At 39.3% G+C, this 144,179-nt stretch overlaps 1 protein-coding gene across 1 annotated transcript; it reads right to left on the bottom strand.

Annotated features, from left to right (window-relative positions):
* Positions 1-29,707: 29,707 nt before the first annotated feature.
* Positions 29,708-138,303, bottom strand: LOC111576579 (ephrin-A5b-like). Its single transcript, XM_023282320.3, has 5 exons — positions 137,524-138,303; positions 46,707-46,999; positions 34,878-34,943; positions 34,685-34,765; positions 29,708-33,689 (listed from the first exon to the last, which is right to left on the bottom strand). The coding sequence occupies exons 1-5, from the start codon at positions 137,646-137,648 to the stop codon at positions 33,565-33,567; spliced, it is 690 nt and encodes a 229-aa protein (XP_023138088.1). The 5' UTR covers positions 137,649-138,303; the 3' UTR covers positions 29,708-33,564.
* Between the last annotated feature and the right edge of the window lie 5,876 nt (positions 138,304-144,179).

The raw sequence follows: 144,179 nt of genomic DNA, 5'->3' as shown, positions 1-144,179 counted from the left end.
ACAGACGTGGCCACCCTGGATTTAACCTCTAACTTTAACTGTGTAGTTCACTGTCCTTCTATAGTGCAGAAAGACACCGTTTCCTCAGCCAGACGCACTGTTTTAATTCCTAAAACCTCTTCGTTGTTGCACTAATACTTATTCACACTTTACGTCCCAGCAGAATAAAACATTAGCATGGAACACCGAGGCATCAACATAACATAAAACAGCACACCACCATTAGATATGCAGGCCGACCTGCGCTCCCAGCAGCAGCAGCGTAAATAAGAGCAAACCAAATGAGATTATATTTAAATTCTAATTGCACTGGGAGGAAAAGACTCCTAGTGAATGCAGTCACTGCAGCTAAAGGAACGTATAGAAGACCTTACAGCTGGAGGATCAATAGTAGTGATTAGGAGCACTTGTTATTTAAAATTAGAAACTATTGTTTCAGCCAACAAGATTTTCAGAGTTCTTTCCACCTATACTGGCTGTGAAGAAATCCCTTATGCAGTTGGAATCCACAATCTTTACACAAATTAAATGCACATATAAATGCATTTCACAGTAGCCCAAAAATACATCCAATTAAATCCTGACTCACCACACATGGTTTGTTAACCGCATTTAGCAAAGGTGAAATTTGGTAATAGCATTGAATTCCTGCTCTGGTTATTGATTAACCCCCCTAAAAACTCATCTGCGTGTATTAAAGTTACTAAATTAGACACACATTACATGAAAATAATATTTTTTTTGCCTTAGAATGGTTTAGATGTAGCTCTACATTCCACATTAAAATGTGTGGATCCATGATTTCTCTTCATCTCAAGCACACCAGCTCACCTCCAACTCTGCTCAAACACTGTAAAACTGCTTTCTACGACTTCACACAACATCAAGTTGTACTATTGGATCAAAATGTTGAAAGTTGGATGAAGGTTTAAGATAATCTAAGAAAAGTCTTTATGAATTTGTAGCATTGCAACAGCAAAGATTTAAAGAATGTAAAGAATGCAAGAAAGTACAAAAGTAAAAATAAACCAAAATACATACAAGTACTAGTTCTAAAAATGACATCAATGCACATATCAGTGGTATTGCTCTGATTTTTTTGATGAAAAGAAATACTGAATATAATAATATTGCACAGATTTAACCTTGCATACTCTAGTATACGTTTGGACACACCTTCTGTTTCAATGGTTTTTATAAACTAAACTTTTATAACTATAAAAGAATACATATGGAACTATATTGTAAACAAAAAAAATCTTAATCTTCAGTTTTAATCTACAATGTAGAAAATATTCCAAATAAATAAAATGCATTGAATGAGAAGGTGTCCAAACTTTGACTGTTAGTCTATGCAGAAATATAGATATTGATCTGGGTTTTTAAAGTACAAAATAATAATTATCCACAGTATTAATGTGTTGATATTGTACCAAACAGATTTATGACAGTTTTCGGTGTGTATTATTTTTTTTAATTTTTGAGATTATCATTGATACGCTCCAGTTTCAAGGTGGAAATACTCTTGTTTTGCTCATGATGTACCTTCTAGCATATAAAAAACACTCTATGGACACATTAACAAGGTAAAAAGCCCTGATTTTCATCAAATAAATGCTGTATGTTATTGATATTACTTTACACGGGACTGAAACCAAATGTTACCAAGCCCTTCCTTCCAGCAGAAATTAAAACTTAGCATACAGGAAGTGCGAAACACCATCAGAACTCTGTTGGGTTACGATAGTGCAACAATCCCATCTGCTGAACTGAAAGATTCCCACTGATCGTTAACCATTTTAGCTCAATATTTTAACATTTCTAAGTGTTTCTACAATACCAGGACGCTAAGTTTCTTAACACACTTGCTACCGTTGCCTTCTTCGCATTATCTTAGCTGACACCAGAACCATTTAACCTCCTTATCCAGTAAAGACACAACACTGAGGCATGTTACATACATTTACATCCCTTTTGTTGTTGCCTCCAGGATTTCTTGAGGTTTTAGCCTCAGCAAAGGAAGCCCACCTACACCAAAATGATAAGAATGGAGACTGATCATTATTTCTTATTAGCCAGTTTTGTTTAATGGGGGTTTGACATGAAAAACTGGGTCAGGAAATGTTCAAATCTCCCACAACACTTTAAACTACCCTGAAAACTATGAGTATCCCAAATGATAAACGCAATAAGGATCACAAGAACAAAGTCAAACTCAGAGCAAGGTGCAAATCTTAGATTTACTGCACTTTTAGCAAATATATGGCAAACTGAGGCTGGTTCATGAACACAAACAGTAATTTCAGGTTGAGAATCCACATCTATTATACCTTAATTGACACCCTCCCCGCTGAGGGTTTTATTTCAGGTTTACACCACCATTATTTGTTTTTTGGGGGAATATCCCACCATTTAACACCATTATTTCCTGAGCTTGTCGTTATATAAGCAGGATTTTATGGTTGGAAATAACACAATCAGACCTCAAACATAATTGTGACAAATCTCGGCCCACTTAGTAAATAAAAAACGGAGGGCTATAGGTCTCTAATGGCGTTAATGCTTTCAGTTTATGCAACTCTCTGTTGACATGTTGGATTATATGTTGCATTTGCATGGGTTGATTCTTCAAACATGGCACCATTTCCCTTTTTGTATGTACTTACTCAGCTGATATCTCAGGTAAAAATACAATTATTACCCATAATTCCGACTTCAAAGTCAATTTGAGAGATCTGTCCTGAATATTACACAACAGATTCATTAACTCAAGCATAATGGATGTTTTTGTTATCAAATAATCAGAGAAAGAGGAAAATTTCTGTCAAATAATGCAAGAGACTCACTGCCTTTGCTGTACATGGACTGATCAGGGTTTATATTTTTCTGTGTCCTTGCACAACATCAAGACAATTTTTAGCTTTGTTATATACACTACCTGGGGTTCCTCTACATTAGTTAATGTTGTTCAACATTAGTTAAAATTGCTCTTTATTATTTAAAGTTGCTCTACATTAGTTAAAGTTGCTCTAAAGGAGTTAAATTTGCTCTAAAATAGTTGAAGTTGATATTATTAGTTAAAGTTGCTCATTATTGAAGTTGCTCTATATTAGTTAAAGTCGCTCTAAATGAGTTAAAGTTGACCTACACTGTTGTTCAAAAGTTTGCTGTCACCAAGACAATTACACATTTTCCATTAAAACTCACACTTTTATCCATGTGCTAACATAACTGCACAAGGGTTTTCTAATCATCAATGAGCCTTTCAACATCATTAGTTGACACAATGTAGCATTAGAACACAGGAGTGATGGTTGATGGAAATGTTCCTCTGTACCTCTATGGAGATATTCCATTAAAAATCAGCTGTTTCCAGCTAGAATAGTCATTTACCACATTAACAATGTCTGCACTGGATTTATCATTAATTTAATGTTATCTTCACTGCTTATCTTTCAAAAATACGGATATTTCTAAGTGACTGCAAACTTTTGAATGGTCATGTAAATGATACAAAACCCCCACTCTTTTAAAGTGGAGTAGGCAGTATTTTTTGGTTTTGGACACCTTGATGTGTCTCTCAGTATATGCCATGTACAATATAAATTAATGTAAAAAAAAAAATCATGTAATCTGCTTCCACCAAAGTCGTTAAAACAGCTTTTCTTTCAAAAATAAGGACATTTCTAAGTGACCCCAAACTTTTGATTGGTAGCGTACATTCTGTACATAAATATGATTCTATATTTTTTACATATCTATAATCTCTGTGTGCTATGCTCTTGTATTTCATTTCTATGTACAGTATTCTGTATGTTTATTATGCTGCTGGGTTCTTGAATTTCCCTTGGGATCAATAAAGTACCTACCTACTGTTGCATGTAGTCGCTCTAAAAAGGCCAAAAATGTCCTGTTTAGCATTACTGATGGCTTTTTCTCCTAGTTTTTGACATGTTAACTTCCAGTTCACTACTACTGGGCTACAAAATTCTTCAGTAGGTGTTCTGTACTTTTTTATGCACCCATTTTCTTACCATATTAGTCATTTCAAATAACGAGACTCATGGAGGTCACGACACCTATTTTCTGTCTTTTTTTCCCCCCGGTTCTGTTTTACAATTTGACAACGGTTATATATCTTCCACGTTGTCTTAATCGCCATCATTGACACCTACAAGCAGTGAGGAGGTACTAAGAAAGGCGATTTACTGGGCCACTAAAAACCTCAAAAAAGTCGCAGCGGGATGCGGGCGGAAAAGCCGAGGCGACGCTCGGCGGTGACGAGGTGAGAGCCGTTCTCGTGAGGCGGCGTAATGAAGCTGCGACTTCCGCCCATTAAAAAGCAGAAAAGCTGGGGCTGGAACCGGCCGTCGTTAAGAGGCAGCTGCATCTGCCAGGGGTCAACGCCGACACGGAGCTGCTCTCTGATAGCGTGTCTCCAGCTAATTGTAAGAACACTCATTATGCCTGATAAAGAAGAACATAAATCACGAGCAGAGGCTTGACCCGCGGCTGGCCCCGGACGTTTGGCGGCTAGGAACTCTCGGGGGCTGACTCAGAACGGCTAAGATCTCATTACGTCTTTGTCTTGACAAAGAGCCAGCAGCATCTTTGATTCTGCTGCTGAGGCCTTCTTTCTAACACTCTGGCTCTGCTCCGTGTGGCCGGATAAAAGCAACCCGAGACTGAGCGGTGAGCGTGTGATCCTGGTGGCTGGCAGTGCTGCCTACCTCACTGAAGATATAAAGGATGTGTCTCCACAGAGGCTTGTAATGCAGAGCGGCGACCAGAGGTGGAAATGCCAACAGTTTCTGCTCTGAATTACATAAAACCAGACCGACTGATGTGGTTCTGTTCTGGTATGAAAGCAAAAAAAGATGAACCAAATGTCTGAGTGATGCTATGATTTCAGCCCTGATTTAAAAGCTGCTGCTAAATGTATCTGCTGACATCAGAAACCCAAAGAAAACTACCAGTATACAGGAAGTCATCGACTTTGCTTGGAATTCCGTTCCTACAGTGTGACGTTACACAATTTTCACCATAAGTCAGAACTTCTAAGTACCTATATCACCCACCTACGCTAACACAGAGGTAAAATAATAATCTAGGACATAAAAACACTGTACAGTAAAAATAAAAAATATTTCATTTCCATGGAGATTGCTTTCCTTTTCTTTGAAGTACTGCCATCAGAAGAGTCTGACTTCCGCTGGGGAGCCATAATGAAGGGCCACAAGTTAGCGAATGTAGCATAATCCAATATGGTGTACAACTGGTGAATGTAAACAAAGCCGTCTTCCTCGTATAGAGCTGCATGACGATGTATTCGTCAGCTCCACTCACAAAATTTGTTTTAATGTTGGAATGATGGAGCAAGACTTTGTTAATAAATTTATGGGAGATGGCGACATAACCGTGAATGTTGTAGGTCGAGGCCATCGGAAACCTGCTGTATACAGTTTACTGTACATATTCATGCAAGATTTGGTAACACATTAGAGCAGGGGTGTCAAATATATGGCCCTCGGGCAAAAACCGGTCCGCTAGAGGGTCCAACCCGGCCCACAGGATGACTTTGATAAGAGTAAAAATGACACAGAGAGCCCCCATAGCTGAACTGGTTGAGTGGACGATGCATAAACAGTGGCTGTAGTCTCCAACACCAAGGCCATGGGTTTGAGTCTGACCCCCAGATATTTGCTCCATGTCTATCCTCTGCTCTTCTCCCCACGTTTCCTGTCTCTCTCTCCACTGTCCTCTAAAATAAAGGCTGAAAAAGTCCCAAAAATATACCTTTAAATAAAAAATTATCAAGAAAACATCAACTGCAAATTGTAAATTTGTAAAACGAATTTCTAGACCTTGACAAGTTGTTTTGATCATAAAGTAAAATGCAATATTGTCCAGTTTCAGGTACCTGAGACTGAATATTTTGTGTGTTTCTAGATACTCTGTGATCTGTAAGTTGTAATGTGTAAATGACAAACTGAGGCATAATGTTGTTGAAATTGCACTCATTTTTCTTAAGAAATTTCATGTCGTTCATAATGTTCTGTAAGAAGATAGTTCATTAAATGTCAACATTTTCAGAATGTACTTTTTTACACTATAACAAAGGAAAAAAGTTGGAGTTGTCATAATTTATAGGTTGTTATGCTGTGATTTTACTGGTCCAGCCCACCTGAGCTCAAACTGGGCTGAATGTGGACCCTGAACTAGAATGAGTTTGACACGTCTGCATTAGAAGAAGCAGTCAGAAGTTAAACTTAAAGCTGAGATAATCAGATATTTTTGGCATTACTGGGCAAAGAAGTCCATGCTAACCTGTCCTTTCTGAGAGAAAACAACTCCTGCACCTCCTATTGGCTTTTTTTTCATTCTTTAAAAAAATCTCACCTGTGCTTGGAGACTTTAACCAATCACAGATCTTTTCAGAGTGAAGGCGTCGCTCCTATTGGCTGTTCTGATGCAGGTACGTCTGCTTCAGACAGTGGAAGCAGCTGAAGAGATTTCAACATCAACAGAAAATCCTGCAGCTGCACTGAAAAGCAACCCCAAAAAACAGAAAGACAGACTTAGTAAAAACAGGTGTAAACATGTCAATATTGGCAAAGAGGTTCAGAGACTGCATGGACGTTGTTTGTCTGCTGTTCCAGTACAAGCCTGTGATGTGTGTTTCTGCTATGCAACACACAGTTAGCTTAGGATTCAGGGTTAATTAGGGTCATTGGTGTAACCTCTGCTGGGACTTTTGTTTGTTTTGTTGCTACACTTGGCCAGAAAACCCAGGAAGGATGTCTAAATGGTGGCCAGGTAACTACAATAATGGGGCAGCTTGACTATAAACCAAAACACTCGTCATTTGATAAAACTTACCTGCAATAGTTAGCAGTGCTGCATTGTTCCACCTTCTCAACAGACCAATCCCATGTTTCCCTCCCAGTTCACTCATGTATATGTAGGTTAGGGTTCCTGTCTTTCCAGTTCAAACTGCCCAATCAGGACTCATCTATTATCTAATCACATTTGAGCACCAACCCACTCTGCTGACCAATGGAAGAGCAGCTCTTTAGGTGTGGCTCCATCTTTAAACTCCAGGACAGGATGGCCTCTATAAGGAAGGAGCTCTGACTGAAGGTTTTCAAAATTAGATGTCTTTTTTAGCAGAATGTGCTTAATGTACTGTTTTTGAGCCATGCTGCATTCATTTTAATGATCCAATATATATATATTTTGTCCTTTCAGTCTAAAGTTGTCCAAAATGATTTGAAACATCCAAAAATCACTTGAAATTTTTCAGAGTAGCAAAAAAAAAGTCCAAACTGGCTGAAGAATTGTCTAAAATATTTTGAAAACTTTCCTAAATTACTGCAAGTTAATTTAAAATTTGCTCAATTTTGTTTTAAATTGCCATATTTTTGTTCATTTTGGACAATTTTTTTGACTCTGCTCATCATCTGTAGAAAGATGTTTCACCATGCTGAATGTATCTTCCAACAGCTCCTCTGTTCACTGTTTTTGAGCCATGCTGCATTTATTTTATTGATCCAGTTTGTTTTATTTTGCCATCAATAGCTTTGATTTGTATAAACACTGCCTGCAGTTCAACCGAAAAGACACTGAACTTTTGTCACGTGACTGTGGCTTGCATTTAGTTAGTTGAATTTTTGGATTTTTTTTAACAGAATCTGGTGCAAGCAGCATATTTTTAGTGATTTTCATAAAGGAGACGTGTAGAATAAGGAGATTTTGTTGAAATATCTCCATTTTAAGCTCAGATTTGGTTCATTTTTCTAAAAGAACAGTGTGTCACAGATGATTAGCTGAGGGAATGTTGGTAAGTCTAAAATCCCACGATTTGTGACTCCAATAAATTATGCAATTTTGGCATTTGTAAAAGAAAATATGCCTTTCAAATCCGCTGGTTGGTCTTTTATTTACACAAACTATTGTAAAAGCGACCCACATCTGGGTTTTCAAACTTCTGCTTTGGAATCCAAGGTGAAATTGACAAGTATTATGATCCTCGTCTGAGCGCCGCTTCCTGTTCGTGAACAAACCCGGGCTGCTAAACAGACGGCGGTGATTGACCGCTGAGAAACCACAGTTTTCTGCGGATCACGACTGAAAATGTGATTTTTGGAAGCAGCGCTTCCACGGACGCCGGTCGAGTCTTTCCCAACATTTCACCTTCCACTGACTTCACAGATCATTGGATCGTCTCCTGTGAGCACGAAAACACAGAGAATTGGGATGAAAAAAAGTCAAAATTGATGACTTCACCCTTTCATTAAGTGTAAACCGTAACCTTCAACACGTTTTTGTGTTTGCCGACCTTGACATGCAGCAGCAGCAGCACTGAGACATGAGCAGCAGCACATGTTGGACTCAGGAAATCCAACCGGCTCAGCGATTTTTTTCTCAGTAATCCACTGTTTCCTGCAGCTAAAGCAAGATGTTCAGTCTGGCTGTTGTCTCAGAGCGCAAATTTTAAAATAAAATAACAGAAAAACTCTCTTACACTGAATTTTTAAAATCTTTCACTTTTTGACCTTTATTTCCATTCACTGTCCTCATTTTTTTCTTTCTCTGCTGTCTTTCATTCTTTTTCTTAAATTTCTTGACTTTCATTGATTCTTCCTTTGCTGCTTTTCCTCTTTTTTTTTTATACTTTTCCCTCCTACCTTGCTGGCTTTCCATCTTTTCATCCTGTCATCTTTCTATTTCTATCCATCTGTCCTTTTTCTTTCCATCTATTGCTTTTTCACCTGGCCTGAAAGAAGACAAGCCAGTCTGGAGTTTAATGGCATAAATAAAGCTTGTATCACTTATTAAAACAAATATGAGCATAAATTCGACCTTCCTTCTTTCCTTCCCTATTGTTTGCCTGTTTCCTGCATCGTCTCCTGCATTGCTTCCTTTTCTTCTACACCTGATTTTAAATAACCGTTAAAGTGCACCTGTTACTGTACATGTTAATGTGAATAATTTAAGACAATTAAATGATCAATTCATCAAAAGTTGCTATTTTTGAAACATGAAGATAAGTGCATGCATAAACTACTGTTCAAAAGTTTGGGGACAATTTCATGTTTTCCATGAAAACTCACACTTTTATCCATGTGCTGACATAACTGCACAAGGGTTTTCTAATCATCCATTAGCCTTTCAACACCATTAGCTAACACAATGTAGCATTAGAACACAGGAGTGATGGTTGCTGGAAATGTTCCTCTGTACCTCTATGGAGATATTCCATTAAAAATCAGCTGTTTCCAGCTAGAATAATCATTTACCACATTAACAATGTCTAGACTGGATTTATCATTCATTTAATGCTATCTTCATTGAAAAACACTGCTTTTCTTTCAAAAATCAGGACATTTCTAAGTGACCCCAAACATTTCAATGGTAGTGTATATGTGTGTGCATATGCCAGTGGTTCCTTTGTGGTACACACCATGCCAATAGGAGGTTCAGGGTCTTCTATGGTATTCCAGCATTCGTTTTCCAGATTTCTGTCTACTGCAGCTTTTGCTTAAAAATGGAAACATTTTAATCAAATTTGACTTACTGTGGTGGGATTTCTTACTTTGAGGTGTTGATAGTTTAACGTGAAATCTTCCTCCAGTAAAGCTGATGTTGAGCTTAGCTGAAGCAGAGTTTCTGTTAAAGGAAGTGTTTAACCTTTGACTCTGGCTACAAGCCTCCAAGCTGCCAGAGGGCTGACAGCACACGGCAGGTTTCCAGCTTCCCTCCCAGCTCACCTCGACTCTCCCTCCTCCAGAGGAACCTTTCTGAACGTTACTGCAGCTCTTTGACGTCCGATGTTCTGCCAGCACATGGCTAATCTTCTGGCCAGCACAAATATTCAGCGTCACTCTCCTGTGAGTTTGGATTACTGACCAGGGGTTTGACAGCAGGCGGGAAGGTTTTGCCACTGAAGACACTCAAACGGACATTTTCATTTGACGTGTTCGTGTCCTCGGAGAGAACGATTAAGAGTAAACACCGACTGTAAACATTTCCAGAACATTCCAGAAGTGTGAGAGTCGTAAAAACATCTGCACACCTCTTCAGATTCAACTTTTGACCACCAGCCCAAGCCAAATTTATTCCTGCTCTCATTGAAGAATGTGGATTCAAGAATAATCAATCAACCTTTCAAAGTTGGCCTGACAACCTCACCCAATCTCAGAGGTTTGAGACACTTAAAGAAAGACTTCACTGTTTGCCAAACTGCAGAACATGGACACTGAAGAGTCCAACTTGTTGAAACCATCACACTTTATCACTCATTTTAACTATGTTTACTCTGAGCTACAGTCAGTCTTTGTAATCCAAAAACTTGGACAATGTTTGCTAACGTGTAGAACTATGCGCTATAACCTCTTTCGACCCAAAATTTTGACATTTTTACGCAAACAGGATTTAACACACACTTCATTTGTCTATTCTATTAGCTAACAAGTGTTCTTTGTGTAGCCAAATCCAAATAAATCTCATTCTTTAGTGTCATAGATCCTAATTGTTGGGCCAAAAACCACTAAAAACCCAACAATGAGCCAATGAGTTGTTGAACTTGACCAACATGGGTGTTTTTTTTAAACAGAGCTAGCAGAGCTGTAATTTTTGATTTTAGTGGTACATTACTTGCTGTTTTTGTTACCGTTAATTATAATACATTTAATTAAATACAGACGTTAAGACACCTAGCTAAAGTGCAAACATAATTCTTAAAACTGTGGACTGTGAAGAATCAAAGCAAAATTAGACACATGATTAGTTCAAGGTCCCTCTGAAAGTTGAAAATCTGATGGTTGTTGCAGTTTTTCTCTGTAATAAATACTGTAAAATAGGTGCTTTTTAAAAGATAACAGCCTTTTTAAACCCAGTGGCTGGTTTTGGCGCTCAGAGGGTTAATATATTGATGTAAAGTTTTGATTTAATTTTTGTTTTGTCTTATCCGGGGATCATTTGTTATCCCTCGGATTCAGTGCGTCTCAATGACGTGGAGGTAGAAAATTAATAATCTGCCTGTCATGACATTTTATTAGAGAAAGTTAATTAGAAAACAAACCCCAGGGACCGAGTGGAAGGGCTTCAGATATTATCACCTCCGAGTCGTACACAAACACCTTAAACACCCCTCCGGAATAAGAATAAAAACCCCAGCGAAGCCGGAGCAGACAGACAGACTGAACACACTCAGCTGGTGTTTGGACTCCAACATTCCAGGCCTTTGTGAGCCTCAGTTTGAGCCTCCTCCTCCCCGTCTATTTGACATTCCTTCCTTTTATGCGCCTTTTCTTTGTTAATTAGCCTGAATGTTTTTATTGCCGGGCTAATTAGCATAGCTTTACAGTGAGGCGACACCTGGTTCTGTTTCCCATGCTGCAGTTCACATGGTTTGATGGATGAGTAAGTGTGGTTCATTTGTCATTTGTGCCATTAATGGGCTCCACTCCCGGGACTCACACGGCTGATTATCACCGATGACGAATGAAACATTTTCTGAACTTCACTTCGGACATGTGGCTGCTTGTTCTCCCCTTTGACTGTAATTCATGCTTGTATTTAAGTTATATTTATTGTTTCTCTGTGGACGTACAGTTAGCTTTGCACATTCTTTTGACCTGTAGTCATTAAATATTTAGGCATTATAATGACATTTGCTTTAAAACGCTGTCACAATTTTGATTCATTTAATCCTGTGAAACTCAGAAACTCAGCTGCAGGTTTGAAAGTCATGTTATCTTTCAAAAATTTGCCAAAACTGCACCATTTTCCTGACCAAGAAACTTTCCACTGGTTCTTCAACTACTCGTGTTTCTTGTACAGGAAAATAAACCCAAATTTAAACTTAAAATCATCAATTTATTCTACATGTTTCATTAAAAAAATGTAACAAAAATTTGCACCAAATCTGGTAAAAACACAAAGTTTTGAGCTCCTCAGCACAACTAAGAACCCTAAAGTGACGGTTGCGACAAAAAGTCTTTTGACCTGTAGTCATTAAATATCTAGGAATTTTAATGGCTTTTGCTTTGAAACCCTGCTGCCCTTTTGACTTATTTAACTCTGTGAAACTTTACTATATTGCTGTGAATAATGAACCTATGGTGAATAAAATGTAACAGGAGCAAAAAATACCCAGAAACTGCTTGGGTCTCAGAAGTTTGATGTCTTTAAATTAGGACAAAGGTTCTCTTTAAAGTACCCTTGATTCAATCTAGAGCTATATTACAGCTAAACTGAAAATGTGACCTTACGGTTGTTGGAAGATACATTCAACATGGTAAAACATTTTTCAGTTAAGTGCAGAAAAGCATAAAAATGTTTAAGGAAGTTGTAAAAACGTAAGTAGGTCTAGTCAAATTGCTTATCTATCCATCTATAAAACTGAAACTTCGACCTGATTTCACCTCATTTTTTAAAGAGAACATGACTTTTAAACTCACAGGTGAGTTTATGGGGTATAGAAAGTTATATAAATCAAAATTTTCAACACTATTTTCAAGCAAAAGTCTTTAAAATACCTGAATATTTTCTAATGAATGAGTTGCCTATCTGTACCAAACTGAAAGTTTTACCAGATTTGACCAGGAGTTTAAAGGATTCATCATCTTGAAACCCTGAATGTCTGTGTTTTTTACAATATTTGGGTGATTCTTACTAAATCAATACCAGTGACCTGCTGGTGCTGTTTGATTTAAAGTTGCAGCATAACCTTCATTCTTTGGGGGGAGTTTCGATCATGTCGATTCAAAACTTTTTATCAATTAATCCACAGGCTGCTGTGATATTCAGACCAAGATGGTGGATCCACCTACCGAGAACCACGAAGCTAGCATGGTTTAGAAATCCTCCAGACACCAAGACATCTTATATCAAAACTTGGTCTTTAAATATGTTGATTTAATCCATGACGTTTACTTTATTTCCTCACGTTGACTTCACTAAAATGTTCTGTGTTTACAGTATATGAGATTGTTTACATGGACACTAGAATACTGGAATACTCTGGTCTTGTGTTGCTTATGTAAACCTCTTCAGACCCTCTAAAGGTTTAAACTGGTCTGAAGAAACTTGAAGAACTCGGAGAGGAACTGGGCAACTGTGTTGTAAACATCTCATCCAAGTTTCTGAACGTTCTCTTCTGATATTAGGAGAAATAATCACACAGCTGTAAGCAGACGACGCCTGAATAATGACCATGTAGGGATATGAATAACCAGGATAAAACAGAGTAAAACAGGGATACTAATGGGTATTTAAATGCACTCCATGTTGTAGACACAGTTTAGCTCCTGCAGGAAACGCACTCGGTGTCAATGTAGTAGTTAGTGAAAGAAAACTCTTTCCTAAGCAGTAAATTCTGAAAAAGTTTCCTACAACTATCGGAAATATTGGGCATAAAATGGATCCTATATAACAGATGCTGTTTAAATTCAGAGCAGCTGCTGTCTAAACTTTTTTAGTTGACTTACTCCTGCAGGTCACGAGGTGCATCTTCGGTTTTATTTCACCCAACAGAAGTTCCGACTGCGCTGCTGCGGTCGTACAGAACATCCCATCATAAACCGACGGTGCATTCTTGGTGGCGGTATGCAGGAAGCTTCCCTGCAACAAAACCTGAAACAGAACAAACCAGCTGCAACAATGTTGAGCAGTAAAACGGATTGTAAAACGTAGAAACAGGAAGAACTTCTGGATTCCTGCATATCTGCGTGTTCTACGAGCGTTTACGAGGGCAGGGTAAAGGCTGGAATACGCCGACGTGTTCTGGATGGATGTTTTTCTCACAGTGTTACTGAGCAGCTTGTAAAGGCCAAACGCATGTGCAGGTGAACGACCAGGAATCAGGATGACTGATCACACAAAAACCAACCAACCACCGCTGTGTTTATGAGAAAACAGTAAAGAGTTCCACCAATAAGAAATACTGTGTTGTTGTTTTTGTTGTTTTTAGATATGAGAATAGGAGCGAAAAATTAGTACAAATGGAGCAGTGGTTTGCAAACATTTTGACCTGGTAGTTTTTGAAATGAGGCACTATGGCAGTTTCTACTTTATACATTCAACTATATTAGCTCTGAAAAGGTACCAAAGACTGGAAAACACAATCCCTTTGTAGACTGTTTGATTTAGATAGGCTGGAAGTCATAAAATTAGAGAGAATTTTAGAATTACAAAAAATCTTTAACAAAAAAAAAAAAGACAGAAATCAGAAACCTCTCAGATTTCAATCCCGTCTAACAAAATGCTTTTTAAGGAGTGAGATTTTACAGTGAAACCAGGTTATTTCATTGATGTTACAGCAGATTCAGTAGTTGGCACAACAGGAACTTGTGGAAATCTTACACATTCAGTACAACTCTAATGAAAACTCTAACTTGCACATTTTTGCAGCTGACTAATACCAACTTAGAAGAAGTTATTCTAAACTATTAACTGTCACCATCTAGTTTACTTGGAGCCATAGATGGTATATAAAAGACAATGTGATGCCATAAATTGGTTTGTAAACTACTGTCCTAAAGACTTGAGTTTAGCATTTAGTTCTTGCCATTTTTGTGCCCTGAAGCCAGACATGAGAAGTGAGAAATTCTGACTAAGAACTGGCAGTACAGTAGTGACCTGCCAACACGCAAACAGAACATAAGCAACTTTATTGCTATTTTGCTCAAAATGAGACCGTAATTTACTAAATAAACACCTTACTATATTCAAAATGTCTTTAAACTGCTCATTGAGACCATAAACTTTTCAGAAAAATGTCTACTGAGGAAATAAACCAAGTAAGGTGTCACATTATTTTCTTATAGACTTCTATATAATCAGACTCTTAGAGTAGTCGCCCCCTGCTGGCTGATAGTAAGAATGCAATTCAAAGCACTTCTTTATACCAGGAGTCAACATCCATCTTTTGGATACAATCTGTGGTTGGAACATAAACTAGTCAACAACAAAAAAATGATACAGCAGTTAATGTTAGCATGTTTCCAGCTGACTAACATGTCAGCGACCATGCTAGCTCATTACAGTACTTTACCAATTAGCCTGAGTTCTGGTGGTTGAATTTCTGACTCATTCTAACAAACCTGTCATAAGGTTTCCACAAAATTAAACAAAAGTTCACCACAAATCTAATTTGCACATGAAACTTTGGGTTTCGCTACAGTTGTCTGCTAGACATCTAAAAGTTCACATCACTGCTGTATCTGACTTCTGAGCTAAATGGGATGCAGAATAACATTGTTTGCCATTTTCTGGTCTTTAGATGGGATAAAATTAGTTCTTTACTTATAAGGTGAAATGTAGAATGAAATACAGGACATTTTCTAGTAACATGCAACACGGGCATACATTTTCTGAATGTGCTATTTATTCCTCTTTGTGTCAATCATAAGATTTTTGAACAACTTTAACAATCAGAATTTGCTTGTCTGTTCATGTTTATAAATCGTGAATTTTTTTTATGAACCTCAGTGCACAATTTAAAAAAAAAAAAAAGGATTTATGATCTAAATGTAAAAGAACGTTTCCTCCTGCTTCTGACTTCATTTAACCTGTTAGTCTTCATCTTAACTTCATCAGACATTGTATTTTAATGATTTACAGGGCAAAGCTGCAATCGGTCACCATGACTGCAGCTGTTTGCCTGCAGGTGTGGCCTCTGTAAGGAGCTGTGTGTTTCCTGCTGGTGGTTTAGAAAGTCTTTGACCACACATTTACCATTTGACAAGGCCTTTTATACTCTCATAAACAAGGCCAAATTGTGAGCAAAATGTAGAAAAACCTTTCTTTTCTTCTTTGGTAAGCTGTGGTGGAGGTTTGAATGCGTTTCTTGGTGTTTTGTCAGCAGCAGGATGTCAAAAACTGCTGAGAATCAACCCAAAAAACACTGTAAAACTGAAGAAAAATCATTTTATCACGCTGAACCCCAGCGCTTCTCTTCATGTTGACTTTTTCCTCCAGAACCAGGAGGAACCGGTGGAGTTGTTTAAGACGTCGGAAGTGTTTTGTCTTTTTTTTATTATAGGGAAAATAAACTGAGTAAAAATCCAAACAAACATTAGTCCTAATGAGACGTAAAGCAGTTAGAGGCAGAACAAACACGACGGCTGAAAACAGAGCCAGGGTTGCGGTGATGTAATTGCTGGTTTAAAAGCAGCAGCAGGATCGGACGGCTGAGCTTTTAAATACACTCCTGCACCGCTTCTGTTGATCAGCTGATCGAGCTTCCTGCTCTTCTATTAAATCCACATTAAGTTTGACCCCCTTAATTATCAACCCCTGGATTCCCACAGATCAGACCAATGCAGCTACTGACCACAATCTGGAAAAAAAAAGCTTTCCCACCATGTTATATGTACAAACTCATTCAGTAAAAGACAGAATCAGGCAGATTTATGCACTAGAATTAAGAAAAATGACACTTTCTGAAGCCGGATTTGACTGATTTCCGGGTACACTTGGACAGGTGGATGGTGGACGCTGTGATTGGCTGCAGTCAGAGGTGATGTCATCATCCTCTGCTGTAAATACGAAGCTCCAGCAGCATGTTAGCTTAGCTTAGCATGAAGAGCTGCTAACCGAGGCTAACAGTCCAAAGGGAAAACAATCCTTGGGGAACCCAGCAAGGTTTGGACAACTTTTTGGTGATTTTTTCATTATTTTGGACATTTTTACTCTGCCAAGGAACACGGCAGAGTTATGTGACAATCAGTGTGCGTTGTTTGTCCGTCTGTTATTCCATCTGTGCACAACATTACACAAAAACGGACAACCAGATTTGGATGAAAATTTCAGGGAAGGTCAGAAATGACACAAGGATCACCTCATTAGATTTTGGCAGTGATGCAGCTTATAGTCTGGATCCACGGATTTGTTAAGGATTTCTGTATCATTGCAAGAAAACGGCATGGTGTCACTGTAACTATGACAACAAGTGAACACTACATCAGCTGCATGCTGGAGATCACATGATTGTGATCCGACTACAGATCAGCCGCTGAGGACTTATCAGGACTTATCCATCAGAAATGATACAAGGAACAACTGATTAAATTGTGGGGGTGTTTCTGAGTCCCATCAGTTCCTGTCGCCCACTACATATTTAGGTGATGCAATGCGGTACTCATACATAACGTACACGTACATAACACCCGCCTGTGCTCAGTGCAAGGTCATTTTGTTTGCGGATGCATCGATATTAAATGGCCATATTGTATGGTGCCGTGACTGATTATCAGTAACTAATAATAAAAAAAAAATGCTGCATTTCCGACAATGCCATATGGGGGAATGAGCAGCCTTGGCGGAGTACGGTGCTCTCTGAGTGCTTTTCTTGTTTATTAATGTAGGACAAGTTTCACATCATCCTGGATGAATTTCTCTTATTTTGAACAAAATTTCACTCATTTTCAACAATCCTGGACACACTTTTATTAATTCTGCACATGTTGTGAGTCATTTTTGACACACGTTCAGTGATTGTGGACAAATGAATGAAATTTTGTACAAATTCTGGGTCATTTTCAACAAGTTTTGACTAATTTTGGTCAAACCCTCCAGAGTTAGTTATTGTCTCTCCAATCTTCTGGAATTTTTTTTTTTTTTTTAAAGAAAATACTGTAAACAACTACATTTGTCTTTAATTTGCATTCCAACTTCCACAGATATCAACAAAAACCAATGTGAACCTGTAAAATCCAGCTCCGAAATGAGCCACAGCAGCCCAGTTTCTCTTCAGCGCTTCGGTCCTTCAGCATCCCTGACATTTGCAGACCCCTCGCCAGCAGCCATTAAATATTTAAACAGTCTACAACAGTTTATATCCAGGCTGTATTTCTAAAAGGTTGATACTTCAGCCCATCGTCAAACCCCACTGTCACCGCTCCCCATTAACAATAACATCAGCTGTAACTCAATATTCATCCCTGAAGAATTGGAGCCTGGAAATCTCAACACAAGTATGTTTGTACATTCCCTCTGAAGAGGAAGCGTGGGACCTGATGTTCCTACAGCCTGGAATGCACCTGAAGAAAACACCAGTTTCTCAGAATTACATCTTCTAAATGAGAAAACACTCAACAAATGTCCGTAGCAAGAAGTTCAGGACGTACCCGCTCTGCAAATCCTGTGAGGACGCCTCATTCTTAAGAAGCTTTGTACAAAAACACAACATATAAGGCAATTGGCAGCTTGTGATGTTTATATGTAGGATGATTTGCCCTGAAGGTAAAGCTGCTTATTTACGTCACTGGTTGCTGATGTAAGTCCTCAAATGTCAAAACCTTCATGAGAATGACTGAAATTGAAGACTGAAGATTGGAACATTGAATTGTCATCTGCTGACCTTTAACACCAACAGACTGGAACAGACCCAAGATCATAATAATACAGTCATCAAACCCATGAATACATTAAGTTGACTATAAAGATGGTATACACTCATTCAAGGCAAATACTCACATGATGCATTAGTCACAAGTTTTTTAGCTGTTAGATTGGCTTTATTAATGTTCCTCTGCAAGGTTTAGAGACTTTACGTTGGGCTAAAGCTAACTTTTTTGGTGCTGTTGAGGTTTTCCAAATTCAAAACCTCCATGGATTGAAAATTTCTTGTTAAAACCAGGTTTGGTTGCAGTTGGAGGTGTTTTGTCAAAGGTATTACAGATGTTTCTTCAATAATGCTGGTCTATTATGGGGATAATGGTGATACTTTTGGAGGATTTTCATTCCAATTCCACAAGTGACCATTAGGAAAAAACAGAGGGTGGCACATCTCTTAATACAGCAATGGGTTCGGTGCCATGACTTTCTATACTGAGCTGCTTTCCAAACATGAAGTAATCTTTCAGAACTACAGACATGTAAATGATTACATCCAGCAGATCAGTGCATGCTTTTGCCCATTTAGCCCAAATTAAAAGAATGAAGGAGGTCATCAGTTTAGGGAAGTTTGACCAAACCTGCTGCTGTTGGAGATGTGTTGGTATCAAGTTTTTATACCATTTTTATTGTCAGATAAACTACATTATTACAATATCCATCAAACATTACATCATTAAATGCTTCTGTTAGAGCTGAAATACAGTAAAACTACTTCAGATCATGACTGCCTTGAATGTTTATCAAACCTGATACTAACAGTATGAAGTATTTTTTTAACATCTTCAGTTAAATTCATTATTAAATAAAAATATAGATGGTGTTTGTTAAATTGTAGATAACTAGTAAAATCACAGAAAAGGCTATTAATTAATTCATTTGTAACTTATCTGTTAACTTTAAAACTGCAAAAACCGTAAATCTGTATTTTATGAATAGTAATTTGTTCTTTTATATTTGAGTGTAAGTTTACACAATTGCTTATTGTATTTAAATCAGCAAAAATATTATTATTTTACATATATTTCACATTATTTCAAAGAAAAATCTGAATATTATGGATTGAAAAATGTAAAATCTAAGCCATTATTTTTGGAGTTTTGTTAAATTATAAATAATGTAAAGGGTAAAGGTAAAATCACAGAAAAAAATGTGTTACCTGTAAGAAAAAAATTTGACCAAAACTGTAAATAATGTACCATCAAAAATCTGTATTTTTACAAATTCATTCCTTCACAACATTTAACCATAAAATTACTTTTTAAAACCATATTTAAAAGCATATCTATTTACAGATTTTTGCTTTTATTTGAAAGAAAAAATATATACACTCAAAATTAAAACATTTTAAGCATTTTTTCCATTGTTATTTTACAGATTTTCCCAGTTTTGCTAGATTGCAGATAATAAAATAAAATAAAATAAATACAAGTATTAATTTACATATAAAGCATAAAGAAACTGCTAAAAAGTAAGGTCTATATAAAAATCTTTATTTTTATTAATGGTAAATTGTTCTTTTACAACATAGGACTATAAAATTACAGCATTTTACTTTCTTCAAATTCAAGAAAAAAAGTATTTATTCTATAGATATTTGCTGTTATCTGAATGAAAAATTAAATATACTAAGAAATGACAAATGGTAAAGAATTTTAAATTGTTATTTTACAGATTTGAGCTGTTTTGGTCGATTACAGATAATTAATTAAAACACAAGTATTAATTTACAAGTTAACCGTTAAAAAACGAGGCCGAATCAGCTGGTGGCTGATCAGCAATATAATGCTCATAGTGATTGCCCATTAGCTCAGCAGGCATAACTACTGGTCGCTTCTAAAAATGTCTGTAACTCTTAAAATATTTTGTACTAATGATATTTTTTGTCTCTTTATGGTACAGCCAGGTCTTTAAACTAACTGCAGACAGAATCAGCTTAATTAAGCAGCAGAGCTTTAATGGATTCCCAAGGTGTCCTCCCATAAATAACGGACTGGTCTCCATTTAGCTTAGTGACGCTTTTTGCCTCTGCCTGCAGTTGATCTTTTCATAAATCAGCTCTTGTTGTGTGTTTTTCAGGGTCTTGATCACTGCTTTCCTGAGAACTCCATTTCACCAACACAGAAAAGTCCTAATGTGTTTGTACAAGCAAAGTTGTTGGAACGCCACCAAGTTATTATTTGGTCTTTGAGTTCCAAACCTCGACAACGCCACCCGAACCATGTTCCTAACAGCTCATTTAGTGAATACAATCTCCCACATTTCAGCTAAAGACAGCAGAAATCCATTCTTTTTCTTATTGAAGTGCATAAACAGCTTCCACCCTGCCGCTCCAGATTCGATTCCCACAAGTTCTGCGACTGTTCCAGTTACTTTGCACCACTTTGTACCAATTATACCCGGGCAGGGGTCGCCTCTGCCGGCTGATTGTGTGTTTGTGTTTGTGTGTGTGTGTTTGTGTGTGTGTTGTGGAGCTGCCCTGTCTGTGAGCCGGCTCTGGGGATCCCTGCAGTCACATTGTTGGGAGGCGTGTAACTACAAACTGTGCTTTTTATGAGGACCAGCTTAAGTTTTAGACCATCGATTTTAGAATACTTTGGCTGATTTTTGAGGTTAGGGGATGCATTCTGTCAACGCGTGTCCTCACTAAGATATCCATGCAAACGTGTGTGTTCCTGTGCATGTATGAGTGTGTGTTGCGGAGCACCAGGTGGCCTCCTGAGGCCTCCAGCTGGAAGAACACCTGCCTGTTCACCGCCTGCAGCCTCCATGGTCCCATGTGTTTCAGCACCATGTTGTTGTTGTGTAACAGTTACAGTAACACACTGCTGAAGGCTGCGTTCAGAAAACCCACTGTACACTACTTCAACCCTGCTAGTACTACTACTGGTACTATTTCTACTGCTGGTCTCAGTTCAACTACAGAATAATACTCATTTTATCACTGACCTGCAGCCATGCATGTAGTTTTCTTGTGTCTTAGGCCAAGTTCTTGAGATTTCTGTCACCACCCAATGTAGGAACAGTTCTGTTAACATCAGCATTAAAAAAAAAAACAACAACCTTATATGGGATTTTGTTTATCTGTAATTTAAGTTAAGATAATTAAAGATAAGACAAGACAGCATAAGATGATGGAATCATACTGGAATCACCTCAAATCGAGTCATTCATAGGGCGCATTTAAATAAACAGGTGTTGACCAGACATTTAAACTACTATTAATTCAGTAAAGCAAAAATAAACAGGTAAATAGTTTTCTTAGTGTAGCTGAGATGACATGAGATGAGACAGAACTGTGTTAATCCCGAAGGAAATTCTTCTGCTAGATATTGCTCATATAACAAAATAAATGATTATGGGAATAGAATCTAAAATGTAAAAGCAGAATTACTTAAGTTCATTATCCCACATAAATAAAGCTGAAAAAACAGCAAAACATCTTCTGCTACAAGGTGATTAGACAAGCTAATAATCTAATAATAAAGCTAAGCTTTCGTTAAAAAAAAAACAAAAAAAAAACAGGTTATAGTTTCTTGTAGTAAAGGAGATTTTTAACTTGGTATTGTACATATAGTGGAAAGAGAGGAAAAAGTTCCATCTGAAGTGGAAATGGCAGGTTTATACTCACAGTCTACATCTGCTAAATAAGAATAATTTAATTTGACTCCATCTGATAAAAATATCCTTCATAATCCTGCACTGTTTAAACCACTTCACCCTTATATACTGTTCAGATTTATTCTTTCACCATACTAGAATTAACTCTGATCTATTTAGAACGTCTAAACAGCCCATGTCACATTCATTAATGTATGATTAATCCTTAATAAATGTTTCAGAGAACAGGCAGAGTGTATTTTATAAGCTTTGTAACGCTTGTTTTTGGAGAAAAACATCTACACAGTATCATGCCTTGTTTTACATAAAACACAAAAGCTATTTAAATATACTTTACTGAATTTGAAAATAGAACTTTTGGAATTTACAATACAACCGTGTTTAACCACTGCAAACATTAAATGCTGTCCTCGCTGCTGGATCAGACGAAGTCATAATTATCCATATTAATGCAACAATTACCACTCAGAACGAAAACATTAAATAACACAATGTCTATTACAAACTGGTCTCTGCATTCAAAGCAGTGGTAGGAAATTAAACCAATCCTGTAATCACTGGTCCATCTAAAATCCATCCCAGTTTGACCCAAAACAGCTTCAGTGTACAAAAATGTGGAGCACTTGTAGTCACTTAAGGACAAGTCATCATATTTCAGGCTAAAAGAACAACTTTCAAATGTCAAAACGGGTCAGATTTGACCCCAACACTACGTCAGGGTAAAGCACGTCTCTTCCATCCCAAACCTGTGATTTATAGCTCCAATGATCTAAACAAGCCTGGTCAGTGTCAGAACTTCAAACCGTTTTCTTTTCCATAGTTCCCAGGATTTGCAGACCAGCGCCGCTCTAGACAGTTTCAGATATACATGTTTAACCCTTACATACTGTTCAGGTCAAATTTGACTCATTCTGACATTAGACAGCAGGAAAAATACTCTAAACATCGTTCTTTTAGCCTGAAATCTCTTAAAGTGACCCAAAACACATAAAAAAGTAAATGTTTTAAAATGCTGTGCTTTTGTACAGGTGGTTCATGACATCATAACGTTACCTCAGCGGCCATTTCAGTGACTGACATCATGGCAGCAAGACTTAGTGCTAAACAGGCCTGACTGATCTGACGTTCCAAGATGAGGAGGTTGTTTATGGTCTGGAGGAGGATGTGTCAGAGCAGGAAGACAATGTGGAAGAAAACTCTGAGTACAGCCCCTCTGATCAGGATGACTCTGAATGCAGAAATATAAGCAATTTATTATTTAATGCTTTGTGTTCTAAGCGTTCTTAGTGGTATGTTAATATGGATAATTATAGTTTCTTATGGTCTAGCAGTGAGGACAGCGTTTATTGGCTGCGGTGGTTAAATGTGGTTATATTGTAAATTCCAACAGTTCCAAAATGTTCTACTACACTACCATTCAAAAGTTTGGGGTTACTTAGAAATGTCCTTATTTTTGAAGCAAAAACTGTTTATTTCCAATGAAGATAACATTAAATGAATGATAAATCCAGTGTAGACATTGTTAATGTGGTAAATGACTATTCTAGCTGGAAACAGCTGATTTTTAATGGAATATCTCCATAGAGGTACAGAGGAACATTTCCAGCAACCATCACTCCTGTGTTCTAATGCTACATTGTGTTAGCTAATGGTGTTGAAAGGCTAACGGATGATTAGAAAACCCTTGTGCAGTTATGTTAGCACATGGATAAAAGTGTGAGTTTTCATGGAAAACATGAAATTATCTGGGTGACCCCAAACTTTTGAAGTAGTGAATGTTTAAATTTTGTTTTTATGTGAAACAAGACATGATACTGTGTAATAGTGGATGTTTGTCTCCAAAAACAAGTATTATTAAACTTAAAAAATACACTCTCCCTGCTCTCTGAAACATTTATTAAGGCTTAATCATCCATTTATGAATGTGACATGGGCTGTTTAGACGTTCTAAATAAATCTAGAGTTTAAAAGCTGGTATAGAAACGGACTAGGAGGGAATTCTGTGGCTGTGATGGCATAAAATATGAACAGTATGTAAGCGTTAACACGGTTTTCTGCTAAAACCAACCACCACATCCACAACAAAAGACAGTGGCTGCATCATGACGTCCTGCTGGCTCCATTTAGAACAAACTGCAGTGACTCAGAGGTCTGATATAACAGTTATTAGTCTAACATGACACAATGCAAAACAATGAGACCAGATAACTAATAATCAGTCATGATGCTGCATGATACCAGTACAAGAAGCCATTTCTCAAATATTGATTGAATTTTTTTTTTAAACTGAGGCTGTACCCTGCAGTCCTGCATGTGTCTGAATAATAGATTTAGCTGGTTCCAGAGGCCTTGAGTCCATCGCTGTGTTTTCTCTGGCTCTTTTCAGTGGAGCCCATTCAGCTCAGAGCGATGAATATGTTCTATTCCACTCCAGTCTTTATTTTTAGGTTTGAGTAGACTTACAGATGGCCTACATAAAACTGAATAGGGCTTCATTTTAACAGCGGGGCAGAGAATTGGCCGGCGTGCCATTGTGTGGTCTCCATTATGGGTAATACGGCCTCGGTGTCCCTCTGGCGTGATTTTTTCCGGGATGATTTCTGAAATGAGCTTGTCCTCGGGGTTCGCCGCTGCGCTGCCACGCGGCCCGAAGGTCGCCCACTCTGAAGAGGGGGCTTCGATTGTTTGGCTGCCGATATTAACATCCAGCTGAAAAAATCCTCTCGCTGCAGCCCCGCTCCATCTGCTGCAGTCTTCAGGAGAAATTGAAGAGGACAGGAATAAAAGTTTGAAGAGGAAGCGTTGAGAATTAAAGTGGAGATATTACGCAGGAGGCTCTCCCCGCGAGATCAAATTAACACGAGCCTCACGAGACGCTCTCAAGGCCGAGACGACAGGAAAATTAATCAGGAAAATGAAGGGTTGTGAATTAGAAGGTGTCAGACTCGTAACCTACTCGTCTGTTAAGTACGCTGGATGTTCAGCTCAGCCTCGCATCTCATTTTAACCTCGCTGCCAGTCAGTGGATCCCTTAAGCCCTGATTTATTTTATTCTGGAGCACTTAACTGCATCCTGGAACTCCACATCTATCAGCTGTCTGTTTCAGTTTTCCCTCCCCGGCTGGCCTCTAATACCGGGATCAGACTCGGTGATATTTTTGCAGTTTCAGACGGACACTGGGTTAGATAGACTAATTACAGCAACAACCGTGTTTGCATACGAAACCGCTGGACTCGTTCATCATCTGGTGACGGTGGTTTCTGGGTTTTACCGTCCCAGTCGGTGGGAAGACGGTGAGTTTTTGGACGTTAGACGTTGAAGTGCTCTCAGTGGTGTGATTCGTTTTGTATAACGACCTGAACACGAGACAAACTGCTCTGACACTGAGTCTTTTCCTCAGAACGTTGGAAGATGTCTCGATCTGTTGCCGAACGCTGTAGGCGGATTTCCCCCCCAAAGTTAGATTCTAACAAACTTTTTCCAAAAATACGAACAGATTCTTCAAGCTTCAAAATGTATAGGACGGCCATTTTTGGGAGGCCTGAGTCTGGAAGAAGAGATAAAACTAGAACAGAATCACTTGCTGGTTGATAATAGAAGCTTATGGTCGGTGTTGAAGATGGTTTAAGTTCAAACACCAAACTGAGGAAACCTTTTCTTCATGGATGCATTTGTGGATGTAGGTGTTGTCAAGTCAAACAAACTGCTGCAGAAACATTGCATTCAGCTGCAGCATTCAGGTTTCTCTTCATTTTTAAAGATAGCAGTGAAATTTTAGCTACTTATATCAAGTACTTCTGGGGATAAATAATTTTTAAAAATTATGTTTTTTTCACACTATTAAAGATAAAAGCCTGAAATTTCACTGGAATTTCTCGTGTCATTGATTCAGAATCTGGAATATTGCAAAGCAGAGAAGCATCCCCACATGATGATACTGCCACCACCGTGCTTCACTGTGGGGATGTTTATGATGATATACAGTGTTTGGTGTCCGGGAAAAATAGCATCTAGGAATTATTAAAGATAAAAAACTGAAGTTTCACTGTAATTTCTCATCATATCATTGATTCAGAATCTGTAATATTGGACAATTAGATCAAGACGAGTATAAATATGAAAAAAAAAAGTCATGAAAAGTCCCATGCCTAAGAGGCCTAAACTGTGAGAATCCCAGCCAGAGTCCAGCCTCCTACATACTTTCCATGTTGTGCATCCTTCGAGGAAAACACTCCCCCAGAAGAACTCCCGTCACAGCTGCTTTGTCGCTCTTTATCTCCCGTCTTCTGCAAAACAAACAGCAACTAGCAGATTCCACTTCCTGCGGCTGACATTGTCTCAAGGTGGCAGGTTTCTCCGTGGCCGAGATAATGAAAGCGACGCTCCTCGCGCCTCCTGCGACGGCGTCTGCTGGGTGAGGAGCTCTGCAGATGGAGGAGCTGACACATCGGAGCTTCTGGGTCTTTTTTTTTTTGTTTTTTTTTACTGGTTTGAAAAAGGGAAATGATGGAGTGGGCTTCCCATTCAGCAGCCTCTCCGGAGCTTTAAAGCAGGATTACATGCAGACGATCAGCCGCAACACTGGGAAAAATATTGCAAATCTCCAAAATGGGCGTCATGAAACACCCAAAACAAGGCTGTTGATTAAAAAATAAAGGTGATGAATCGGTGGTATAGTGAGGAAATCATCCCTCGCGACAATCTTTTACCGTCTTAGATTAATCTAAGCGAGTCTGTCAGGTGCTTATCCCGACATATTCCTGGATTTATCCTCCATAATGTGCAGTAAGAGTTTAAACAAAAGAGGATTTAAAGGCTGATCCTCCAGAAAGAGCTACGTAACACTGACTGCATGCTTTAAACTGCATTTACAAAAGTTTAACAGAAAACCCGAGTTCACAGAGCAGACAGAACAGGAGGTGGAAGCGTCTGACAGATAACAACAGTCCAGCTATCAGTGGGAAGTTCACTTTGAGACGTTCCCACAATCCAACATTTGTCAACATGGAGGCGGCCGGAGGACAAAATAATGGAAACGCCAGCGATAAAACCTGTCTGTGAAAGTGACTTATCACTGGAGCAACAATTAGCAGCATCAGTCTGTAGATTTTAAAAGATGAGAGCCAATCAGGGGCTTGATGGGTCTCGATGGCAACAGGAAGCAGGAAGTGAAAAAGGTCAGAACATGTGATGTGCAGGTGTATTAAAGAGGTGTTTTAAAGATGGAGAATGTTCGTTAATATTGGGTTTGTAGCCTGTTTGTGTAAAATGACACTAAAAACAGATAAATAGTTGTTCTTCCTCAGCTTTCTGTCTGGGATTACTGGTGCAGTGCAAAAGTTGATTTAAAAATCCTGTTTATGGCGTTTATTGGAACAGGGTGGTGTTTGTGTTGCTTTCAGTACTTTTTCTTCTACCATTTCTTTCTTTTTACAGGTTCTATTCTTCTTTTGTACAGGTTCTTTCATTTTTCTTTCCTTCCTTCTTTTACAGGTTATTTTCTTCTTTTTTACAGGTTCTTTCTGTCTGTTACAGATTCTTTTATTTTATTTCATTGATCCTTTCTTTCATTCTTTCTTTCCTTCTACAAACTCTTCCACGCTAAGTACTTTTTACACAGTATACTTTTTTAAAAAAAACTTTTGCTTAAGTAAATTTCAACCACATCTACATTATATTCTTGCCACATGTATTTAAAGGACAGTCTGTAGAGTTTTCCACATGAAGCTCAGTATCAAAAGTTTTCACAGGTGCAATCCATTCTAAAGAACTGACTCTGATCTGGAATCTGAAGCCAAATTCTGCTGTTTGATCAGATCTGGTCTCATTTTACTGTTGCAAGTCTCATGATGAGTGTTATCATCTCTGATCGGGTCTTTTTACTGTTTATTCGATTCAGGATTTTCAGGTCCAGAGTTGCAGCACTTGTCCATTTACTGAAGTCTTGTTAGCTGCAGTTTGATGTCGTTTACCCTTCTCACTCCTACAGCTCCACAGTCATCTAATACTGAGATTTCATCCTCTATATATCACTGTTACAGTATTCAGATGTGATAATGAAGTTCATTATATGCATCCCAGGTATCAGCATATTAACAAACCTACAGACAGAATTAGTTTCTTTGCGTTAGTTTTAAGTTAAGGTGTGACAACCCAGCTGTGTACGCATTCCTAGTTAGGTAAAGTGACATAATTAACAAAGGAAAAGGTGATAATACGAGACAGACAACAGGGCTGGTGGGTGTTGATAAATCAAATAAAACCAATTAAAAGCTGTAAAACGAGCTAAAACAACCGAACTCCTGAGCTAAACTTAAAGGTGTTGAAGCAACACCCATGTGACCAACAGAAGTGACACACAAACCACAGTCTCAGAGCAACAACATACTACTTTTGGTGGCTACAGGAACACAAGGCAATGAACAAGACCTGAAGCATAGATGCAGAGCTGTTAGGAGTTACATACTCACACTGAACACAAGATGTTGAGCTGCTCACAGTAAACCACAGCTGCTCTCAGTGTCAGTTTGGCTGCAGATTGAAGCCCAGGTGTAGTGATTACTGCAGGCTGATTGGAGGAGGAAACTAGGAAGTGGTCCAATCAGGGAGGGCGGTAGGCGGTGAGAAGAGGGTTAGGGTCTACACCTTTACAATTCATCATTAAAACAGCTGTAATTAAAGTAGCTGCTGTTGGACTTTGGAGATGCTTTGATTTGTGCCAAAACATTACAGTAGGAAGTTCTAAAATCTCCAGAAATCCTGTGCTGTGATCGTCTGCTGTCCACAGCACACCTCAGGAATAATCCCAACTCTAGATCCCAGTCTGTAAATGCAAAAAGTGCGAAGTCACAACTTTTCAGAAACACCCACAGGAACCCTGCGTGGTTTTTCTGTGTTTGATTTGAGGGACAATGCAGCCGTCTGCACAGCAGGCCGACGAGGAGCTGCAGCAGTCTGAATAGAACCATGTGTGCGTCCACTTTTTAAAGCCGGTCATGCAGGAAACATGAGGCGGCTTTAAGCCTGCAGTACAAGCTGGAAGATGTGGGCATTTTACAGGTTACAGGACGCAATGTTTTGGGGGACATTTCTACCTTCGCTGCATGAATATCTCTTCAAGAAAGTGCAATGTTAGTGAGAGTTCAGCTCCAAACAGGCAGACACCTGAGAAACACCTTCATTCCTGTCGATAAAACAGGGTCTAACATTTGGCACAAAGAACAGCGTATTGTTGAATTTTCTCTGAAAACGTCCCACTGTGTTTGCAACAAACGTGGCCTGAATGCTACGAAATGACATCCTGAAATCCCAGCGGCGGCTCGGTGAAAAGGTGGTAAAGTCACAGAGACGGAAAAAAAACAACACAAAACAGGAAAAAAAAAAAATAGACCGAGACAAAGACAGAAAGAAAGAAATTGAGTCGGACAGCAGGAGAAGCAGAGCGAAGCGAGGAGCAAAAGAGCGTGTGAGACGGAGTTTTCTTGGCAGAGCTCCCCGAAGCCCTGCACATTCCCGCAAGATTAATTGAAGCCGGTTCTGTTTTTGTTTTTTCAGTCGGGCGAATTACCTCCAGATTATAGAGAAACAGCTGTTCGCCCACTTTCTCCCGAGCGACTACGCATCCAGCCTTTCTGATTCTGATGCTCCGTCACTCACTTAATAAAACAAACCAGACACGAGCGGTACAACGACAAAGAAATATTTATTAAATCCATTTTTTTGTTGTTTCTTTTAGTTAGTCATAGCTGCTCCAACACGTGTATTTACAAAGAAAATGGCCTTTTTGTAGAAAAGTCTAGTGAGGGGTTGAGCAGGAAACAGACATTAGAATAGAGAGGATGGGACTCATTTAGGCACAAGGTACAGATACTACCAACAGAAATGTGCAGTTTTTGTGGCACATAAAGGGTAAAAAAGTAACACAGTTGTGGCTAAAGTTAAACAAAAAGCTTCCCACCGCTAGATGCACTGACAAAAGCACACATCTGGTTTTAAGATACAGAGGATGGAGAACACACAGTGGTGCTAGCTTCAGGCTACATGGTACCGACATCAGGTGAAGAAGAAGAAGAAGCTTTCTTCTTCTGCCACAAACACATCGAGCTTTAATTAATCGTCCATACAGTGGCTTTAACTGCAGCTGGAGGCGAACAGAAGCAAAAGATCAACAACATCCTGCACCGTAAAGACACTTTGGATGCAACCATACGATAAAAAAGAAAACAGATTTTCTAGCTCTTGGAGATCCGTCTGTTCCTTCCTTCTTCAGGCCCTACTGAGTCTTGATTGTAAACCCACCATTTCTGCGTGTTCGATATGAAACACCTACAGATAGAGGGTGCATCCTGTTTTGTTTTTTGATTTCCTGTTTCGTATAAAAGACATATAAAATGAAAATTCAGCATTTCTGTTGTTTGTTTTTTTTAATGTTTTGTATCAAACAGTTTTTTTCCTTGCAAGAACATTAATGTGTCAGTTAAATCGCCCTTCAAAAAGAGGTGTGGAAAAGAAAAGAAATAAAAGTAGGAGAAAGTTTCTAACACTGTATCAGGCTAACTGCTGGATACACGGTATCCACAAAACCAACTGATTGGGGTTTTCTTCAAGTGGTGGAGGCGATGCGTTCGGTGACAGTGGGCTTTTAAGGTTTTTGCAGAAGTTAAATGCACGAAGGACGAACACCTTTTTCATACTTTCAAAATAAAAGCCCCACAAACGGATTTAGGCGCTGAAAATGACTAATTAGCTCCGTTAAATTCATAAACAGTCACTTCAGATTTAAAATTTGTGGACTTTTTCAGATTCCTGCACTCTCAAGCTGGATTTAATGGAGTTTTTGGTTGGTTATTAATGCTTTATCTGATATAATCCATAGCAAAGGTAGAAATAAATACCATAATATGCAGAATGCTGTCATTTAAAGGATGTATTTGTGAACTGAGAGCATAAATCAGTCTTTAAAGGGACGTTCCTCAGGTTTAACATATCAGCTTCAATTTACAAAATGATCTAAAGATGTGAAATTTGGATTTTTGTATATTTAATATAACGAGAGAAAAAAAAGGAGCCTGTTCCTGAAGCTAAAACTCAGGACATCTTGGTCTCTTCTTGTATTTTTTCCAATTTAAATCATTGAAGTGTCCCTTTAAGGGAGCAAATTATGATAAATCTTCCTCTCTGACAATATCTATGACTGAGTATTAGGACCACTGTTAGGGGGAATAAAAAATCTAGATAAAAGTTGCAATATTGTAATAATTCTGGAAATAACTGTCATAGTTTTCATATTATTTACTTTTACAACTGTCACATATGTATTATTTAATGTTTCTGACTTTATTATCAATATGTTTAAAGATTATCTTATAATAATTCATAGCATATATTGTAAAATTACAACTTTATTCCATAATATTCAGATTTTTCTCATACGTTTCCATCTATCTCGCTGCATTTTTTTACATTATGACTCTTTTTTCATAAAACTATGGCTTTTAAATCTGATTGATAAAAAAACATTAAACTTTGCTCTTGTAAAATGGCTTTCTAATAAAGTTTCCCATAATCTGAGTGTTAATTCTTGTGGCGTTACATTAGACTTTTCCATAAATTATGATTTAACTCTCATAATATTTAGATTTTTTTGTAAAATTACAGCTTAGTTCTGTGGGTTCTCTAGTTGCTCTAGCAGCTGTTTCCTCTTGTGATCTTTTCTCTCAAGATTATGACTTTAATTCCAATTTCTGTCGTTTTTTTTTCACTAGAAGTGGCCCTAACACTGCTTTGAACCAATCAGCAGTAAAATTGAAAGTGTAAAAGATACGTTGACCACATGTTCGTACTGTATATGGGGGTTTAAAAAAAAAGAAGCAGCAGCAGAAGAAGAGTATTGATCTCAGCAGGAGCTCTACATAGCTTGGCTTCTCGCTCAGGTCCACCAGCGGTAGAGTTTCAGTTTTGCCCCGAGAGAACTGGACACCTCCCTCTGTTTACTCCGTCTGCCCCGGTGGTCGATTTTTCACTCCAGAAATAACCGGTACGAGGGCGCCCCCGGTGTATTTTCTGCAGCAGACGCCACTTTAAACGACATCAAAGAGGGCAACAACAAACCACCTCTACGCTAACTGACACCTGCTTCTGCACCGTCTCACTGAAAACATCTTTCAACCACCGAAAACTCATTTTATTCAAGGATTCAAGAAAGAAAATCCCCGATTTAAAAAAAAATAATTTTTTTTTAAAACCTCATGTTTTCATGGACACATCCCTGAACTTTGTAGGAAATTCGCCTCTATTTACAACAGTTGTGTTATGACAGTGATTCACAAAACAAATAGTGTAACAGTAAAACTACATTTGTGAACATTCGTTAATGACAAATTCCAAACACAAATATTCTACCACTTCTACACCCTGATCTTCTTTTTTTTTTCTTCTTCTTCTTTCCTGGACTTTTGTTAAAAACTATTTAAAAAAAAAAAAAAACATCATCAGCCATTAGTCAAACAGAAACGGTGTTTTTTTTGTGTGTAATATGAACTAACGGGTATTTTTATTGCCTTTCTACTGTACTTGCAGACTAAACTGGAACAGAAAAAGCACAAGGACTTCACAATAAATAGGAAAATACTTTTTTTTTTTTTTTTACCTGGCAAAAGACCATGTCGACTTCTAACGTTCCATTCAAATATTTTACTGTACACCCGTGTTGGCTGTTACAATTGAATTACGTGATGTATTTAAAAAAAAAAAAACAAATACATTAATCAATCATTAAATCGCTTCTATCCAAACACTAAAAGATGAGTGCTTCTTTAAATCTTCTTTTTTTCTTTCTCTTTCTCTCAACCAGGGTCCTCCACAGTCTGATGCATTTTTTTTTATTAACCTGAGAGAAAGGTTAAATCATCATTGTCCCATGCTCCTTAGCAACAGTCTCCTAGCAACAGCATCCTTCCTTGTTTTCCATTTCACTCCAAATCTTCTTTAAAAAATCTTCGTCCGCTTCGTAGTGAGGTTAAATCATGTTACATGTACGTTGGAGGTTATGCGATGGTCCTGAACACAAAAAAAAAAAGAAATCTGTAAACTTTTGCGGGATCCTGCTGTGCTTCCATTCGAGCTAACGAGTGTCTGATTGTGTAGTTTGTGTTCCGTGTGTTTTAAACATTTTAAAAGCGTGTGCTTGCCCTAAACACAAATAAATTGGTGTATTATCTGCATACTGTGAACGGTAGCGAGGCGAAACAGGCAAGAGACGCTTTTACCTCGGGGTGCCTCGACCGTCGACACCCACCAGAAAGTCAAGAATCACGCCAGGCATTGTACGAAGTCAAAAAAAAACAAAAACAAAAAAAAACAACAAAAAGCTTCGGTGTCGAAGTCCCTTCCTCTCTCTTTTTTTTCACCGAGAGAGATTGTCAGTGTTTTTGATTTTTAAAAAGTGCTCCTTGAGGGGAGGGGTTGCAGGGTAGAGCGGCCTGTGGTCCAATCAGGACAGTCCATTTCTGGAGAGGGGGAGGAGTTTCCACCACTGGGCGCTATAAAGACAAGATGGTCGCCAGCAGTATGAGGGCGGAGCTGAGCAGGACGAGCGAAGTCTGGTGTCGACCGGCGGAGTTCACGTCCCGCCTCGCTGGTTCTGGAGACTCGTGGCTGATGCCGTCTGGAGGAGATAAAAATAAAATTAAAAAACAGTTGAAATGTAACGATTTAAAACGAAGTGGAGAGTTTAAATTCTGTCTTTGTTAGAATGACAAGAACTGTAAGTAACACTAAAATAAACAGAGGCATGTCTGTGTAGATTCTCAGTCATCCAGGTCATGGTAATTGTAGGATTAAGTCAACTGGACTTCTTTTGTAGGTTCTAGAACATACAATGTGACCTAATTAACTGGATTTCTCTGGTAGGTTCAAGAACATCTTCTGAAGGTTCTTGAACATACAATGTGACCTAATTAACTGGACTTCTCTGGTAGGTTCAAGAACTTCTCTTGCAGGTTCTTAAAGCTGCAATGTGATCGAATCAACTGGACTTCTCTGTTAGGTTCAAGAACATCTCTTGTAGGTGCTTGAACCTAACAGGAATGGACTTTTCTTGTAAGTTGAAGAATTTCTCTTGCAGGTTCAACACCACATTTTCTGGCTCTGATAAATGATGTAAATTCACCAACATATCTTTCAAACCCGCTGGAAGATTTTAGATTTTATACTGACAAACAATATGATACTGCTCATATTTAACCTTCAGCAAAAAAGAGAACAAACCTAATTTCCAACAAATTGGGTTCACTGATTGCCATTTTCTCAGCTGATAATATCTAAGCCATGTATTGGTGCTGATGAATAGAAGAAAGCCTACAATATTAACACAGCTGATGTGAAATTGCTGAAACCTGGTTAAATCTAGTTTAGAACATAAAACTGAGACAGGTCATGACATTTTTGCTGCCTGAGCCATAAGTAAAGTCATGAAAAACTAATTTCCTCCTTAATGTCTATTCATGAGTCATGATTTAGAAATAAAAGGAGAACACTGATGGATATATTAGCAGCAGATGAAGCTGTTATAGGACATTTAAATTCTGAATAATCTGCACCGATCCCACATTATTCAGCCTCCGACACACACAAACATTATCCAGTGTTTACTCCACCGACCTCTGGGTTCTAGAGAGTTGTGACTGTTTTCGTCGAAGTCGACTCCTTCCTGCACGCTGCCGGAGCTTTTCACACAATTGCCTTTGAAAAACAAAGAGGAGATGTGAAGATTAGACACGTCGAACGTCACTTTGGCTGCAGCCTGATCACAGCAGAATAGAAAACTGGGCCGAGCAGACGCAACAGAACTCACTCTGAGGCCTGACGAAGACTTTGAGTCGAAGGCAGCTCCGTCTTCCTTTGTCGTCAGTGATGGAGGCTGCGGAAACAGAAACAAAAAGCCTTCAAACACACATTTACATATCAAAATAGCCTTTGTTAATCCAATTTAGAGCTGCTTGATTGTAGAAAATGTTATTACAGATTAAAATATGAGGTCAAATGTCACATATGTCATATTAAATACAATGGAAATATACAATAACACAATGTAAGGAAGATGCTTTGAACATACAAGTTGATTACTTTTAATTCTAATATGTATCTTTAGCACTTAGACTTCTGCAGGGAAATTCAAATGGCGACCAAGAACTGGACTTAAACTGGTTTCTGACTTGTAACCATTAAAAACCACCACATTCCCACAACAGCCAGTAAAAAGTCATTCATTTAACAGCAGATATGTCAAGTTTGTCTTCTGCTCAAGCCCTCTAACTGGCTGAAAACTCAGATTTTTAGGTTTTTTAAAGCCTGAAAATGGAGCCAAGTGCAGGTGCACAAGTCTAGTTTCCTCTCAGAACGCTTCAAAGAAAATATGCTGAAAGGTTTGTATGGAAATTCTACCTACTTCAGCTTTAATTGCATTTTTTTCTCCATTTCTGGGTCTTTTTGGGTCTCATACTCATTTCTAACCAAAATGGAGAAATTTTGACATGCATAGGTTTTATGAAAAAAAAGGTCCAAAAAAGGTTTAGAGTCAAACCCAAGAATAATTAGAACAAACTGAGACATTTCAGAACACTTCTTAGTAACGATATATTACTTACACCAATAATAAAGGCATATTTGTGAGCATCTTGCAGCAAAGTTATTTGGACTTAAAATGGACAACAGTTTTAAAAAATGGGCTTATGATCTGGTTTCTTGCTTCCAAAATCTTTTGCTTTTCACCAGCTCTGGCATCATGTCTACACTGGTATAAAAACTTCAGTATTTTCTTGAGTTTTCTCACTGAAATGTGTCCACAGCACACAGTACTGAACTATTTCATTGGATATCTCCTTGTTTTTCTTGAAACTTTTGGTCATTTTTTAAGATTTTTAGGGCGTTAAAGTTCTTGTATCACTGCTTATAATTGACATTTGAGCATTCTGGCTTCTTTTGTCATGTGAAAAACTGGGATTTGTAAGAAAAAACTAGAAAAGTATCCTATAGAAAATAGAAACCGCTGCTGAAACTTTCACATCTCCAGCGATCACATCGTACTGACAACACCAAATGTCAACAATTACACGCTCAAATCTTTTCACTTGGTGTTCTTGTGTCCATAAATCATCCAGAATCCCTCAGATCACAGGCGACGTTGATCCAGAATGTAGACGGATTAGTTGGGCTCAAACCACACAATAGCCTGATAATGGCCTCAACTTTGAGAAGAAAATTAACGTCCGGCTCAACAGCTGCTCGGTTCTATCTCATGGAGCCGACAGTGTTCTGGTTGCTTCAGCTGGAAAATAAAAGTTTTTCGACATCTCTGGCAAACTCTGACAACTTGTATATGTTCTTTGATGGTGAACAGACTCTCTATGACCACCTCATCTGATCCCAGAGAGGTAAAAACACTGCAGTCTGATTCCTGCTTCTAGTTCTGCAAACCCACTCAACATTTCCATTCAGATTCACTTTAAAACTTCACCTCTTCACTCTCTAAATCCACCTTCATCAACATCACGAAGGCGGCAGAGACGAGCAATCCGACAAGGTCGATTGAGTCTTCATCAGAGGTGTTCCACACTTATCTCCTTTTAAATACAGTCTGAAGAGCTTTATCTCGCCGTCTGAACTTCCCCTCTCGTCCTCACCTAAAAAGCTCCACATTTTCACATCAATGTCACCCTCACAAGTCTAATTTCTGCAGATGTGTGGCATGCTCATACGCTAACCTACAAAATCTCATTTCGTCTGTTTCCTGATTGTGAAAAGGCAAATATTAGAGTTTTTTGGGGTGATTGTTTTGCAGGGTAATTTGTTTTGAAGTGCTGCTGGGGACCGAGTCGCTAATGGAGAGCTGAGGGTGTCTCCAGCTGTGACTAATGACTATTTTTTTCAAGCAGGTTTCAGTTTTGTCCGTCCTTATCTTCATCCCACGACAGATTTTCCATTTTTCTTTCTCTGACTTTTTCCTCTCGTGTCCCAAAAACAGCGACCGCTATCATTTCCTGCTCTTGAACCTTGAAAGCGTTTGGATATTTGTAAGCGGGTGTTAAACATGTGTTGGTGCATGCATGTATGTTGAGTTTGTCCACAGCGCTCAGATTCCGGCCCCAGCGGTAAATCCCTGATAAAAACCTAAAAAACCGTGTCAGTGTTTCCACCGTCGCAGATGACTCGAGCTCGCGTTTCAAAAGGCTCTTTATCAGATGCCGTGCGGCTGCTGGAGCAGATAAAAATCATCTTTTAAAGTTTGCCGTGAGAGGAATATTGGAAGTGAAGCGGCAGAAGGAGGAAATAAAGGGGAGAGAAACGTTGTCAATCACGCTGCTTCTGTCGGAGTCGGCGGGTATCAAGTAACTTACCTCACAGCACAACGGTGGCTGGAACACAACTCAACTCTACTCAACTCCACTGACCGAACCCTGCCTTTATGTCTCCCAAACTGCTTTTGTCTCGGTTTCCTCGGCTGTCACTGTCTCCCTCTGACTCCTATAAAAAGTACATTTCTGGACTTTTGCACGAAATGTCTAAAAACTGAAGAAAGAAGCGTCTTGTCCAACATTTTATGAATCATGTGGAATATTTTGGATAAAAGCTGCAAGTGAGATTCATGTCTAGATTAAATAATAAAGCATTGAGTCTTTAAAATGCCTCAAAAAGCAAAACAAAATTGTATTGTATTGTAACTACAAAAATCCAAATAAGTTTAATTTACACTGAAATAAAACACCAAAAAGCACCAAATCCTCACATTCAAGAGGCTGCAGGCTTCACTTGAATAACTCGTGTGTATAAATTTTCTCCTCATTTATCATTTAATCAGTAAAAAAAAAATCATAAAAAAATAACTTCAAACTCCTTTTGTCTCCTCGGCTGTCGCCGTCTCTCTTTAACTGGCTTTGACCCCTGTAAAAAGTACATTTCTTGCACGAAACGTCTAAAAGGCGAAGAAAGACATTTCCTGTCCAACATTTCATAAACTGTGAAATATTTTGGATTAAAGCTGCAACTGAGATTCATTTCAAGATTAAATGGTCAAGCACTGAGTCTATAAAAGGCCTCAAAATGGCAAAAAAATGTGTATTGTAACTACAAATACCCAAATAAGTTTAATATACATTGAAATAAAACATAAAAAGCACCAAATCTTCACATTTAAAAGGCTGTAGGGTCCATCTCCACTTGATTAAGTTGGGTTTCTCCCCATTTTTCATTTAATTTTAGCACTAATAAAATATAACTGCAAGCTCCTTCTGTCTTCTCAGCTGTCACTGTCTCTCTCTGACTTTCTTTGATTCTTATAAAAAGTACATTTCTGGATTTTCTGCACGAAACGTCTAAAGGGGTGAAGAAAGAAGCTTCCTGTCCAACATTTTATGAATCATGTGGAATATTTTGGATCATAGCTGCAAGTAAGATTTGTTTCAAGATTAAATGATGAAGTGTTGAGTCTATAAAATGCCTCAAAATAGCAAAAACTCTGTTATGACTACAAAACCCGAATAAGTTTAATTTACAGTGAAATAAAACACAAAAAAGACCAAATCCTCACATTCAAGAGGCTGCAGGCTCCACTTGAATAACTTGTGTGTTTAAATGTTCTCCTCATTTATCATTTAATCAGTAAAAATGATAAAAAAAAAAAAAAACAGCTTCAATCTCCTTCTTTCTCCTTGGCTGTCGCCGTCTCTGACCTTCTTTGGCTCCTATAAAAAAGTACATTTCTTGTACGAATGGTCTAAAAGGTGAAGAAACAAGGGTCTTGTCCAGCATTTTATGAATCATATGAAATATTTTGGATTACAGCTGCAGCTAAAGTCCGTTTCAAGATTAAATGATAAAGCGTTGAGTCTATAAAATGTCTTAAAATAGCAAAAAAAATGTCTCTTGTGACTTCAAAACCCAAAAAAGTTTAAAATTACAATGAAATAAAACATAAAAAGCAGCAAATCCTCACATTTAAAAGGCTGTAGGGTTCATCTCCACTTGATTAAGTTGTTTCTCCTCATTTTTCATTTAATTTCAGCACTAATAAAATATAACTGCAAGCTCCTTTTGTCCTCTCAATTGTTCCTGTCTCTGACTTTCTTTGACTCCCACAAAAAGTACATTTTTTGCACGAAACATCTAAAAAGTGAAGAAAGAAGCTTCCTGTCCAACATTTTATGAACAATCTGGATTAGAGCTGCAGCTAAGAATCATTTCTAGAATAAATTATAAAGCTTTGAGTCTCAAAATAGCAAAAATAAAAGTGTATTCTGACTTCTTTAAATCAATATAAGTTCAACTGACATTACAAAACTCAAATAAATTTAATTAACCATGAAATATAACACAAAAAAGCACCAAATTCTCACATTTGACAGGCTGCAGGCTCCAGCTCAACTTGATTAAGTTGTGTTGATAGATTTTCTCCTCATTTATCATTTAGTTTCAGCACTAATAAAAAATAACTGCATGTTTTTTTTTTTAACAGGGATCAATTCATTTTTCCACCACAAGCACTAAATCAGAGCTACCACAGCAAACATGTACTTCACACTGCATCGCTAATGAATTCAGCGCTAGAACAGGCAGCATTTAAACCAACTACATATGTTAGATGGCAACATAACAGTTATCAGCTGCTGCGAGAAGCAGGCCCTTCTCATTATTTTTTATGAATAACTTACTAGAATTACAAGCTGACAGAACCAAAATGAATCGCAGATGATGTGAAGTCTCTCCGTTAATCAATTCTAATTCTGACTACTGTGTTGAAATAGAGATTTTGATGAAAGGTCGGCTGAATTTAAGTGCAGATTTATGGCTTTTTGTACGTGCAACAGGCAAATCTGCTGGCAGTGGACGTCCACAAAATGGAAAATGCAAGAACAGATGGTGGCAACAGAAGCTGCAGTTGTTTTTAATGGTGTAAAGGCTGAATTAACAGTGTAAAATTCTGTTTTTGTGCAGCTTTAATGATTCAGTAGCTTAAAAGCTGCATGCTTCTATGCTAACAATTAGTAAAATGACTATATGTAATGTAAAAGGTGCTGCTAAGACAAAGAATTATCACCAATTGGAACTTTTCATTTGCTTGTTTGGAAAAAATAAAGTGGAAATTGTGCTGGTAGAAGACAAAGTTAAGGTGCAAATTGTGCTAACAGAATATAACATACAAATACAGTAGAAAAATAAAGGATTCCAGCTCTAAGTAACGGACTTTACACCACCTGCCAAGCACCAAAAAGCAGATTAAGCTAGCAGCTAGCTAACGCAAATTAAGTGTTTTGCCATATACAAGCTAAGGAAATGGTGGAGACCAAAATTGGAGCTAAAAGTAGCGTAAATATTGGAGTTACATATGCAAGATGGTTAAAAACATTTGAATTTAGCTTCTCCACAGAAACAGGGGAGTATCGTAGTAGATCTAGTTGTCATCAAGGAATAAGATTAGACTTCGACTTAGATGACTTTATTAATATCTGGAAGGAAATTAAATTGGAAGATTGAAAGGATTCCAGCAAAAAACTTTGAATAAACTGACTCTACACCACCCTCCAGGCGAGAAAGGAGATTAAGTTAGCAACTAGTTAATTCCAATGAAGTGTTTTAGCATACACAAGCTAAAGAAGCTAATAATTCCCTCTGGAGGTGGTGGAGACCAAATATGGAGCTAAAAGTAGCGTGGATATTGGCGTTACATATGCAAGATGGTTAAAAACATTTGAATTTAGCTTCTCCACAGAAACAGGAGAGTATTGTAGTAAATCCAATCATCTTCATCATCAAGGAATAGGATTGAAAGGATTCCAGCAAAAAAGCTTGAATAAATTGACTCTACACCACCTTCCAGGCAACAAACAACAGATTAAGTTAGCAACTAGCTAACGCAAATGACGTGTTTTAGCAAGCACAAGCTAAAGAAGCTAACAGTTCCCTCTGGAGGTGGTGGAGATCAAAATTGGAGCTAAAAGCAGCATAAATATGGGAATTAGATATGCAAAGTGGATAAAAACATCATTACACCAAACTGGCAGGTGCTACATGCTATCAAAATGAAAATAATTAAAGCAACTAAGCCATCATTGAAAGAAAACCTAAAATACTTGTTGTACGTACAACAATCTGTTGAGCAGAAAACAGAAAATGAAGCCCATCCTGCAAAAACAGATGGTGGGAACAGAAGCTGTAGTTGTTTTTAATGGTGTGAAGGCAAAATAAAAGCATAAAATTGCAGTAAATTGAAAAAATCTCAGCCTTTAGAGGGATAAAACACTGCTGCATGTGTTTTTCTGTGGTAAATGACCATGGTATGAGGGTGATAGTGTGCCTTGAAGTGTTGAATATCAGTAAAACTTTGGCTGCATCCTGCTTTTTGGATAGTTTGTTGGTTTAAAGTGATGCTTTTTCTGTGTTTTTAAGGGAAAGACTTGATAAAATGTTGTCGTTGCAGAGCAGTTGTCTTCCTTTCTGGTGTTTTCCTACTCCTATGGTTCATCTTTCTCTGACATTGTGTAACACCATCTCACTTCCTCACCTTTTTTTTCCCCTCTCTTTGCCTCCCCCCCATAGTCAGAGATTCCAGTACACAGCAGCGATTACCCAACTGTCTCTGCTCCTGTCTGCCGCTGAGGTCAGAGTCTGGCTTTTCTGTCCTCGAGCGACGCAACCAGCCGAGCTTCACCAGCGACTGTAACTCCAGCTCTGCCTGCAACTCTAGACCCCAGCGTTAGTCAGGTCACCCGGACGCCGCCGCCTCACCATGACGACGAGACGGGGAGTAAAACCTCACACTTTCCAGTCGTCGGCACCGGCAGCACATATCAAAGATATCGCTGGATGCCGTGCAAGGCCGAGCGAATTAGACAGATCCTGGTATAAACACAGATGTTTTCCTTGCAATGATCAGTTTATCTCGGGGGAACAAAGCCTTTTGTCTTCGCGAGAGGCCGACGGGGAACATGTCGGGGAGCAGCGCTGGCCGGGCTTCGTGTCGTTATCGATGTAGATCTGGGGCTGGCTGCACAGCGCCACCAGGGCGTTTGAAGCACGAGGGCTTTGCGGGGAGACAGTCATCTCTCTCACACGGGGAGAGCCAGACTCTCAACTGTCTACTCTGAAAATTGGATTTCTATCCCCTGAGATTAGGATCAGGCTTCCCCTGCTCCGCCGAGGCTCTGTTAGAAAAACATGCCGCCCTCTGAGGCCGGGAGAAGCTTACAGCGCGGACCTCGTCATCTTCCCGCTGACCTCTGACCTTTCCAGAAGCGGCCGTAACGCTGATCCCACACCAGGGCTTTCCCCTCGGTGTCTGTCCGTCCGTCTGCCAATCCGACCGCAGGTGTCATCCATTTGACGTGGCCCCGCCCCCTTTTCCGCCAGGCCTGAGGCGAATCATCACAAAGGAGGACAAAGGAGCGTCTGTGTTCGCCGAGACGAGTCGACACAAACCCCCTCCAGGATGTCATCTACATCCCCACTTCACAGATTCCCCGAACCATATTACATGTATCACACCGGTGTTCACTATCAGCTATTGTTAGGCCTTGTTAGAACACGCAATCTGATACCAGCAGCTGATAAAACACAGTTTACTGTAGCGCAGCCAGCATCTCTGGCGCTGGGAAAAAACACAAAGATCCATCTGGAAAAGTACATTTTTCATGTGTAAACAGCTATAATTTTTACTCCTTTTTGAAAAACTGGCACCAGTATAGGTATCAACGCTCCAAGATAAACTCATCTGTAAGTTACGGGAGGTTTGGGATTTTCTCGCTATTTGGATCAGATGGACATTATGAAACTAAAGTACAAAAAACAACTTGTTTTCTCAATATAAAAGTGAAAGTACAAGCCTGTGGAAACTATTAAAACTTTGTGGACAATAAACATTCATTTATAAAGCGAAAATTCAGTTGTGCTGCTAAACTATTTGTGCAGCTTTAATTCGGTCGCTTAAACCTGCACTAATCAATATTTCTACATCAACAATTAGTCAAATTACTATATGCAATGTAAAAAATGTTACTCATTCAAAGAATTATTAGCAACTCTACATCTGTTCTCATCAGTACAAAGATTTTTGGCCTCCTTTTGGTAACAGTTTTTGTTTGTTTTGGGGTTTTCTATGGTCCTGCAGCTTTAAAATATTAGTCTACTCTTATCAATTTCTCTTTTAGCCACTCAGGCAGATGATTTGATTGCTTTTCCACATATTACGAGACTAATATGTAAGTAAGAAAAAAAGACTATGTGAATGGTGCCAGTAAAAGAAAAAATTAAAATGCAAATTATGCTATATATGTATTTTCTATACATGCACTATAAAAATAAGATAAGATAAACTTTACACATCCCAGAGGAAATTGTTTTTCCAGAGTACAATAAACAAAGTCGAAGAAAGGATTCCAGCGAAAAAGCCCTATTAAACTGATTTTACATCACCTGATATGCAACAAACAGCAGAGCAAGTTAGCAATTAGCTAATGTGAATAAAGTTTGGTAGTATATCCAAGTTATACAGATTGATAATTCCTTCTAGAGGTGCTGGAGACCAAAATTAGAGTTAAAAGTAGCATGAATATTGGAGTTACATGTGCCAGGTGGATAAAAAACATAGTTTTTAGCAAACTTAACCACAGATACAAAAGAGAACTGTAGTCGATCAAATCATCATCATCAAGGAACAAGACTGAAAGGATTCCAGCACATAACGCTCTAATAAACTGACTTTACACCACCTGACAAGCAACAAACATCAGATTAAGTTAGCAGATTAAGTTCGATTTTAGTATAGAAAAGCTAAAGAAATTCCCTCTCAAGGTGGTGGAGAGCAAAACTGGAGCTAAAAGTAGAGTAATTATTGGAGTTACATATGCAAGCTGGACAAAAACATTTAGATTGAGCTTCTCTGCAAAAACAGGAGAGTACTGTAGTAGATCCAAACATCATCATCAAGGAACAAGGTGGAGAGATTCTAGCAAAAAGTGCTAATAAACTGACTGTACATCACCTGGCAAGGCACAAACATCAGATTAAGATAGCAACTAGCTAATGCAAATGAAGTATTTTAGCATATACAAGCTAAAGAGACCAACAGTTTCTCTGGTAGTTGGTGGAGACCAAAATTAGAGCTAAAGGTAGAGTAAATATTGAAATTACATATTCCAGGTGGATAAAAAAATGTTTTGATGTAGCCTGTCCACAGAAACAAAGTAGCATAATCCCGGATATATTATCTCATAGAGGATGTCGTTGAAAGAAAACTTTTCCAGCATGTTCACCAACTCCAGAACTTCATGTATGTGTGATATGTCTGACTATATGTTCTTGATATGTTCCTGGAGGTGTCGTTGTCATTTGTTGTTCAATCCCGTGTTCTCAGATGAAAAAAAAACAAGTAACTGATGGATGAATCATGAGTCTGAGTCAGCAAGAGATGATCCACATGGCCTGAAGCTGCTCTGAGCCACATGGACCGTCTCTCTGCATTTCTTTCTCACTTTCTTCGGACAATCAATCATCATCAACGTCTGCAAGAACTTTCACTCGGTTGGGTGCCAAATGGACACATGAGGCCGAATTAGGCAATCTACGAGTTTTCTCATCAACATCCAAGGAATTTCAACAGCATCAATAATCCTCTGGCAGGGATGTCAGCAGACCACAATTTCCCCAAAAAATACAGTCACACTTTTAGCATCGGAGTCGAGGAGATGAGCCAACCGACACTGAGCTCCAACACCTAGTGATATATCCCAACACAAAACACCGCAACAAGAGCACGGATTGGTGGAACCCGCGGGAGGACGGTCGTGATTGTTTCTTGATCCCAGATGTTCGACTGGAACGAAGTTTAGTGAGGAAAATGAGAAAATATTCATCTTTGTTTGATGTTAAACCTGGCTGCGTCGTCACATTTTAAAGAGGAAACCGTTTGAATAGATGACCGGCCAACAGATTCCAGAGCTTTGAAGCTGATCAGATGAGTCAAAAAGTCTGATTTCACACTTGCACTGAGTCTGGAGGAAAGTCTGCAAAGCTGCACTTTCCACTTATTCTCTGCGGGGCTGCTATCTTTATTTACGTCTTTGTTGTGATGCCAAAATAATACAGCTTTTCCACTGCTATTTCCTTGCTAATACCCGCAAACTTCTCGCTTAACCACAAGTGCCAGCTAAATACCTCCAGCCTCTGTCTCTTCTGCCCCTGCAGGGCATCAACTACACTTATGAAAACACGACTTCCCAGCTGCTTGTTTTCTCCGGTCTTCTCACGACCAGGAGAAAACTGAGCTCAGCAACAAAAGACACTTGAGGCGAGACCTCGACGGTGGAGATGTTTTTGCTCCCTCTGGCTCCTGTTTTGGTTTGGCCCTCATTCCAAGGACTTTGAAAACAAAAGCTGAACATTTGCTGCTGCCTTTTTATGCCAAGATGACACCGACATTGATCTGCTGATGGAACACCAACTAGAACTTGCTGATTGTTTGTTTCAGAGCTGATACCGAGACAAAACTTTCTCACCTACAGTAACCTTTTTTTATTCAATTTAACTACAGAAGCCAAAGTTTTGAAGAGCTGGGGATAGACCGATTATTGTGGCTGATATTTGGCATTTTTTCGATTGTATCAGTATTTTACCTCATTGATTATTGATGCATTAAATACTCTACTTCAGGTCTGATGCAGCCTTTTCTCTCTCTTTTTAGTCCCTCTGTGGTCTCAGAAATTGCAAAAAACTGAACAAGACATACAACTTGTTGCCACAAACTAGGAAAAAAGCTCCTCTCACAGTGGCTAATGCTATGCTAATTGCTAGCAGCTAAGTTAGAAGGCAGCCACAGATTAACCTGAAACAGAGTCTGGAAAACATTAATTGATAATGCAAAATATCTGGACCTTACTGGGAAATAAAAGTGAAATATTAGATCGCAGTCGAGATAATTTAATCACTCCTATCTCTATTTTAAATATTTAGTTACAGTCACCTAAATATGTAATGACATATGCCAGGTGGACAAAAAATGTTTTGATTTCCATTCTCTAAAGAAACAAGAGTATTGCAGAAGATCCAATCCTCATTATCAAAGAATCCGGTTGAAAGGATTACAGCAATAAAAGCTCCAATAAACTGACAACCAGCAGGCAAAGTTAGCAACTAGCAAACAAGAATAAAGTGTTTTAGCATAAACAAGCGAAAGAGAACAGTAAGTGGTTCGGGAGGTGGTGGAGACAAAAAATGGAGCTAAAAGTAGAGTGAATATTGGAATTACACATATCAAGTGGATAAAAAACATTTAGATTTAGCTTCTCCGCAGAAACAGGACAGTATTGGAGCAGATCTAATCATCATCATCAAGAAACCAAACCAGGAAATTAGCTACTTTCACAGTGGATAGTTGAGATAATTTAATCACTCCTATTTCTGTTATACATATTCACTTAAAGTTACCCTTATTTATGAAGAGCCTCACTATGAATGACAGGTTCTCTGATATCGCATGCTGTTAAAACATTACGTTTAATACATATTGGTTCCAAATATTGATTATAATCCTTTCTAGGCCCTTAATTACCCATACCGGTTGATCCCTAACAACAGCATAGCTAAAAATGGCTTGAAATTGGCAGAATCTTGGTTACAATAAGGAATGTTTACTCACAGATGTAGTAATACTCTCTGCCAGGGCGGAACTCGAAGCCCAAAGAGAATGGAGTGAAGAGCTGGAACTTCTCGGAGAACTTCAGCGGTCCGTTCGGCGACAGAGGTCGGTTGCACTCCCAGCGTTTGAAGCCCTTGGCGGTGTGGTCGCAGGAGCTGTAGCCGTCGTAGTTCACCATGTAGAGGACGTAGCGCTCAGCCCGGTCGTCAGAAACCGGGCTGGCGTAGTGCGGACAGTAGACGTCAAGATAGTCGTTGATGCAGACGTCGATGTGGTAGTCGCCTCGGTAGAATCTGGACAGAAAAACAGAAAAATCCAACATGAATATACATTCAGAGTGTTTCGTGTTGGAAAACATTAGCATAGGAAGCTGGTTTTAAGCATTTTGAGAGAAAATATTTGGTCAAAGTTGTTTTAAAGCAAATTTTGCTTAAATAATCTGCCTCCTAATGTCAAGTTTTTGGGTTTTTTTGTAATTTAAGCAAGTTTTGCTTTAATAATGTGTCTCTTATTGTTGTAGTTTTGGTTTCCTTTTGATTTAAGCAAGTTTTGCTTTAATAATCTGCCTCATAATGTATTTTTTAGTTTTTTTCTTTGGGAATTAAGCAAGTTTTGCTTTAATAATCTGCCTCCTACTATCATATTTTTGATTTTTTTTTGTGATTTAAACAAATTTTGCCTAAATAATCTGCCTCTTAATGTAGTAGTTTTGGTTTATTTGGGATTTAAGCTCGCATTGTATTTTTGGTTTCCTTTGGATTTAAGCAAGTTTTGCTTCAATAATGTTACCACTTAATGTCGTATTTTTTGTTTTTTCTTTAGGATTTAAGCAAGTTTTGCTTTAATAATCCGCCTCTTACTGTCTATTTTTGTTTTTTGGGGGGATTTTACAAGCCTTAAACTTTCATAAATGACTCCATACCCTCTTTTCTATGACTTAACGGTGCCCATTTGAGCTTTTTGAGCCCAATGGTGCTATAGACTAATATTTTCATGTACGCTCCCCCTCCGTTTCTTCACACATACATGAAAACAGACGACATGCATGTATTCCTGCCAACGGTTTCACACAATCCCACGGACTGACAGGTGGTAATAATGTGTCAGCAACGGCAGAGAGGAAGACTGTTAGCTTGGAAACATGGATGTAAACAATTCATGATTTGAAGCGATGTTTAAAAAGTCATCTTTGGTGATGTTTTGTGAGGAATTAACATGTTTTGGTGGTATGTAAAGGACACAAAGCAGCTTTAAGTCTGCATGTCAGCACTACCAGCCAACTGACTAATTCTCATTCTATTACTGGTTAAGGTGATTGTACTGCATGTCTAAATGGCACCATTATTCCCACAGCGGCGTCGCACAAAATGTGATCACTGGTTCTGACCTTTCTAATAATTTATTTACCCAACGAAGACGCGCTGAGCATGCATGCTCTCCGCTGCAGCCCGCTTTTATGTTGTGTGTTCACATTTGGCATTCACAGTCCCCGAAGCAGTGCTTTTTCGCTAAAGGCTACGTGAGCAGCAGCTGTTTAAGTGTGCAGGGAAGTTACTCATTGATTTGTTCGGGGAGTCTCTCGCCATCGTGTTTCGAGAGTTATGAACGCTCCAGAACCTCGATGACAAGAGATGATACTTTGGGTAACCGAGCGAGGCCGCGGAAAGAAGAAAAAGTTACCATATGTGCCGGACTGTGAGAGCTGCATCTCTGGTTTTGTTTACAGGATCCCATCATGTCGGTTCCAATCATCCAGAGACTCTTGTGAGGCTGAACCGAGTCCCACTTTGCAAAGCAGGAACCTCTCATGACGAGCGCCTGACAGTCCTAAGCCATATATCAATGTTAGTGCTCAGCGGCGATGACTGATGCTGGTGCTGAAATTAAAGTCCCCTAGCGTTACAGGGCTAATCCCCCAGTTAGCATGTGCCTTTAGCAGCTTTAAGAGGATCCCTCTGCAGAATGAGATTTTCATTAGGCCAATATGACAGCTTGATGGAGGAGCCCCTTGTGGAATCTGTGAGTCTGGGAAAGTGGGGCCTGTTCCCAAGCTTGGCCTTGATGCAGCCCCGAGATCTTTCACCTGATGGGAGCAAGAAAGAAGCCTCCAAGAAAGAAAGACAGAAAGACAGAAAGACAGAAAGGGGGGGGAGAAAGAAGTGCAACGGCGAGATATGCCAGGTATTCATTCCTGAGGAGAGCGATTGGAAACACATATTCCCATAGGCGGCGTATAAGGTTGCATTTGTGAGGCTTTTAGCGGAGACAGATTAGGCCTGGATGGGCGGCTGGACGTGTCTCTGTAGCTGCTAATGGCCTGCGGTTCGGTATCACTGACATACTGCGGATGTCTTCAATACTCCGCCTCTGTTCATTGACACAGCGAGGGCCGTCGGGGGAACCGTGTCGGTGCACGCAGCCGGCTGATGATACGATACGGGTGAACTCGCCGGGGGGCCGACTTCTAGCTGGCCGCGGATCAGATATTACGCCCACTTCTGGTGCGCTGGGAGTCGGAATCAGCTGATCTGGAGCCAGGTGAGGCCGACTGGGAGGGGCCCGTTCGCAGCTGTTGCCGCTGACATGCTCGGCAGGCATAAAGGGAGGTGTGTGCTCGCCACGGCCTGCTGGGGGTATCGGGTTTGTCACTACACAGATTGTAAATGTGCTGCAGGATTAGTTGCGGTCCTACTGGGCTCACGAGCGCCACAAATGAGCGGATGTGCGCACGATAGCGGGGTGTGCGAGCGTCTTGTGGCATCGTCAGCCATATCCTTAATCTTTTTCTCTGTCTAATTATAGTCTGGTCAAATGTGAAACCAAAGCTCTTGTTTTCTCTCTGTTTTTTTTTCTTTCCAGCACCAGCTGAGCACTTTGGCTCCAGGCAGCCACAGCATGGCCTCCCGTCGCCTCGGTTTCAGAGCAGCTTGCTGATATTATGACTAGCGGGGTCAGCGGGCTCCAACAGTATCACTTCTACAGCCAGAAGCACTGTGGGATCTCCTGCTTCGTCCTCCTGTGTGCAGCTCCGGCCTCGTAAGCCTGAGCGGCTGTCCATCAAACCCGACCGGGGAGCAGCGGCTCAGATTAGCCAGGATTAAGAGGAGTTTCTGACTGAGAGAAGGGAAAAAGTTTGTGACAGCGACTCTGCTCAGATATTTGTATTCAGATGCATGTAGATTGTGTCTGAAGTGAAAGCAGGTTCTACTCTCTGCATTGACAAGCATCTTGAAATTTGTCTCTGGTGACTGATTAGGTTTCACTCCTGCACTTAATGGAAATAAATGCATACTTCAGTCACTTCCTCAATGTGTTGGTGCCAGAAAATCAACAGAGCCTGAGCCCAGGGTGCCCCCTGAACTTCTCTCCACTAACAGAAACTACTAAAAGAAACCCTTCTTGCATAGAGCTAGTGACACCTTGTATGCAAAAACAAACTGCTCTAAACTCTGCACACATCACCTCCATTGTATTAAGACTGGAGGCACAAATCTCAATGATCGATATCTCTGCACCTGTGCAAACAACACCAAATCTGCCTGCATGGATGGAAACTACTAGAGGTATGTGAGAAAATAAGAAAAGCTCAAGCAAGAAGAGTTACACAGGAGAGACTGATAAAGTACCAGAAGCAAAAAAAGATATGATTAGAAACATGCAGTTTTGTAGCTACTTCTCGGACTGGATCTGATTTACCTACAATGTTATTAACCCTTAGATGCACCAGTGATTGGACTTACACTCTTCCATAAGTGGGATAAAAACGACCCATAGGAGAATCAATGTGTTTTTATGCCATTTTTGACCTTTTGGATAAGAATAATAATTTGTATTATTGCTTGTATGAATTTTTTGTCCACACAAGAATGAGTTCATGTTTGAAATATGTTTATTTTTCACTCTATTATTGGATTTTGAACATTTTGATAATTGAAAAAGAAGAATATTACACAGAACAGCAATAGAAGAATGTCAACACCCATTTTGTTGACATTTTTTCACTCTTTTCCTACAAGTTTGTGCATCACCTCTTATATGATATTATCAGTGATAAAGAGCTTGGGGTAGTAATACAAATATCACACTTTCTCTAAAAGCATAAAAGGGCACTTAAAAGATTAAATGGAATGGAATCAAAAACATTTTTTTGAGGAACAGCTGGAAAATGAAATGCTAAGAACTTTTCATTACAAAGAAAATGTTCAATTTCAGTGCAAAAGTTTCACAAAACTGTTAGATATATTGATAAATTAGTGCGTTTCCGTTTTGAAAGAAGCTGATTTTTACATGATTTTCTATGTAAACCTCTGTGTGCACATTATTTAGCTGCAGCATTATGCGTACACTTCTGCACTAAAAGACTCACAACACTGTAAATCACAATCTGACATCTCTATATGTCAGCAAAACAACACATAAACGGGAAAAAGTTACAGTAAGAAACTCATCAGTGCAACAACACTGACAGAAAACCCCTCATGACAATACTACACTTTATAAACGCTGCTGCATTTGAACTTCAGCTTGTCTGAATCCTGTCTAAACCTTCCGGCCATAACAGATCAATACGGACAAATTACTATAGGGTGCAGGGTGAAATTTTATGGGAAACTATCTGGAAAGTTTTGCAATAAATACCCACTAAAAGATGTTGCAGGGGGAGGGACGGGGATGAGGAAGGAAAAACCAAACCTCTTAGCAGACCTGATGCACTGGAAAAGCTGCAACTTTCATGCATGAATCTTGATCAAAAAGCTCAAATTAGTCCAATTTTTTTTGTTTTTCTTGCACATTGCATGCATTGCACCCCGACGCTGCTGCTTAGCGACTCATCCAGAAACATGCACGCCAGTCTGCTTGAGAAAAAAGCCCACAGTTTGTGCGATTGGTTTCTTATTTGTTTCTTTTGGCTGCTTCTTCACGGACTCTTCTAAACAGGGTCAAACATGTGCAAGCTGCATATGGACTGTAGGTGTTTACTGCAAAAAAAGACGATAAAAAGTGGAGTGCGGCGAGAGCGTCGCTAGATGAGCCAGATGTTTGCCAGATGGGGCTATAAGGAGGGTTTTTTTGAGTGGCACAAGTGAAATATTGATAAGACACGGAGCCGTAAACACAGTCAAGATGTAGAGGAACTTTACAACCCTGATGTCTGAAGGCTCTGAGAACATCCTTCACTCCTCCCTGCATCCGTTTAACCAGCTACAAGCCTTCAACAATCTTCTGGGATTCTTTGCTTTCATTAGCGATGAGATTTATTCTTCTGTTTTCTTCCTAATGGCTTTGTTGTTACAGGCTATTTAGTGAGTCATTAAGCTTTTGCAGGGCTGATCGAGGCAAGTGTGCTTTTTTTTTTCCTTTTCCTTTCTGCCGTTTTTATTCCGAGCAGCAGGAGGTGGTGAAAGCTGAGAGTTTTGATAGCAGGAGGCAGAAAAAGAGAAAACAGGGTTCAACAGTTCAGTTATAAATGTGTCATAATGACACATTAACAAAATAAAAGCACCTAAATCCTCCATCCATTCATCTCTGGGATTAATGATCCCTGATTGGCTGAATTACTCACAGTCAGTTAGAGGAGCTTATCAATGAATCAGTAACCGGAGCCCTTAACAAAACACGCATCTCTGGATAATCCCTCTTTTCACTCGGCTCCCTCACTTGTTTGCTTTTCTTTATCCCCTTCTGTTGTGTTTGACTCGGAGGCCCGGCTCAGGTAAGAAACGAGAGAGAGAAAGGTTAAAGAAAGAGGAGAGGAGCTGTGAAATATTTAACTTGGATTTTTCAGTATTTCATTCATTCCATCCGTGGGTCGGATTTTTATTTTCTGCAAGTTTCTCCTGGCAATCAACAAGTCAGCACAGCTCACTAAACGCCACAGTCTCTATTTACCGAGTGCCAGATTACCAAGATCTTTCCAGGAAAGTTGGAAGGGAAAATTCTTGGGAAATTACAGAACTGTAAATAACTGTTTTATTTCCCAACATGTGGGTTTAAATGATATTTCAATCCCTGCTGACGCTACCAGGAATTACATTCTGGTGGAGGCTGAATTCTTCATGTATTTACTTTTGGTTTTATTGCAGCGGATGAAGCTGCACACATCTGTGTTATTTTTTATAAGGATGCACCTGTCTCATGTTGGAAATCTGAATATTTGGAGTCTTAAAAAAATACTGGAGTCAGCTCACATCAGGTTATTTATAGAGGAACAGGTGCTGATCAGAAGTAAAGCAAAAATAAAAGCATAAATCAGTGTCAAAGCCTGAGTTCATGAATTAATTAAAGGGGTTAAAAATGGGTCTTTAGCTGAGATATGAAACTGTAGAATTTAAAATCAGCCAACGCTGGTAAACCTCAGAATTTGGAGAAAATATTAAATAATTGACCACAGTCTTCTTAGTATTCTCTCCATTCAGGCTGCTAGATACAGAACTGGAGAGAATGAAAAATAAAGCCAAGGTAAAAAATTTAAAAATGGGTGTAGAGATTTTTAAATGATGGAATAAGGGAAAAAGGACAGGAGTAAGGTGGTAGAAAAGACGTAGGAGGGAAGATAGGAGCAGAAAAAAGATAATGAAAGTGATAATAAGCAGAGGGAGGAAGATGATGATGAGAGGTTAAACTGGAAAAAGTGACCATGCAAAGTAGAAAACGGAGAAAAGAGGAAGAAACAGAAACGTGATGAAGATGAGAAAGAGGATGAACAAACCAAGATGAGCATAAACGGGAGGAAGGAAAGCATCAAAGGTGGGTTTTAAGTAGAAAATGTAAAATTTAAAATGATCCCAGGTTGCTGAATCTCCAAATTTGGAGAAAAATATAAAGTTTCTGACCTCACTTTTCTTAGTGTAGCTGCAAACCAGAACGGAAAGAAGTGGATAAAGAAGAGAGGGAATAAAAAATAGTTAAAACGGGGTGTAAAAGGTGCAAAATAGAGGAATGAGAGGAAAAGGAGGGGAAAGTAGACCACAAGATGGTAAAAAAAAGACGTAAGAGAGAAGATATGAGCTTATAAAGGACAATAAATGTGATAATAAGCAGGAATGTAGATGATGAAAACTGGAAAAAGTGACCAAAGGAAAAGAGGGAAAAGAGAAGAAAGAAGAGCTGGAACATCAGAAAAGTGAGCAAAAGTGTGAAGTACATGAGAACGGATGAGCAAAAACAGGCAGGACCGTATTAAAACTTTACTAACCTTATTAAAAATAATGATGCTAAACCCCCAAATTTTGAGAAAAATTACAGTTTTTGACCTCAGTTTTCTTTGTGTAGCTTCAGGCCTGAATGAAAAGAAGTGAAAAGAGGACAGAAGGTAGAAAGGAGGCGAAAGGGGTGTAGAGAGACTGATTTTAAGAAAGAGATGAAGCAAAACGAAGGGGTTGTAGTAGAAGAACAAGAGTAAGATGGTAGAAAAGATGTAGGAGAAAAGATGAGAGTTCAAAAAGGACAATAAAAGTGATCAACTGGAAAAAATAAGTAGCTAAAAAGGGGTGTTCAGAAGGTAATTTTATAACAGATACGGAGCAAAATGAAGGGATTAAAGTAGAAAGACAAGAGTAAGATGGTAGAAAAGACGTAGGAGAAGATATGAGCTTAAAAAGGACAATAAAAGTGAAAAATTGGAGAAAAGTGAGCAGAAAAGGTGAAAAAAGGGAGGAAAAAAGTGAAGCAAAGCAAGCAAATTTTGCAAAAACGTGAAATATTTAAACTCAGTTTACTTAGTGCAACTGCAAGCCTGAATGGAGAGAAGTGAAGAAAGAAAAGAAAGAAAAAAGCAGCTACAAGGTGGTGTCGAGATGGTGATTTTACAAAAACTATGGAGCAAAATGAAGGGATTAAAGCAGAAAGACAAGACTAAGATGGTGGAAAAGATGTAGGAGAGAAGATACAATCTTAAACAGAACAATAAAAGTGCAAAACTGGAAAAAATGAGGTAAAAGGTGGTCTCAAGATGGTGTGATTATATAAAAATATGTAGCAAAATGAAAGGATTAAAGCAGAAAGACGAGTAAGATGGTAGAAAACAATTAGGAGAAGACAGGAGCTTAAAAAGGACAATAAAAAAATTGGACAAAGTGACCAAGAAAAAGAGGGAAAATGGAGCAGAAACGGTGAAGAAATAGTGGGAAAAAATGACAAGAAGATGAGAAAGAAGGCGGTATAAAAGAAGATGAGAGTGGACATGAGTAAAGACAGCAATAGGGTTAAAAGTGGGTTTGAAGTTGACATTTAAAACAATAGAATTTAAAGTTGTCAAAGATTGGTAACCCCCCCAAAATATGACATATTTGATCTAAGTTATCTTGACAAAAGTGAAGAAAGAAAAGAAGGTAAACAAAAGTAGCTAAAAAGTGGTGTTGAGATGATTGTGTCTGTGTCTAGAAGAAAAACTGGAAAAAGTGACCAAAGGAGGAGCAGAAAAGATGAAGAAATAGTGGGAAAAAGTGACAAGAAGATGAGAAAGAGGATGAACGAAACAAGGCAGTGATGGAAGAAGAATGCAGACAAAATAAGAGGGTAGAAGAAGGTAAAACATGAGGAGGAGGAGGAGGAGGAGATGAAGCCTCCCGTTGTTTTCCTCCTGAACAGTCGGGTCAGATCAGAGGCAGCTTCCCAGCGTTCTTCCACAAAGATGACGAGATGCTCTCAGCCCACAGAAACACTTTAAACGCTCCGACCGCTGCTTCTACACAAACTCCCTCCATTTAAAACACAACCAGGGGCTGCAGTTCCCCTCTCTGCCTGCAGGGGGAGCGCCACCAGAACCAGGAAGTGATCAGGAGGTCAGCAGATGGGGTCCGTCCTGCTGCCCTCAGGGCTGGGAGGTCTCCATCCCCCTCCACCTGTCCCATCATTCACAGCCACTGGGAAGCTGAAGCCGTTATTACTGAGCCGGCTAATTACACACACACACACACACACACACACACACACACACACACACACACACACACACACACACATCTGTCCCAGGCCTCACAAACACACACTCCTAGACACATACAGCGCCTGCCAGAGGGCTCGGTCCGGCCGCTGACAGCACAGAGATGGGAAAGTTTAGTCGCTTCTCTGTTTCTGGGAACAAAACCAGAGGAGGTGAATAATTGGCCCCAGATTGGAAACACATTGAGGGAGTTAAAGAAGGAAGGATGAGGATGTGTGTGCGGATCCTGGTGGTCCGGAGTGTGCCAGCCGTCCCCAGCTGCAGCAGCGACACAAACACGGCGTTTATGTAAAGCTTCATGTATATTCTGGTCTGTATGCTGATGAGCTGCTGTGGTCTGAGCAGCTGCCAGCAGCTCAGAGAGAAAAACACACCAAAAAGATGCTTCCTCGCATGTTAAACGTTGGTTCCACGCCTCTTATTTTCAGGTCACACAATTCCTGGAATCTCCTCTGCGTTTTAGAATTCCTTGACAGAAAGAACAAACTGCTACAGCCTAGAATGAGTCAGGCCTACGTTTCCCAACATGCAACTGGTGTAGTGTCGCTTTTCATGTGCTAAGTTACTGCAGTGTCTCTTTATATGCAAATAACTCTTTATTTTATGATAATTTTATGAAATAATTCACTTTAAATGAACTGAATTGTGTCACATTTTTGTAACTTGCAGTTGCAAAACTAATTATTTTGAAAGAAAACCATGATAAAAGTATGAAAAAAATCAAAAACTACTAATGAAAATTTAATTGGAGTGAGTTTTTTTTTTTAAATGTTTCTTAATTATGGTAAGTAAGAACATAACAGAAAAACTAATTTTAAATATAAAAGAAAGCAATTTAAAGGGTTTTTAAAAGAACATTATTCAAATAAAAATTTAATTATTTTTCAGATAGTTGCTGTTATTTTAAAGAAAATTATGTATATTAATGATTGAAAAATGATAAATATTTTTTAACTATTATTTTACAGATTAAATTGCAAATAAAGTTTAGTAAAATCATAAACTAATTTACATGTTGACTTAAAAAAACAAAACAGGTCAAAACTATAAATAACATCCACACCTATAATCTATATTTTTGCAAACAGAAATGTACTGTTTTTATTTTATTTAAATTCACTAACTATATAATTATCTTAAAAATATTAGCCATTATTTAATAGAAAAATTATTTCCATGTAAAAAAAAGTAAAATTTGAAGAGCTTTTTTTTTTTTAGAGATTTTCAGTTTTGCTTAATTACAGACAATATTTAGAAAATCATAAAAAAAAACATGAATTTACAGGTTGACTAAAGAAAATAAAGGCCAAAACTGTAAATAATGTCCACATTAAAAATCTCTATTTTTATAAACAGAAATTTGCTCTTTCACAATGCTTGGCAATAAAATTTATTTTTATTTTTTTTAAAGTTTTACCATCTCTAAATAAAAAAAAAATACAATTATTTAATGGATCTTTCCAGGTATTTTTAAGAAAAATTATATTAATGGTAAAAAAAAAAGAAATAAAAAAATTCAGCTTTAATTTTTTTTACAGAGTTGTATTTTTTTATTCAACAATGAACTATTATTTCACAGATTTCTTGTTTTGTTAAATTGCAGATAATATTTAATAAAATCTAAAAAAACATTATTTATTTATACATTAATCAAAAAAACAAAAAAAAGGTCAAAACTGTAATTAATGTCCACAACAAAAATCTGTACAGTCTCAAATCAAATTTTTTTGAACATCTGACTGTAAAATTACACTCTTTGTACTATATTTAAGTCAAACAATATATATATATATATATTATATATTTGCTGTTATTTGAAAGAAAATTATGTACTAAAAATTTTAAAATTTAAAATAATTTTTAAGTAATTTTTAGAGTGATATTTATTTTACAGATTTTCCCTGTTTTGTGTATTTAAAAGAAAAAAGAAGGTGGATCAACTTAATTTTAATGAGTAGTCAAATTAAACTCATTTAGTGAGTGGTGAATTAAAATCCGTTTGATGGAAGAGGAAAAGCTGAATCCTTCTGTGGTCTGTTGGTCGAACATAATTTTATTAGCAGTTGTCTCAGAAAGATTGATGTAAATAGCTTTTGTGGAGTCCAGTGTTCATTTCTAGATTGTATAAAAAGCGTGAAGAAAAGCCTTTCTGAAACATCTTATTTTACGGCTATCTGGTAATTTACCCACAACAGCTGATCAATGTGTGTATTTCCAGACAATCACTTGATCTGAGCGACCTGAAGCTCAATAATGAATGATGATGCTGCACAAACTGAGCTGCAGAAGTGATTCTCCTGCTGTCTGACGTGGACAGAGCAGGGTAATCACTGACGAAGCTTTTCTGAAGTCAAACAAGAACCAGCAGCATCATGGGGTTGGTGTCCGTCAACACAACACAACACAACACAACACAACACAACACAACACAACACAACACAACACAACACAACACAACACAACACAGCAGGACTGTGTCATTCAGTCGCTGTAAAACCCCGAGAGGCCGACACAAACCCTCATAAACCCCCTTCTGCGCTCTTCAGGTTGCCATGGCGCCCGTTTACAGCAGAATCTGGGCTTTTCACAAACACATACCTGAGTGTGTGCACGTGTACACACTCACATATGAAACACACAACGACCACCAGGCCTCCTCCTGGTAAACAGCCTCGCTAACAGCAGTGGAGCGAGTTGTTTATTCCGTGGAAATGTTCCTGAACATCCAGGATCCTCCGTCAGACGCCATCGATCTGACACCGTAGACTGAGCTGAGGTCAGGGGTTAGTGACAGCCCATTATTCAGCCTCAGAGCTGCTGCTGGTCTGGAAGCAGGTGGAGGTCTGATGGAGAAACGTTCATCTAAAAGGCTGCCAAAGGTGGAGTTTAAAAAGTACATTTAAAAAAGCTCAATGTGCCGTGAAATGCTCTGTTTACCGCTGGACACTGCAATCCTATGAACAACTTGCTGTTATTTTACAGACTTTCCCTCTTCTGTTGAATGGTAAATATTGTTTGTTGGCTGATAATTGCAACACATATTATTTATATTAAACATGAAAAACTGTAAATGTTTTAGATGTTATTTTACAAATGAACTGCTTTGGTAAATTATACAAAATATCTGGTAAAATCACAGGAAATAAGCATTCAAAGACAGCAACCACAGGGAAACAAAAGTAACTTAGTGCAAAAAAATTCAATGTAAAATGCATCTAAAAAGAGCATTTCTTATTGCACTGACAGAAGTATTGCACAAATATTGACCAAACTGTCAAAGAATTGTTGCTAACCATTAAAAATAAGTGGCCAAAGCTGTAAATAACATCACAAATCTGTATTTCTACAATGATTAGTTGTTATTGTACACATTTGATTGTAAAATGACACATTTTCTACTGTATTTAAATCTGGAAAAATACAATTATTCTACATATATTTGCCGTTAAATTCAGGAAATATTATCCAGATAAGGTATTGAAAAATGGAAAATAATTTTTTTCACTGTTATTTTATAAATTTTTGTCTTGCTTTGTTAAATTATAGACATTGAGTGAAATCATAGAAATATTGGTCTAAATTTTAGTACAATGATACACCTGATTTCTGACAAAATCAATTTGAAAAAATAGTTTAAAAAACAGATAAATGTAAACATACAGTGAAAATCAACAATTGACTGTAAAATTACATTATTATATTATCTATTTCTTTTAAATAAGTAAAAAAACAACAACAATATTTCACAGATATTTGGGGTACTAAAGATTGAAAAATGTTAAATTATTTTGTGCTATTTTACTGATTTTTCCCCGTTTCGTTATTTAAAAAGGGGGAAAAATTGTTCAAAGTAAAAACTTGTGTTTTTGCTACCAATCATTAAGAGGTGATTAAAAGTGTTGAAGAGGAAAATCTGTTTTTAAAAAAAAAAAAAAAAAGATAAACATAAAGAAACTGTGAAAATCTCTTCTCGTTTTATCCAGAAATACACTTCATCAAAAGCAAAAATCATAAAAATCTAAGTGCATTATGTAAAAATAAACAGATATTAAAGTGAACACAGTGTTTGTCTGATTCCTGCAGTTTTGATAAGAACTTTTGTTAACTACATAGAAAATAAAAAGAAAATGAAGAGTTCCCTGTTTGATCGTATCATTTCTAGCAGTAACTTCATTTTTAATACCTTTCAGAACAATAACCTTAATAATCTTATCTTTAAACTGCAGATGTTTTCCTGTGATTTTCCCTCTTTCTGCTTCATATTCAGCTGCTTCTTTCTGTCCTGTTGCACTAAATGAGCTCCACTGCTTGTTGTTCTATCGTTTCAGTGTGAAGAGCTGAAAATAAACGGCGGCTGCAGAACATCCATGTAGGCAGATGTGATCACGATGCAAAAAATAGAAGCCAAAGCTGGAACTCGTTGCGTCCTGGCAGCGAATTTCAGCATTCAATGTTTATTTTTGGTCTGATTTACACTACTGTTCAAAAGTTTGCCAGGCAATTCCATGTTTTCTATGAAAACTCCCACTTTTATCCATGTGCTAACATAACTGCACAAGAGTTTTCTAATCATCAATTAGCCTTTCAACACCATTAGCTAACACAATGTAGCATTAGAACACAGGAGTGATGGATGCTGGAAATGTTCCTCTGTACCTCTATGGAGATATTCCATTAAAAATCAGCTGTTTCCAGCTACGATAGTCATTTACCACATTAACAATGTCTACACTGGATTTATCATTCATTTAATGTTATCTTCATTGAAAAAAGCTGATTTTCTTTCAAAAATAAGGACATTTCTAAGTGACCCCAAACTTTTGAACAGCACTGCATATTCTCTGAAATCAATCTAGAGGTCTGTGTAGCGCTTTTACCGTTTTGTAGTCTTGTCTGAATGTTAAGTTCCAATTATTACACCGAAATAGTCTCTCACAGTATCCCACAATGCACCAGGAAAACAGCTGATGGTCGCTAAACCAACTATACATACCAACATGCATTGCACTGAAGGGGAATGTTGGATGGATGAGAGTTTTTTGAGGACTGGTTGCGTTTCCACACATTTCTGATGCTATTTTATAATATTAAGACATATTTTATGGACTACATGTATTTAACTGGAGTGTATCAAGGCTACTGTAGCTCTAAATTCCAAATCAAAAACATTCTGTTGACCCCAAACTTTTGAACGGTAGTGTAAATTTGCACTATTTGACACTTTGATTTATTTCTTAATTTTGCTTATTTCTATCCATCCATTTATCTGTCTATCTATTTATTTCTTGTGCATTTTATTCTTTATTCATCTTATTATTATTATTATTATTATTATTATTATTATTATTATTATTATTATTATTATTATTATTATTGCCATTGTTGTTTCAGGTTTCAGGATATTTATATTATATTTTTTCATTATATACAATATTATATTTATTTTCCTGGTGAAAACTGGTGGCGCTTTTATTCTGAAGGTCCCACATTCTCCTGCAAAATTTTCCTCATAATTAAATAACTCTAATATTTTAACACGTTATACTGTGTATAATTGTGTTTATGACAAATACAAGTCTTGAATCTTTTTTTGTAGTTCATTTCTATGCACATGTGGACAACAAAAACACATTTTTTTATTCATGTGTTGGTTTCTTGAGTCGATTGGGAGCAGAAAATATACTAAAAAAATGCAGTGTGGCTGCTGGAAAACACAGCGGGATGCCTGAGCAGCGGTGGGTGTTTGAGGAAGGCCCCACCCGAAGCCTAACGCGTCCCTGATCCCGAGACGCCGACCCCTGACCTGCCTCCCCAGGGGCGACCCCAGCCCCCCCGAGCAGCCCCTATCGCTTTACTGCACCCCAGAGAGCCTCGGCCCAGCCCCACCCGGGGGCCCGACACACTCTGAACCCACGACCGGGAGGTGGAGGAGGAGGGACGAAGAAGGGAACCCGCAACGTCTGGACTCAATCACCCGCCCATGACAGGCCCTGCAGAGCTTTCACACCAGCACTTATCCACCAGTGAGGTCTAGCACACATCAAAGCCGGCCGGGGGTTGAGTAATAGGCGTTCTGCGGGGGGACGATGGCGAAACGCTCAGAAAGTCAGGGAAAAAAGCCGTTGTGCTCAAGGTTCTGAGAAGGAGCGTAGTGAAAGATCGACTCAGTGAAAGAAGAAGGCAAAATAAGGAAAATTTAAGGAGGGGAATTGGGAAAGCAGAGCACATCCTTGATTTAAAACTCCCACAGGTCCTGTATACGAGCTAGGAGGTCCGTGTGTGAGCGAGCTAACTGCTTTCTGGCTTTTATTTGTTTGGCCCAATTTCACATATAAAGCTCCAGCTCCCATCAGACTGGTGTCACTCTGGAGAGAAGCACTTTCATAGCTTTTCTGCATTTTTACCTCCTTAATTTCTCAAATTATTATCATCAACGTAACTCTAATGCTGCAAAATTCTCCTGGTGACTCTTTTATGTTGAAGGTCCACATTCTGCTGCTTATTTCCTGCAAACTTTCCTCAGAATTTCCATCAAAATTAGCGACGTAAATTGCAAGGATGTTTCGCAGTTTGGTGCTAATTACAAGGAAAATGGAGACTGTGGTTAATTAGTTGCCACCCACACTTTTAAAAAAAATAAATGAACACAACTATTTGCATCAGTCTTGAGTTATTGTGTTCAACCAACAAGCTATACACACTTTGTGGAATTAGTTTTTCTGCTATAATTAATTGAATTTTTAATGACTAGTCTTAAATGACTGAAACTGTCCAAGTTTGGTTTGAAATCCTAAAGATTTTGAGCCAATTTCATGAAGTTAACTGCATTTTAATTCAGTTTTAAATCAACAAATGCAGAAATTTGAGTTTAAATCACACATAAAGTTAAGTTGGTGCAATTATTATGTCAACACAACTCATCAAAATAGTGCCTTTTTATGTTGTGTACACAATTCAAAAGCTCTAGTTCCTAATTTCTGCAATTTCAAAGGTTTATCCAAATCAGAAGATTACAGCTTTTTATGTTACATTTATTTAAGTGATGGGAAAAGGTTCCTTTTTAACTTTTTAAAGTGCACTGTGCTCTAGTTTTAACAGAAAAATAATAGGAATTCACTGTTTTTATTGATTTAGAGTTTCCTAGAGAGACAGCAGACAGATGTGCAGCACTGAGTCACTTTATTCCACCGATATATTTTTCTATCTGTGCAGTGGAGCCGCTGACATGAATGAGTGGACTGACGGAGAGCTAAATAATGTTTATAGAGGAGGTCAGGATGAGATCTTTACTCACACCAGGGTGGTACAGAAACTCATGTCTTGTTAATTTGTTCTTTTCTGCATTACAAGTCGCTGTAGGCTGAATAGTGCATTTTCTGTCACTTTTATGGTCCACTTCTGCAGGAAAACTACCATGGAGAAGTGCACTATGGGGAATCATATATTATAAGCTTTTTATGCAGTCCTCAAGTGATTTAGGAAAAAAATCGGAAGCATTCTTTTTTTTTAAGTTTTGCTCTTTTAAGAGTTGATATTATGATTTAAATTAGGTTTCAGCTAAAACTGATTCATCGTTGGTTCAGTGGGGTGGCCAGACTTTATTCAAAGGAGGCTGTGGACACCTCTGAGATCCTCCCCTGCAACATTGTGCTACTAGAAGACAGTGAAAATGTGAGGAAAAAGTGAAATATTTACAAAAACACTGAATTAAAATTTAGTTATAATAAATAGAACCTGATGTTTGAACTTAAAAATGTGATAAAAAATGAATGTAGTTGGACTAAAGTTGGGTAATTAGCTAACGGGTGTTGTCTGAGGTGAGTTTTTTGAGTTAAATAAACTTGACATCCTAAGTTAAACCAACAACTATTCCTCCAAAATTAACAAACATTACCAGTTAGTTGGTGTTTGAAGCACATGCTAACTCACTACACACTATACATACTGTAAACCATGACTTAGAATATTACATACAGAGTACAGGTAGCATGTTTCTATGATCTATGTTTGCCTGAAACTACAAATTTCAAGAGTTTTACCTTTCAAAACAATGCATTCTGGGAAGTTTGCTAATATTCTGCATTATTAAGTTCGATAAATGACCTCTCAGCTTGCAAAATGTCAGAAGACAACAAAAATGACAAAGTTGGACTCATTTATCGCATTAAGCTAACGATATGTTTCTGCAGCAGGTTCAACAGTGCACCACATGCTAATGCTAACGTTCTAAAACAGAGTCAGAGGACTAGTTCTGCTCCCTGTCCGTCCCACAGCAGGCCCAGAAAAAACAGCACATGTAACATCATGTAAGGGCTAAACTTAGCAGCAGCCTCCAAGTGCTCTGCATGCCAGCGCTGAGCCGAGCTGCCCCACCTGGTCCGCTCAATCTGCCCCTGCACCCCTCCAACTCTCCACCCTCCAACCCCCCACCCTCCACTGTCCAACCCTCCAACCCTCCACCCTCCACTGTCCAACCCTCCACTGTCCACCCCTCCACCCTCCACCCCTGAACCCTCCAACCCTCCACCCTCCAACCCTCCACCCTCCAACCCTCCACCCCTCCACCCTCCAACCCTCCACCCTCCAACCCTCCACCCTCCAACCCTCCACCCTCCACCGTCCAACCCTCCACCCTCCACTGTCCAACCCTCCACTGTCCAACCCTCCACTGTCCAACCCTCCAACCCTCCACCCTCCAACCCTCCACCCTCCACCCCTCCACCCTCCAACCCTCCACCCTCCAACCCTCCACCCTCCAACCCTGCAGCCCTCTCTCCCCTTGACACAGAATGTCTGTCAGAGTTTCGTCCATCAGCCTGCAAACCGGAGACCACGTCAGATCTGCGCATACCGCCTTAACGGAGCTCCACAGCTCGGATTCGCACGCCCTCAGAAGTCCACGCGGCTCAGTTTCGCCTTAACAGAGCTGTATTTCATATTCACACCCGCTGCAGCATTCCGGTGTGAGGCCACGTTCCTCATTCACGTATTCGGCGCCACGAGAGGCCGGCGCTCGGTGAGGTAATGGCCCGTCTTTTGGGGGCTTCCAGTGGGCAAATTTCAATGCATATAAAACGGTTCCCCACTGCTACAAATGGAGCCCAGAAGGTGCCCCAAAGTTTCTAACCCACGTGAATACATATATATCTGCTGATGCTCATGCAGACGGAGGCAGCGGGAGATAAAAGTTTAGAAGGATGAATAATAAACACACACGGTTCTTTTATCCTGAATCCAAACTAGAAAGACGTCATCTTTTAACCATTCATGCAACAAAAAACATTGACAATTAAGTTTTAAACACCATTATTCCATGTATAATGTGAGTAATGGTTTCAATTTGCATGTTTTTTCTTTTTTTTGGCAAAAATTTGTTCCACTCAAATCTGTGTTTGCTGCCGTGTATCTAGAATGACTGTTCTGGCAAAAACTGAGAATTTCAAATTGGGTTGCTGACAGGAAGCTCAAAGCCAGCAAAATTAAATGTTTTTTAACAATTTACGGTAACAAAAGTGACCCATAATTAAGTTTTAAATGCTTAAGAAACACTCTTTTCCATGTGTGATGTCAGAATAATTTAATTATACTTTCAGTCAAATCTGTGTGTAGAATAACTTTTTCTGCAAAAACATTTCTGAGAATTAAAAAAAAAAGTTAAAAGTTTGCACTTCAGTTTTATTGGGGTGCAGACAGGAAGTTGAAAACCTGGAGAAACTAAATCAAAATTACCTGTACAGCTTGAAGCTCTAAAGGAGAAAGAACGTGACTCTTGGTATGTTGCTGCATTTTAATTAATTTTGTGCATTTCAGTATGTTATGGATACTTACAGTGGCGGCGGCAGCTAAAAGTTTAGCAAGAAGACTAATAAAGGGACACACCTCTTCCATTTTGAACAGTATCTAGAAAAATGTGCTTTTTAAACTAGACAAGACAGCAAAAGTGACCCATATTTAAGCTTTAGATACTTAAAACTACTATTTTTCCATATTCCATGTGAGAATTTGTATGTTTTTTAGCAGATGTTGTTTATTTAGTATAACTATTCCTACAAAAACACATTACTTTTGAGAGTTTCAAATTAAAAGTTTCACCTCAGTTATAATGGAGTGGAGACAGGAAGCTGTAAAGCATCTTTTGTCATTTGGGCGCCCTTAAAGGAATCTTATGTGTTGTACTTGTTTGGAAGAAACACTGTGTTGTCGATAATGTGGTCGACTGTGAGCCTCCAGCAGGGCGTTTCCAGCTCAAAAAACCCTCCCTGGATAAATAAGTTAAGGATAAAGACACACATATGAACCCATCCGCCCACATTTACGTGCGCTGTGCGGACAGAGCTCGTATTATTCTGAGCCAAAGGGCCACGGAGAGCAGCAGAAATCTGGCCCAGGAACCCGGCAGACCGGTCCGATACGCTGCAGCGGCTAGAAAAACATCACCAGCTGCTATCCGACAGCTGATCGACATTAAAAACCGAAGCTCTCGCACACGCAAACACGCCTTTTTCTTCCAAGCGTCGAACAAACTCACATCCGAGGAACATGTGCTCGTCCTCCTCGGCACCTGACGCACATCCGACCTTCTCTCCGGCCTGAACTTCACCGCTGACCCCAGATCGGCTATCAGCGCCGCCGTGAGCTGAATCCAGGGGAGAAAAAACAAAAACTGCGGATAGGAACCACATGTCAGCAGCTGCGCGTCAGTTGGAGGAAGGATTTACTGCGTCTATGTGATGATGGAGAGGGCCGTAAAGCAGAGATAGGGTTGATAGATCGCCGTCCATCTTTGAAAGCACAAGCAGACGACTTCTTCACCTCCACACCTCGGCGAGAGGGAATCAGACAGATGTGTATCTCTTTTTACGACAAGCCCAGCACTGGAAATCTCCCTTCCTCCCCCCTTCATTTACCACCACATTTCTACACGTACAGTAATGTGCCTGGGTTAAATTAGGCATTTGGCGGCGACCGAATCCTCCCCTCCGCCCGTCATTACGCTGTATTTTGGGGAGCAGACTGCAGTGATTAGCCCTAGCCTCTGAACCGTGGGCCACCTCATTTAACACACCACTTGGTGTAATTGTTATTGGAGTGGAGATGCTAGCCTGCTGTTCAGCCTGCAACAACTCTTTCTCCTCTCTCCTCCGTCTCGGGCTGACAGTTGCTGCTGGCGACGCCGGGTTGTGAGTTGGGAAAGAAAAGGGAAAAATTAAGATTTTGGCAGAGCCTTAACCGAAATGTTTGATCGGAGGCCAAGAATTCAGTTGAAGAGATAATTTGTTGAGGCAGAAACGTGGAGAAAGAGAGAAGTTTTGTGACTTGCAGGTTGTTTCTGTAGCTGTTGTTTCTACAACATTTTAATTAGAGTTGTTAAGACTTTCACTCAAGCCAAGTTTTTGATTAAAAAAAGTTATGACTGGTATTTTTATTTTGCCAGTTTCTCTATTTGTAATTACCTTTCTCTGCAAAATGTCATTTTCAGTTTTGCTGATGAGACTCTGGCGCCAGAAAAAAGACCACATTTTGATTAATGTACCACTTTATATAGGTGTGGCCTTGTCCTCAGTGATAGAATCTGGTTTGAGCATAAACTGTATACAAAAGATGGTTGAAAGGTGAAGCCAATGCAGAAACGCCGTAAACCTGCATTCTCTCTAACAGCCAGCAGGGGGCGACTCTTCTAATCAGTTTGTATGAGAAAATGACTCGAATTTTAACTTGATTTATTACCTCAGTAAACATTTTCCTGATGAGTTTATGGTCTCAATCTTTAGTTTTAAGACTTTTTAAATACAGCATGATGCTTTTTCAGTAATTAATGGTTGCATATAGAGAAAAATAAACAATAAAGCAGGTTATGTTTTCAGTTCAGGTTTCAAAACTGTACTTCACAAACCAATGGATGAACTCTCTGTTGCTCTATCCATCCTTTGGATACCGCCTATGGGTTTTGTTCTTTTTTTTTTTTGAAATATTTGACCAATCAGAGAAGCTTTTGGTTTAAGCATAAACTGTACATCAAAGGTGGTTGAAAAGTGAAGCCAAAGCAGAAATGTCTGAAACCTGCATTCTCTCTAACAACCAGCAGGGGGTGATTCCTCTAATCAGATTATATAGAAATCTATGAGAAAATGACCCAACTTCTAACTAGATTTTTTACCTCAGTAAACATTTTTCTAAAGAGTTTTTGGTTTAAATTTTTAGTCTTAAGACTTTCTGAATCCAAGATGTTGTTTTTTTTAGTAATTTATGGTCCCATTCAGAACAAAATAGACAATAAAACAAGATGTTTTAGGTTGAGGCTTCAAGACAGTACTCCACAAACCAGTGGGTGAAATCTCTGTCACCATATCTATCTTTTAGATTCCGTCTATGGGTTGTTTTTTTTTTTTTTTTTTTATAAATATCTTACCAATCAGAGATTTGTAGGCGGGGTTAAAGCTACTTTATGTAGAAATCTGGCTGAAGTCTTTTTCTAAAGCCAGAAAACTGAGCCAGGAGTGGGTGCAGGAGTCTATTTTAAACTTTAATTACTTAAATTACAATATCCTGAAGGATTAATATGGATTTTTTTGCCCAGTGACACCAGAATAATGCAGGCAGCTTTAACAATGGAGATTTCAACTATCGACATACAGAGCTAGCAAACGCATTTACATCCATTCAACACAGCGGCAAAAAAATGTTTGCAAAATGTCAGTTTTAAGTGGAGACAGTGTTGTAAATGTCGGTGTGGTTAGCGGCACCTGCTAATCGCTACCAAAGCTTAAATGTCAGTGGAAAATGGCATTAGCAGGACACATGGGCAACATCACTGCTTGGTTTCATCATCACAGAACAGAACAAACCTTCTATAAAATATAAGTCGTGAAACAAAACCATTTCCGAGTCTAAGTGTCAATTAGGAAACAACACATGCATGTAAATACAGGATCTAATGAAGTGGATGCTGGGAATCTGGAAGACAAAGTGTAGCTGCTGCTGATCGTTATCTTCAGTCTTCTTTATTGGAACAATATGCAACAATAAATTCGCTAAGCAGCTCGTCTTCTGTTCTACTTCCAACAAGAACAGCTGCTCGAGGCCTGTTTTCTGCCCCCGCAGGTCAAAAACACGTTCATTCCAAACGGAAATCTGCTACTTCCTGTGATAATCAGTAACCAGATCAATTGCCAGTTCAACCCAGACATCTGAAATCTTTAACTCTTAATGCTGCCAAAGGAACAATCGTGAATAAATTACGAGCAGCGCAACTTTAAGGTAATTTTTTCCACTATGATATTCCCTAATTGATGATTTTGTGGCTCAGTCTCTCAAAAATAAGTCTGACTTTGCACCCATTTGCCACATCACAAAAGATCTACCGGGTATTAATATTAACAGACATCATTTTAAAATCATGATATTGAATTTATAATGGCCCGGAGAGACCTGAAAAATCCTCACATCAGAGCTTCCCGGGGTGGTTTGACAGAGAAAAAATGGGGGGGGTGGAAAAAGGAGGAAGGAGAAAATTGAAAATGAAAGATTCAAAAGAGGAAAGAGCCAAAGCAGGGATGGAAACGCATCGGATGGGGTGGAGCGTTGGATAAATACACTCCCTCCGACTGAACGATCCCTCATCCACCCCCTGGAGAGCCGGACCTGCCATCTTCACCCTTCCTCTCTGCTCACTTTACACCACTTGGTCTCTACATCTGCTCCTTGCATCTCCTGAAAACCAGCCTTCTTCCTCTTTCTGCCCTTTCACTGCTATTAGCAAGCCGCCCTCTCCTCCTGTCCTAAATGGCATGCGACCGCCATTATCACCTTGTGGAAAGAGCGCCGTCATCATGTGTGCCATCATTTTCATCCATAACCATTAGGACCATTGTAAAAAGATACGACCACTCACGCGGCGTCTTCAAATAATGGACTGAACTGCAGCTGCTCACCAGCACCGGCAGACGCTGTCATTACTTTTTACGACTTTGAGTACTTTGGCCCTTAATGTACATCCTTCCTGCCCTTCGGTGTTTGAAGCCGGAGGACGGCGGAGGGGAAAAGATTAGACCATCCGGTTTATCAAAACAGCCACAGGTTCGATCTCTGCACCAATTACCGAGGGCTCCGAGGAAAGAGTTCAGGAGCTCGATCAATGCTGCTGTTATTGGAGCGGCGGCTCAATAAACCGGGATCCTGTTTCATTAGAGTCACATCATGATGTGCTGCTGACCTGTCACCAGGAATCACTCACTTACACATTAAGAAAAACCTGCTCATGCGTGATTGGGTTAACGGTTTGCAAGACAGGTCTCTGTGGAAGCAGAAAATGTTCCAGAAATGCAAAGAAAAAACGTGAAGAAGCCAGTGGAAGACTTTTATCTTTGTCTTGCACTTAGAACAAAAAACTTGTGAGTAGAGGTAGACCGATATATCGGCCGGCCGATATTTTGGGCCGATATATGGACTTTTTTCAATATCAGCCATCGGCCAATATTTACAAATAAAAAGCCGATTTGTGATCAGGCACCCGTACGGGCAGCTGCAGCGACCGCTTTTCCCTTAGAAGGACCCCGGGCACTCAGAGAGCGGAGCTAGTGAGTCAGGCAACAACAAGCCTCGCTCCACACCTGCTTATTTGTTTAAAAAAAAAAAAAAAAAACAGGTAAGAGATTTGTTTCTTGGTAAGAGAGAAAATGCAATGTTGATTTAGCCTTTAAAAGTCTTTACTGTGTGATCATCAAACTGTAAAAGTTAGCTGTTTAAGTTTTAGTGTCAGCCTCAGGCATACAAGCAAGTGAGAATGTGAAAGTAAATCTGTGGATGCACTGTGTGTGTGTGTGGTGTGCGCCTATGCCCAGAGCGAGGCTGCTGCACGTCCCTCATCTGCACACCCAGCGTCCGTATGTTTATATTATCTAATAATACTAGCAGCCCCCCCCCCCCCCCAATCCTTAAAAATCGGCTTCTACAATCGGCTTTAGATATCAGCCGTCGGCTGAAAATTTTTTTAAAAATCAGTATCGGCATCGGCCTTTGAAAATCCCATATCGGTCGACCTCTACTTGTGAGGTTGCGTCCAAAATGATCCACTATCTAGGAAGCTCGTCAACAAAACTAACATTTTTAAACATAATTTGAGTCTCGGTTCTATTAATTACATCTTTGCTGTTGTTTAATTAAAACATATAAGATGCTGGCTAAGCTAGTGAACCAAGCAGCATTTTTAAGCTAAATTCACAGCATATTAAGCAAAATTAATCAATAAAAAATTACTTTTTGCTTTGTTTGTGCTGTGATTCATCGCTGTGCTGCCATTAAACATATGAAAATGAATTATTGAATTAAACTGTTATATTTTTGCACGATAACTTGTGGATTTCTCTCGTGCCTGTTGTTATTTCTATAAGTTCCACTTATAGAAAAAACACTAAGAAATACATCTAAATACTATAAAATACATGTTAACAGCATAAAATACATCTAACTACTAGAAAATACAATACCAGAAAATATGTCTAAATACTTTAAAATATGTCTTAATGCTATAAAATACGTTTAAATTATATAAAATACATAATGACATATTGAATAATACGTCTAAATACTATAAAATACGTCTAAATACTAAAAATACAATAAAATACACCTAAATACTATAAAATACATCTGAACACTATAAAATATGTGTAAATACCATAAAATACGACAAAGTACTTTAAAATACATCTTAATAAGATATGTTTAAATACTATAAAATACATCTTAAGAAAACAAAATACATTTTATTCCAATGAAATACATCTAAATACAATAAGATAAATTCTATCAAATCTGTCTTAATACTATGAAATATGTGTACATATTATAAAATACATCCAAGTACTATAAAATATATCTTAATAACAGATGTCTAAATACTATAAAAATACGCCTTGACACGATAAAATGTGTGTATATTACAAAATACATCTTAACAACACAAAATACATTTAAAGCCAATGAAATACATCTAAATACTACATGTTAAACTCTATAATGCATCTTAACCAGCTACCGGTCCTTAATGCTAACGAGCTAATATATAGCAGCTGCAACGTTCGACATTCTTCACCAGTTTAGTTCAGTTTGATATTGAACACCAACTACAAAAAACAGCTGATGTTATTGTCATAAGTTCATAATTAAACTTCAACCTTATGCTGTGCTGCTAATTATAACATTAATTAAAGAACCGCCACCGTCAGAGGACATCAGGGTGAATATGTGAACCGAATTCACACTGATTTCTCCTCCATTACGCTTAAAGACATAAATGTTAACCTCGTGTCGGTGGTACAGTCAACGGGATTCATCCTCGGAGAGCCGCGAAAGTCTGCACAAGATTTAATGGTCTGTCTAATGGTCGGTTTGTGAGATTTATGGATATATCAGGACCACAGCTGTGGAACGAAAGGCCCACTTTGATATCTACACACCCGTGTGACTGCTTTCTAGAAGGGAGGAAGATGGTGGTTACTTGTTCTGTTATGAACCTATGGCTTCCATTCAAACCCACCATATACGATGTTAAGTATAACAAAAACTGACGTTGACACGTTGTATGTTTGAAATATTGGTTATTTCTGAACACCAGACACCTTTAAAGGTCAGTTTTTGCTGTTTATGTGGCAAAACAATAAAGCAACACCTCAAAATATGTGCTGCTAATCAGTGTAATTTAGTGAATCCATAATTAAGAATATTAACTAATAATAATAACAATAATTGAGCTTGAGTTTGCACCACCCTGGAGCCAAAACAACAACTGGAGGCCAAATAAAGCACATGAAATTAAGATGAAGGTTAAAACAAGATACTAAAATCCAACAATTTCAATAACAAAAAGCCTAAGGAGCAACTAAAAACCACGTCGTCACACAAAAGAAAGTCTAGAAAATAAGTTCTTGAAAAGAAGTCACCGATTCTGTGAGTGTTATCTCCTCAGGCGGGTCTTTTTGCAAAGCCGAGGGGTCCTGACGGCAGAAGCTGGGTCACCTATAGATTTAAATGTCGACTTTCTGAGCAGCCAGAAGGATGAAGAACCCACCTGAGGACCTAAAGCTGCGAGGAGGCTCAACGTTTCTGCATGTAGCTCCACACCAGACCCAGACGGGCTTTAAAGGTGACAAGCTAAAATCTGAAAATCAATTCAGATCAATGGAGAGAAGCCAGGAAGCAGTGAGTCATTTTAAACTAGTAGGAGATGAGAGAAAGACTGAGGAAGTTATAGTAGTCAAGAACAGAGGGAATAGAAGAGGATTTCCAGGTGTAACTGGCAGAGCACTGGTTTAATTCTGGACATTATTCTTGATTGAAAGGGGCTGAATTCGACAAAGTTTTCAGTCTGTGGTTCTAAATTCAATAGTAGCTCCAAATTTCTAGTACTTTAGCAGAGAATGGACAAAGGATTAAGTTTATTTGTTCGTTTTCTGCCTTTAACTCCTTATTTACTTACTTATTAACAACACTGAGTGATTGTGGTTGTAAAAGAAGTCATTTATTTCATTTGTTCATTTTACGCCTTTTAACCCTTTAATTACTTATTTTTTAAGGTATTTCTTGCATTTAGTTACTATTACAGTTAGAATTATTATTACTTTTAGCCTCATTTTAATGATTTTTACCCTCTATTTTTCTTTTATTCCACTTGTTCACCATCACCTCAAAGCATCAGAGAATCCTTCTACCTCTACATATTCAAGAAATCTATAAAGACATATCTTTTTAACGCTGTCCACAACTAACAATGTAAGTATATACATATTTTAGGTTCATTTTCAAGTCTTTTAGTGTCATTTTCGCATCTTTTTGTGCCATTTTTTCATCTTTTAGATTCATTTTTGAGTATTTTAGTGTCAGTTTTTTTGCGTATTTTTGTGCAATTTTTGCAACATTTTGTGGCATTCTTGCATCTTTAAGGTACATTTTCGAGTATTTTAGTGTCATTTTCACGTCTGTTTGTGTCCTTTTTGCATCTTTTAGTGTCACTTTGGTCGCTCTGTGTCGACTAAAATGACAAAATGAACAAAATGTGTAATATAAATTTTTCTATGTGCTCCTAATCTTCACTTGGTTTATTTATTCATTTATTTTGCATCCTTGCCTATTTTGTAAAACATTTTTGGGTTTTGAAATCCCTATATTATTAAAATTATTACTATTATTATTATTATTATTATCATCATTCCTTAAATAAATATTGCATTGTTGGTGCATAGATTTTTTTGTATTATCTTGCACATCTTTTACCATTTTTAACTTTATTTTTGCACTTTTGTCTCTCTTTCCGTCATTTCTCTTCTGTTTGGACTGGCTGATTTTTCATTTAAATGTTTTTTTATCTGTCTGTAAAACACTTGGTAAACTCATGCAAATTGTGCTGGCTGATGACATAAGGTGCCAAAATTGCTAATATTTCCACTAAAGCTGTAAAATCCTCAGTATGTATAGAAGCAGTTCTGTTGAGCAGAGCTAACTAGGCTGTAGAATTAGTGGGTTTTGATGATGTAACATTTTCTACTGCAATAAAGTTGTAGAATGACACAGTAAATTGAATTTAACAATGATAATCTGTTGCTTTTCCAGGTTAATACACAAATGCAAGTATATCCTAGAACAACTAAGGCTGCTGTAACAAGAGTGAAGACCTCCTGTCGACCAAAAATCACCACATGTGACAAAAATGGAGAGCCAGAGTTTAAAATCACTAAGAACCGGCATCCGTCAGCACACACACAAACACACACTGCGTTCGGCACTCACCACGTTAACACACACACAGCACTTCACGGCCTCAACACTCCTCAGATAGTGTTTACCCTCCGAACAACAGCCAATTACATGGACAGCGAGGCTTTCAGCAGCTCAGCCGGAGCCGCTACAATCACACAGAGACACAAACATTTGGACATATTTAATGTTATTCCATACAATGCTGTTTGGGTTCAATTAAACGAGAATCAAAGCAGAGAACATTAGTCACCGTAGAAATAAATACGCTGTTGGAACCATTTTTCAGCAGAGACTTCAACTTTAAAACATCCTGAACTCTGTCAGCGCCGTCGTTGCTCAAATCCACTATTTTCTCCTATTTTCACACTATTGTAAAGCACTTTGATGAAAAGTGTCGTACAAACAAGACTAGAGGCAGTAAATCTCTAAAGAACTGCAGTGAAACGCAAGCTGTGGGCAGCAAGTTTTTCCCATTTTATATGGAATATTTGTCATTCATGTCATGCATGTGGTGCAGATTTCTTTAACACGTTATTAAATTATCCTGCCTTGGAATGCTTAGTTTTCCTGTTACAGTGACAATTTAGCTTTGTGTGTAATTGTACTTTTGTTTTATTTCAGAATTGGCACATTTTTCGCATATCTAAGTTCATTTACAACGTTTTTAGACACATAGGGACATAAAGTACTCGTTTGTAAACAGAGTTATGGCAGTAAAAAAGCAAAAATGTGGACAACAGTTGGAGAAATCTACAAAAGAATGTTCTCTCAGGAGGTCTTGACCCCCAGTCTTGGAAGCACAGCTTTACAGAGGACTCTTGTTGTCAGTTCTACCATAAGATGAATAACTGTTGGTCCATTTGTTGAGAAATGTCAGTCAGCAGAGACAAAACGAGCAGCCAGACTTTATTTTGTACTTTTTCCCCATTTAAATTCACTTTGAACTGCATTGGATCAGAAAAGCCACTGAGTAAACTCAACAAATTTCTAAAAAATAACTGTAAAAAGTACCAAAATACTACCTGATATGTTTAATGTAAAGTACTACAACAGAGTTAAAGATGTTTATTGAGTTTAGTTTGATGTGTAATCTCACATGTCCCAATGTTCAGTCATCCTGCTGTGGCATTAGTTGCAGGAAAGAATATCTTTTTGACATCTTAGCGTTCAGTTTAACCTATAATTGGTACCAAACCTCAACATCTTCTCTAAAAGCCTCCCAAAGTATCGGTTACCAGTTTTTTATAGGAAATCAGAGGAAACCTAAAACAAATCTCACTGGTTCTTACTGCACACATTAATCTCGTCCATTTTTCCCGTTAACTACTGACTAATAGCCCATTCATCGCACAGAAAAAGACCATAAAAATGACTGATGTCAAAAGATTTCTTGCTTGACCGGAGATCCTAATGACCAATTAGCTGAGTAATCGACGGAGCAGCAGCAGGTTTCAATGCACTACGTTACATTTCTGCTGGTATACGTACAAACTATTGTTTTACACCACAAAGGAACAATTCAGCCTCTCTCCGGCCACTCCGTTCGCATTAACTTGAGCGTTGCAAACGTCGTTGCGTCCACGTGGGAAATCCCGTTTTGCGGCTGCAGTAGAGATGTCAGCTCACACATCGGGCCTGTCTGATGGCAGCGCCGGGTCATCCCAGTTGAAAAAGGTCTCAGTTTAACACCTCCAGGTCACAGGGTGCTCCTTCCCTTCTGTCATTAGGCGCTAGCTGAGCCTAACCCAGGGAGTAACCCGAGCGCTGCCCTGCAGGCGGCTAATCCGCCTCAACAAAGCCTTTTCTCTGCAGCTCTGACAGCCTGAGCGATTGTCATCCCCATAATGCAAACTTCCCCGACCCGGCCGGTGTTCACACAGGTGCTGTTTGAGCAGCCGAGGTCGAAGGAAACGCTTTTGATAAACAGAGCGTCTCCTGCCTCCATCTATGCATGTGTGTGTCCAGACCTGTTTCAAGCCACAGACAGACTGATTAGGTCAACTTTTCTCACAACAGGTAAAGACTCAAATCCCCATAATCCCTCAAGCGGTTAAGCCGAGGTCAGGAGTGACAGCACAAACACACATATAGGCACAAAAATATCCAAAAAACACAACTTATTAATGCAACTAAACAGATTGTGGATCCTGAATGTTTCTCACTTGGTGGCAGGACGTCCACATAGGAGATGTAATTATTAATCTAACATATACGCTTCTTTAAAAAGTATTGATTGTTCAGAACTTTATCATCTGATTCCTGGCAAAGTGTATTAGATATTAAAGTGCAGGTAAGTGTTTTGCTATGTTACGTGTTGTTACCACTGAGTTTGTGAGTGTAATTTTGGAGTCCAAGATGAAAAATATACATCATTTCATACATTTCCCCATTTCCTTTGACAGTTTCTTACAGTTTACTTCCATTATTTGGTGAATTTGCATGGTCCAACCCCAATAATGCACTGTGAAGTGCTCTAAAATAGAAGTTAGTATAGTTGTTTATTGTATTTTAATATTTTTACTCACACAGTTCGCTAATTTATTGCCTGATTTGTGGTGTTTTGTTGTTGTAATTCTTGATAATGTAACTTGCATGCACCTCAGGAAAACCTTAACATCTTCTAAGATCAAAGTGCATTAGAATTTTGTCAATGATTCAAACAAAACCAAAAAAGGGGGATGTTAAAGTGCAGGTAAGTGTTTTGCTATGCTACATGTTGTTTCCACTGAGTTTTGATTGTACTTTTTGTGTCCAAGATGAGAAATATAGAACATTTCATCCATTTTTCCCTCAGTTTAACAAAATTTTTTTTTACAATTTTCTTTTACTATTTGGTAAGTTTGCATGGTATAACCTCAATAATCCACTATAAAATGCTCTAAAATAGAAGTTAGTATATTTATTTATCACATTTTATTCCTATTTTCACCATTTTTATTACCTGTTTTATGGTGTTTGTTTCTTTATTGTGATTTATATCCTTTGAAATTTAGTTCTGCTTTGTATCTTGTGATATACAGCATGAATAACTATACAGAAATCTTGATATTGTAATTTTCACCTCGTGTCAGAACATGTTCTTGTCTTACTTAAATCACAATTACATGTCTGTTTAACTAGATTAACAACAATTCCACTTTAATACTCATTATGTATCTGTACTTGTCTTTTGTTGGTGGCTTTTTAATGTTATATTTATCCAAAGAATGAGTTGTAGTGAAAATATCTGCTTGTTTTTGACACAGATCAGAGTGGAATTTGCATTTAAGCAACAAATGTTTGATTGCATTACTGTCAAATTTAAGTGTATTCTACTTATTGTAGACATATTTGAACGTGTGAAGTTAAATGGCTTTAGTTTTAAACAGTGAACACCTGTTTTCTTCACATGGAGGAATGAAGGAACCCTATTTTTATAATTTTTCGTAAAATCTCAGGAGTTTCGTGGATAAATAAACCACAACTACAACATGGTTATGCTGTTAGATTCTAAATATTTCAATTCCATTTCTGAAAAAACACATTTTTCTGTCCATTTATTGTGTCTAATGGCGGCAGTGGGAGAAGAAGGCAGGTGATGTATATTTAAAACTACAGGGAGGAGGTCAGGGTGGATGAAGGGGTCAAACACCAGATCTTCACCCAAGAAACTGGACTTTGAGTCACGTGTGAAATCAAAAATCAATGTTAAATCAATGTGGCGTCCAGTTTGAAGAAGCATTTAAGTTAAAGTCACGTGGGGCTGCCGTGTGAAACTTCAAATTTGAGCCAAGCATTCGTTAATCCACATAACAACGTGCTGTGGTTTGTGGTTAACCGATGGGCGAAGACGAAACGTGACGACAAGTCATCACTGGCCAAACCTTTAACTTTAAGCCTTGTGGGTAACCTGTGTGTGACGTAGTTTCAAGATGGTGGGAAATGAGCAATTATGGAGTGTAAGAAGCAACTTAACTAGTGTTTAGCATCAGCCACGGTGAGGTAAATGCTGAAAGAAGCAACTAAGTTAAGATAATCCACCATTAAGCGTCTACGTCAGCTTGAGTTTCACTGTAACAGCTGTCTATACCAACTTTTCTGCCCGTGAAGACAGAAAAGTTGGTATAGACAATGGCAATTCAGTGATTCTGTTTTAAACTGCTTCATTCATTTAGAGTTAAATGAAAAATTTGGCCCAAAAAGCTCAAATTCTACAGAAATGACATTACACATAAGCCCGAGTTTCAATATAAAAGCTGCCGAAATCTCTTTATCTGCCCGTAAAGAGAGAAAAGTTGGTATAGACAAAGGCAAAACTGTGATTCTGTTTTAAACTGCTTCATTCATTCAGATTAAAAGGAAAAACTGAGCTAAAGGAGGTCAAATTACACAGAAATGACATTACACGTAAGCCTGAGTTTCACCGTAACAGCTGTCTATACCAACTTTTCTGCTCATAAACACAGAAAAGTTGGTATAGACGATGTCAACTCTGTGATTCTGTTTTAAACTGTTTCATTCATTTGGAGTAAAATGAAAAATTGGCCAAAATAGCTCAAATTATACAGAAATGACATTACACATATAAAGGCTAATCCATCTATCCATCAATCTGACAATGTGTGACTGCTTTGCTTAAACAGACAAAATTTTGATCCGGGTTCAAGCTAAAATTGCACTTTTTTCTTTTTAAGGTGCCAGTTTAATCATCATTTTATGCATAATTAAAAGAAACTCCATCCCTGCTAAATAATAATCAGAGTTTAAGGACAAACAAGCTGGTGTGACACAAAGAGGAAGTGAAAGGTCGATTTTTTTGTCTCTGCTTGAGATTCTCGAAGAGACGCCTGGTTCGCCGGAGGCAAACAAACAAAGAGAAAACCAAGAATTTGCTTTAATAAGCCGGAGAAGAGCGATCCTTCCAGGCCTGACTCATGCAGAGACTGAAGGCGACACACATACTGAGCGTCTGCTGCATTCCTCGTCGCCTTCTGGCTCTCGTCCCGCCACACTTGTCACCGGACAGCAGGACCGACAGCGTGATGCAGCCGGCCGGCCGGCCGGCCTGAAGAGCCTCTCAGGGGCCCGTTAGCATGCAGCTGGTGTCAGGTGACGACATGGAGGCCACCAAGAGGCTGCTGCAGCTCCAACGCTGGAGCTCCTCAAACCCTCCACCAGCCTCTGGAATACTGCATTTAAGATCCGCTCTGAGCAACACAGTCTGGATGGTAATTGTTGCTAACTAAACTCCAAAATTAAAATCACTGTCGGGTTTTGGCTACGTATCCATAGTTATAATACTGTAGCTTTATTATTGCATTAGTTAGGTTAATCTACATATTAATAACACTGCAGGGTCTCACTTCAATACATATTATAGTCAAGGACACTCATATTTATACATTTTTGGTGGGGTAATTACCTAAAATGTAAATTACACCCTTAAAATAACACTTTTTTTACTGCAATGTTTAATCTTGTTAGGATACTTTCACAACACAAATTTATTATCCGTTTCACTGGAAGGCGTTTTGTGCTGTCCTGACTTGACTGTTTTATCTGGGTTTTGTTTTCAGTCTTTTTTGTCGGTTGAATTTGTTTTCTGATACAACATTTGTCTTGTCAATGGTTTGCTTTAAAAAGTGCGATACAAATCAAATTATTATTGTTGTTGTTATTACTATTATTATCACATTTGAGCATGGAAAAAAACCTACAAAATTACATTATATTGACTCAACTTGCCCACTTGATTTTGACAATTCTGGATCTTTGGGGCAAATGCAATCAATATTTAAGGGTTTTAATTGTGTTTTTAAATTCTCTTTTAAAAACTATTCACAATGAAAAACTATTTTTGACAAGAATTCCTTGAATGCTATAAAATGTTGTCTTGACTCAACTACTTTATCTTGTTTTTGTTATTTGAATTAATTAGACTTTTGTCTTTTTGTAAAGCACACTGTAAATTTGCTTTCTGAAAAATGCAATACAAATAAAATTATTATTCCTTAACAAATGTGTGAGTGAAAGAAATTACAACAAAATGGCATTACATAGACTCAAGATTTTTTTTTGTTTGTTTTTATAAATTCTTGTTTATAAAAACACAATTAAATCCTATTTGACAAGAATTCCTTGAATCTTCCTATTATTATCATAAAAAAATTTTAGGTTTTTAATTTAAATTTAACATGCTCAAAAATGTTGTCTTGACTCACCTATTTTATCTTGTTTTTGTTTGCTATCTTAATTAGTATTTGAATTATTCTTTTAATTTGACAATTAGCTTTTAGTAAAGCATTTTACTACAATAACACAAAAAACAGTACAATTTTTCATTACCAAATGTGTACATGAAAGAAATAACAATAAAATGACATTTACTGACTCAAGCTCCATACTTGATCCTGACACTGAATCTCTAAGATCAATGGAATCAATATTTAAGGGTTTACATTTTTAAAAAAAAATTTTCCAAGAACCATTTTAACAAAAAACCCCTTAAATTTGCTAGAATAAAATATATATTGTACAGGACATTGAAAATCTAAATTTAACATGCTTAAAAATGGAATTTTTTAAAAGATTACAGCATCTTAAAATCCTGACCAATAAAAAGTGTTTATTAAAATCTGTATCTTATCAATGGGGCAATCAGAATGAGAATTTTTCAAGTGCATTTAATAAAAAACATTGTTACTATTCTGAATGTGAATCTTCAGAAGCAGTCCTAAATTTGAGGATGTTGAATTTGAGTGTCGTAACGGCAGCCCAGACGGACAGACTGTGACATCTGAAAGCTGGACAGACGGACATCCTGATGCGGATGTTGGGGGTTTGAGGGGGTCTTAATTGGAAGAAACAGCAATTGCTCTTTTCAGCAGAGCAGCAGATGTGAAGCAGGTTTCAGACAGAAAGCACACGAGGGGAATGTAAACGACCTCTCTGACCTTTTTCACCTATCAGACCAGGATCTCCGTCTCTTCTGGAGTGGTGTTTTTCACCGCGGATCGTTTAAAAAAGACGATCTGCTGTCGGCTTCGGGACAGTTTCCTTGTCATTCATTTGTTGTGCCGTTTAAAACTGCACCCATTTTCCAAATCATCTGAATAAAACATACGAGTCGCTAACAGCTGGACCAGATCCACCCTAAGTGTTCTGCTCCATGCATAAAGGTTTCCATCATTAGCTTGTAGCTTCGTAGCTCAAAGACTGAATGTCAGAAGAGACGTTAAGAGGAGGCAGATTGAAAATGTACTAATTTTACATGTCTAGAATATTTTAGATATGAGCAAAGTTTAGTATTTTTTATCCACCCTGAACTGCTAGCATTGGCTAAACTGGTTCCAGACCAGAATTTACAACCTGCATCTTCAATTTTTTGCAGTAGCTGTGGTTGTATAATGTATATTTATGCACATTTTGAAATAACGCATTAGAAAAAGCAGATAAAAACATCAAGGTTCAAAAATTTCTCCAAAAATGTAAGGTAGTTTTAGATTTTTTTTCAAAAAACAGTAAAGTTTTGATGTAACTTTGCATGAAAAATGGTCAATACCGACAATTCCCTTAAGATTTCTATCCATTTTCTCTTGCAGTTGGCCAAAGTTTTGTTAGTTTTTTTCTTTTTCTTAGAGAAATTTTACCATTTGGCAAATAATTGATTTTGTCTCTGGCTTTTTTGCATAACTTAGGGCCTAATTTACTTGCTCCAAAAGCAGTTACTGTAAACATTTTCGGCATCTACTTTTATTTTTTGCCACATTTTCAATTTAAACTCGCTTGATAGATGCATGAAACTAAGGCTGTTGTGTCAAATAGCTCTGATATCATGCTAACGTATGGCTGTTTCCACTAGCAGATGACACAATGGACGAATTGCAGAATGAATGAATAATTTGAACATCCATCTTTTTCCATAGCTAACTGGCAACTTGGCTAAAGTGATGGAACATACAAAGTTTCATATGAACGCAGCTGCACAGGTCCATTTTAGATCAATTTACATAAATAACAAGTCTGAATCTGATATAATTCCTTGGTTTAAACGAAAATGCAGGTGTAGTTCTTTGTCTAAATGAGCTATCACAACCTGCAAAATCTTCTAGATGCCTCAATACATGATTTCAAGTATAAAACTGGAATCAATCTGTAGCACCGAAAGCTGGCATTTCTCAGATATTGTTTTGGAACCAACACCTTGTATATTTTCCCAGATATCATAGTTGTATCACACATTTCAGTACCAAACTTCCCTTTGAAACCAAAGTCAAAACTCTGGCACCTGCACTCGAGCGTCTCGCCTCCGTGTCCAAGTGCTCCTCTTGCCCTCGGACGGTTTCCCAGGCGAGCCGAGGCGCGAACGGAGGAGTGCCGGCGAGGAGGTTTGTTGGGATTCCTGGAGGACGCGGAGACCCGACTGAAGGGTCACAAAGCAGCTGCGCTCACTTGGCTCGGAATCAGTCGGGAAACATCGAGGGAGGAGACAGATTACTGCAGATAATAGGCAGGGGAGTACACGTAATTGACTTTTCGGTGGTTGATGTGCACAAACACCTGTCAGCTCTCGTCAGCTAAAATATTTACACGATCTCTAATAAGTAGAAAGTCCACACCGTTGGAGAATATTGAATATTTATTACAGTGTCTGTATAGCAGACTTTGCGTGGTGCAGTTTGTCTTGTCGGGTCTTTGTATATTGTACATGAGGTCCTGTTTATGTTTTACCATATGCTCCAGTATAAACTGTTGTCATAAAGTCCCTGCGGCGGCGTCATTAAAACAGACTCTTCCCTGTTCGATGTCCCGCCGCTGATTAATTGATTCTCGATGATCATAAAATACCCGCTTGTCAAACAGTTTGTAAGCATTTCATTGTTCTCCGACGGATCAAATAAGATAGAAGATCAGAGCGCGGGGATGATTAAAACAGAAACCGGTACGTCTTAATAACCGCTAACGAATCCCTGACAGCTCTTTAATTCTGCATTTCGTTTCCCGCCGTCATCTCATCCTGTATTTGTCTTCATAAAGAGGAATTTCCCCCTGTTTGGAATAAATATTCACCTCGGTTGTTTCCTGTCTTTTGCGCCGATGATGTGACACCGGAGATGAAGGCTCACACACCTCCAGGCTGCTCTGCTTCTCATTAACACCGCAGTCGAGTTCGGAGATGTGTGCACACAAAGGTACAGGTACACGTTTGCACTCTGAAAGCTGGCAAATGAGGCTTCTTTCAGCAGGAATCAGTCAATGTGCACATGGCCCAATATTTGACACAATTCTTGGCTGCTGACACGAACATCACAGGGGGAGCTGCGTTCAATCACTCACTAAGCAACGCTGGCAAACACTCTGCCAGCTCCTGCCTCCGGGCCTCTCGTCATGACTGAAGCACTCAGAGCCTCGTCGTAAATGGATGGCAGCGTCGGGGGTGGCCCCGGCGGTCGGCAGCAGCAGGGCCCGGTCCGCAAATGACACGTCGCAGATTCCGGTGCCAGCGCCGGCCCCGATACGCTGCATCTGTGGCCGCCGTTAAGTGGATGGTGTTGACAGTGAACGCTGCAAAATGGGATGATGTTACAGCCGATGAGTTTTTAAATGGCCCCGAGTGGGTTTCACGGCACGGAGAGTCAGTGTTTGTCTGAAGGTCGCTGCCGGACGACACATTTGTCTGGGAAAAGGCGAGACAAAATCACTGATTCAGCACCGTGTGGCTTCTGATGTCAACCCTAAGACGTACTGAAAAGTTTAAGAGGAAGTAACAAGAACTGTGCAGGGTGTGGTTGATTTTAAGACTGATGCCTGCAGGCGGTCCTCCTCTTGTTTCACCAACTTTACGATACATGAAACCATTAGAGCATGGAAAAACAAGCTTTTTAACCCAATTATTCATCAAAAAATGACCAAAGGAACATCTTTTATCCAACAAACAGTCCAAAAATCCCAAGCACGATGGAAAGAAAGCTGCTAAATGGACTTTAAGTTGGTATTATTTATCCTTGTTTACATAAACTTCCATATAAACTGAATATATTTTGAATATAAGACATTTTTATCCAACTAACAGTCAAAAAAAAATGTCACAAAGGAAAAGCTGCTAACTGGACTTCAAGTTGGTAGTATTTATTGTTTGTATAAACTTATAATATATAACGTATAAAAGATGTGATATAATTACCATAATTACCAACATTATCAGCTTGTAGCGCTTCCTCTCTTTCTCAAGATGCCAACTTTTCTAATTGAGCACTCAGATTAAGACAGTTTTTTTAATGCAAAAAAACAGAAAATGAAACTAAAATGATTGGATGCAAACGCAAGTAAAGCCAATCTGCATATTAGAAGTAAAACAAAATCAAACACAAGAGGTTTGGCCTTTTTCCGGATCTATTTTGGGCATTTTCGGACACTCTAAGGGGTGAAAAACTTGCTGAACCATCTTTAATTTAAGCCGTGAAGTGCCAGCTTCAGTTTTCATTCAGCCGAAAATCGCCAGAATGCCAGGCACAAGGTTTTTTTTCTTTAGTGTGACAGCTGCGATAAGTCCGACTGTACCCCAAAGAATAAGGAATGGTGGCTGGCTTAAGGCTGAGGAAGAGGAGGAGGAAGACGGGGAAGTGGTGAGGGATGATGGGAGACTGGGAGGAGCTTCACGGCCTTTCGCTGAGGCTTTAATCCGTCTGGGCTCAGGAGAAGGTGTTGGCATAAAGAAGGGACCTGTCTGCACCCAGAGACACCATCCTTTCCCCTCCTTTATCCGCCCTTCATCCCTCCAGGCCTCGCAACATTCCCACATTCCTCAGATAAAATGGCAGGTAGCGAGGAAGAGCAGGAAGGGAGAAAGTTGAAGAGGGCAGCGCTGGGTAGAGCCCACCACCGAAGCACTGATAAGCCTATCTCCCTCCCTCATGTGTGCCAGACAAAACCCATTTGTTTCTCATCTGTTCCCCCAGATTTGGGCCTGACAGCTCGAGGTGAAGCTGTGGAGGACCAGCGACAGGGTGATGGAGGCGGGGAAAAAAGCAGCATGCCTTTCACTTGACTACATCTTACTGTTTGGCATGTTGGCAGCGTCTTTTTTTATCTCTGTATTAGACACAGATGTGCTTGTATCAGACGCTGCTGACAGGACGGCGAGGGACAGATCATTTCTCAATTTAATGCCAAAAATATTCTGTGTCTTCGTTAAGAGGAAAAACATTTACTCTGGAGCTTGGAGGTTCATTCCTGACCTGTTATAGTGCCACATTTTGAACCGATATGATGCCAACACATTAGCACCTGGGAGTATTAGCCTTTTAGCTAATCTTTTCCTACTTAAGCCTTGATTAGTGTTTTACTTTTCACATCTGCAAGTACGCAAGGTTCTGGTTGATGCATATTTCGTCATCGCACCAGAATTTGCATATTCTGCACAGCAACTATGCTACAATGACAGTATTGCTCATGCTCAGCAGTAGTGTGCATGCATGAAATACGTGGATACACCCTCCTGTGCATGCAAGAAATGAACTCCTCCAAGCAGACGCCTGAAAAAGTACAATAGTAGTAACAACTACATGTCAGTGGTGTCAACAAGGGAGCATAATCAAGACTTTATACTATTTTCTAGTCCTATTCTGCTTCATACATGCACTGTAGATCAATATCTACACATGCACACTACTGCCCTTGTAGAGCAGTGCCAGTGCAGATCATCCACATGGGCATAAATGTCAAGCTGCAAGGAAACGTCCACAAACTCTTACTGACTTTGGCAGATGATGAAATTTGCGAAAAATTTCGTGTCAGCTATGCTACAATGATGATATCGTGCATGCTCTGCAGTAACATGCATGCATGAAATGAGTAGATACAACCTCTTGTTCATCATGTATTGAATGAAAGCCTGTAAAAAGTAGGACAGCAGCAAAAACTATACATTTGTGGTGTCCAGAGAGTATAATCAAGACTTTTTACTACTTTCTAGTAAACTTAGAGGATTCTGCTCCATGCATGTGCAGTTGTATCCGTATAATTCATATATATATTTCACACTATTGCCAATCATGTGCCCTACTGACACATCTGCACTCTTGTGGACTTGTGCAAAAGGCAAAATATACGTCACGCAAACCAAAACAAACCTTTGCACACTTGTAGACGTGGAAAGTCGAAGGTTGACCTTAAGCCTTGATCATACTCCCTTGTGGATGCACACATGTACAGCTACAACACGGATGCATAGTTAGCATGCATAGATAGCAGGTAAACATAAATGGATTTCACACATAAACACGACTTCTGAGAGCGCATGTGTCAAAAATTTTGGGTACATCAGTGAAGAGGTCTGCAGTGAACTCCAGCAAATGTCGATATTTAGGTCATGTGCACCCTCGCAGATTTGTGGATGCAGAAGGTATAATATTCGTTAAGTTTGACTAGCATTCATTTGGAGTCGTTTTGCTGCCTCTTAACATAAAAAAGTCCAATGTTCAATCTCCTTTTATCCTCATTTTTGGTCTTTATGAACGTCTGAGTTGAATTAAGCTGCTAAATGTCCTAACTTTGCCATTTGGTGCTGTCCAGAAGATGCGCAACGGGTTTTTACCAAAAGCAGCTGCGACCGAAAGCATAAAGTTGCGGGATGTTAAACAAAAACAGTCAGCTGAAAGCTGAGTGGGGTGATAATGCTCTGTGGGTTCAGGACGTCCAGTGACACCTGCCACACTGCACCAAGCCATTTTTAGAACAAAAAGAGCAATTAAAGCCACATTAGCAGTTGTCACACTACCCAGACACCTTTTGAGATGTTTACAAGTACTGATTTTGTGTCCAGACTGTGTTCCCGAAAAAATGTGCAGCTTTCTTTAAGCGTCACACTAATGGAAAAGTGAATCTGCAGATGAAAGTTCATCAAACAGGAGACATGTGGTGCAGCTGTGCCTGAGGCAACTGCCACAAAAAAAAAAAAAAAAGCCGGGACGTTGTTGTAATAATTTACAGAAGCGACTGCAGAGAGAACTAACGAGGAGGAAAGAAGTGTGTGGTCTCACATAGCTCTACCAGCAGAGCATGGCACCGCCACCGCCGCCGCCGCCGGGGTGGCAGCCGGGCTGGTGGCGCATTCCCTGCGGAGCCACCGATGTTACAAAAAAAAAAAAAAGAAGTGTGCACGCATGGTACGGTGAGGCACTCCGGGATGAAAGCGCTCGCTAAATGGTGCAAGAGAACAAAAGGGGAAGAAGAAACAGGCGGAGAACACGTCTGCTGTTAGTAAATGGACTCCCTCACCTTCCACGTGATTCCCTTCGTTGTGTTTTTGTGTGAATGTAGGTCTCTCATCCCTCATAATCCCCTCCCCAAACACCAATGAGTAAGTCCTGACACACAGCTACATTGCCAGGCGTCGGCCCTGCCTGCAGGGATTTACTACCTAAATAAACACTCCGCACACACACAGAGGCACACACCGGCATGAACAAAAACAAATTGAAGTAATAAATTCACACTGTCATCTGTTACTAGGGCTGGGGAGTGTCGGATGCTGTTTTATTTCTAGATCTGATACCTGAGAATCGGCTCAGATTGTGAGATAACAGCTACTCTGAGGGATGTAAACTTGTTTATCTGCAAATTATTGTTGTAAAAGTAGTAAAGGTCTGCATATGTGAAGATTAGATCTCACGAAGTTAGCAGGATTCTCATTTTTAACCAAGTGAATTAAAACGACACTCTACTGTTCAAAAGTATAGGGTCACTTAGAAATGCCCTTATTTTTGAGAGAAAAGCAGTTTCTTTCAATGAAGATAACATTAAATGAATGATAAATTCAGTCTAGACATTGTTAATGTGGTAAATGACTATTCTAGCTGGAAACAGCTGATTTTTAATGGAATATCTCCATAGAGGTACAGAGGAACATTTCCAGCAACCATCACTCCTGTGTTCTAATGCTACATTGTGTTAGTTAATGGGGAAAGACTAATAAGAAAACCTTTGTGCAGTTATGTTAGCACATGAATGAAAATGAGAGTTTTCATATGAAACATGAAATTGTCTTATTGTTTGGGTGACCCCAAACTTTTGAACGGTAGTGTACATATCACCAGTAGCTTATTAAATGAGTTACAGCTAATTAATTCGCTACAATTAATTAATTCCATATGGCTGCAATGCAACTTTGACAGTTTTTTTCTGGTTAATGTGTTTTCTGCCTTCAACAAGACCAACAGGCTCCTCACCAGAGGAATGACGGAGCTCATCGCGAATTGTCGTATAACTTTTTAGTTAAAACTTTCATTTCATATCAATATTTTAAGCTGATCATTAGTTCTGCATCTGGATACTGGGAGCGAGTCACTTTGTGAAAAATGTTAAAGTCGGAGATTTGATTCAGGTTACAGATTGGGAATATTTATTAGCCTGCCACACAAAACTGCAGTTTTTCTGCCTCAACAAAAGCTGATAACGGACGAACACATTTAAGTTATTTATGGCTTTTAGTTTCTACCAAATGATAAAAGCAAAACCTAATTAGATTTGATAAGAGGATTTGGATTCGATTAGTGGAAACTGATACTGAAATGCAAACTGCAGCCGTGCGAAGAATACTTTAAAAAGAAAAGGTTGCAAATCTGACCAGACGTTCGATTCCTGTTGTTTGATCTCGACAGGTTTGGTTAATCATTTTTTCGGCACCAAACACACATCGAGGTTCAACAGCATCCATTGCTCTCGCAGATGAAATGACTGCTGGCAGAAAACTTGTATTCACTCCAGCTTCCCTCAGAGTTTAGCCGCCTGCACCTGAGATGTCACGCCGCCTGAAAGAATTTAATTAGCATTGGTCTCAGTGGAGATTTTTAGTGGTGCATCAGCTCGATGCTTGTCCAGGGGCCAGCATTAATTCTGGGGTGAGACCCAGTCTAAAACAAAGTTAAAATCTCATCTAAGACAATATAAAGTTTTATGTTCCTCCTAATGTGATACACAGAGCCGGAGAGACCGATGGCTCCCAGGAGGTTTAGGTTTCCCTCCACAATCCTACTTCCTCCTCTGCTCACCCTCTTCCCTCTAATGACCGTGCTGCTTGCTGGCACATGGTCCGTGTCGATCTATAACCACCCATCTGGCCTGTATGTGCTGTCAGTCTGTGTGGGTTGCTGATGAGCCCGTGATGAATCTGAATGTTTTGTTTTTTGTTTTTTTTCCCTGACACACCTGCTCCACATGGAACCGGAGCATGGCCTGTTAACGCCACTCAACACGTCGTATAGCCCCGTTGGTCGGCGTGGCGATGCTAATCCGTAGCATTCGGGGTTAGCTGGAGGCTAGGACGCTGCTGTTTTTACACTCGTATGACTGGGAGATAAAATATGGGACAGATGTTAAACGTGTTACTGCATGTGCACCAACATGTGTTGCCATATTAAAAAATAATGATTGTTTTAGCACGGTGTCAGTCTGTTCTGTGGATTATTTTAACTATAGGTGGGTGCTGTATTTTTCATGAATGCATGTTTGTTGCTTGTTCACGCTGCTGCAAATAGTCTATAGAGCCAAGAACCTTTTCCAGTGTAACCTTTTATAATTCAGAATCACAGTATTTTTTTTTCTAGTGCTGGTGTTATAATTTGCAGCCACTATTTGTGATGGTTAAACTTTTACTGAAAGCTGCTTTTCAAACACTAATCCTAACTTCAACTACTGTCAGCTTATATCTACTGTCCTGGTGATCTTTGATAAAACATTTTAACAAAATTTACTCTTGTAATTACTTCAAGTTGAGGGAAAAACATTAACTCATGACTAGTCTCACTCACAGAATGTAAACTGTGGGTATAAGCATGCCATGAGCCGTGCATTTCAAACAACTTTCTCTTCCTCTTTGGTTATTTACATGTTTGTGTGTCTAAAATCCACTTTACTATGAGAAACAGAAACAACAACCTTTAAGCAATACAATGAAAATTGCAGGTTTGATGATGAGGTGCAGTCAGACCATTCTACACATCGCTCTATAGAATGGTCTGACTATGCAAAACTAACCAAAACTACAAAGGAGCATTGAAAGTACAAAGAATTCTGGTTTTATTACTACATGGTTGACTCCTCACCCCTAAAATTTAAAGCTACAGTTGGTAGAAATTTGGCAAAAAAAATTTGCAGGTTTGGTGCAATAAGGCAGCCCTATTAGCTTGGACTTTTTTCCCCAAAATATTCATGTAAATGACAATACTCGCATCTCTGCATGCAAACATCCACAAAAATAATTCTTTCGTCATTATTTCATCAGTACCACCCGGTCTTAGCTTCACCCAAAATGACTGTGATTGTTTTTGAAGATATACAAACATAAAGCCAAATGTGGTCTGACTGTGATACTAGCCAAAACTACAGAAGAACACTCAAACTACAAAAAATTCAGATTTTATTACTGCATGGTTGATTCCTCACCCTTAAAATTTAAAGCTGCAGTTGGTAGAAATTTGGAAAAGCAAAAAAAATGCCAGAATATAAAAATCTACAGCTGTTCTCCTGCCGCTCCTCCATTCAAATGTACAAAAATAGTCGACATTTACACAAGATTTAAACCTCACACCTCCAGTAAAAATCCTCCAATTGCTCCATTACATCCTGTTCTCATTGTAGAATTCTTTTTTGCTATTTATACTCTGTCATGTGATGGGGAAAAAGCCCTGTAATTGGCTGAAATCTCGTCACAAGCTCAATTTTCCAAAGCTTGACAACAGAGCCAAAAGAAGGTGCAGAAATCTAGTTTCCTCATAGTTGAATTATAATATTCTGAAAGGTTAGAGTGGGATTTTTCACCCAGTGATGCCAAAAAAACAAACCCCCACCTCTTCCAGCTTTAGGGTTGCACCAGTATTCAACAGCAAAATCTACACACCGCTTATTTAGTTAGCATTCATCCACATGATACCCCGTGACCTCAGGGCAACACACTCCGTCTATGTAGGACATGACTCAGAACACCGGAGCATCGTGTTTCCTAAGCGAGCCGACTCACAATCGGGTGACATCGTGGGCTGACATGCAGCGATGTCACCCCGACGCAAGGCGACGATTTAGAAAAACAACCATTTTATCACAGCTGGCATATGCTCGAGTGCTTCTTGTGTGTCTGTGGCACATTTGGAGTGCGCTGCTGGGGGCGTCGGGTGACACGACGCCACTCGACACGGCCGGTTTGCGTTGCCATTTAGGTACCGGCATGCTGAGAGTAGAAATCCTGTAGGGGCTGCGGTGGTTGAATGAAAATCCTTAGCTTTTTATCTTAGTTCTGTTTCTTTTCATTGGTTAAAAGGTGGTAAACTGCTGTCGTAGGATGTGACAGTTGAAAAATTCAAGGACTTTTTGGCTGAACTGCAGCAGAGAGAAGACGAGCATAACTACTATTTAAACATGTCAATAGTAAATTATCTACAATATAATATTAACTATCTATATAGGGATGTCGGCCCACTGATATTATTGGCCCGATATTGGCATAAAAAATGTAATATCAGTCAATATCATTCTTGCTTTTTTTTGCCTATCATGAAAACGGCTAAAATAATGCCTGGATTTCACTGCATTTACGGTCAAGCAAATGATCACATCATCAAACTGTGTTGTGAAGCGTGTGAAGTGTGGCTGCAGCAACAAGCTTGCTGTGCCTGACTAACAGTATGTCTGTGGTTTGGAATTATTTCCAATCCCACATATATCGGTATTGGTTTCGGCTGATATCGGAATCAGAAATTGAGAGTTTGACAATATCGACAAATCGGTTATCGGCAAGAAAGCCAATATGGGACTTCCCTGATCTTTAGGAAATTCCAGGTTTTTTCAATCCTTTGATTGGTCTTCTGTGACGCGTGGTTCCATTGGAAAATGTAACCAAACCGAGCATTTAAAACTTAGAAATAACAGTTTGTATTAACCACCTTCTGTCAAAAACACTAAATTCTGAGCTTCTTGATGCAACTATGCAGCCATTACTGACTCAGTAGTGACCAACAGCCCAAAAACACCTGTGCGCACTTGAAATGTTTTACATTTTTGTTTGTCGAATAGATAACCAAAGAATTTTTTTTCTTATGCAAAACCTCAAGAACATGATTCATCTTCTGAGGAAGAAGGTGGTTTAAGAATGAAATTACAGTGAATCCAGTGTCTTTAGTATCTCGGTCAAGGACACCTTTAAATGTGCAGGTATCAAACCACACGATGCGACACTGAATCAAGCCATCAGGACTCCTTGCATCAGCACCGAACCTGCAGCTTTCCAAGAAGGAAAAACAACACAAACAACTTGAGCAGTGAGACAATGAGGCCATAACTCTTCCCCCCTGAAAGGATAGTTATTATGACAGCAGGCCCATTAGCTAAATGGAGAAAGAGCATGTGCAGCATGTATCTCTGGCTATATAAATCTGCACTCCTCACCCTGACCTCTAGCAGTCACTCCCCGGAGGAGTCAACCTGGGATAATTCCAGACGCCCCACGATGGCGTTCTCCGGGTCAGGTCGCCGTAAATCTCGCGCTGATCAAGAACCGACTGACACCGGGGGGACGTCCCTATTCTCCATGGCAACCCGGTGTCAGCGGTCATGAGGACTGTCAAGGACTTTCATGACCAAAAAGTGCTTCGTCGGGCAGCTGGTGGCCAATGAGCAACCGGAGTCACGCGCCTTTGGGTTTTTTTCCCACTCGGGATATTTATGTGTCTCTTGGTGGGACGTCAGCAAAGAGAGAAGAAGAAGAAAGGAATTAACCGTGGATGATAGCCATGTTAGCTAACGAGTCACACGTGCAGCGAGGTTAGAGAGCGACTTCCCCTCCGTGCTTTAAAACAGATGAGGGCCGCGACCGCACAGCCGCACTGCGAAAAAACAGGATATAAATTAAGGCCTCTGGAGGAGAAGTGTTGGGCGAAAATAACGGTCTTAAATCAAACTGCTTCGCCCGGCTCTGGGAAACTAGACCTCAAAGATCCTCACATAATAGCAGGGAGATTCAAAAAAACAAAGAGAAATTCACAGACAACGCATTTTGGCAGAGCGATGACAAGAGCCGCTCTGATCGGTTTTATCTAAAAAAGATGTCGAGACTCAGCACTAACAATATGAGCTCTGATGTATTTAATATAATTAGGCTTTTAAACTTTATTTAAGGAGCAGATGTTTGCAGTGTGCTTTGAGGCGCGGATCCTTTATTTGCTCGCAATTATTCACAAAGCGGTGGTTTGATTTAAATTCTCTTAAACAGCAGATTCAGAGTCAAACCACAGTGTAATTAGTTTAGTACAGTATTTACATTTATTTTTCTATAAATTGCAAGCATTGGGATGTCAGCAGTTTAATTTGCTGTCGCGTTTTATCAGAGATGGAAGTTTAGCGAGAGAAATTTACATCAAAGCTAACAATTAATGCACTATTTGCCATTTAAAGTTGAAATTAATGCATCAGGATGAGCCTCTACTACCCATGAATCCACCTCATTGGCTGCAATGTTGGAGCTGCATTCAGGTTGCCAGTGCAAGGCGGCGTTCCGTGAGGTGAAATGTGAAATGAAGACGATTAAATCAGCCTCTGCTCACCTTTACACCGTGTCTACACAGGGGTAACGTGAGCAGCATGTTAGCAGCAGCAGCAGCTTCAGTGTTGCATGTGAGAGTCTGCAAAGATTCTATGAGAAACCTTTTGGCAACACGGTCCGCAGCTGCTCAGTGCGCATGTTCAGACAAATTTCAGCCAAAGAAAGTGAGGTACTGACATGAAAACCCGCCGCCGCTGCAGGCCGTGTCGTCTCGGTGACCACGGCTCGGTGTCAGGACCGTCCCGCCTCCCGTCGGCACATCGAGTGCCTCGTCGATACGAGCTGTCTGGACGCACACTGGCAGGAATCCTGCACCTTCAAAGTGTGTCGTTGACGGACGTATTGAGCTGTTTTCCGAGCGTTTCCTCTGAACTGCTTTGTTTGTATTGATGAATCTCGGGGAGGATGGGGATGAAGGAGGAGACGCAGCGATAGTGTCAGGGCCTCTTTACATCTGAGTGCTGATAAAGCAGGACACACTCAGGCCACAGCATCAAAGACTGATAGCACACCTCGCTGTTATCTTCCTGCAGCTTTGTCTCCCGGCAAATGCCACACATGCTGCTTTGTTTATTTTTTTATTTCCTCGGTGGAGCCGAGCGATGTGGGGTTTCAACATGGTCAGACGATCTTAAAGGGTGCACACACTGCAAATGTGGTTATTGCAAACTGTTGCTGTTTATGTCTCGTAATTTCTAGGCTTTTTTTCACACTTTTACTCCCTGTAGGTTCATTTTTCTCTGCAATATAACATCCTGCACCCCCAGGGAAACAGAACAACCGTGACAGGACTGTCTTTTGTGCCCCATAAACCCATTCTCATGTAAAATATCAGAATTCCACCAATATTACTGATACCAAGACATAATTACGATACTATATTCACTCTGTCCATTAACTCCTGTATCAGCAACATTTTTTGAACCTTTAATCCATCAAATTATATGAAAATGTACAAAAATACCAACCTGGGATTCACATGGTTCATAATAATGCAGCAATGTTGCATTTTGGAGCATCTACATCATAAAAGTAATGATATTTAGTTTGCAAATGGACCCTTAGAAGCTACAAACTGCAGGAATTCCTTGAAATTTCAGACTGTTTGCCTCTACGGTGGAAACCCGGCAACCGAAACAGCGACAAGGTAAACTGCGAAATCCTTGGGCACTCTGACAAAAGCTAAATCCAGACAATAGTCTTATCCCTCATCCAGTACAAAGCCCATTCACTCAGCTGCTTTCATCTGTGCAAACAGAGCCAGGGAGGCAGGGGGGACAGAAGACATTTGATTAAGTCAAGGTTAATCTTCCAACAGTTTGAACTGCTTTGTTTCAAGAGGGACCTATAGGAGGGTTGGCGTCTGGCGTCTCCGGGTGTTGGAAATGCATTTTTGCACGTTTGCTCACATTTCTCTCTGCTGCTTTAAAATTTTCCTGATCAACAGATGTTGTTCCTGCACGTCTCTGAAAATGCCATTCAAAAAAAGGCTTGAATTTGAATCTCACTAAACTGCTGCAGTCATATGACGGTGCAGGAATTCTTTGTGTTTATTTTCAGTCTGCATGCATGTGAGGCCCTTCAGTCCTCTGGTAAGTTGTCACCACATCCCTGCACCAACGAGACGGCAAAATTCCTGTAAACGCACTGACAGCTGAAATGATTTTTCTGCTCCGCGAGACGAGTTTAGAGCCGCGAAAAAACTCATCAAACTTGTTTACTTATCGCCGTCGACAGAAGAGAGATTATCTTTCAACCTGTTTGAAGTTAAAAATAAATAAATAAAAAGAAGAAGAAATAATCATTAAATACGAGTGTTATCTGAGTAACTCGAGCAGTTTTACTCAATGGAGGGACCTTTGGGGAACCAGACCTTCAGCTGCATGATAAAAAAAAAAAAAAAATCAGCTCGAGACTTGTTGATAAGGGTATAAACGTGGTTATTAGAGTGTAGGAAGGAAACATTCGGACTGAATTTGACTCCCTGGGCCTCTGGTTGGCACACTGGGCAGCAGAGTCCAAATGGGAATCGGCATGTGCAACATTTTTTCAAGTGCCCACAGGTGTTACCAGAGAAAAAAAATGTTCTACATACTGCAGATGGACAGCGTTCCGCACATCAACTCCAGAAAGATGTTTCACTATGCTGAAGGTATCCTCCAAGAACTTGCTCTTCTGTAAGCCATTTCTGAGCCATGCTGCATTTATTTCATCGCTCGAGCATGTTTCATTTCATTTCCTTTATCTTATCTACTATCGTCTCTACACTGCCTACAGTTCAACCAAGTAGTGTCTCACATGACAGTTGGTTACAGTTGAGTCAGTCATGGCTTCGTAGTTATGCCAAGAAGCTCAGTAGAATAATGTGAATTTAATGTAATCTTGTGATTTTAAGCTGGGATTTGGTGCCAATCACACACATGACTGGTTCAAGGACCATCAAAAAGTTGGGAATTCTTTCTGCTATTAGTTTATGGCTCTGATAAATGGTGTAAGTTTGGCAGTTTTCCAAAAAGACAACATGACTTTAAACCAGTCGATGGGTTTTGGGGTTCGGAAGACAAAAGGAACAATCCAATATCTTTGTTAACTCAGTTTCTTCTATGGAGCTAAAGTTAAAGAGCTGCATAACTTTGATGATGACTATTGAGAGTCTTGTAGAGATCATCTTTCAACCAGTTTGAAGTAAAAAATAAGAAATAGCCACTGAATACGAGCACTTTGACTCAACAGAGGGACCTTTGGGGAGCCAGACCCTCAGCTGACTGATTAAAAAAACTACAAAAATCAGCATGGGACCTGTTGATAAGGGTATAAACACAGTCATTGAAGTGCATAAAGTAAACAGCTGGGCTGAACTTGACTCCCCGGGCCTCTGGTTGGCACACTGGGCAGCAGCGCCACCCGATCCTGGAGCCGCCGGGCCTCAACGCTGTAAATCAAGAGGCATCCGAGACGCTGAGCTCGCGGGCGAAGACGAGACTGTGACCAGACAGACAGGAACGCTGATGTGCGTTTCTGATAACACACAAATAGCAGGACGTACACACTCACAGAGAGATCTACATTTCCCTCGGTGTTCCCACTGGGCTCCACAATAGAGCCCCACACAACAGCCGAACAAGAGGAGATCACAGGACGACTGCCATAGCTGTGTACACACTAATTAGGCACACTGGTACAACCACAATGGGCTTTTTCATGCACAAATCATACTCACATACACATACAGGAGGGGAATCAGGGCTGGGATCTCTGCCATGTTCGCCATGATACTCTCCTTTGATCTGGGGTGAGAAGTTCTCTGCCCCCGATAGTAAAGAAAAAAGAAGACAGTCTGGGTTTTTTTTGAGAAGGTGGCAGCGTTTGTCAGGAGTGTTTGACAGCGTGAATGGAGGATGCTGTGTTTTGTTCCGGCTCCGTATGAACAGGCGTTTTGTTTGCTGGGTGACATTTAGACAATGGCTGCAGGGCGGGCGGGGGGTCGGCGGGTTATTGTCGTCTTGTGAGTGACGTCTGAAGCTCCAGCGGACTCCCAGAGAACAGAAGGGTCGGCGGGTCAAGACCAAATGACCTCTGCTGACATGAAGGGCAGCCAATAATGCCTGGATGTTGGTTTTCCACTCGCGATTTGACATCAGTTATGTGTCACGCTGTCAAAGCCTCACTGCTGATGTGTATCATCTGGGCACTAGGAGTCAGTTAAATGGCTCAAATGTGGAGATTTATTTTGAAACCGGCTCCATTTTACAGGGAAAACAGTGTAATTATACAGAATCTTGACCTGCCAAAGACCCAACTGGGATTGAAAGACAGTTTATGTCAAGCCTTTTGACTTTTCTGAACTCAGAAGTTAGATGAATTCATATTTAACAAATGTGATGGTTGCAAATTGTTGTTTCTATGATTTTATTTAACCATCTGCACCCCTAATAGGCTTTAATCACTGCAGGCTTAGAACAAAGGTTAGGTGCTGTATATGGTCCGAGTTGTAAATGCTCACAGGGTTTAAGGATCAGGCTAATTCTTTGGTAGGTTTTCTGTTAGAGCAATAACCTCCTTAAATAGTATTAATTTTTGACAGTTTGGTGAATATTTGTGCAATACTTCTGTCACTGAAATAGAAAATGCTCTTTTAAGATGCATTTACATAGAATCTGTAAGTTACTTTTTTATTGTTGAATACAATCTTTTTTTAAATGTCAATTTTAATCTCCAAATGTACTCCTGGCACATTTATCCTCACTGTATTTTCACTTTCCACACACCTCTATGGAAACAGCACAACCAGGAGTAGAAGTAGAAGAAAGTAAAAATGTCTTTTGTGCAGCAGAACAATGCTATAACACCACAAATCATGAAAAAAGATGAAAATGTTGAATTTCTGATTGACAAAAATGACAGAAAAAATGGGAATCTCCATTGTCAACATTTTTCCAAATGTCCACAGGTGTAAAAATTCTGGAAAAACTGAAGCTATGCATATCATTGACACCTGCTTTAACATTTACATTCTTACACCTTCTACACATTTGCCATTTTCAGCTTTAAAAAGTTGTTTCACCATGCTGAATGTATCTTCCAACAACTTCCTTTTTTATGCCATTCCTGAATCATGCTGCATTCATTTTTTGACTTAAATGCATTTAATTTTCCTTTCAATCTCTCTAACTTGTCTCCAGACTTGTCTCCGTCTATTATCTTCTCTGTATAAAACTGCCTGCAGTTCAACATGAATGAAAAAAATCAGGCTACATTTGTTATTTAGACACCTAGTGGACACACTGTTGTGTCATTTCAGCTAAATTCCATTTTATAGTATGTTTAATAAATTGTGTTAGTACCAGAAAGCTAATCAAGAAGCCTTTTCCAAAAAAAATCAATATTTTTGACCTCCCACTACTCCATTGCTTTAGAATTTTATGGCTTTTTATGTTTTGTACCCATCCGCACTAAACAAACAAATTCATTTTGGACATATAAAAATGGATATCGTCTGCATACAGTGTAATTTGTGTTTGAATAATGTTTAAATTTTTGTCATGTGCCTGTTAGTTGGAGTCACTCATTACTTCTCTGTTGCATAGAGGTGCTCAGAATTTTTACTGCTTTTATATGAAATCTGGTCCAAACTGTTGATTTTAATAAGTTTTTTTAAATGAGACAATGCGATTTTGATTAACCAAGATTTGGTATATCACACACATGATCACTTTAGTCGGGAATTTTGTTTACTTTTACAGCTTCTGGCTCAAATAAATGGGGTAAATTTAGCAATATTTAGAAAGATGACTTTAAACCTACTGATGGGTTTCAGAGTTCAGAATATTAAAGGAACAGTCCAATATCTTTGTGAACTTATGTTATTCACTTTCTTGTAGACAGCAAATATCTCTACCAGTCTTATGGCAAAGGAAAAGTTCAACACTTCGCTTCCAACTTTTTCTACTTTTTTCCACAGTTTTTTCTCCAAAACATGTGAAACAATTTGGCCCACTTTTTAGTTTTTCCAGCTGATTGCAGCCAAAATGTTTCTTGTGGTTATCATGAATTAGTTAGAACCACCTCATGAGCTGGAGTGAAACCAATCACTCCTCTCTGGTCTAATGAATTAAAATGTTACCCCACATGGAGTGAACAGGCAAAAAAAAAAAAGGGGGGGGCAAAAACAAATCTAACACAAGCCCGACTGAACTCATCCAGATCCAGTTCTGACGTCTCGCTGCGAACAGCTTCTCTGGATTCAAAGCTGCTGGAAAGTAGAAACACACTTTGCCAGCGAGCTTTAAACAACACTGCAGGGAGACGCCACAAAATGAACACAACCACTTGAAACATCACCACAGAATGCAGTGTGAACAAAAAGCGGCAAGAAAATGTGTTCCATCACCAGCAGGGGCCGGATATCGCTGCATTATCGAACCTGAAGAAAGAAAAACATCTCAAATTTAGGTGTTTTTCATCCTGTCTGGAATCATACAACACTTAGAGGAGTAATCGTGCACGTTTACTGATGATCCTATGAAAACACGACCAGACATCGCCACTGAGAGTCTGACACTTGTGTGCTCAGGAGTCTTTCTCCAGCTGTGGGTGTTGAGTGACGTCCTGCCGGCTGTTTGCCTTCTTATCTCCGAGCCAGAGGCTGATCGCGGCGATAAACACACATGAGGTCATTACTCAGACGTGTGCAAACATGCAGGTAAACTCCAATCAGATCGGTTTTGTTGCGTCGCAGGTGGCGACTCGGGTCGGACCGCTGCTGGTGTCAACAGGCGCACTTCAGAGTCGTCCACGAACCAAAGAGGCAGCAGCTGGCGTGGGCGAGGCGGCGGCAGACACCGGATTAGGCCGCGATTCGGTTCGCATGCAGGAACCTCGGCTGCCACCGCTGAGATCGTCTGAGTCTCGGGGAAAACTGCTGACACAGTTTGAGACGGAGATGAAGATCTGAGTGGATTCGGTGTGTTCTGCTCCCTCCAGGTGGTGTCTACCTGAGTCTCACCTCCACTTTATTCTCCTTCTCCATGCACAGCTTCATCACTCACTGCTTTAGCTCTGTTTGTCAGGAGAAACCAGGTTAAACTTCTGTGAGAAGGCTTTACACAACTATTTCTTTCACGTTTACATGAAGTACAGCTGCTATCTGTGATTGTCTGATATAATATGTCATAAAAACTACTTCTTTTCAAACTGAATCTCGTATTTGACTTTAAAAATGTTGAATTCAAACCAACAGACTGTTAGCTGATGTGTTTATTTTCTTCCCTGATGCCCTATTCATATTTAACATGTCAACGGAAGTCCAATCTGCTTGTATTTTGATAAAATTACCACACATGTAGTAGCCATTAGTCCTTAAATGTGAGAATTTATTAGTAAACTGAATGTTTTCAATTCTGTTACCTTGAAATTGCATTTTATCCCTTCACAAGGTGTTTGTTCCTTTACCATTGCGCATCTGACCTTTCTTCCAATTTTTCTGCTGCATGTCAAGCAGCAAGTGTGATTACAGAGTAAGGGAAATAAAAGAACAGTAAGTCTGATGACAAAATCATGCCTTACATTTTACATTTCTTAGAATATTTTGGGGATCAGAACTGTTGTTTTGACACATTGATGGTGGCAACTTTGGGTAGGATTAACCTTCTGAACCCAAAAAACAGGTTTAAAATGTGAGGTTATCTTTTTAAAAAATGCTGGCATTTCATCAAAATCTATTTATTCTACATGTCTCATTGACAAATTAGCAAAAATAAACCACATGCACTAATCAGGTACTGTAAAAAAATAACAATAAATCAGAAATTCTGCACTCATGACGCAACTGTGAAGTCATGAGTGGCTCAGTTGTGAAAGGACAAAAATTCAGGGACTTTTTGGCAGAACTGGACTGTTTACACAGTTTAAATAGGAGATAAAAAGAAGACAAATTAATAAAGAAAGCATTAAAGTGCCTGTAGTATCCAAAAGCACAATCTCTTCCAATGGGCACTTGGCAAATATTGTACATGTGGACTCCATGTCTTTCAGTGTCTGTAAAATAAAATAAATTCAATTTTTTTGTGATTTATGGCACACAGAAGGCATTTCTAGATTCTCTCTACTTCTTGTCATGGTTGTTCTGTTTCCATCGAGGTTCAGGATGTGAAAAATGAGCCAACAGTGAGGAAAAAAAAACTGCTCGAACCACCCTGACGTCAGATATACTTTAAATTTTACACATCACTACCAGTTTCCTTGCCCTGACTTCTCTCCTCATTGTGTCGTTCTTACACCCTCATGGAGAAAAGTCAAACCCACTCTGCCGAGGGTACTGGGAGGCCATCGCAGCTCGGCCTTTATCCTCCCCGATTTAAACACCTCATCAAGCTGGCCTTACACCTCCCCCAGAAATAGCCGCTTTCCATAGATAGTAAATAAAATAAACAGTTGTGTCTGCCCTGAGAGACGACTTGCAGGCTATCAGCTGCTCCGGGGCAGCGGTTAAAGCGAATCACATGTTTGGCCTGACATGAGAAAGCGCTGTCAGATGAGGAGAAAGAAAGACGTTGAGAAATAAGTGCGAGAGAAGAGGAGTGACTGGTTTTACTGGTCGCCTTCCAGCCCGACTACGTGAGGTAAAGAGAAACACATTTTTATGGAGGGGGTTTAACAGCGTGTAAAATATTGGGTGTTGATAAGGCGCCGAGCGGTTGCAAAACCTGTGCAAAGAACAGAAAAGAAAAGAGGCTCAGTTTTATTTTTGGGGTTAGTTTTCCCATCAATTTCACCTCGAGTCTCTAAAAGGTCCATTAAGGCGAGTCGGGTAGCGCAGCGACAGAGGGCAGCCTGACATCCATCACCTCTGCTGCTTCACAACCCAACAACACACCGCCCCGAGGAAAGCTAATGAAAGAAAGTTGGTTGAAGTTGTGTGCGCCGGTGCACGCACAGGCAAGAGCGCCTTCTTTTGTGTACAATCCTATCAATGTCACAAAGGTTACGCTCCCTCAAGATAACCCGCGGAGATCGCTGTGGGCTCCGGCTGATTTTTTTTCTCCCCTCTCTTTTTGTGATTAGGTGTCAGCAGAATTTCCTTGGTGTGCAGACGACGGCTTTCATGTCGGGGGTTTCTCATGGTTTCTCGGCCTATCAAGCCGCCCATTCAAACACCGTGCAAAGAGGTTGCAAAGTACACAATGTCTGTTTGTAGTCTGGTCGCTCAAGCACGAATCCATATTTATCGGAGCACAACAACCTGCACTTTCCTATGTCGACTGCCAACACAAAACAGCCATTTAGTTAGGTATTTTCCACAAAGCTTCATTAAAAAATCTAAGAAAATCTTGAACAGATTGGAGAAAAAAAGCTGATAAAATGGTGATCATACCATAATCAAGCCCACAGACCTCATGGTGCTCTGATTGAAAACATATCTACATATTTTTGGGGAAGAAGAATGAAGCAGGAGGCGACAGATGTGGCAGCAGTGCTGTTTGGCAAGAAGGCAGCGTCTCTGGAAATGGGATTTGTTCCTCAGCCACCACTTGGGTGGACTGTGGTTTGGTTGGTGCTTTCTTTTCTGCATAAACTTGTCATTTAGTCTAGTAAACATCCGGATAAGACCGATGGCACTGCAGGGTTCTTGAAACTAGGTTGAGGATCCTTCAGACCTCCTCTTGTAATCACTGGTGTTGTTTCGAGAGCATTTCATTTGCCTCCATAATTTAGAGTGCTATGATCTTGAGATACTGTCTTAATTGACAGCCGCCTGTGTCCATCAAGATCAATGACTTCTACAACTGCTTTCTGCAAACAGAATCAGAATTCTTTTTAGACGACTGAAATTGCAAATTAAATAAGTAGTTGCCTTAAGTTTCCGTCAAATTTTGACTTGATAATTTGCCAAAGTTCAGACTTTTGACATTCTGGGATGGAATTGGGTGAGAGCTCAAATATAATTTCCAATTTAAAACAATGCAATTAGGCTGGAATTTAGGATATATGATGTACAGTGTGTTCGATCCCAAATTTAAACTGGAAATGTATGCCATCAACTTTGTGTGACAGCACATTTTTGAAAATATCTTGCGTGGTAATGCTCCATCAGATGACTAAATGTCACACAGTAAAGATTTAACTGAAGTTTGACTTAAAATAATATATCACAAATCAAACTGCAACATCTGCAAGAAAAATCACAATTAAATATATTCCCTAAATTGTTTAGCCCTAGTCAGAGTACTACAATAGCTGCAAGTTTAATAATAATGGTGACATCTGCAAGTGTGTACCCCTTGAAAACAGCTTAAGAAACACATATAGAAATATAAACTGTGAACGTGATGTCTAATACAGGATCAGAAAGGTTTGAAGTTGAGATACGCAAACAAAAATTACGCTGTATGCAGACGATGCACATTTTTATATGTCCAAAATGAGTTTGTCTGTTTAGTGCAGATGTGTACAAAACATAAGAAGTTACAAAATTATGAAGTAACAGTGTAGTGGGAAGTCAAAAATACTGACACTTTTTGGAAAAGGCTTCTTGATTAGCTTTCTGGTACTAATATAATTTATTAAATGTACTATACAGTGGAATTTAGCTAAAATGACACAACAGCATGTCCACTAGGCATCTAAATAACAAAAGTAGCCTGATTCTTTCATTCAGTTTGACCCACATTAATATTTTGAGTGAAAGTATATATCAGATATGGTAGAATGTACTGTATCTTCAACTAATTCATCTACTCCAAGCCATCATTTTTAAAATTGTGTTAAGACGCCTCTAAAATTGAATCCAATATGATCACAGTGTGAAGCAAAGTAAAAAAAGGCAGCATTGTATGGCATTAAAAATATATTTCCTTAATAGTTTCTCTTCCTTTGGTTTTCCTGTGTTTGGTTTTGTATCTCTTATCTCTAACTGGACCGGATTTGCGACTGTAATTTAAATACCGGAGACCATGACAATGCACTCTTGAATCGTGACCCAGTTGTACTGTTTACCTCATACAAAAAAAAGTGAGAAAGTGGAGAAAATTTCCTCATTAACTTTCCAGAGTTGTAAAATCATGCCTTGGAGCAAAATAAACTGCTGGGGAAAAAAATGCGTTTGTGCATGATAAACCCTCAAACTGTACTTTTCTGGTGAGTTTTAGATCTCTTCTCCAGTACCTATGGCAACACCAGCTCAGACCGTTATGGTTTTTTAATGCACTGCTTTTGGGTCTAAACACAGCCGGGTCCCATAAGGCCCGTTGTATCCTGGCTGAGGCCTAAAATGTAAATGTAAATGTGATTTACCATGGGAACTTGGTGGCATTCTTCTTGTTTTGGAGGCCTGTGAAAAGAACCGGACTTGAGCCAGCTGAAAGGGAACAGTGAGGTCTAACAGCCAAGAATCGGCTGCAGCGAGGCTAAATTGAGAGCGCCATATAAATCTTGGCTTTTTTTAAAGAGGCCTCCATCAACATGTAATCACTCACACACATGTGAACCCACACATGTACAGCAGCTCTGCTCACAGCTGATATGCTAATGGTTCATGCCGAGTCGATTTGGCACCAAAAAGCTCCGGTTCTAATGAAGACGAGTTCACAAAAATTCATTTGCACGTTGAGGAAGGTGTCCTGTAAGTGAAAACTAGCCTCAGTGTGTATGTGAGCATGTGTGAAATGCATGTGCAAAAAAAAAAAAAAAAAAATGGTGGTAGACGAAGAGAGACAATGAATAACTGAGACAGAGAGGAGTAGCAGTGTCAAATCCACACAGCCAGGCCGGCGCTAACATGCACCTTGGGCAGAAATGTCAGAGGGAGGCAAAAAACAGGGGAGAGAATGTGTTAGGAGCAGCTCACCAGCGAAAATGGACTGAATAGACTTAACTAGCAGAGAGGGGGAGCAGCTCATCTCACTCCTGGAGGGAGGTGAGAAGGGGGAGGTTTCAGGGATTGTGACGTCGGAGGGCGGAGGCCGAGAATCTGTCTGAAATCATCACTCACTTCCTCCTACATATCTAAGACGACGATACTATGTAGGGAACTTGTCAGCAAAACACTATGACAGTCTTGGTGCTATTAATTCATGTTAAACTAAGCTTATTTTCCCAAATTCGCAAATGAAGACAGCTTTTTTCTTTCTATGTGTGACAAAAATACAAACAAACTCATTTTGGACATATAAAAACGTGCATCAACTGCATACAGTGTAATTTTTGTTTGCATATCCCAATTTCAAACCTTTCTAATCCTGTATTAGACATCACTTTAACAGTTTATATTTCTATTCTTATGGTATTTTCAAGAAATTGCCTTCTTAACAATGGGCACAAACTTGCAGATATCACTATTCCTATTAAACTTGCAGCTATTGTAGTACTCTGACTAGGGCTGTACGAATTTGGGAAAACATTTAATTGTGAATTTTCTTATATATATTGCAATTTGATTTGTGATGTATTATTTTTAAGTCAAACATCATACATCTCTCTGTTTCCATTAAACATGTCAACACAAATTATTATTTCTTATTTTACCAATTTTACACCATAACTCATAATTTATTTCATGTCTGATGCAGTTTGAGAAGCTATACATATGTAAATGATAAATTCGGTAGAAAATATGTCATAACACTACAATTTCTGTAGACTTTCCAGCCCAAACAGCAGCACTGGTACACTGAAGAGTAAGACATATAACCACTACATACTATATACCATGAAAAATACTGTATACTATACATACCCTTACATATCCTCCATAAATGACTGATTTCAGACACAACCCAAGACTCTGTTGGCTACAAAGCTAATCCCTGACCATATGATCCATATCAACAAAGCAATGCTGATATTACTACTATTCACCCTAACTGGTATAAACAAAGCTGGTTTTTGACTGACATAAATTAGAACTATTCAAGACAAGGTAAGTATACAGTCTTTTTATCAAGTCACCATAACTATGAGGAGCCAAGGCAGGAAAAAAGCCTTATTGTAATGATGAGAAGTGGTATTTTCCAGCAGAATAAAGAAGGAAATACGACCTCAAACTGTAAAATGTGTGTTTCAGCTGCAACTGGAGTAAAGAACTGTTCTGAATAAATCTGCTTCATGAAAGGCAGGATGCGTTTGTGGATTCAAGTAACTTGAAATTGCAGAGGTGCAAAAATGAGGATTACTATTTCAACATTGTGCATCTGATGTTTCTTTAAATTTTTCTGCCAACACCATTTTATTCAAGCAGGATTACAAAGTAAAAAAAGAAAAGAATCCTGTTTTACATTTGTCAGAAAAAATATACATTTCTGGGGCTTAGAACCAATGCTTCAACATGTTTGACGATGTCAGCTTTGGATAGATCAGTCCTCTAAACCCTGAAATCCGCAAGCAGGTTTGAAACACGTTATCTTTTTTTTTTTTTTTTTAAATCACAATATGGCATCAAAATCACCTCATTCTACATGTCTCATTCACAAATTAGCCAAAAATAAACAGTTTGCAATGACCAGATTCTGACAAAATAACAAAAAAATGAGGCACTCCCTCATCACCTGAGAAAGATTCTGGGAGTAAAGACAAGAAAAAAAATAAATCCAATACAAAAATCATATTTTATGTTTTACCTTTGGGTAAAAAAAATGCTTCAATTGGAAAAACTGCAGACTTCAAGTTGACTGTCCTTAAAATTAATTTGCAGAATTAATTAAATGATTTAAGTACGCCTAAGTTAAACCAGTGTCTTCAATGCTACTTGTTAATTTAATTGAAATGCACTTAATTTAATTGCATGCTACCAATTGAAGCCATCCATTAAAGTTGGTCCAACAATTGTCTTTTTTAGTGCAACTCTAACACTGAATAAAGAGACACAGCAAACCTGCAGCATTTGTGATACGATGTGATGTGACTGTGACTAGGACTGTCCGTCACGTTGGACAGAAACGTCAGTATTAGCAGTAACACGTACAGACAAACAGGAATCACACCTTTCTGCATCCCGACAGGTTGATATGTGTTGGCTGATATCGATAACGGCGGCCGCGGGCGCTTTGACCTGCGTCATATGTTTCCAGCACGTGTTACATTTAGCACGAGCGCTAATTAAACAGCAGATATTGATCCTATGCTTTTTGCTTCTAGGCCGAGGAGTGATGTCTGTATGTTTGTTGGTCAGCAGGATCATCTATCCAGCCGAATTTCACGAAACTTGGTGAAAAAGTGGAGCACAGGCACATGAAGAACCCATTTATTACCGGTCTGGAGCTGGATTACTTTAATTAAAAATGCAAGACAGAACGTTGGCCCAGGTGGAAGAATTAGGTTTCTACCTGCTTTAAGTAGTAATCAAGGAGCTGCACATCTGACAAGATTTTAAAAAATACATATATTTCGTCTAATTTTCCATCTACGTGGTGTGACGACAGGTTACAACATGCACTGATGCAACTCTGCCTGCACAAAATTTGATTTCAAGACACTGAAACTGTAGTCTCAACCGTGTTTAGAAGCGTTTTTTCTGCTGGATTACGTCCGCAAATTGCATATTATAAATGTGTTTCCAATCAACATATCTTTGCCATTTATTTTTTTGCTTTACTTTTGCTCCGTTACAGCCAACCAATCATATACTAGTTGGAGTGGGCATCCAGGCAACCCAGAAAATAAAGAAGAGCTTTCAAACAAGCAGTAAAAGCGTCGTATTTTAGCCCAAACCATGAAATTTTTTCCAATTCCAACCAAGCTTCTAACACATTGCTACAGCTGTTAAAGTGCCAACTGAAGCATGATATTTTCCTAAACCCAACCATGCAGTTTTGATGCCTATATGTAACCAGAAAATGAATAATGGTTCCAACAATGGATGCAAACACTGATCTGTTGAGTCAAAGTCCTGCAGCTTCCACTTTCTACCTTCTTAAATGGACTTTTATGGGTATTTCATTCCATGTCGCGGGTTGGAAAATACTTTATTTTCAAAACAAAATTACATTTCCCCTCTAAAATGTAATTGAGAATGACGTTTAGTTGTCCAGGAACATGGTTTTATTCAAACCAATTGGAAATAATGTGTGAATCTTCCACACAGGGCTCGGTAATTATTATTATTATCCGAGATGTGGCACATTCCCGCACCGATATCACAATTTTGAGACGTTATTTTATGATTTTCCACACTTTGCCAACATAGTGAGAAAGCAGAAAAGCTATAAAGTTTGAACCAACATAATAAAAGTAATACTAATGACTTTGATTTGCATTAGCTGCTAAAAGGCCAATTTGTGCAGACTTTCTAACCCAAACACACTACATACCATAAACCATGAAAAATACTGTATACTATACATATTCTGTCTAAAAAATGACTTCAGACAGATGCCATTGTGCTAGAAGATGCAAAAAATGTAATTAGCTGGTTTATTTACAGCAGCGAGAGTCCATGAAGGGACTACTTTTCCATTATTTGTAATTTTTCAGTGAAATCACGGGTATTTTTACCCCTTCAGGCCTCAAAACACAATCCACTTAATTCATGTGAGAAGGGAAAAATCACCCCATGATTAATAAACACTGCGTTGAGCTTGATGGAATATCGGGAACCGCATATTTCACGGTAATAAATCACTCAGCGGCGTCAGGTTTGCACAGACAGGTTGATGTAAATACGTTCCCGACTGGAGGGAAGCCCAGATTCCTGCATTAGACCTCATGTTGCCGGATGATCAAATGAATTAAGGGTTGGATTACTGTTTGTAACTCATTATAAACAGTTTTGCGCAGCCGTCATTAACATATTTGTGTGTTTAGCTCAAGGTTGAGGTAACGACCAAAACATGTGAAACTCGGCTGCCACTTGTTTATTTATTTGCCTCTTTGGGTTTTTTCCCTCCTTCATGCTAACTGCAGGCCAAGGCCAAACGCCCGCAGGGAGTCGACCCCGTCCTCGACCGACACATGATGCCGCTTCTTTTTTTTTTGCTTTTTTTTCCCCTGCCTGCTACACTTAAACCTCGCCGCAAAACACAAATATGCTTCCAGACGCAAAATAGATGAAATAAACACGGTGAGGGGAAAAAACTGCAAACGGACGCCGAAGCCAAGCGGGTTGAAGGGATGCCGGCCAGCCAACACACACATATACACACATGTATTAGCAACACACACACACACACACACACACTCGGGTCTGCAGCAGAGCGAGGTGTCAGAGCCCGTTAGAGGCCTTTGGCTGGACACAGCTCCAGAACAAGCCGGACAAAAGCGTTGCCTGTCTCCCCTCATTAAGTGATTTAAGATCCCGTGTTCCCCCGACTCCTTTCATCGCCGTCCAAAGTGAACACACTTAAAAAAGCCCAACAAGAATGCCAGGGCCCGCTGACATGAATGGGGTGAAGAGGGGCAGGAAAGCCAAGTTCATGGCAGAAGACCAGGGCCTAAAGCTGAGCTACGCTAGCCATGCCTATTAGCCGGGGTGCAGATGGAAGGCGGGCCGCGGCGGCGTTGGAGTGTTGGAGGGTGGTGGGGTGTCGGGTTGGTGGGAAACGGCAGCCACTTAATCCATTAACGCTCCCTTCCTCGACGCTTTTTTCCCATGAAGGTTCGAGTTTAGCAGAAACGCGCCGTTTCCACATTCCTGGCTAACAAGGCGGCGCTATCCGGGGGGAACGCCGTCCAAGATCAACCTCATGAGAGCGCCGGTTTGGTCGAGCCGTGTCATGATTACGAGCGATTGAAGCAGACTATCGTATATCACACAGTTACCGGGAGTCGCTGTGAAAACTCCATTAGTGCCTGTGATGAGGGTTCAGGCCTGGCAGCTGCTGCAGAAACAGCCCCGTCTGTTATTAACTCCTAAAAACTTTGATTTGTTTAAACAAGAGGAAAATGTGTTTAAAAATGAGCAGATTTGGAAGTATTTTGCAACTTATTTCCACCATACTGTCATTTTAATGCATCAACGAGCCCCTAAAAGATGCGAAAAAGTCTTAGCGTGTCAAGAATTTCAAAAGGTAAAATAGAAGTAAAAAAAAAAAGACAATAGGGGAGCTGAATCAAAAATCTTTTCAAGTCTTTTTGTTGGATTTTTGTGCAAACAGATGGAAAAAAAAATCCAGCTTCAAGAAATCTTTTAAAGATCAAAACAACAAAACAACAAAACGAGGACTGAACTCTACTGTTAAAGTTTTGGCAGTCGCCATCAGTCATTTGGTGCAACTTTATTAAAAACTAATGAGAAAATGTTTAAAATAATTCAAGAAATACGCTTCCGTACCTTGAAAAATATCAGAAAATGACAAACTGAATAAAAGGTGAAGGATTTAGCAGCTCCTGTAACATTTTTCATCATATTTCTTCAATTTTTTACTGAAATTCTAAAGTTATGTTGGTTAAAATGCATGAAAACATAATTTTATTGTTGATTTCAAGAACTTTTCAGGGATAAGAATTATAAATACAAAACTCTACTTCATATCAGTTGATCTGGTTTATTATTACACCTCACAATTTTGGTAAATTGCTGTTTTTTGAAATTGTTTATGGAAAAGAGAGACAGTTCCTTTAAAAGAGACCACTTAAGATGTTTGCTCAAAAAGAACATAAAAAAACGTATTTGTTCCAAAAATATTACAAAATAATGTAATAATAGACAGCTGTGTGGTGTAAATAAAGGACGTTGATGTAATTTTATTCTGTTTCTGACCTCTAAATGTCTTCCTTCTTATTTAGAATTAATAATCTTAGTTTAGTTGGTAACTTAAGTGTTTGGATAATAAATTACTTGGTTAGAATTGTTCTAAATTCTCTTCTCCCAGCATCTTAAAAATAAATTCTTTCTTGTTTCTTTCATGATTTATGAATGTAAACTGAATGTCTTTGGGTTGTGGATGAAACAAGACATTAGAGATCAGCATTTTTTGACATTTCATGGCCCAAACAACGAATCGATGGACAGATTAATCATTACGTTTTGGCTCTGTGAAACAAGACGTACTGAGGCTGTTCCTTGACAGAATTTGCCACAGGGAAGAAAATAATCTTGATTTTATCCATTAAATTCATCAGGTTAAGTTTTCTTTTCATGAAACAAGAAAAAAAATCTTGTTTTCCCAGAATGTCGGCGTTCCAAAACAAGACGGATGATGGCAGACTGCTGGACCAGAATCAAGGAAACTTGTGTTTGTAGCAAATTTGGTGGATTTTCAAGGAAACTGTGGATTTTTTTTTATACCTAATTTAACAAAATAAACACTTCGAAATGCAATAACCGCTCAAAAAAGGCCGATTCTGATGTGTGTAGGGGTGAATTCACGGCGCTGAGACACACACATGTAAACACGCCACACACAGCTTCAATTAACGGCTGAAAGGCGGCGGGTCATTATGTCATCTGTTTGTGTTCAGAAAACCTCCTCACTTCTGATGTGCACAGTCTGCAGCGACGAGGCCACGATGATGAAGCCAATACGTCGATTCTGTGGGAGTCTGAGCGAGCTGATTCCTGCCGGACTGACGCTGCACAGAAATGTCCGTTAGCAGCCTAATTGGGGAGCGAGTGTGGTCTGGAGTGGACAGTATACAGGGAATGCACAGCATGCACTATTTGGATTTGGAGGAGAGAGAGAGAGAAAAAAGATGCTTTGAGGCAGCCAAGGTCCAATTAGTGTGGTGTACGATGTGGGATCCAAACATTTGTTTACAACAGGCACTTCTTCGCCCTCGGCTCGGCTCTCTGGGATGAGCCACTCTGCCTGGATTCCATGGCGGCTCCACAACAGAGTGGGTGTGGCTACACCACACAAACCTCTGGGCCCTTTTGACATTACACTGCGCAACCATGAGGTCAGAGGAAGGCTCTTTCTTCCTTGGCACAAAGGGGTGATTTTTCACTCGCCCCGTGAGAACAGCAGCGAATAATGAACTCTCGGGCCCCTGGTATCACGTTCGGTTTCACACGCGTCAACTCCATTCTGGAGCGGAACAAAAGGGCAGTAGGAGAAACATTTGTGGGGAGGGAACAGCGTGGCCAGGGCATGCCATGCAGGGTGAGTCTGCCGCTTTCGCAGCATTTTAATGGCGACCATACTCGTGAGATTAGCAGCGAATTGTTTCTTCACGTGTATCCGGGAAGTTCTGCTCCCATCTTTGCAGGATGCAGGAGGAACAGAATGAGAGCTGCACAGGACACAAGTGGTTCCAGCAGTCGTCCAACGTGGGTTTTTGTGCAAAAGTCTGGACTCTAACTGTGACTTGTTACTTCACTAGACAGGGGAGCTTTAAAATCCTGCACAGTCCAGCCTCAAAGTGACTCACGGAGGAAATTAGGATAGAAAATATGCTTGTTTTTACGAGTTTACTAATACAATATGAACACAATCAGAGCTGCTCGAGGCAGAACTCATCCGTTGTGGTTTTGTTGTGCAAAAGTCTGGATAGTGACGATGACTTGTCACTCCACCAGACAGAAGAGCTTTGAAATCCTGCACAGTCCAGCCACAACCTGACTCACGGTGGAAATTAGGAAAGAAAAAATGCTTGTTTTTGCGAATTTACTCATACAGTTTGAAGAAAATCAGAGCTGCATGAGGCAGAACTGATGTCCAACATTCGTCTACCGTGATTTTTTTGTGCAAAAGTCTGGATTTGTCTCTTCATTAGATAGAGCAGCTTTTAAATGCTGCACAGTCCAGCCTCAAAGTGACTCACAGTTGAAACTAGGAAAGAAAAAATTCTTGTTGTTATGAATTTATGCATACAATATGAACAAAATCAGAGCTGCACAGGGCAGAACTGATGTCCAACATTTGTCTGATGTGGTTTTCTGAGACTTGTCACTTCACCAGAGCTTTTAAATCCTGCACAGTCCAGCCTCCAACCGATTCACAGTGGAAATCTGGAAAGAAAAAATGCTTGTTCCTACAAATTTACTCATACGGTATGAACAAAATCAGAGCTGCACAGGGCAGAACTGATGTCCAACTTCATCTAATGTGTTTTTTTATGCAAAAGTCTGGATTCTAACTGTGACTTGTCTCTTCATTAGAGAGAGCAGCTTTTAAAAACCTACACAGTCCAGCCTCAAAGTGACTCATGGTGGAAATTAGGAAAGAAAAAATGCTTGTTTTGATGAATTTACTCATACAATATGAACAAAATCAGAGCTGCGCAGGGCAGAACTGCAGCAAATGTCTGGATCCTGATTGTCTCTCCACCAGACAGGAGCTTTTAAATCCTCCACAGTCTCGTATTAAATGTGAAACCAGCCTCAAAATGACTCGTGTTGGAAATCAGGATTCGGAAAAAAATGATAAACCCTAAAATTTGCAGATTCTCAGTCTAAGAAGATCTGATGTAGCTGCACTTCATCTCTCCTCTCAATGAAATATTACATCTTCTGCTTTTAAAACCACAGTTTCCAGTCAATATTGCCGTCCTACATGGTTGCATGGTTCCTATTGTGCTTCATGCAGCAGGAATCTGATGTCGTCTTTTAAAAATTCATTACAACATTCAGACACAAAGGCTTCAAAATAACAAGTTCTACCAAAAGAAAATGTGCATTTTAAGAGAAAAAACACTGAAATAAGCCAGATTTAAGCCAGAGCCGCAGGATTCTGATTGCAAACTGACCTTTCTTTAACCACAAGGACAAACTGCTAGCAGAGTTAGCAACATGCTAATGCATTTGTTCCATGTTAGAGCGCTGCAGACGTGACCACAAACTGTACAAGATGTTCTACTTTACCAGCAGCTACGTGATGCCACTGAACGCTGCACAGCTGGCATTTATCAGCTGTGTTTCCTGACACCTCCTCCTGCTCCTAATGATAGTTTTATAGGAAAAATTGAAGATGTTTTTGCAGTAACTCTACTTTTACATGCTCTAAACACCAGTTTGTCTTCTTTCAGCAGCTTTTATTGCAACATTTAGTCACTTACATCATCAACACATTCATTTTTTGCAAGAGTTTCCCTCATACTTTGCTGTTTCAGTGCAGGTTTCTCATCCTGAGTAGATGCACAGACAAGAATCTGTCCCCCAAAATGCACAATTAATCAGGCCATTGTATATATTACTGAGCCCAAAAAGCTTGGTTGTGTTAAAACAAGAGGAAAACATATCAGGAATAAGCATCTGTGTCATGAAACAAAAACGAATTAGGAGTTTTACATATATTTTGCATCAGATTTTCATTTCACAGTCTTTTAAATTCATCCCTGAGCCCTAAAAGAAGAGAGAAAATCTTGCAGTTTCAAAAATTTCAAGAAGCAAGTGCCAAAAAAATGTCCTTTTCAGGTCATCTGGTTAAGTCTAAAAGTCCTGTTTTGTGAAAACAACATTAAAATACTGTTGTAAGAACTTATGATAGTTTTAAAGCAAGAATTGAAGTGTTTTTATTTTGCCTGTTTGTGCAGCAACTCTACTCTTCCATGCTCTAAATACAGGTGCATCATCTTGCAGAAGACTTTAGTGCAATATTTAGTCACTTTTTTCAAATTTTTGCGAGACTTTTCTTCAGATTTCTCATCAGTGGGGCAGAAAATTTACTATTAAATAATAATAATTATTGTTATTATTGCCCGGGACATAACTGGCACTAAAACCTGCTAATTTGGCTATAAGATGCTCCAAATAAACTTGTTCTGGATCACAGTTTTCAAGTAAAACTGGATTTTTCCTGCCTGTTTGTGCAGCAACTCTACTCTGACCTGCTCTAAATACAGGTGCATTGTCTTGCAGCAGTTTCTATTGCAAATGTTGGATGCTTTCATTGTCTGCACGTTCATTTTGTGCAAGATTTTCCTCCACGTTTTGGGTTTCAGTGAGATTTTTCACCTGCAAAGACATTAAAGTGTCTGAATGTGAATTCAGGTCCAGCGTGATAAAGAGAAACTATCTCACATTCCACATTAACCTGCTCTTGATGACAGTTTTCAAGTAAAACTGGATTTTTTTCCACTTGTTCCTGCAGCAACTCTACTCTTACATGTTCCAAATACAGGTGGACGAGATTTTATTGCACCGTTTGGTCCAACAATTGTTCAATTTTTGCAAGAATTTCCTCCACACTGGGTTTCAGAGCAGATTCCTCACCTGAGAGGACATGAAACCATCTGAATGTGAAGGAAAGTATCCCCCAAAGTGCACATTTAATCAGCAGGGCAGACATTTATTGTGCTCAGGACATAACTGGTACTAAAACCTGCCACTTTGGTCCTGAGATGCTCCGTCTAAACCAGCAGCAGCAGCAGCAGCAGAAACCATCCGCCTGCTCGGTGTCATCTGCTCTGCTAAACTATAAAACTATAAAAGCTTTAGGGAGAGGCCAGACGGATTAGACTGCAGTTACTCTGACATGAAAAGCTGCACTTCATTCAAAAAGCTCTCACGGCTGATTAATCACAAATTATGATCAAACAGCTGACTTACAGGATAAACATATGACACCGGGCTGCATCAGTGTGTGTGTGTGTGTGTGTGTGTGTGTGTGTGCGTGTGTGTGCGTGTGTGTGTGTGTGTGTGCAGACATGCTCGGTTTCTACAGCAGATTAAATGCTCGTCTGCGTGAAAGTTGCCACTGCAGCCGCTTTCATCTGAACCTGCTCTGAGCACCGTCACAATGGAAGCAATTTGCACCAAAAGAGGTTCTGATCTCACACACAAAAAAAAAAAAAAACTGGGTCAAATTCTGAATATGACTTTGTGTTTTCTTGGAGGCTGCTGGAGCTCGAATCCACGAAGAAGAAGAAGAAGAAGAAGAAGAAAAGTGGGCTCACAATAACCTCGTGTCATGAACGGAGTGACTCCAGCTCAGTCTGGGGACTCAGCTGAGCAGTCGGGGGTGAAACTGGGTATTTTTCAGGGGCAGAACGAAGCTGTGAAGTCTGAGAAGGTTTAATCGTCCTTCACGTATCTGATAGCAGCAGCTGGATGACAAACATCTGGACGGCAGAGTGAGCAGAGCTGGATGGAAGCAGCTCAGGGCAGTTTTTAGAAGTAAAAATCATTGAGATCTGAGCTATAATGAACCAGCTTTTTAAGTTTTACTGAACAAATTATAGATTAGTGTCAAAATTTGAGGTATTGAGATTTTCTGGTGGGTTAACGGTTTCATACGATGTTTTGGTGGCCCTGCAGCAAATTTTGCAACCACTACCATACAAAACAGTATGATAAGTCATTTTAAGTTAATAAAATTACACATTTCATTGACCTATATGAAAGTTTTATATTTTTTTAACGCTTGCTGTGCATTTAGGCAAATAAACTGCATTCAACTTTTAACAAATTTGGGTTGACATTGTGGTGCAAATTCTAACAAAAGCGTGTCGGTTTAACTGCGTCAGATTTGGGGATTTTGTGGTGAGGAATCCAGACATGTTTTTGTTCCTCAGCTCTGCAGACTGAGACGTCTGGGCACTAGACGACGTCTTTGTGATCGTCAGAAACGACACATTTTTTGGAACGTTGCACCAAATTTAAGTGTTTACAGAGCATTACATCCTATATTTCAGATTATGTAAAGAAATTGGCACAGATCTATTAAAATATATGATGAATTGTGTCTCTACGAGTCACAGCAAATTCAGGATATATGTGAGTAAAAACTCATTTAATTACGCATAAGCATTCTCAACACTTAATCATCTGCAAGGATGCAAGATTTAAAATGCAATCTTTGAATTGCAAGCATCATTTTGATGGGTTTAGTTAACAGATTAAAGCTGCATCAGTTTAAATATTGTGTAATTTCAACTCAAATTTCTGCATTAGTTGATTTAAATAAATGAAAGTTGAGGTAACTTAGTGAAATTAGCAATGATGAGTTAATTTTTCTTCATGTTCAGTTCAGGATTTCGAGTCTCCTCATATGTTGTAACAAACTTGGACAATTTCAGACAATAAAAAATTGATTTTAGAGAAAGTTGATAATTTTTTAAAGCAAAAGCTTCAAAATTCTCTGATTTCAGCCTCTTAAAGGTGAATATTTTCTGGTTTCTTTCCTCATCTGTGACAATAAACTGAATTTCTTAGTCACCTTGCACTGTGAGAAACACCGATGGACATTTTTCAACCTTTTCAAGACTGAAGGCTTAATCAATAATAAAAATAATGCCAGCTGCAGCTATACGTCCCCATGTGTTATATATTGAGTTTTTATATTGAGTTTTATATTATGAAGGCATATCGCTGCTACATGTTAGTGGTATTTAATTGCTAACAGACAGTTTTTTTTTTTACTCAGAGTGATTTAAATTATATTTAACTGCAAAAACTTGAAGAATAAATGAAAATCAGCAGAAGAGACACTGATGAAGTGAAAGACAGAAAGCCAGACCAGCTGACTACAACCTTCTGACACTGATTCTGTGGTCGCTGAGTGTGTGTTTTGTGTGTTTTGTGTGTGTTTTGCCACCACAGCGCTGCAGATAGTTGTTGGCGGGTTTTTTTTCCTCCACATCCCCCAGAAAGCAGCAGGCGGCTGCAGCACCAATCCAACACGCTGCATTAAGAGCTTTGCTCCCTTCAGGCTACAGTAATTCTGGGTTATTTCTGCCCTGGTGTATCCGGCAGTTTTGGTTATCCGCCTCTCACCGGCCAATCAACGCGCAGCCGCTGCATGCCTCATTGGCTGCCGGCGGGTTAGGGGTTAATCCTGATTGGTGACTTCCTGGGAGAACACACCCAGTTTTTTTTTTCCTCTCTTTTTTGGATGGATCAAATTAGCATATTTATCCATTTTCAGTGTAGTGAGGAGGGTTTGTAACCTAATTTAGGCCTCAAATATGGCGAATGTGTGACATAAAACACAAGACCAGGCCTCCAGAGGTGAACTTTTCCACTTGAATTGTTACAAACTAACTTTTTAGCTTCAATAAGAGGCTTAAATGTTGATCTTGATCTTGGGGATTGTGAGGGAATGATGGTTTTTGGTTGTAAGAGCGAGCTCCCACCACGCTGCCGGGTTGCTGGGCAAACTTTAGACGAGGCCTGCCTCCGTGCAGGAGTGGCTCGGCGGACGGTAAACGTGTGTGACGTCTCCGCCGGCCGGCGTGTTTCTCTAACCCCCCTGTGTATCGCGTGTCTAGACCTCCTCAGCACCACTTCTGGAAAAAAAAAAAAAACATGTGACCCTCAGCAGCAGTCACAGGATCCAACACTTGTTCTGCTTCTTCGATCGGTCCTTCGCCCGCATTCCAGCCGATAATCAGACGGGTTTAGCCGAGTAAAACTGACTGAAAGTGACAGAGGTAGAGCCCAGCGACACATTAAAGACCAGCTTCACGTTGAAAGGGTTCAGATTTGATTTTTTAGCCCCGTAATTTGGGTGAAAAACCCATCATGAGACTCAAAAACCTGAACTAGCCAAAACTACGGCTGCAAACATGCAAGAAATACATAAAGGGATTATAATTATGTTTTCCTGATGTAAAAATGTTCCTCAATTAATAAAATCTCTGTGTTTTATTGCATTATTAAAAATTTAATTGCTTTTTGGTGCATGTGCGGTCTGGTGCAGTTATACTACGCAACAGAAAAATACACATTATTGCAAATTATTCTCTTTTAAAGCCATATAATCCATGTAATGCATTTTTTAAGTATATATTTCATTCTACAGAATTTTACGATCTAAAAATCTTCTTAAAAATATGCAAATAACAGAAAAAGCTCAAAATAAATGTTAAATTGAAGAATATATTAAAAAATATAAGATTTTTAAAATGACTTTTAGCCTCAGACAATAAAAAATAATGCATGTTTTTAAACTGTCTCTGTGGCACAATAATAATTTAAATATTTTTCTGATGTAAAAATGTTCAGCCAATAAAATCGTTATGTTTTATTACATTATTAGATTTCATTACTTTACCTTGGATTAAGTGTAACGAAGTGTGTAGAAAAGATGCAGCGAACTACAAAATTACATATTATTGACAAATAATTCATCTTAAAATCATATTTGCATCCATATATTAGTATATTATTATTGCATGAGTACATACAAACTGTATTTTAATTCTAGAGAGTAAATCGTATGATATAAAATTATTAAAATATTAATTTAATTTTCTATTGTGTTGTAGGAGTGTATTGTACAACCTAAAAGTAACTAATTAATGTCATGAAATGCAGAGATTTTATTAATTTAACAACATTTTCACATCAGAAAATAATATTTCAATCATATGATATATAATCTGAGATTTTTAAGAATTTATATTTTTGTTTTCTTTTTCAGTTTAACATGTTTTAAATACTTATTTGGTCATTTTTGCATAAGAATATTTTTTTCAGATATAAATAAGCAGTGTTTTGATTCTAGAGTCTCGTATGTATGAAAATATGCAAAAATAACAATAAAATAATAACAATAAATGTTAAATTGAAGAAGATACTAAAAAACAGGATCTTAAGGATGTCATACCTAACTATAAAATTACATATTATTGGTAAATAATGATCTTAAAATCATATTTGCAATCATAAAATACCATATTCTTATTGCATAAGTACATATAAACTGTATTTTAATTCTAGAGAGTACATTAAATTATTAAAATATTAATATAATTTTCTATTGTGTAGTAGGAGTGTACTACACAACCTAATTTAGTTTTTATTAATTTAACAAAATTTTACATTAGAAAAAAGTATTTAAATTATATTACATATAATTTTTAAGAATTTTTATTTTTATTTTATTTTTTATTTGAACATTTATCTCAGACTTTTCAGGTCATTTTTGCATAATAATATTATTTTTCTAGATATTGAACAAATAGAATTTAGGTGAACACTATTTTCATTTTAGAGCCTAATATGATCTAAAATTGGGTAAAAATTATGCCCACATTACAAAAAATATGCAAAATAAGTTGAACTGAAGAACATACTACAAAATAGGATCTTAAAAATGTCGTAGCTAACTAAAAAATAACATATTGATGCCAAATAATTTTCTCTAAATCATTTTTAAAGTTTTTGAGTGATTTTTGCATCATATTTTTTTTTCAGATATTAAATTTATAAAATTTATATGAACAACATTTTAATCTAGAGTCTAGTATGAAGTAAAATTGGATAAAATTATGCAAAACAAAATTGGAGAAGATATTAAAAATACAGGAGCCTTTTAGCCTGTAAGAATAAAACTAATATTTATCATTTTAAACTGTGTAAAACACATGAAAAATAATAATAAAAAAGTCCATGTGGATGCAGATGAAGCTAATTATTGGCAGACTACAAACTGAAATAATACCTAGAAGCCTTTGAAAGTCTCTGTGATGGAGATCTTCTGTCAGCTGTCATTAAAAAAACCAACCCCTCCATAATAAAGATTTCATTCCAGGGCATCAGCTCTTAGAAAAACGTCTATTCATGCAGGGAGAAAATAATTAGTGAACTCTGGGTGACCAGGCTCTTTGCTGCTTACAAAAGTCCACTAAAACTTAATAGTCACCTCCATCCAGAGACAGAAATATGAGCAGCGAGCCATAAAGGCTTCTGATGGAAACCCAAGCAGCCGACACACTCAGGAAACAAATAAAACATCTTTATGAGGAGGATTTTATGCTGTTAATAGACGTGCTGCCGGTCCAGTGGCCTCTAAGTGCTCCGTCGGACACATCAGCGCTTCAGACTCCACTCCGGCTACCGTCTGAGGAGCACAAAGACACTGAAAAAACGGGCTGTTTTCATTACGCCGGCTGGCTGATAATTAAAAGAACACTTTCTCTGCCTGTGAAATTGCAATAAATTCCCATTAGCTGCGACCGATTCCGCACATTAGGACTCGGAGGATGAAGCTAATTGATGCACAACAAAAGCGCCGCGTGCAGGAGTCGGACTGTCTGCAGACGGGAAAACAAGAAGTTGTAGAAGTTTTTCAAGCAAATCTTTGCTTTAAATGTGCTGATTAGACTTCAATAGTCTGCACATTTTCCACTTTGTTTCACTTCAATCACAGATTAAATAGAAAATGTGGTTTTACAGTGAAATTTTCTAGCAAATTGCAACATTAACAAGACTTTGTTGCTTAAATTCTGACTAATTATTCTTAATTTAAAGTGATCAGATCAGTACGAGAGTAAAATGTGATAAAATATGTTGGATTTTTACATGTTTACTGACCTTTATTTGAGCCTAAAGTCATGTTTTTGCTTCCAGAAAATGCTATAACTGGTTAAAATTTTGTTATACTCTACATATTTTCCACTTCACTGCAACTGATTCGCAAATTAAATTGAAAATGTGGTTTTAGAGTGATGTTTTTTCACCAATTTCCAGCAAATTCCTACATGTTGCATCAATTCTGACTAATTACTCTTAATTTTAAATGACCAGATCAGTACAAGAGTAAAATGTGATTAATTTGATGCATTAAACCCCAAATATGTTGGATTTTTACGTTTACTGACCTTTTTTAAGCTTAAGTTCATCTTTTTGCATTAAAACTTTTGTTATAATCTGCATATTTTCCACTTCACTGCACCTGACTCTCAAATAGAAAATGTGGGTTTAGAGTGACGTTTTTTCACCATTTTCCAGCAAATTTCTACATTAAAAAGACTTTGTTGCATAAATTCTGACTAATTATTACTAATTTAAAGTGATCAGATCAGTACGAGAGTAGAATTTGATTAATTTGGTGGATTAAAACCCAAAAATGGTGGATTTTTTTTTAATGTTTGCTGACCTTTATTTAAATCTAAACTCATCTTTTTGCTTCCAGAACTGATGGAATTTTTGTTACAATCTACGTATTTAACATTTCAATTCATTTTATTGATAAATTACCTCTTAAAATGAAAACTTTAATAAAATATGTAGAAAATTCCTAAATTAAGATGTGTTTTTAAGGCTACTTTGCATGAATTCTAACAAATCATTACTAATAAACAGTGATTACATCACTATCAGAGTAAGTCTGACTTGCAGACATTCATTTGGTGCATTCAAATCTAAATATGCTGGAATTTTGAATATTTATTGACTTTTATTTAAGCTGAAACTTAAATTTTTGCTTCTAGAAAAATATTGAACTAGTTTCAACTTCTGGAATTTTCTGGAGATTGCATTTTTATTTTCTATTTAATAAGTGATTTGTCAATAAAGATGAAATAAAGTGAAACAATATGGAGATTAGAACAAAATTAAGAGAGATTTTCAATGCTTTTTTACATAAATTCTAACAAATTATTAGTAATATGAAGTATTGAGAGTAAAAATGTAATTATTTGGTGCATTAAACCCCAAATATGTTGGAATTTTGAATGTGCAGTAACATTTATTCAAGTCTAAACTTCCATTTTTGCTTCCAGATAAACTAAAACTGATTCAGTTTTTGGTCACTTTTTCCTTGTTGTGTTTTAACTTTATGACCAGACTGAAACTTTGGGTGAGGCAGCTTTTGATTGTTTTGTTTTTATTTCCTCCCTGAGAGTTTCCTTTGAAGGCGGACGAGGCAGCTTATCTGTGACCTTGTTCCTTTTGTTCCAGCAGACAATACCGGCTCGTCAGAGCCGTTACTTTCTCTTTGTAGCAGCTGGTCTAGGTGTGATTTCCACCCAGCCTCAAGGAATGCAAAGAAAAACCCTCCCAGGGCAAAAACCAGAACGGCATCGGTGCTTTAAACTCACTTTTGGAGCCAGTTAAAGCCAGAATTTTAAAAAACAATGACAGAAACTTTATCTTAATTTGCTCATGTTGTCAATGAGGCTAATGAAAGGATGAATATATGCAAAATTATGAAAATAGAAAACAGAATGAAACAAAAAGTCAACATGAGGCGACTGCATAATGATTCTGCTAGATTTCCTGCAACTGCAAAACACTTTTTTTTAAATCTTAAAACTGGTCAGAAAGACTTCAAATTAAGTCAAAATCTAAAAATCTGTTCAGTTTAGGATTCTAGTTGATCATAGAATAATAATTTATATGATCAGATGTATTAATCTGCTTACTTTTGGAGCTAAAGTCAAAATTTGTAACAAATCTAACTAAACTTCTGGTCATTTAGCCAGTAAGACTGAATCTGTGCATAAAGAACAATAGAATAAAACAAAAACTGCACATAATTCTGCCAGATTTCCTGCAAATCCTGCAACTATAAACCACGTTTCTATCTTAAAACTGGTCAGACACACTTCAAATTAAGTCCAAATCAAAAAATCTGTTCAGTTTAAGACTTTAGTTGGTCATAGAATAATAATTTAGATTAATCTACCTACTTCTGGAGCCAGTTAACGTCAGATTTTTCAATGAATCTAACTAAACTTCTGCTCATTTATGCAGTAAGACTGAATGTGCACTAATTCTCTTGGCCAGACTGGAGGTTTATGGTGTTAATAAGGAGGAAAAAGCAGAGAGGAGAGAATGTGTGGTGGTGATTCATGAGGAGTGTAGTACTCTGCCGAGGCCCTCATTGGCCGAGGCCCCTCATTGGCCGAAGCCCCTCATTGGCCGCAGGGGGAGGAGGGCAGCGATTGGCCGAGGTGGGGACATCTCCTGCGTGGGCTCAGCGCTGGGACCTGTTACGCCAGATGCCCTCCTCTCGTCCCCTGCAATGTTTGCAGCTCCACGCACGCGATCCGTCGCTGCGCCTGGCTGCACCCTCTCATCGCATTACTTCTGCTATTCTAACTCCTCCATCAATTATGCACTAGAATAACTCAGGGCCCTGATGGAGCCAAGACATGAAAGGGGATCATCGGTGGCGAGCGCTAGCGGCGTCTGCACAGCGTCGCTGCTGCTGCTGCTGCTGCTGCTGCTGCCATGCCATGCCATGCCATGCCATGCCATGCCATGCCATGCCATGCCATGCCATGCCATGCCATGCCATGCCATGCCAGCGCCAACGTACCAGCATGCACCGGGGCAGCGGCCGCTCGCTGCAGCCACAAACACCAACAACCAGCCAGCAGCTCGACCGGATCACAAACGACTGAAAAAATGCGCTCAGTAGAGTCAGAAAACACAACGTTAGGAGCAAAGTTTTCCTGTCAAACATTCCTCTGACTGTCAGACTTGTTTTACTGCAGCTTTTGTCTAATTTTTAGATAGAAAGCAAAGGTTTTAAAAAGTGTTAGAAAGTCTGAAAAGTGGAGGATTTGGTGCCACGTTCACGTCTCAAACATCTCCAAAGAAAGTAAACTACAACAGACTTTGATTTGGACTTAATTTGAAGTGTTTTTAACCAGTTTGGAGACAGAAAAGTGGTTTGCAGTCACACGATTTGCAGGAAATCTTGCAGAATTATGTGCAGTTTTTGTTTTATTCTGTTGTTTTTTATGCACAGATTCAGTCTTACTGGCTAAATGAGCAGAAGTTTAGTTAGATTTGTTGAAAAATCTAACTTTAACTGGCTCCAAAAGTAAGTAGATTAATACATCTGGTCATATAAATTATTATTCTATGACCAAATAAAGTCTTAAACTAAACAGATTTTCAGATTTTGAATTAATCTGAAGTCTTTTTGACCAGTTTGAAGACAGAAAAGTGGTTTGCAGTTACAGGATTTGCAGGAAATCTGGCAGAATTATGTGCAGTTTTTGTTTAATTCTATTGTTTTTATGCATGGATTCAGCTTTTCATAAATCTTACTGGCTAAGTGAGCAGATTTAGATAAAGTCAAGCTGAAAATGTTACAATTCTGACTTTAACTGGCTCCAAAAGTAAGAAGATCAATATGTCTGGTAATACAAATTATCCTTTCTAAGACTGACTCCTAAAATCCTCATTTTCTGCAATTAAGTAACAAAAAAACAATTTACACACCAGATAATACTTCATAAAATTCAAAGAATTTCCTCAGAATACATCAAAACAAAAAGAAAAACTAGAATCAAGGCAAGTTCATGAAAAAAATACACAATATTAGAAATGAATTTTGAGCTGATCTGCATTTTTAGCCGACCCAGTTTAGATTTTTCAAGTCTTTTTTGAGCAGTTTTAAGGTCAGAAAGTGTTTTGCCGTGGACAGATTAGAAAGAAATCTTGCAAAATGAATGTGCTGTTGTTCCTAGCAGAGTTTTTCTATGATAATGTCTGTTAATGTATGTATTTTTTGGCAGTGCTTCTCCTCAGCTTCACCCAGATACAGTCTTTTGTTCAGCCTAAGTGAGCAAATTTAGATAAAGTTTAGCATTTTTTTGTAAATTGTAAGTTTAACTGACTCCAAAAGTAAGAAGTACAAAAGTAGAAGCTGCAGAAAATGCAGAAAAAGTAGATTTATGTAAGAAATAAGCTAAAATAAAGTCAAGAAAGAAGAATTTTAATTTCTAACTTTAAGATAAACACGTCTGGTGATATGAAATTGTCGATTTGTGTAAGAATTTCTTGCAATAGCTGTCAACTAAAATCCTAATTTTCTGCAAATAAAAAGTATTAATTTCTAACCGAAGTCAGTAGAAATTGTTAAAAATTCCCACAAATGTATAAGAAATACATGATATGCTGTAATTTACACGTTTATTCATTCTTCGCTCACACACTTTTTGCAAGTTTTTTGGGTAAAATCTGACTTTAAAGACTCAATAAGAGACACAACAGACTTGACAGGGAGTTTTTTTCCTCCTTTTTCTTACAGTAGCCGACTGTGGGATTAGAACAGATCAGAACCTGCTCGTGTGACGTCTTCGCCGTTCCTAACCTACTTTTATTCCCTCCAACAAAATGGAGTCGGACTTGGAAAATGGCTGCCTGAGCTGCTCGCTCCGCCGCACAGCGAAGAGAAAAGAAGTCAGAAAGTGCACACATGCAGGCGGCCTGAGATTTCAATTAACGACCCCGAGAGTCGATTAAAAAGCCCCGACGGTTTAATGACGGCGGTGGGACAGCGGCGCAGGCCAGCAGGGGTTTGTGTTTGGACCCTGCTGGTAAAGTCACGCCGTCCTGACCTGGATTCCTCCTGGTCGCGTGTGAAGGTTCGTCCAGGCGCTGATCACAAACAGCCTTTTCAATATTTCATGGGTCCCAGAGCGCCCAGTTCGCAGAAATCCAACAGGAGGAAACACTCTGAGCCTCAGCGGGCCACACGAAAGGTCCCGCAAAGTCACAAAACAACACAAATTACACTTCAGCCAGAAATAAAAGCCGCATCTCCAAAAAAATCATCAGATAAAACCTCATACTGGAGCCATTACATGAAACATCTGAACCTGAGAAACAGAAAGCAGCAGTTGTTTTGGGTTTTACAGAAAAATGTGCGCCGCTGACTGGAAAATATTCACACTTTGCCTCGTTTCTTCCAAGATACACTTTAAAATGAGGAAAGCTCATCCCGATGAGGAGCTCTGAGCAGAACTGTGAGCTCCAGGCCTCCGTCCAGAACCGCTGACCCACATAAAGCTCCAGAAACGTTTAGTCCGAGGTTTGGCCCTCGCTGTCAAAACCATCACATTTGCTTTTTATCAAACGTCCGTTTGGAGCCAATTTACATCTCAGCTGTAACTGTGTGTGATCTGCAGCCTCTCATGTGCCAATTTTCTCATTAGCGTCATTTGTCTTCAACCAGAAGAGACAGAAAAGGCCTTTTATAGGCAGAATAACGAGTCAAAGACACAAAAACAAGATTCAGGGTCACTAAAACTGAGCGATTCTCCTGAAAAAACCCAAATATGAGCATCTGATGAATCAGCTTCACCTTGGAAAACGTCTGCACTGTAAAATGTCCCTGTTATTAAACACTGCAAGTCAGAAAAGCACATTGGATAAAGATTTTACATGATTTTCTACTTTTTTCAAACACAAATCAACAGTTTTAAGTATGTTTTTCTGGGAAACTGTGCAGAAAAAAAGCCAAACTCTGCACTAGAACCAAGAAAAATCTCACAGGATGAGAGAAAATGCAGGAAAAGTGAAGGAAGTGGGTGGAATTAAAGTCAGAAAGGCTTTTGGAAGACTCCTACAATCCTAACTTCTGCAATGAAGAGGGAAAAACTAAATGTGGCAACGATAAATAATATTCATTTCTAACATAAGTCAACAGAAACTGAAAAGAATTCCCAGAAATACGTGATATTAGAACTTATTTTGGGCTGTTTTCTGCATTCAGAACTGAACAGATGCAGATATTTTAACTTTTCTTATACACTGTATGCATGTTTTTTGGGAAAGAGTGACTTTAAAGACACAATAAGTGATTTGTTTTTTTAATCAGCTCTACCTTTAACAACTTATTTTCTGCAAAAATGTCCCTGTTATTAAGCGCTGCAAGTCATAAAAGCACAGTGGAAAAAGATTTTACATGATTTTCAACTTTTTTCCAACACAAATCAACTGTTTTATGTATGTTTTTCTGGGAAACTGCAGAAAAAAGGCCAAACGCTGCACTAGAACCAAGAAAAATCTCAGAAAATGCAGAAAAAAGTGAAGGAAATAGGTTGAAGCGAGGTTAGAAATTGTTCTGCAAGAATTAATTTCTGTCTGCTTTTTAAAATCCTAAAAAAAAAGAAAAAACATTAATTTCTAACAGAAGTCAACAGAAATTAAAAAGAATGAAAGAAAAGTTCACATTTGTGCAGAAAATGGGGCTTCAGGATGCGATGTTCTTCTACAATTGTGATTATTTAAGTGTGAATTCTCATGCATGAAACATTAAAGTATGTTTTGTTGGAAAATGGATAGAAAAAAATGCAAAACTCTGAACTAGAATAAAGAAACACCTCAAAGGATGACAGAAAATGGAGCAAAAAGTTTACATTCGTGCAGAAAATTGGGCCATTTTCTTCCAAATTGTGATTTTTACGTGTGAATTCTCATGCATGAAACTTTAAAAACTGCAAACAGGTGTTTTAAGCATGTTCTGATGGGAAACAGTGCAGAAAAAAAAGGCAAAACTCTGAACTGAAATCAAGAAAAATCTCACAGTGATAGAAAATGCAGAAAAAAAACTCACATTTGTGTAGAAAATGGAGCTTTAGGATGCAATTTTCTTCTAAAATTGTGATTTTTGATTGTGAATTCTCATGCATGAAACTTTTCTAGAAACTAGGAGGTGCTTCAAGTATATTCTGGTGCGAAACTGTGCAGAAAAAAGCCAAAACTCTGAACTAAGATGATAGAAAACACAGAAAAAAGCTCACATTTGTGCAGAAAATGGAGCTTCAGATGCGAATTTCTTCTAAAATAGTGATTTTTGAGTGTGAATTCTGATGCATGACCCCTTAAAAGCCCGTGTGAGCTGCTGTTTCAGGACGGGGCTATAAAGCCACCGTGGCTGATAGTCAGCGATGCCCAGCAGCAGCTGAGCTCAGTCTGTTAGCAGCTTAGTGGCTCTTCAGGACCTTTCTGGAGGCACTTTTTAGGAGCTTTACTGCAGTCATTAGGCGCTAAGGCTGATTAATGTGAATGGTCAGGCAGGGCTTGGCTTTCTGAGGGAAGAACAGAGCGGGGTGAAGGGTCCCACAGGAAGTGTTTTGTGTCTCCACACAAAGGGAAGGCTGACCTCTTAAGCCCCTTAGAGCCTCTCTGCTAATACCCTCACCGGTGCTACAAAGACACGGGGGATGCCGTTTCACCACTCACATTAAAACACCAGAGGAAGAAGAGGGCAAAAAAGAGCCCCGCCGGGATTAAAACGGCAGAAAAGTGAAGCTCTGTGCAGCCGAGTGCGACGGTGTGAGATCAGGAATGAGGAGCCGCCCACCGATGCAGCGAGCGTCCAATCAAACGCAAACTAACTCAAGCTCTGATGGCGTTTGTCTGCAGCTGGCTCAAATAAAAGCTTTAATTCTGCAACAAGACGAAAAAACTGCTTGTAAAGTTCAGCTTTTTAGAGCAGCGTCTAGATTCAAGCTTCAGATTTGACTCATTCTGCTGCATTTTCTTTTAAAATACGAGTAAAAAATCGAATTAAAGACATTTATTTAACAAACGTATTAATTTATTTTTCAGAAATAGACTGTGGGTGCCAAAGATACTAGTTATTTTTCTGAAAACAAGCTGATTTGTTTAAATAATGGCTAAAAGGATCACACTAACTTGTCATTTTAAACTGATTTTTCTACATTAATGTCGATTTGTAAGGATTTTTTTTCATTCTGCCTCAATATTTTTCTTTCAAAACACAAACATTGTTTTATAAAACTCCTTGAAACAATTTCTGCATCTAAATGGGAATTTTTCAGTTTTTCTAAGTAGAACTGTATAAAGTCATGCATTATTCTTCTTCATTTTAGTGAAGTAATCCACATTTTGTTCTAGAAAATTCCTCCCAAAAGTTGACTTTTATTAGTTTTTTTTAGTAAATTTAAAATAAAAATTTTACGTCTTTTTTTCAGTGCTTCCTTTTTCTTTTTTTGTAGAAAATTCTGAAAACAAGTTAAAATAGATTCCAATTTTGCTGCATTAGCTTTTTTTTTTATTTATTTATTTTTTTGAATTTATTCTTTAAATACAAGTGTGACTTTTCTTCATTTCAGCACTTTTTGGGTCATTTTTCAAGACATAAAAGCTCAATTTGAGAAAATTTCAGACAAAGCTGACTTGTGTTGAAGAACTGCAAAATTTTTAATTAATTCATTCTTTTTTTTTCTTCTAGACAAAAATTTGTTAGGATTTATTCTCTGTAGTAATTTAAAGTAGTAATTTAACTTCATTTGTGATTTTTTAAAAAGAAATATGCACTCAATTCTTGAAGATTTTTGAAAGACTTTGAAGACTCACACTGGCAGCTACATTTTCTATGTGGGAGGAGGTTTTTCATGGATTATAATGATGCAATTTCTGTTATTCTCATTTCTTTCAGGATACCAAGTCACTAGATTAAATATATTAGAACACAGGCCATATTTTTCCACATCTAAGTTGAATTTTCTGTATTTTTCCTCTGCTGCACTGATTCTAGAAACTTCCTGACGTTCCCTGGAATCTGCTAACGGTGTTAAAGCAGCGCTGGCAGCTTTTCTGCTCGTTTTCTGGGAAACAAGACTTTTGGGGCTCAATAACTGACAATAAAATGCTTTAAAGAAATTAAAACAGCAAAAAGCAAATAAAAGGACCAGTTTGCAGGTTACTGCACTCGCAGCGGCAGAACCTGAGAGAAAAAGCGCCTTAAACCAATAAACCGTCACACTTATTAACAGGCTCCTGTTGCTAGTTTCTGTCAATCAGCTCCTTAAACGGCTGTTGTTCTGCTGCCGAGCCACAAAAAGGTCTATTTCTTCAAAAACCTGCTTGAAGAGAAGCTTAATTTCAACCTAATCTATCAATTCCGCAGCATTTTCTCGATTCAAGAGCTAAATTTAACTCCTTTTCTGCTGCATCTTCTTTAAAAATACTTGTTAAAAACACATTTTTGTATTGATCTGGTCCAATGACTAAGTTATCCTGAATACTTTTATGATTTCTGATGTGACAAATCCATGAAAAACAACCAGGGACGTCCTGAAAAGACAATCTGGATCTTCAGATCAGTGTATTCAGTGAGTACGACTGCTGCAGAGTCATGAAAACATGCATTTCTTTTAAAAATATACCTATAGACAAGCTTTTTTTCCACCTGTTCTATCTGTCAGCCTTTTCCAACATTTTCTAGAGCAATGTTAGCAGTTCTACCTACTTTCAAGTTTTCTGAAGTATCAAATCCACAAAAAACTACCAAGTACGTCCTGAAGAGACAATCTGATCATGAGATGAGTGTTTTAAGTGACTTCTGCTGCTGCTAAGTCGTAAAAATGTGGAATTTTTAAAGAACTCTGCTCATAGAGAAGCTTTATTTCCACTCGTTCTCAATATCTGTCAGGTTTTTGTGGGTTCAAGCGTTAAATTTCACTCTTTCTGCTGCATCTTGTGTTAATCTAAAAAAGATTCTGGTTCTACGACGGCCTTGTTCTGACTACTTTGGAGTATTCCGGCTTATCCGGCACGTCAGGTTTTATGCAAACGTCTCCAGATCCAAACACTAACTTTCCCTCTCTCTGCTGCTTCTTGTAGCGTCCGTCCACCGTCCTGCGAGGTCCAAGCGATTACAGCAGGAAATGGACTTGATGTGAGAAACTAAATCTGATGCTGAGGAGCCTTAATGCTGATAAAACGGAAGGCGAGCCTCTCCTGCTCGCTTTACTGGTGGTTTGTGAAGCCCCCGGAGCAGGAAATCACATTCACTCTGCTGCCTTTGATGCCTCCTGAGATTGACACTTCCTCAGGGTGGAAAGGCCGGTTCTGGACCCCGCCCTGGACGCTCACCCCCAGGGTAACACATGCAGCCGGGCCGGCTGCGGGCCGGCTGCGGGCCGGCTGCGGGCCGGCTGCGGGCCGGCTGCGGGCCGGCTGCGGGCCGGCTGCGGGCCGCTGGGTCCGGGCACAACAATGGCGGCGGCGCTGGGAGAGGGCCGCCCTCCTCAGACCCCAGTCAATATTTGGACGTGGTTTTGGCTTTTCTGTGTCCGTTTTTAATCCAAGCGGAACCGAGCGGCGGGGAGCCGGGAAAAGCTGAGAGGGGAAAGCTGAGGGTAAACACTGGGAACAATGCAAATGGGGCAACTCACAATGCCGCTGGGAAACGATCACAACATCAACTCGCCACCGAGGGGAAAACGGAGCATTGTTTCTTTAAGTGGAGATTAAAAAGAGAGCAGTGGAAGAAAAAGCAAATAGTGGAGGTCACTCTGCTGTGAGAAGAAGTAAGACAGAGGAGCTTTCTGAGGTGAAACTACCGAGGAGCTCCTGAAGGAAGGAATCTGATCATCACATTAGTCTTTTCAATGACTTCTGCTGCTGCTGAGTCAGGAAAAAAAAAGTTCTGTTTCTTCAAAAATCTACTTGTAGAGAAGCATTGTCTCATCTTTTTCTCAATATTTGTGGTATTTTGCAATTTTTTCCAGATTTCTGCATTAAATTTCACTCTTTCAGCTGTATCTTCTTTTAAAGTTTTTGTACTGATCTAGGAAGGACTCAGGTTCTATGACTACCTTCAAGATTTTGAGGATTGCAATGAGTTTTCTGACTTATTCCCTCCATAAAAACAACAAAGTACGCCCTGAAAAGACAATCTAGATCATCAGATAAGTGTTTTAAATGACTTCTACAGCTGTTATGTCAGGAAAAGGTCTATTTCTTCAGAAATCTGCCTGTAGCACAGCATTTTCTTCAAGTTTTTCCTCAATATTTGCTACATTTTTAGCCTTTCTCCAGATTCACCTTTTCTGCTACATCTTCTTTTAAAATACTAGTTTTTGTATTTATCTGGAAAGGATTTTGGTTCTGTGACTGTATTATTCTGTCTACTTTCAAGTTTTCTGACGTATTACCCCCACAAAAAATAAGGACCTACGTCCTGAAAAGACAATCTGATCATCAGATAAGTGTTTTAAATGAGTCCTACTGAGGCTAAGTCACAAAAAGGTCAGTTTCTTCCAAAAATCTGCTTGTAGAGAATCATTTTCTTAACTCTTTCTCATTATCTGTCAGGCTTTTAGCGATTTTTACTCTCTTTTTGCTGCACATTTTAGTGAACTGTGCTACTGTATTGATCTAGAAACATTCCAGTGCTATGCTTGCCTTATTCCAGACGGATTCCCTCCAGTAAAACCAAGCAAGCATGTCCTGAGAAGACAATCTAGATCATCAGATAAGTCTGGTAGGTGACTACTACTACTACTGTTAAGTCATAAACAGTTTGTTGCTGGTGCAGGAGAAAAATCAGCTTGTAGAGAAGCATTATTTCAACTTTTCTCAATGTCTGTAAGCATTTTTCAACATTTTGTAGAGCATTTTCAGCATTTTTTAGCACTTATTCTTTTAATATTTTAGTCTGTTGTGTGCATTATACTGATCCAGAAAAGATTCTAGCTCTATAACTGCCTTTTTCTGCCTACTATCATGTTTTCTGACTTATTACTGCCACACAAAACGACCCGAGTACGTCCTGAAGAGACAATCTGGATCATCAGATAAGTCTGTTAAGTGTACCAAACATGAAAATAGGCCACTAAAAGGATTCTTTGATTGTCTTAGGGAGGAATATGTTGCATCTGCGGCGTGGAGCTTTGGACGGCATTATCAGGGCTTAAAGGAAACCCCTGGGGTGACAGCGCTCTCCCTGAACGCTGGAATCCCTTCTCTCCCCAGCTGTCAGCTCGTTAGTCCCACCCAATGAGCTGCTCTGATGACGAGGGGTATCGGTTTCCATGGCGTCCGAGACACAAACAGCTCGGGAGATTAGGGACGAACTGGGCCCTGATTGTGCGCTGATCCCACCTATCAGCAACAAATAAACACCTTGGGCCGAGGCAGCGACCAGATGGGCCCGGGTGGCCTTTAATGAAGCAGCTAAATAGCCGCTGAGCAGGGAATTGGGCTAATAGCGCCTTGTCAGAGCCGCAGTAAATACCCGACTCTTACACTTTATTCCGTCATTCGGTTACCGAGCTGACAGCGAACATCTGCGGCTCATTTTTCTTACATGAGCTTTTCCACCGCCAAAACGCCGCAGTTGAAGTTCTCCAGGTTTTTGGTTTCTGGCCTTCGGTTTGATCTCGGTGCCACTTTCCCCACTAAACTGGAACTCTGACACTGGTGATGTAGTTTATGGAGCACAGTAGGTGAACTTTTTTATGCTCTAATCTAACAGAACATGTACATAAAATGGACATCTCTGGTTATTTGTATGTTACTAACTGCACAGTTCTTATTAGATTCACATTTTACTCCCTACTTCTCGCCATCAGCACAGTTTTATAGCTTTAGCATAAACATTCTGTCCATAATTATGCCTTTATATATACTATATCTCAATATCATCTGTTCTTATCTTTAATTTCTGGACATTGCTTCTTGAATTTCCAATCAATAAAGTACCTTCCTACCTAGAACATCCTGTGTGATGACATTACAAGATGTGTTTTTAGGTTATTAATCAAGATTGTGTCCATAAATGTCTGAGAACATTTGCAAAATAGAGATTTATAAGTCGCAGTTAATGCTAAGTCATAGCTAATCAAGTAGACAGAATCATTTAGTCTTGATCTACAAAGCATATTTTGGATTATTTCTCAACTTATTTGTCATGAAACCACACCTACGACACCTTTTTGTTTAAATTCCCACATTTTTGCCGGTTTCTTGCTCCTCTCACTTTCCTATAAGTTCGAATGTCTGCAGTTTTAAATGCTAGGCTCATCTGCTCACATATTCCATTAAGTCTTCAGGTGTAAATGTGAATAATAAGTTCGTAAAAAATAGGTCAAACGTGCCAAATGTTCTGCTGCTGCTCCCCCCTTTTTTTTCCGGAGGTAGGAGGTTGAAAAGTGTCTCTTTGAGGGATCTACTTTGGCAACACAACCTGGCAACACAAAAAGCTCCTGGAGACAGATGGCTTCCCACTATTCTACAAATATTAACAAATGATTTTTAACTTTAATAAACCCATTTGTAAGAGCGTCGGAGCCATTTGTAAAGTGGAAGCAGGTCCTAGCAGATTCCAACTGCTGCGTATTCTTGAGAGATTTGTCTGAAGAAAATCTTGTTGTTTTTTTTAAAGGTTTACATCCAAATTAGGAAGATTCTTTCCAAACCACTCATGAGCACAGCTCACAGACACACACCACCTCCAGACTAATGGACTGTTTCTGAGCACTGGATGCGTTTGATTTTCCTGCAGCCTCCTCACCGAGCAAATTACAGCTGACTGATAAATACCAAAGCAGCACAATTATCTCTGAAGTCTTGTTTTGTTTTTTTGGAGGGAATTTGGCATCAAAAAGCAACCAAGAGTCATTAGATCAATGGTCTCTAAGCAGTTTCCTTCTAACAAGCCTCCCTGACACTGGAGTTTCCTCTAATTTCATTAAGGAGCTTAAAGCAGCGCAGAAACTCGCTGTCACCGTGGAGGCTTTTTCAAAACTCCAGGCGAAGCTGCAGCGTCCTCAGGGCTGTAAATCCCTCCTCCAGTCCTGCTCATCTGAGCCTAATCAGCATCAGGCATCAGCAGGGAGATGTTTCCCCCCGAGATGAAAGCAGCGCCGCAGATACGTTTATCTAAAATTACAAAACAGAGGACTCCTCCGAAACAATACGAAAACATGAAAATGTCAACACATTTCCATTTTTTCACGACTCACTTCCCATTTCAATTCCAGAGCTCCTGTAGGGGGATTTCATGAATGGCTGAGTACGGACCGCTGCTCCGGATGCCGTTTCCCCCCACTTTGGTCAAATATGCAGCGGGGGAGGCAGGAGAGAGGGGGGTAAGAGAGCTCATCTGGAAGCTGGGACTGTACCACAGCAGGTTCCCAGGGCTCCAATACTGAGCGTGGTTACATTAAACAGCAGGGAACCAGGACCCGCGAGCTTCTATAGAATACTGTTAGGTTCTGCTGCAGGTCAGGGGGCCCCTGGGGGCCACATGGTCCTCTCTGACATTATACAGCCCCGGTCAGGTTTAGATTAAAGTCATGAATGAGAAAAGGAGACAGTCATTTAGAGTTACTCATTTATTTAGCCTCCTTTCTGGCCAGACAAAGCCTAGGCGGGGTGTCGTGCCGGGGCCGTCAGCGAGCCCCACGGCCGTCAGCGGGCCCCACGGCCGTCAGCGGGCCCCAGGGCCGTCAGCGAGCCCCACGGCCGTCAGCGGCCCCCATGGCCGGCCGTACTGCCCCGGTGGTGACCCTGACAACGGCCCCCTCTGTGCTGCTTAACCCACCACTTGCCTGCTTGCTAGCGAGTGTGTGACCTCAGCATGTGTGGATCTCTCACAAGACCCAGCGCCACGCTGAGCCTTGGCCGCTGCTGAAATACCCCTGTGTACCCCTTATTGTCTGCCCCAGCGTGGGGCAAGAGAGGGGGAGGCAAAAGAGGGGGGACACTTGGAAGCATGGCAACCAAGAAACCAGACTTGGGAAACTGCTCTAAGGCCAAGAAGAGGAAGAGAGAGAGGGGGGAAAAAGAAGCAGAATTCTGTTATCAGAGCAGGAAACTCCATCAGATGCCAAAACGACAACATTTGCATTTGCACCACTGAGATCCTGTCATCAGACTTCGCCTCAGGGTCACTAAAACAAAGACACACTTCAGCCTGCCTTGTGTGTGTATTTTGACTGTCAAACCCAACAAACCAGTTTCTCGTCACTGATATGAAATTACGGTTTTGACTCACGCCAAAACTGCTCGCCTGCTAATACAGGAGAAAGTCTTCCTGTCCAGCTGAAACAAAAGTGACACACAAACACTCATTATGTTGCTGCGTGCTTCAGGTGCCAAGAAACAACTGAGGCACTGAGTCACCAAGGGAGGTGCCCCAACACAACCCAGGAGGAGAAATGTCACCTAAGTATCTAAATTACATGCATCTCTGCTCTTAAATACAAGTTTCATGTCAAATTTACCACCAGGAAGCAACCAAAAGTAACCAAACACGACAAAATGACACTTTATCACCACTTTGGAGGTAAAAAAAAAAAAAAAAAAGAACCAAATCAACTCCAAAATGACACAAACTCTCACATGTTTAGGCTGAAAAACTCTTCTGTCATTTCTAACCAATGACTACAAGCGCCTCGGCATTGCTTCCAACCACCTCCTGCAGCTCAGACACCTCCAGACAGCAACACTTGATTTTCACCCTGAATGCGGAGCAAACATTGAGCTGCGCGTAATGGTGCGTAATAGCGGAGTGAAGTCCCCCTTCCTGCCCCTGTTGCTGCCATGTCAGGGGGGAGATTTATGCTGCTGAATGTGCAGAGTTGATTACAAAGATGACTCAGATATGGAGCACAATTAAACCGGAACACTCCACCAGAGAATGCAACAAACATATGAGTGAACCCGGGTGGCAAAGCGCTCCGTTTGTCAACCAGCAGAAGCTTTAATGACGGAGGAGATTGAAAGGAAACGTTGGTAATTAAAGTAATGACAGGTTTGCTTTGAAATCTGATTTTAAAACCTGAAACTCTCCGATAATCTTGCTGCTTCCCCAAGTGGATCAACTTGATTTTTACGCACTTGTAAAGCCATAAACGCAGCAGCTACAACACACATCCAGCCAGCCGGTCAGAGAGCAGCTCCGACCGGCCACAGCGAGCCTCTGAGCGCCGCTGCAGGAGAGCCGGTTACTTACTTGGGGTTGGTCCGGTTCCAGAAGACGGCATATCGGTCGGACACCACCTTGGAAGCCGGGTCCTGGCCGTACACACACATCCCAATGATGATGAGGAGGAAGAGGATCATTTCCACCTGCGGCATATTTGCTCTGGAAGCGAAAATCGATTCTCCTGGTTCAGGTTTAAACGTTCTGAGATGACAGTCCACTTCTCTCTTTTTTCTTTTTTTTAAAATCCCCCCTCACAGATGAAGCTCCTTCCTCTGCGTTGAACTCGATTAAAGCTTCTCTTTCTCTTCTTTTTTTAATAGTGAGTTCAACAGTCAGATCATTTCTTCTGCTCTAAACTCTTCTCGTAAAGACACAACACGGCAGGCGTCCTCCTCCGGGTTAGTTTCTCCACACTTTCTTCAGCTCGCATTTAAATTTCCCCAAACATGAGGCAACACTGTAGTGCGCAGAGCAAAATAAAACAGAAGAAATGCTCCTCAGTGCAGAAATGTTTAAAAATAAAGCACACAAACACAGTCCTGGTGTTTTCTCCTCCTGTTCCGATCAGCAAAAACAAACCTCCAGCTCCCGGCGGCAGCCCGAGCTTCTCCCGAACAACAGCAGCAGTGAAACAAGACTCTCCGCCGCGCGTAAAACGCACCAGATCTGCGGGTCAAACGTCCCCCTGACGAGCGGCTCCGCCACGTAACCGAGAGCGCATGAAACGCGGTGCTGTGGATGTGGGGGAAGCGAACCAAGTCAGCGGCGCAGTGGCTTCTGCTGCCATGCTCTCCCGGACCAACCCCCCTCCTCCTCCAGCCCTCCTCCCCCTCTCCCTCCCACTGTGCCAAGCCGGGCCACACTGGAAAAAATGCGCGTCTTGACACTTGAGGCGTTTTTCGTCCCAGACTCTTTAATCTTCTGTTTTCATTCTGAGGAGGGAAAATGCAACTCAATGCCTAAAAAATACAACCAAATCTCACAAATCCACGTAGATTTGTTCTCCGAATGCGCGCACAGTCTTCATCAACTTACCCATGTGTTTTTTTTTTGAGTGCCTCTGCATTGTTTGTTATTGCGGATATTTCTTGCAGCGTACAGTTTCACGTTTGCGCGCAGCCTCATTGGCCCGGATTTTGAATGACGGGCGTTTCGCTTACAAAAACAACATCCCCTCCTCCTGGGGGGGCATCCGAGCTTCCCAGACATCTCACATCAGTCCACCAACACGCTGCGCAACGAGCAGCACTCACCGGTTAAACCGCGTTTTCATAAAGTCGCCAAATGGACCAACGTGTCCAAGTTGTGCGTAAAGTTTGACTGAAATCAGACGAACTTTGAAGTGATTTTGGTGGGAAATTCACGTTACTGGCAGATTTATGTTGCCATTGATTGAAGTCCACTTCTGGATTTCTGCTCTGCCTCCAAACAGGCTGCAGCTGGTTTCAAGAGATGTTTTTTTATTTATTTCTCTGGAACCAGTAAAATGCTTTCAAGTATCTTTCCTGGCAGAGTTTTCACTTGCTTAGATGGAAATAATAATTCCGTTCTACCCAAAACAACTCCAGAAATGCCACATTTTTTTGTTTTATTGCTGATTTTGTTCCTTTATTTTCATTTTTAGCAGCCACACATCCATACAGCAGCATTCTAGGGCTCCTCTCAGCTCTCAGTGATGTACAGTTTGCCATGATGTGACTCAGTGCGCCGCGTAGTGGCGAAGGAGGGAACATCTCCATAAGCTGTCTGAGGAGTCAGTCTTATTTTTTGCAAGATTTCAATGTCATGCTCATTAATGAAGAGGTTCTTTTAACTACTTGTCTGCAGAATGAAACACGGCTGTGGGACACGCAGCGTTCGGAGCACATAAACATGACCGGGTGGAGTTTGGAGACTGTCCATTAGTGAGTCACAGAGAGCAGAGCTGAGCCTGGTGGTTCAGCTAATCCTCCTAATAACAACAGTACCACTGAGGGAGCCGGTCTGAGGGCCGCAGGGCTCAACAGCAGGATTGTAAACTTTACTGAGACACTGAACAGTCATCGGCGGCTCCTGTTCTCAAACAGGCTGATTTATTCCACCTGAGGAGGCCACTGAACTCCATCTAGCCCGGGTTCAAAGTTCCTCCCCGTGTCTTCAGCCCCCTCATGCCACAGTGTGTAGAGTTATTTAAAACGGTTCCTCAGAGTGCAAAATGAAATTGCTTCTATGAAAGAAACAGTTAAATGGTGGACAGTTTATTATTATTATTATTATTATTATTTTACTAGGACACAAACTCAGGGGTGAGCAGCTACAAAATGAAGTGGAACAGAGAGGGCACTGGGCATCACATCAAATTATCACATCCAGAGTTTTATATAGGTGTCAAATCAAATGCTTTTCTCTGTGGGACTGAGCAGGACGGTGGGTGGGCGCTTTATATTACTGACTTCAGTAGGTTTGTACCCAACAAGAACCTTTAAATGGAGCATCATGTATGAAATAAGTGCTGCTGTTGCATGTTCAGCTGTTTTGACAACATTTCTGAGTCTGCTGTTTGGTGCTTTGTAGGTATATAAAGTTGGAAATTTCACCAGAAAGATTACTAAAGCATCTAGGTGGTAGAACTAACTACATAAGACTTCCTCCTTAGTCCTGACTTCTGCAGCACAGAATGGTTATACTGCACCTTATTATCATTCTGCTGCAGGGGAAAAAATGCCCCATTTTGTTTGTATTTCTAAGCCCAGGATGCAGCAACGGTGCCCCTTCAAATTAGTGATGGGTGGAGATGTTTGGGTGGAACATCTGCATGCAGGGAGACAAAAACTGTCATTAAAATGGCAAATTCACTGAAAAAAACAGCCTTAATTCCTCACATAAATCTTTTGCAAAACTTGAAAATTTTAGCGAAGTGCGTTGCTAGCCTGCAGGTTGCTCTTTCTACAGCAAAGGAGATTTAGAAAACGGTCACATGTATATGGAACATCTGGTCATACAGACTGGTCCAAATCTCTCTTGGTTTTGCTACTTTTTCTGTGTCTATTGCTTCATTTAGAGCTCATATTGTCTGAGGTAGCATTGTCATTTCTAAGCTCCAGCCTTGATTTTAACCCTCATAACGTCCTCCCAGTTACCTTTTGTCCTCTGGGACCCTGTCTGGTTTGGCTGTTATTTAAAGCATATAGTATAAATTGTCAATCAAATCTGTGTTACACCTTTAGTCTTACTTCAGACCAACCCATTTCCACTATTTTTTTCCCTTCATTTTGGAATTTAGGTCCAAATAGACCTCATTTCCATAAAAGTATACAACGGCAAAAGATTTTATCTGGGGTCAGAATGATCCCAGGACAAGGAGGGTTAAATAATTTTACTCATAAAACTAATTTCTTATCATATGCAGACTCAGATATTCATTTGCAGAGGAAAATACTGTTCTGCACCAAGTCAATTTTGCACCTTTTTTGTAAATGCCAGCATTTTTGCCACCGTAGTTGTATTGTTTTTTCTTTGACTATGTTACGCCCAGCCTAGGGGTCACTGTACGTAACACGAAGAGGCATCCTTCCCCTGGTCCCAAGCATTTCCAACACACGTTTTCGCAAAAAGATTAGGTATTTATTTCTCAACAAATTTTAAGAACTGAAACAATGGGGGCTGGTAACTGAAAGCGACAGTGAGCAAAACCAAAACAACAAACAAAACGCCACTAAGCTATTAACCCAAAACTGATCTGCCAAAAACAAAAAGGTAAAAAGAACAACAGTCTAACCTCCCTATCCTAACTTAAACATGAGAAAAAAACGGTTAAACAAAAGGTGGCTGCTCACTGCGATCACTCAATATTAAATCCCTAAATCACAGCTGATCACTGGAACCCAAGTGTGCTGACGTGTAGGTTGGAAGCAGGGTAGGATGTAGCCACGCCCTCGGACGCTCTGACCCGGCGACGACGTCACGGTTCCGCCTTTATATCGCGGTCTTCCTGGTACAGCCAACCAATCCAGTGCCGAGCCGTCATCCTGGCGACCAACCGTGTCCGTGGTGCGGCGCAGCCCTATTTGCATACATGATAGGGACATAAAAAGGACACACGCAGCACAGGAAACTACGATAACGACCGCAGTCGTAACAGACCAGCACAATTTGCATGTTAATTTCACATTCTTTTACCTTCTACCTTGTTTCTTTAGGTGTCTTAAATGTAACATGTAACCTTGAATTCCCCCAAGGGGATGAATAAAGTATCTATCTATCTATCTATCTATCTATCTATCTATCTATCTATCTATCTATCTATCTATCTATCTATCTATCTATCTAGCTATCTATCTAGCTAGCTAGCTAGCTAGCTATCTATCCATCTATCTAGCTATCTAGCTAGTTAGCTTTATTGTCATTATATTGAGCTGAAACAACAGTATGACAAAGTCTAGACAGTCTCCATCTAAGAGAATAATAACAATAATAATAATAATAATAATAATAATAATAATAATAATAATAATAATAGTAATAAAAAGAAAACTATCAGAGACAGACAAAACAGAATTAACTAAAATGCAATATAAAAACAGAATAGAAAATGTGTGAATGCATCAGTCAGACAGCAGCAATATTCACAACAGTGGGTCATTTATTTAAAAAAAAAAAACTGTTTTCAAGGCTGGCAGGTTTAATATTACACATTAATCTGACAAAGAGTTACCAAAAACCAACATTTTCATCATTAGTTGAGGTCAAATAGTCAGAAAAGGATGATTTAGATGTTGTTTTTTTCCCCCCAAACTCTTATCCTTGACATCAATGGAAAAGGTCATGAGGTTAAGGAAGGATGTGAAGCAGAATATACTAGTCGTGGTGCAAAAACAAACGAACAAACAAAAAAACAACAGATTTGTAAGATTGAAATGATGGATGTTGTTGAAGTGGTTCTGCTGTGATCAGTGTAACTGTCTAACAGCATTATCTCTTTTCCTTTTCTACAGGATGGACCATTGTTTCCTGTACAAAAGGAGATAAGAGAAGAAGCACTTTTCTTTAGCACTTCTAGCAGCTCTTATCATGGCTGCCACTTATATACTTCCAGGTCAGTTCAATCAGGCTCCTTCATAGGCAAAAAAAAAAAAACAAAACAAAACAGTTTCACCACAATAATTGTGTCTATACTGGTTATCCACACAATTTATATTCAGTTGATCATGAATAAACACACAACTGGGTTTCTGCCAAGATGACAATGACCCCAGAACACAGCTAAAGATGAAGAGAAGCACCAGAATGTCTAGCATCCTGAAATAAAGGCATTAGACACGGTGTAGCTCCGTCCTGAGGCGTGTTTAAAGGTTAAATAACTTCAGCTTTTTGTGTTTTTATTAAAACCGAGTTCACGGTGTCTGTTTCTGGAATTGTATTTAAAAAGAGGGAGAGAACACACACTGAAAATGCTCCATGCTAAGCAGCTCCAGCTATGGGTCAGAGTTATATTAGCTTTAATATCGGATTTAATTGAATTTAACCCGACTCACACAGCGCTTAAAGTAAAGAGGGAAAAACTCCAGAGAAAACAGCGTTTTGGTCTGGAAGGCTGGTTAATCCTGGGGGTTTCTTTGAGATAATCTGGAATATTTTAGGTCAAATCCATGCAAAACCCTCAGAATATCATTAAAATAAACCAGATTAAGTGGAATAAACCTGATTTTTTTGTTAATGTGACTTCCTTTTTGCACCTTTAAGCACCCGCTCAGGCCTGACTTCACCGGCGTTGCAATCGACGGTTAGCGAGTCGAAACCCAAACTCAGCGTCTTTGTTTACCAGTGTTTGGGTGTCGTTCTGAGGTCGTCACGGGTGCCTGCATGTCATCAATGGGCACATGCAAAGCGGCAGACATTTTTTTGGTCTTTATTATTTCAATCTCGATGGTGACTCAACTCTAAAGTCTGAGTCACATAAAAGCTCTTCAATGCAACAGCAAAACAGCACAAAACTGATGTAGCAGCAAAGTGTCCGACTACTTGTGTTAAACAGGCAAAATCTTCCACGCAGTTCTTCCTTTATTGTTGTAAAACTACTAAAATTAAAGCTGACACTTGATATTTTTAATATAAAATCCATAACTTTATTGGGACTGATCACTCTAATCATGGATCTATAATAATATTTGTAAATACAGTGTCACTGATAGCTCATCTACAGTTGCTGTTTTGAGGCTCTTTGCACTTATTATAGATAAATATCAACTATTGTATCATCTACGTTCCCACAACACCTGCTAACATTATCTATACGTTCCAATAATGTTCCGAAGAATCTGAAATTCACTGAACTTTTTTCAGGATATTCATTGTTTCAAAATAAGACAGAACGTCTTAACATTCAGAGGATGTTTTTTTGGATGCTGTCAGATTCTGTTCATGATAACCAGGCTGGTTAATCCTGGTGGTTTCTTAGAGATAATCTGGAATATTTTAGCTCAAATCCATGCAAAACCCTCAGAATATCATTAAAATAAACCAGATTAAGTGGAATAAACCTGATTTTTTTGTTACTCTGACTTCCTTTTTGCACCTTCAACCACTAATTCACCTGCTCTGCGATCCCCAAATCGACGGTTAGCGAGTCGAAACCCAACTGGACGTCTTTGTTTACCAGTGTTTGGGTGTTGTTCTAAGGTCGTCGCGTGTGCGTGCGTGTCATC

Source organism: Amphiprion ocellaris, chromosome 17, assembly GCF_022539595.1.
Source record: "Amphiprion ocellaris isolate individual 3 ecotype Okinawa chromosome 17, ASM2253959v1, whole genome shotgun sequence".
NCBI classification, from domain to species: domain Eukaryota; kingdom Metazoa; phylum Chordata; class Actinopteri; family Pomacentridae; genus Amphiprion; species Amphiprion ocellaris.
The sequence above is the reverse complement of the archived record's forward strand: the minus strand, read 5'-3'. Positions and strand labels throughout refer to the sequence as shown.

Coding starts and splice junctions, on each gene's coding strand:
- LOC111576579 (XM_023282320.3), bottom strand. CDS start 137,648: ATGCCGCAGGTGGAAATGATCCTCTTCCTCCTCATCATCATTGGGATG. Junction 47,000..137,523: donor TGGAACCGGACCAACCCCAA/GTAAGTAACCGG, acceptor TTTTCTGTCCAG/ATTCTACCGAGGCGACTACC. Junction 33,690..34,684: donor CAACTCTCTAGAACCCAGAG/GTCGGTGGAGTA, acceptor TATCTCCTCCAG/ACGGCATCAGCCACGAGTCT.